Genomic DNA, 144179 nt, shown 5'->3' with positions numbered 1-144179 from the left:
TTACCTCTCCTAGAATTTGACAATTAACCTAAAATTTTTCTTTCAGGATAAAGAAAACTTCGCCCATACCCAGCAGGAAGCAATTTTAAGAATACGACGCCCACATTCCCAAAGAGGTGGTGTGGGGCAGGTGGTTTTTTGGTCTTTTTAATGGGTTTTGGGTCTGGGATAATTTTCAATATTTAGGGGGGTTGGTTACAAGTTATTGTCAAGGGTTAGGAAAAAGGCTAAGCAAAGGAGATTAGATTTAAAGTTCTTGTTTAAAAAAAAAAGAGAAAGAAAGAAAAGAAAAAGACAATTACTAGTTTTAAATACTTTACATTGGATTGAATTGTTTTATATTGTACACAAATTTGAAACTGATATTGTTAGAAAATGCTATATGTATATTTCTAATTGTATTTATTCCATCCATTTAACAATGTAATGTAAATTTCTGATCCTTGAATGTTATTATTATCAACTATTAGGATATAAAGAAATGAAAGCTAGTAGTTAGACATTATCATAGAACTTGTAGTCATATTAGATATGTTTTAAAAATTGAGCAGAGATGTTTTAGACAGGTCATCTTCAAACCCTTCAGAGATCTACAGAATATGGCATTTAAAATGTTTTAATAACTTAGAAAATTTTTCTTTTTTGAGACATGTCGGCTCCTGGCAGTACCAATCTACTTTAGAGAAAATATGGGCATTGAAGAAACTGCATATGGAGTCAACTTTCATTCTGGCAAAAGTTAGCCACTGGACAACAAAGTATCCTCGAATCAACAGGACAAAATGGACAGACAGATCACGAAACACGGGACTACTGATTCTTGCCAAAACAAGTGTGGTTATGGCTTTATCAAAAGGCATCTTCTGAGGCCAGGACAATATGGCCCCATCCCTGAAGTGGCCTTCGCATCCGGAAAAGGTACGGTGCCCTTTTCTTCGAAGGCAGCTTAACAGGCAGAGGGCCGATGGATTCTGTTGTACAATGGAACAGCAGCTGAAAGCTCATGCCTCTCAAAAGTAGACTGGCATTTAATAGAGGGATGTGGAGAAGAAGGGGATGCTGAGATGAAGCCATATATACACAGCCAAGAAGAATGGACAGCTGAATTAAAAAACTGTCAACAATTTCCAGAATTTAAAATCCTGAATCATGACAGGACACTAGTGGAATTCAGGTGTTTCTGGTACGTGGACTGCTTTCACCCAATGTGAGGTTGAACTGTTGACCTTGTGTACATCCTACTTCACAAATGAGTCTGTCAGATACACTAAGCCTATAGGCTGAAGATGATGCCCCAACACTGCGGAGAAACCTCAGGTGACTGCCCAGGCAACTGGCTGTTTCTGTCAACTCACAAAATTTTTTGGAAGTTGCTTGCATGCACTTCCTGTTTTTATTTTTGTTAGCTACTATTATTCCCTTCTTGGGTCTCTGAGGGAGTTGAAGATTAGTTAGTTATGGTTGAAGATTAGTTAGTTATAGTTGAAAATTAATTAGGATAGAAAGTGCATTAGATACATCTTGGATTTACCAAAATAGGATAGATAATGGAATTATTTTCTCTGATTTGTCAAATACCTGTTTAGGTATTTATTACTTGTATATATTGTATATAGTTATTGTACTTTTGTATATAGTTTTTCTTTTGTTAGTTATAACCTTTTGCTTTCTTTTTCTTTTTATTAAAATAGAAAAGGGGAAATGTGGTGATAATCTAATTGTACTGAATTATTATTTTGATTGTATGTTAATAAATAAAGTTGTCTGGGAGTCAGAGCTATTAGAGCCATAGCAAGAGTGTGGCGGTGGTGGCACACGCCTTTAATCCCATAGATATCTGTGTGTTCAGGGTCAGAGCTATTAGAGCCATAGCAAGAGTGTGGCGGTGGCGGCACACGCCTTTAATCCCATAAGATCTCTGTGTGTTCAGGGATACAGCCAGCATTGGAGACATATGCCTTTAAGACCTAGGGGGCTGTACATTCAGACAGTGACGAGGCAGTCATGTGTTTGGGTTTACAACCAATGAGAAGGCAGAACAACATACTTTAAAAATACGAACCGACAGGAAGTAGGTCTCTTTTCGCGAAGCTGGGACAGCAGGAGGAAGGGTGAGATTTTAGCTCTGAGCTCTGACTTCTCGGCTTTCTCTTTTACATTGTTTCTGTGTTTCTTATTTAATAAGACGGTTGGTTACATCTACAGGTACCTATCCAGAAAATTATGCATTTCTTTTAGATTTTCCAGTTTTGTGGAGTAGAGGTTTTTGAAGTATGACCTGATGATTCTCTGGAATTCCTCAATGTCTGTTGTTATTTCCCCCCTTTTCATTTCTGATTTGGTTAATTTAGATGCTCTCTCTCTCTCTCTCTGTCTTTTGGTTAGTTTGAATAAGGGCTTGTCTATCTTCTTGATTTTCTCAAAGAACCAACTCTTTGTTTCATTAATTTTTGTAGTGTTCTCTTTGTTTCTATTTTATTATTTTCACCTCTCACTTTCATAATTTTCTGGCATCTATTCTTAATGGGAGTCTTTGCTTCTTCTTGTTCTAGAGCTTTCAGGTGTGTTGTTAAGTCACTAGTGTGAGATTTCTCCAACTTCTTTTTTTTTTTTTTGGTTTTTCGAGACAGGGTTTCTCTGTGTAGCTTTGCGCCTTTCCTGGAACTCGCTTGGTAGTCCAGGCTGGCCTTGAACTCACAAAAGTTAAGATCTGAGATCTTTTTTTTTTTTGGTTTTTTTTTTTTTTTTTTTTTTTTTTTTTTTTTTTTTTTTTTTTTTTTTTTTTTTTTTTTTTTGGTTTTTCGAGACAGGGTTTCTCTATGTAGCTTTGCGCCTTTCCTGGAACTCATTTGGTAGCCCAGGCTGGCCTCGAACTCACAGAGATCCGCCTGCCTCTGCCTCCCAAGTGCTGGGATTAAAGGCGTGTGCCACCACCGCCCTCTCCAACTTCTTTATGTGGGCATTTAGTGTTATGAATTTCCCTTTTAGCACTGCTTTCATAGTGTCGTATATGTTTGGGTATGTGCTGTCTTTAATTTGTTGATCTCTAGGAAGTCTTTAATTTTTGTCTTATTTCTTCCTCAACCCATTGGTGATACAGTTGAGCAATATTCAGTTTCCATGATATTGCAGGTTTTCTGTAGTTTTTCTTTTGTTGAAATCTAACTTTAAATCCTGGTGGTCTGATACAACACAGGATCTTATGCCAATTGTTTTGTATCTGTTGTGAACTGCTTTGTGGCCAAGTATGTGGTCGATTTTAGATAAAGTTCCATGGGGTGCTGAGAAGAAGGTGTGTTATTTTTTGTTAGGATGCAATGTTCTGTAGATATCAATTAAGTCCATATGAGTCATAACATCAGGTAAGTACTTTATTTCTCTGTTAAGTTTTGATTTGGGAGATCTGTTCTGTGGTGAAAGTGGGGTGTTGAAGTCTCCCACTATTAATGTGTGGGGTTTTATATGTGGTATAAGCTTTAGTAATATTTCTTTTACATATGTGGTTGCCCTTGTGTTTGGGTCATAAATATTCAGAATTGAAACTTCATCTTGGTGGATCTTTCCTGTGATGAGTATCTAATCCCCTTCTTGATCTCTTTTGATTGATTTTAGTTTGAAGTCTATTTTGCTGGATATCAGGATGGCTACACCCGCTTGTTTCTTAAGACCATTTGATTGGAAAGTCTTTTCCCAGCCTTTTTTTCTTTGGTAGTGTCTATCTTTGAATTTGAGGCATATTTCTTCTATGCAGCAGAAATATGGGTCCTGCTTTTGTATCCATTCTGTAAGCCTGTTTCTTTTTATAGGTGAATTAAGTCCATTGATATTAAGGGATATTAATGACCAGTGATTTTTCATTCTTGTTATTTTTGGTGGTAATGTGTGTGTACTTCTCTCCTTTGGGGTTTACTGTTTTGGCTTTATCTATTGCCTGTGTTTTCGAGTGTGTATCTGACTTCCTTAGGTTGGAATTTTCCTTCTAGTGCTTTCTGTAGGGCTGGGTTTATGGATAAGTATTGTTTAGATCTGGCCTTTTCTTTTTTTTTTTTTTACTGTTGTGTAGTACTCCATTTTGTATATTACCACATTTTCTTAATTCATTCTGCAGGTGAGGAACATCTAGGTTGTTTCCAGTTTCTGACTATTATGAATAATGCTGCTATGAACATAATGCTGCTCTGAACATAGTTGACCATGGATCAAAATACCAAACAATGGAATTAAAAAAATGGGCTACAGAGCTTAACAGAGAATTCTCAACAGAAGAATCTCAAATGGCTGAAAGACTTTTAAGGAAATGCACAACATCCTTAGTTATCAGAGAAATGCAAATCAAAATAACATTGAGATACCATCTTACAGTTGTCAGAAGGACTATGATCAAAATCACTGAAGACTGCTTATGTTGGTGAGGATGTAGAGCATGGGGAACACTTCTACACTGTTTGTGGGAATTCCAAATTGTACAGCCACTCTGGAAATCAGTATGGCAATTGCTTGGAAAATTCAAATCAGTATACCTCAGGACCCAGCTATACCATTCTTGGGCATATATCCAAGGAATGCTCAATCTAAATTAACTCTCTAATATGATCCCTCCCATGACTGCTGCCATGTTTTCCACCATGATTATAACGGACTAAATCATTGAAACTGTAAGCAAGACCCCAGTTAAATCCTTTTCTTTTATAAGAGATGCCTTGATTATGGTATCTCTTCAAAGCAATGGAAAAGTGCCTAAGATGCACACCATTAAAACTGTCCGTTTACCTTGTCTGTGAATGTTGAACTTTTTGTTTAGTAACTTTTTCTTTACCTCTGGTACGCTATGCTGCACCTAGAAAAATGCATATCTCTATTTCTAAGGTATCCCTTTTTTATAAACTCACATAAATTGTAGCATAAAACCATAATTTTGAATTCTTCCTCTTCAATATTAGTGGTTTTCCATTTTGTTATTTTACATTTGTTTAAGATTTTCACCCATTTTTTGTTATGTTTCCCTATTCTTACATTTCTCTTTCTGGTGCCTTAGTTGTTCTTACATTTCCAACTTTCATTTTTTGATACATTAAACACAACATTCACAAAGGCATAAAAGATAATTTGTTTTGGAATTGCACATGGTTACCAAGTACTGGAAATGCCCCAATTTCAAAATTGGGAGCACTTTCATTAAATTAATATTCTATCATAGCAAACAAAGTCATACATATAGCAGGACTCTTCTCAAATACATTGCTTGCATCAACACGATGGTGTTTACTGGACTACAGTTTGTCTATGATAAATTGTAAAAAGTGTAGCAGCAGAAGCAATACAATCTCTGCACAGCACTGTAGTTCTAATCAATCAGCCTATTCAGGAACCTTTTTTTTTTTAAATAAGAATTTTTGGCTAGCCTGAGACACGGAAACCAAACTGCATTGTGATTTCCTCACTCTCCCATGTAAAGAAGATTGCAATCTTGCATTATCAGGTGGCACTGACAATTTAGATTTCAAAATTGTATGCAATCATCATGGAGTGGGGATTAATGGGATTTTAAGTTATTGTGAAGTTAGGGAAAAACAGAAATGTCATAAAGCTCGTTCTGATTTATGAGTCATGCAATCCAAACGTAAGAAAATGGGACAAGCATGTTTCATGTCTTCAGCTAACTCCCGGAAAAGGGAACTAAAAACGAAAAACTCCTGAAAAATTTAGAGATGGTCTAATACCGTTCTATCTGTTTCACACACACTCATACGCAAACATTTCCAATGTATTGCTGATCTTGGAATACACATGCTAGTTTAATTAATTACAGACTATCCTGTGATTCACAATCCTAATTGCTTCCTAGTCAGTGCCTACTGTTGAAAACCCACTTTAAAGCTGCCTATTTCCTTTACTTTTCAATACCCTGCAAATACAATAAAGGCTTATTGCAGTCCCACGAATTCCCCAAAAGAATGGCTAAACGATGTGAGTCAAAATCTGGTGCAGTGGACTGGACCAGGCTGCAGAGGAAAGACGAGGAAACCATAGGAACCAAGTTTCTCTTTCCTAGAGATTTCCTCCCTGAGCAGTAAATACAGTCGTACTTCCGGGTTGCAGCCAAATAGTCCTCAGCACGGAATTTCGTTGTTTAAAGTTTTTCTATATTTCTCTATATTTGCGATTCCTACTCCCCAGCCCCCCTCGCAGCAAACACAGTCGCACTTCCAGGTTTCAGGAGAGTGGCTTGAGCGCGGGATTTCTTTGTTTAAATCAAACATTCTCTATATTTGCGATTTCTCCTGAGCAACAAACACAGACGCACTTCCAGGTCGCAGTCAAGTGGCATCAAGGGCGTTTTTTTCTTCCATTTTCAGTTTGAGGATTTCATTGGTTAAATTAAGTTCTAAATCGTTTAAATCGTAAATTTGCGATCATACAGATTTTACAAGACACGACGTTTTCTGTTGATCCTTTTCCCTGTAGATGTAACTTTTTAAATAAATCCTAAAGAGAGTTTTGCTTTTTAACTCCAGTGTTAATCTGCGTGTAGGTCGGGGGTAGGTATGTTGTGCCCAGATTAGGACCCCCCAAAAACCACCATAGACCAAAGATGTCCAGACTGGAATAGGAAGGTTTACTTTTCAGCGCAATACAAGCTACCAGGGAGCCCTCCTCTGCAGCACCCAGCTAATTGAGGCAGGGAGGAGAGTTCCTCTTTCTCAGGGAGGTTAGCTTTTAAAGGCAGAAACCACAAAATTCTTCAGAGAGGAGGAGGTTAGTATGGGTCCACCGTTGATTGGTCCAGTTTTCCTGAGCTTGGACTTTATCTTATTTTTGGCTCTGTCAGGAGTTTTACAGCCCATCTCCAAAATCTCGTCATATTATCTTGGGGGAGGGGAGCGTCTCATGGTTAGTTAACACCAGACAGTCTGATTTTGTACTTTTAAAACTTCTGACTTCACCCTGTCTGGGAATGGGGAATTGACTCGGTTTTGGCTATTTTAAGATGTCCCTTCCCTCAGCTCTCCGGGCCTTAGGGGGAACTGGGGTGGGGGTCTCTCAGGTAGGTGGGTGGGGGGCATCTCATCAATCAATCTGAATTTTATTTATGAAAATTAATTGTTTGCATTGAATTTTCAGCAAGTTTGAGGCATAAAAATACAATAGATTTGAATTATTAAATACAATGTGGATGCCTAGCAAACTTTGCTTTTAACTCTAACATTTTTTTTCTGACCAATATATTTTAAAACAGGAAAATCAGAAATAAAGTTTTATATTGAATATTTGTTGCAGTTCCATATAATTCACTGTCAAGTATCATGGCACATAATACATCTTAAATAATATGCCACCAAGGCAACCTGTGTTTGTTCTCATTTATTTCGAGTGTGTGTGTGTGTGTGTGTGTGTGTGTGTGTGTGTGTGTGTGTGTGTGTGATTCAGTTATTCAGTACTCTTGTTAAAGGTGGAAATGAAGCTGACCATTATGATAAGAACTTCATTCATACTTTCTTGTTAGGGAGATGGAGCTTATATCAGAGTACATCACATGTTCTTAGGATTTTTTTTATTTATAGCAATGCAAACCTTGGACTAATGGATGCAAAAATATTAAGCACTGAGAGAGACTCTGGCTCAAGAAGGTCAGAGTGATAAGACATCCTTGAGAAAATAGTATTGGATAAGAAACATACTCTGATGTACAGGGTAGTAGATTTTCCCTCACTTGAAAATGTTTCTTGTTAAAATAAAATTTCATATGGGAGAGTACACAAATCCTGATAATGGTTCTAAATCCTAAATGAAACTTGATTAAGGAAAGACAGAATGGTAATTTTAATATTTTTCCTTTTGTTGAAAATATTCTTTTCTCATACAGTATATTCTGATTATAGATTACTTTCCCTCTACTCCTCACATTTTCTCCCCATCCATTGTACACTCCATATCCACACTCTTCCTGTCTCTCATCAGAAAATAACAGGCTTCCAAGAGATGATGATCAAATATGAAAAATGAATTTGTTATATATCTCAGATTATCAAACTCTCCATAGCAAAATGGAAATTAGAGAAATTTTATTGTAATTTCTGAAACACAAGTTCTAGGAATGAGAAACTTTCCTGCCCAGGTTAAATTAATGTTCAGACTCAAGAGTTGGGAATTCAGGAGCCAGGGGAAAGAACCATGTCCTAGACCTCATAACTTGGGCTGACAGTTAAGTCACTCTATTTATATTCCATAACTTATCTTCATGTTTTCTATAAGTTATAGCATGTTTATACATAAGATTTAGAATTTCTCACCATGTCTGTGAAATGTTTTATTAAATTTATTTTGAAATATCTGTTGTTCTTTATTTAGGCTATTAAGAATTTGGACTTAGAGTCAAGACATGTATGACCTGGTCAGATAATATGTTTCCATATGTTTGTGTCACTGTCACCAGATGATGAAAATACTTCCCTTATCTAAGTATACATATTACATATCTCTGGCCTCTTTTATTCTTCCCTCCACATATGGAAACCACTGTTCAGTCTCCAACATTGTCTGCCTGTGAGAGAGGCATTCAAAACTTTCATTCTGCTCAGAAACTATTCCCACTGTGCCTGAGTGTTAATATTGGTGATTAAGGTCAGTCTTAAAAAAAACTATCTTTTGACATGAATAATGGCTCAGCAGTTAAGAACATTGGCAGTTTGTCCATGATATCTGGATGCAGTTCCCGGCATACACATGTCATCTTACAACTGTCTCTTTCTCAAGTCCCAGGGGATCTGAGGTAGTTAGGTACACTTCTAGCCTCCTCAGACACTGCACACATGTGCTACAGAGACTTCCAGCAAATGCCTGTACATAAACACATAAAGTGAAAATAAATAAAATCTTTTTAAAAAGTAACTTTCATTGCAATTGGTCAGTAAATAAGAGAAATTGAGTCTAGGTGGAGAAGTGTCTGCCAACATAATTGGCAATGAGTTTACAATTTGTTGCCATTCAAAATATTCTGATAATTTGAAAAGTCACAAATCTGTCTATCATGTTTGTAGCATAGTATGTTTAAGACACAAAGGAACCACTATTTACATATAAATGTGTATGTATACACACACACACACACACACACACACATATATCCCCTTGCCATATTACTTTCTCCAATTTTACCTGAGAAAATTAGTCTTGTTCTGTCACTGGAAGCAATAATGACCTTCCCTGAAAATGATGCTAAATAATTCAGTGTTTTTGGTTCTAAAGGTATTCCTTTACTAACCATCTTTGTTTCTATAACAGTAAAAATACTGTCAGCTCATGTATATGAAGGAGATGGGTTTGACTCATATGTTGTATTATGCTCTTGTTTTGTTTCATTTTTTAAGAGAGGTTTCTCTGTGTAGCGCTGGTTGCCATGAAACTCTATTTGGGGACCAGGTTGGCCTGGAACTCATAGATCTACCTCCCTCTTCCTCCCTGGTCCTGAGATTAAAGGCATGAACCACCACCTCACTGCATTGTATTATTCTCTTAGGGAAGTTCTGGAGTTCTCTAATTTGGGTAGTAACTGTTTGTGGAAGAGGTATAAAGCTGAATTTTAGGGAATAAAATGGTAGCAGAAAGGATATTAAAATACACCCCACTGAATTGATTTATATAGGTTTACTTACAGATGATTCTGGACTTAATTGCACACTCTCTAAAAGGGAGCTAAATGATTATTTTATTGGTTGGCAAATTAATGTGACAAATGATGACTCATGGGAATAATATAGAGATCTTCATGTTTTATGACTTTAACTCCCAGTTTCTTGATTGTAAATAATTGCTGCTATTGTTATTGTTACCAGAGTAGTTTTCAGGATCACTGTAATTTTCTTTCCTTATATACAAAACAATTTGTGATTGTTTGAATATAAATAAACTTCATAGACCCTTAGGGAGTAGCACTGTAAAGAGGTGAATGCTTTTCTTTTTGTTTGTTTGTTTGTATTGAAGTTACTAAAACATTTTTATTTTATTTTATTTATTTTTTTATTTTATAATTCAATTTAAATTTACATATCAGCCACAGATTCCCCTGTCCTCCCTCCTCCTGCCCACCCCCCCGACCCGAGGTGAATGCTTTTTTAAGGAAATACATTACTGGCCAGGGGCAGGGAATTTTGAAGTCTTAGAAGTTGTGAAGATGAATCCAGGACTGTCTTGGAGATCTGAAGATGTTGGAAATGCCAGAGCCCTAGGATACTTGCCAAGATAAGCTGTTAACAGAGAAATCCCTGAAGAGAAAGAAGTATGTTGCAGTCAACAAATTTCAAAGAAGTTGAAGATCTGCAGAACATTTTGACATCAGACACGGAGATGCAGAGTTTGGGTTTTCCCCAGCTGTTTATCAGTCTTGTGTTGGTCAAGTATTTTCCACTATGCTCCCTTTCTTCCCTTTTGGAATATTATTCATATCATGTGACGTTGTATGTTGGAAGTATGTGATGTACTTTTACATTTTAATTTTACAGAGGATTACAATTAAGAGATGCCATGAGTCTCACACAGTAACAGTGTCACTTAATGAATAACACAGCGCTGCCTCTTTAAAGCCAACATTGGTGCTGAAAAGAAGCAGGCTCTTTCAGTGCTCTGTGTTCTGGACCCTGTACTGATGTTTCTTTGATCTATGACTGCCTGCTTTTTGTCATTTTCCTGGCTGCAGGGCCTTTCCACACAACACTGACTGCTCAGATTGATGAGTTTTCACATTTCAGTCCCTCATCATTTCTCATGACTGTAGCCTGAGATATATTTTTGCTGTTGGACCCCTGGGGTGTCCTCGGGCTGTGCATGCACTAAATCAGTCTCTCTTTTTGAAACACTGAATGCTGTAAGATTCCTGAATAGTCCTCATGGTCTTACACTCATTCCCTTACCCTCCACTAGACAAATGGTGGGGTAACGTGAGCTGATTCACAGATCTTTCCCAAACCTCAGGGATGCCTGAGACTGGGGTCTTGTTTCCTGTTTGTCATTTTTTTCTCTCTTGACTGCAGTCTTGGGACATAAAGGCTTCCTCCTCTTGGTCCCTCTCCTCCTCTGAAAAATGCCTTAAATTTCCCTAGATACCAGTATATATGGTATATAATGGCCCAAAATGACTGCCTGGACCCTGATATTATTATTATATAACTTCTGCCAGCAAACAGGCAAATCAAAAGAGTTAACTTATACCCCAACTTTTTTCCTAACCTCTGAAACCTCCCTTTCTGAGATTTTCTCTCTTGCTCACATGCAACCTGAATCAGAGGAATCTCTTACTCCAAAGCACCTCCACTTATCTGACCTCTGCTCTGCTCTCCAGGATCGGGTGGGCCACTCCTACCCAACTCTGGCTCCCACCTCCACTCTTACTGTCACCCACTATCGAGCTACCCTGAGTAGCACAGACAGGCCTGGAAGCAGGCTAGGATGCATGCAAATGAGTTTTTGATCAGGACCCGCATTGGGATTTTAATAATCAGGATGTCTCTCTAGCTGGAGATCAGTTTACAACCTGCCTCCTGGAAGGTGTCCTAAAGGGGTCCTCAAACCAGTAAAGTATAAAAACTAAAACAATTTAACTCAAGATAAGAATGAAAATCTGTCTCATGTCTCCCAGAGCTTTCGCGACATCAGTGCTAAGCTTAAGCATCTAGATAGAGGGCCTCTGACCCCACAGGCAGAAGTCTCAGCTGTGGCATTTAAGGTACCATGGGAGAGATGAGAAAGTGCACAGATTGCCAAATGCAGACACACACTATATGAGCGGTTGCCTGAAGGCTTACAAATCCCTGTATGAATTGTGTGATAGAAAAGTCCATGTGGGCTTGTGTGTGCCCTTCTCATGTGGGTCATCGATTGAACCTTGTCTAAAGTGCCACCAAGAGGCATACTGGTCAGATGACTGCCCTCATGTACCTCATGGCATGGGGATATCAAACAAGGACCTCCAGCAGACCTCTTAGGCTAGGCCACAGGCTGATTGGGAACCCAGGATGAAACATGAAATGATCCATTTTATTCCTTTTGAAAACCAAGGTATTTACTCAGTAGTGAGGGAGTTTTTGGGTCCCACTTCTCCTTTTCATTTCCCTGTTATCAAGGTAGAGGGACAGCCTTACTCACCTCAACAGATCCCACCACTTAATTGTACTTTCAGGGGTACCTAATGGAAAGAGATTTTCCAGCTAAGATAGGAGCTTTTGTTTCATTTGCTTGCTCCATGTGCCTCACTCCAGACCCATCAACAATGCCTCTTCTCCTCCTCATGCACAGTGACACAGACAGGGCCCTGTTCTCTCTCAAGGTCCAGAGGACACCATGATCCACTGCCTTGTTATCAATTCCAGAAGAATGAAGTTTCACCCCACAAGCTTTTCTCTTCCTGGTTTCCACTCCTAAATAACTACTCAGCTAATTGTTACCAGACCACCATCAATCTGGAGTCCAAGAATCATCAAATATCCCCAGATGGTAAGGAACAAAAACAATCCAAATGTATTTACACACCCATACCCATAAGGGTCTGAGTTCTGAAAAAAAATTACTTTAATTTAACAATCTATTACTGTTAGCCCTCAGTAATTAATCACCTGTGTCTTCTCGTTGCTCAATTAATAAAGGAAACAGATTCTTTTAAAAAGACTGTCTCAGATAAGACTTATTTCAGTTAAAAATTAGAACCATCTTCCAAATATCCCCCCATGCATCACTTACACTAACCAATAGAGCAGATTACTAAAACATTACAATATCATGGTCACCAGCTCAAGATTTTGAATTTCCCATGACTGCTTCTTAATATGTTTAAAAATCCTTCTGAGCTCCAGAAACCAGCTTGAATCCATCGGCACAAGTCAGACCTGCTTCATATAAGCATAACACAAACATTCCTGGTCCTGAGACCAACCCCCCACCCTGGGAACACCAAAGGAAAATATATATAATTTTATATATATATATATATAATATATATAATTCTTTTTTTCTAACCACATCTCTGTCTCATCAGCACCCTCTTAGACACAGGTGACCACATTTACAGGCCAAGAGGGATAATGAACAATTTCAAGGCAGCAAATCACAGTCCACCATCCCAGGAAACCTGGCTACCTGAGAAGCCCCCTTTCCTACCATCCCCAAGAGTCAACTGATGCACACCCATTCAAGTCAAAGCATCTTTCAGGAGACATGGTGCTCCTATTCCTATTCATCCAACTTTTTTATAATTAGAAAAGTGTCTGGAATATTAGAAATCCTGTCCACTTCCCCAGCTACATGACTGCACATGCACAGTTCAGTACCAAAGCAAGGAGCCTTATGTCCTACATAATCCATGTGTTGCATGATTGTATAATTTGCAAGCAGCGTAATCATGCAATCTTTGCACATGTATGGTAAAGCCCCATAGTTCAGGGGAATCCACAATAGACAGATCAGTCTCCTCCCCCTTCTTCCCCTCCTCTCCCACTCTGTAAATATATATCACAGGACTGGTCATGCTCTCTTCTATACCTTCCTTCTCCTAGTAAAACTCTGATAGTGGGTTTTATTGTGCGTCATACCCTTCCTCAAATGGTAACAGTGCCATTCAATGAATAACACAGCTCTGCTGCATTAAAACCAACAGATTGTTCTGTCATACTTTGGCTTTAGTAAGAGATTGCTCTAGTTGCCTTTGCCACAGCTTTGTGCAATGAGATACTAGACAATCTTTCTTTTATTGCTGTCTTATATTTATCTTATATTTAGTATTTGAATTATTTGAACACAATTATATTTATATTGTGATATCTGAGCAAAATCTGTGTATGGACATCTACTTTTACAAGCTACTGCTATGGAGGGGAAAAACATTTTACAAATCATGGTTTAAGCAATATTGCAAAATCAATTGACAAGTTATTAAAATATTTGTTTTAGAAAAGTTTTTTATTCCACTGATTCTAATCAGACTTCATACAAGTACCACAATCTTCTAAAACTATTATTTTCAATACATTTTGAAGTACAGTTTCTTAAGATTGTTTCAAAATTTCTAGAGATCACATGTCCATTGAAATTATCCTGTCAGTAAATGATCCCTAACATTATTGACAAAACTGCAATATGGATTTCCTTGCCACATATCATAAATAATATTTATTAGTGATAAATAAACATTTATTTAGTGATTATATCTACAAAACCCATGTGACATGAGATGGTATTTTCACTCTGAGAATAGCTACTATGTGAAGACTCTCTGGTGGCTTCTATTTTAGGGTCATGAGAATATTTTCATCCTCATAAATGATGCAATTTAAAAAAAATAACATCCTTGGTCATGAGTCATAGAGTGAGTGGAACAACGGAATTTCCCCACAATCTTCACATTGATGTCTGCAATGATACTAAGCATGGCCATAACACATAACACAACTATCCTTTACAATAGCCACAAATGTTATAAAATACCTTGGGATAACATTAACCACGCAAGTGAAGGACCTATATGACAAGAACTTTAAGTCCCTGAAAAAAGAAATTGAAGATGTCAGAAAAAATGGAAAGATCTCCCATAATAAGCAGGATTAATATAGTAAAAATGCCAGTCTTACAAAAAGCAATCTACAGATTTAATGTAATCCCAATCAAAATACCAACACAATTCTTCACCGAACTGGAAAGAACAATACTTGACTTTATATGGAAAAACAAAAAAACAAAGATAGCCAATGAATCCTGTACAATAAAATAACCTATGGAGGCCTCACAATCCCTGACCTCAAGCTCTACTACAGAGCTACAGTATTAAAAACAGCTTGGTACTGGCATAAAAACCAACATGTGGACCAATGGAAATGAACTGAAGACCCTGATATTAATTGGCACACCTATGAACAAATAACTTTTGACAAAGAAGCCAAAAATGTACAATAGAAAAAAGAAAGCATCTTCAACAAATGGTGCTGGCATAACTGGATATCAACATGTAGAATGCTGCAAATAGATCCATATCTGTCACCATACACAAAACTTAAGTCCAAGTGGATCAATGACCTCAACATAAATCCAGCTACTCTGAACCTGATAGAAGAGAAATTAGGAAGTAGTCTTGAACGCATTGGCATAGGAGATCACTTCCTAAATATAACACCAGTACCACAGACACTGAGAGAAACAATCAATCAATGGGACCTCTTGAAAGTGAGAAGCTTTTGTAGAGCAAAGAATACAGTCAACAAGGCAAAGTGACAACCTACAGAATGGGAAAAGGTCTTCACCAATCCCACATCTGACAGAGGACTGATATCCAGAATATATAAGGAACTCAAGAAATTAGACATCAAAATGCCCAACAGTCCAATTAAGAAATGGGCTATAGAATTAAACAGAGAATTCTCAACATAGGAAACTCAAATGGCTGAAAGACATTTAAGGAATGGCTCAACATCCCTAATCATCAGGGAAATGCAAATCAAAACACCTCTTAGATACCACCTTACACCTGTCAGAATGGCTAAGATCATAAATACTGAAGACATTTTATCCTGGAGAGGATGTGGAGCTAGGGGAACTCTCCTCCACTGCTTGTGGGAATGCAAGCTTGTACAACTACTTTGGAAATCAATATGGTGCTTTCTTAGAAAACTGGGAATCAACCTCCCCTAAGACCCATCTATACCACTCTTGGGCATATATCCAAGTAATGCTCAATCATACTACAAGAGCACTTGCTCAGCTATGTTAATAACAGCATCATTTGTAATAGCCAAAACCTGGAAACAACCTAGATGCCCTTCAACTGAAGAATGGATAAATAAAATGTGATACAAACACACAATGGAGTACTACTCAGCAGAGAAAAACAATGACATTATGAGGTTTGCATGCAAATGGATGGACCTAGAAAAAATCATCCTGAGTGAGGTAACCCAGGATCAGAAAAACAAACATGGTATGTACTCACTAATAGGAGGATACTAGGTGTAAAACAAATATGACTAGTCTGCTACTCACAAATCCATGGAGGCTACCTAGAAACATGAGCCCAAAAAGACAAAGAGATTGCCCAATGACAGAGAAATGGATGAGATCTACATGAACGACCTGGACAAGAGTTGGGGTAATGAAGGGCAAGGGTTGAGGGAAAGAGAGCTTAGGGGAGTGGGAGTTCCCAGCTGGATCAAGAAAAGAGGGGGAGAACACAGAATAAGAGACCACAAAAAACAAAGGCCACATGAGAATAGGAAGAAGCAAAATGCTAGAGAGGCCCACAGAAATCCACAAAGATACCCCCACCATAGACTGCTGGCAATGGTTGAGAGACAGCCAGAACTGACCTACTCTGGTGATAGGATGGCCAAACACCCCAATTGTTATGCTACAAACCTCACCCAATGACTGAGGGAACCGGATGCATTGATCCATGGCCAGGCCCCAGGTGGAGCTCCCAGAATCCAATTGGCAAGAAAGAGGAGGGTTTGTATGAGTGAGAATTGTTGACAACATGATTGGAAAAAGCACAGGGACAAATAGCTAAATGAATGGAAACACATGAACTATGAACCAATAGCTGAGGAGACCCTATTGCATCAAGCCCTCTGGATAAGTGGACAGTTGATTGGCTTGGTCGGTTTGGGAGGCACCCAGCCAGTGGGACTGAGACCTGTCCTCAGTGCATGAGCTGGCTGTTTGGAACCTGGGGCTTAAACAGGGACACTTTGCTCAGCCTGGGAGGAGGGGACTGGACCTGTCTGGACTGAATTTATTAGGTTGAACTCAATGCCCATGGGAGTCTTTGCCCTGGAGAAGATGGGAATGGGGGGTGGACTTGTAGGAAGGGGGATGGGAGGGCAGAGAACAAGGGAATCAGTGGCTGATATGTAAAATTAAATTAAAATCTACAATAAAATAATAAATAAAAATCTTAAAACATAACATAATTTTTCAGATTAGAAAGTGATTATTAATATCGGTGTAATTCCAGAAACCCTTTCAACTTTCAATGCTCACTTTTCACTCACTCAGGAAAAAAAGGCTTACTTTACTTCTGCAGATATTTAAGATTGTGTCATAATTACTGAAAATGAATTAGGCCTATGCTGTCCTGTAGAAAGGGAAATGATGGAATCTGTGTTAGACATAATAAATACTAGCCTGTACATACATCATGCTTTTATGTTTTAAAATACAGTACAAAGTGTGTGTTCCACTGATATTAGTGTACATACTTAAACACCCAGTAAACAAGATTTGTACTACATTTGGGATTGTAAAACTTATGTAATGCAGTCACAATTCAGCTGTCCTTGTCCATACATTAACTTGATTTAAAAAGTTGTCTTTGGCCCGACTTCCCTTCTGGTCCAGAGAGCTCCCAGCCTGTCCCCGACTGCCATTTTGGACCAGAGCCTGCCCCCGACTTGACTTCTGGACCAGAGAGTTGGACAAGAGAACTCCCTTTGGACAAGAGAGAGAGTCTTCCTGAATCTGTCAGCTCTTTCTGAAACAAGTACACTGATAAGACCAAGAAGGAACCACAAGGAGATGGGCAGACGTCAAAGCAGAAGTACATACAACAAAATGAAGAGAAGTACAGCATCACCAGAACCTAGCCCGCCTCCAACATCTAGACCTGAACACCAAAAATTGGAAGAAGCAGAAGAAAGTAGCCTTATGAGTAACTTCATGAAGAAGGTAGAAGCTTGTGTAGAGGAAAAGACAAGAAAATTGGAAGAACGCTGTAAACAACTAGAGGAAAGGGCAAACAAATTAGAAGAAAACAATAAAGCCCTCGAAGAAAACAATAAAGTCCTGGAAGAAAGCAATAAAGTCCTGGAAGAAAACAATAAAGCACTGAAAGAAAATCATGAAAAAGCAATGAAACAAACAAAGGAAACAGTCCAAGAACTGAAAAGGGAAATTGAAAAAATAAAGAAGACACAAACAGAGGGAATGATGGAAATAGAAAACCTGAGTAAAAGATCAGGAACTTCGGATGCAAGTATAACCAACAAAATGCAAGAGATGGAAGAGAGGATTTCTGGCATTGAAGATACAGTAGAAGAAATAGTTCCATCAGTCGAAGGAAACACTAAAGCCAACAAAGTCATGAACCAAAATGTCCAAGAAATCTGGAACACCATAAAAACACCAAACCTACGAATTATAGGGATAGAAGAAGGTGAAGAATACCAACTCAAAGGCACAGAAAATATATTCAACAAAATCATAGAAGAAAACTTTCCCAACTTAAAGAAAGAAATGCCTATGAAGATACAAGAAGCCTATAGATCACCAAACAGAATAGACCCAAAAAAAGTCCCCTCACCACATAATAATTAAACATCTAAACATACAGAATAAAGAAAGAATATTAAGAGCAGCAAAGGAAAAAGGCCAAGTGACCTATAAAGGTAAACCCATCAGAATAACACCCGATTTCTCAATGGAGACTTTGAAAGCCTGAAGGACCTGGACAGATACAATGCAGACATTAAGAGACCATGGATGTCAGCCCAGACTAATATACCCAGCAAAACTTTCAATCATCATAGACGGAAGGAACAAGACATTCGAAGACAAAGCCAGATTTAAACAATACCTATCCACAAACCCAGCCCTACAGAAAGCACTAGAAGGAAAATTCCAACCGAGGGAAGTCAGATACGCAGTTGAAAACACAGGCAGTAGATAAAGCGACAACAGTAAACCCCAAAGAAGAGAAGTACACACACACTACCACCAAAAATAACAGGGATGAACAATCACTGGTCATTAATATCCCTTAATATCAACGGACTTAATTCACCTATAAAAAGACATAGACTTACAGAATGGATACGAAAGCAGGACCCATCTTTCTGCTGCATACAAGAAACACATCTCAAATTCAAAGACAGACACTACCTAAGAATAGAAGGCTGGGAAAAGACTTTCCAATCAAATGGTCTTAAGAAACAAGCAGGGGTAGCCATCCTGATATCCAACAAAATAGACTTCAAGCTAAAATCAATCAAAAGAGATCAAGAAGGACATTACATACTCATCACAGGAAAGATCCACCAAGATGAAGTTTCAATTCTGAACATTTATGCCCCAAACACAAGGGCACCCACATATGTAAAAGAAACATTACTAAAGCTTAAACCACATATAAAACCCCACAGATTAATAGTGGGAGATCTCAACACCCCACTTTCACCACTGGACAGATCTCCCAAATCGAAACTTAACAGAGAAATAAAGGACTTAACTGATGTCATGACCCAATTGGAGCTAATAGATATCTACAGAACATTCCATCCTAACAAGAAAGAATATACCTTCTTCTCAGCACCCCATGGAACTTTCTCTAAAATCGACCACATACTTGGCCACAAAGCAAATCTCAACAGATACAAAACAATTAGAATAACCTCCTGTGTTCTATCAGACCACCATGGTTTAAAGTTAGATTTCAACAACAACAAAAACTACAGAAAACCTACAATCTCATGGAAACTGAATAATGCTCAACTGAATCACCAATGGTTTAAGGAAGAAATAAAGAAAGAAATTAAAGACTTCCTAGAGATCAATGAAAATGAAGACACCACATAGCCAAACATATGGGACACTATGAAGGCAGTACGAAGAGTGAAATTCATAGCAGTAAATGCCCATATAAAGAAGTTTGAGAAATCTCACACTAGTGACTTAACAGTACACCTGAAAGCTCTAGAACAAGAAGAAACAAAGTCTCCCAGGAAGAATAGTTGCCAGGGAAATTATCAAAGTGAGAGGTGAAATTAATATATTAGAAACTAAGAGAATAATACAAAAAATTAATGAAACAAAGAGTTGGTTCTTTGAGAAAATCAACAAGATAGATAAGCCCTTATCCAAACTAACCAAAAGACACAGAGTAGAATCCAAATCAACAAAATCAGAAATGAAAAGGGGGACATAACAACAGACATTGAGGAAATCCAGAGAATTATAAGGTCATATTTCGAAAACCTCTACTCCACAAAACTGGAAAACCTAAAAGAAATGGACATTTTTCTGGATAAGTACCACATACCTAAGTTAAATCAAGACCAGATAAACTATTTAAATAGCCCAATAACCCCTAAGGAAATAGAAACAGTCATTAAAAGTCTCCCAACCAAAAAAAGCCCAGGACCAGATGGTTTCAGCGCAGAATTCTACCAGATATTCAAAGAAGAATTAATTCCAATACTCTCTAAATTGTTCCACATAATAGAAACAGAAGGAACATTACCAAACTCCTTCTATGAGGCTACAATTACACTGATTCCTAAACCAAACAAGGATACAACAAAGAAAGAGAACTACAGACCGAACTCCCTCATGAACATTGATGCAAAAATACTCAATAAAATATTGGCAAACAGACTCCAAGAACACATCAGAACAATTATCTACCATGGTCAAGTAGGCTTCAGCCCAGGGATGCAAGGGTGGTTCAGCATACGAAAGTCCATCAACGTAATACACCATATAAACAAACTCAAAAAAAAAAAAACCACATGATCATCTCACTAGATGCAGAAAAGGCATTTGACAAAATCCAACACCCCTTCAAGATAAAAGTCTTGGAGCGATCAGGAATACGGGAAACATACCTAAACATAATAAAGGCAATATATAGCAAACCAACAGCCAACATCAAATTAAATGGAGAGAAACTCAAAGCAATTCCACTAAAATCAGGAATGAGGCAAGGCTGTCCACTCTCCCCATACTTATTCAATATAGCACTTGAAGTTCTAGCCAGAGCAATAAGACAACATAAGGAGATTAAGGGGATACAAATTGGAAAGGAAGAAGTCAAGCTTTCCCTATTTGCAGATGACATGATAGTATACTTGAGTGACCCCAAAGATTCCACCCAGGAATTGATAAAGCTTATAAACACCTTCAGCAACATAGCAGGATACAAGATCAATTCAAAAAAATCAGTAGCCCTCCTATATATAATGGACAAAGAAGCTGAGAAGACAATTATAGATATATCACCCTTTACAATAGCCAAAAATGACATAAAATACCTTGGGGTAACACTAACCAAGCAATTGAAGGACCGATATGACAAGAACTTTAAGTCCCTGAAAAAAGAAATTGAAGAAGATGTCTGAAAATGGAAAGATCTCCCATGCTCATGGATAGGCAGGAACAACATAGTAAAAATGGCAATTTTACCAAAAGCAATCTACAGATTCAATGCAATCCCCATCAAAATACCAACACAATTCTTCAGAGACCTGGAAAGAATAATACTCAACTTCATATGGAAAAACAAAAAACCCAGGATAGCTAAAAGAAACCTGTACAATAAAACAACTTCTGGAGGCATCACAATCCCTGACTTCAAGCTCTACTCTAGAGCTACAGTAATAAAAACAGCTTGTTATTGGCATAAAAACCGACATGTGCACCAATGGAATCGAATTGAAGACCCTGACATTAACCCACACACCTATGGACATATAATTTTTGACAAAGAAGCCAAAAGTGTACAATGGAAAAAAGAAAGCATCTTCAACAAATGGTGCTGGCATAACTGGATATCAACATGTAGAATGCTGCAAATAGATCCATATCTGTCACCGTGCACAAAACTTAAGTCCAAGTGGATCAAAGACCTCAACATAAATCCAGCTACTCTGAACCTGCTAGAAGAGAATGTAGGAAATAGTCTTGAACACATTGGCATAAGAGATAACTTCCTAAATATAACACCAGTAGCACAGACACTGAGACAAACAATCAATCAATGGGACCTCTTGAAACTGAGAAGCTTTTGTAGAGCAAAGGATACAGTCAACAAGGCAAACGACAGCCTACAGAATGGGAAAAGATGTTCACCAACCCCACAGGTGACATAGGACTGATATTCAGAATATATAAGGAACTCAAGAAATTAGACATCAAAACAACCAACAGTCCAATTGAGAAATGGGCTTTAGAACTAAACAGAGAATTCTCAACAGAGGAAACTCAAATGACTGAAAGACATTTAAGGAATTGCTCAACATCCCTAATCATCAGGGAAATGCAAATCAAAACAACTCTGAGATACCACCTTACGCCTGTTAGAGTGGCTAAGATCAAAAACACTGAAGACACTTTATGCTGGAGAGGTTGTGGAACTAGGGGAACTCTCCTCCACTGCTGGTGGGAATGCAAGCTTGTACAACCACTTTGGAAATCAATATGGCGCTTTCTTAGAAAATTGGGAATCAATCTCCCCCAAGATCCAGCTATACCACTCCTGGGCATATACCCAAGAAATGCGCAATCATACCACAAGAGCACTTGCTCAGCTATGTTCATATCAGCATTGCTTGTAATAGCCAAATCCTGGAAACAACCTAGATGCCCTTCAACTGAAGAATGGATAAATAAATTGTGGCACATATACACAATGGAATACTACTTAGCAGAGAAAAAAATGACATCATACGGTTTGGAGACAAATGGATCGATCTAGAAAAAAACATCCTGAGTGAGGTGACCCAGACTCAGAAAGACAAATATGATATGTACTCACTCATAGGAAGATGCTAGATATGGAACAAGGATGACTGGACTGCTACTCACATCGCCAGTGAGGCTACCTGGAAAACGAGACCCCCCAAAAAACATGGAGAAATGGTTGAGATCTTCATGAACAGCCTGGTCATGAGTGGGAACAATGAAGGGCGACAGTCGAGGGAAAGAGAGTGGGAGATCCTAGCTGGATCAAGAAAAGAGAGGGAGAACAAGGAATAGGAGACCATGTTAAATGAAGACCACATGAGAAGGGGAGGAAGCAGAGAGATAGGGAGGCCCACGGAGATCCACAAAGATACCCCCACAAAAGACTGCTGGCAATGGTTGAGAGATGGCAGGAACTGACCTACTCTGGTGATGGGCTGGCCAGACACCCTGTTAGTTGTGCCATAAACCCCATCCAAGGAAGGTCTGAGGAATCTGGATGCAGATATCCACGGCTGGGCCCCTGGTGGAGCGCTGGGATTCTAATTAGTGAGAAAGAAGAGGGTTTATATGAGCGAGAATTGTTGAAGCCAAGGTTGGATAAAGCACAGGGACAAATAACCAAATGAATGGAAGCACAGGATCTATGAACCAAAGACTGAGGGGCCCCCAACTGGATCAGGCCCCCTGAACGGGTGAGACAGTCATTTGGCTTGATCTGTTTGGGAGGCAGCTGTGTGTTGGTGTCGGGTCCTGGGCTTGTTGCATGAGTTGGCTGTTTGAATCCTGGGACCTATGCAGGGACGCTTGGCTCTGTCTGGGAGGCGGGGACTGGACCTGGCTGGACTGAGTCTACCAAGTCGATCCTGGTCCTCGGGGGAGACCTTGATCTGGAAGCGGTGGGAATGAGGGGTGGGGTGGGGGGAGGGGGAGGGGGGCGAGAGTGGGAGAACAGGGGAATCTGTGGCTATTATGTTGGACTAAATGATGTTGTAAAATAAATTTACTAAAAAAATAAAAAAAAATATCATAGTAAAAAAAAATTTGTCTTTGATATCTTCATTGATACTAAGCATAAACATAACATATTTAAATTCAGCTCACAATTAATTCTTTTTGTTATGTGAGAACACAAATGCCACATTTTTACCTAATCTGTGAATGCTAATAGTCCTATTAGACTGCTTTTATTTTCTTTACAAATATGGAGGAATAAGGATATATTAGCATGAGCACATTCACAGTTCATATTTAGGTGGGAAATATATTCAGTTCACCTTATTTTGTAATATTTATTCTTGACAGACTATATTTCTATAAATACCATTTTTGTGTATATATATAGATAGATAGATAGATATAGATATAGATATAGATATAGATATATATGTGTTTGTGTTGTTGTTGTTGTTGTATGACCCACAAAACAAAGAGAATCTATTAGCTTTAAACATTTTGTACTTTTGAAAATGTGATAGATGTGTCTGGGTGTTTATTGCAGTCTAGAGGTGAGTGACTCTCTTCATTGAGACCTGCCCCTAGGACCCAACTCTGGGACACAGTCATTCACCTAGAACACATGCCCAACTCTGCCCCAATTGCAGGCCAGCAGGCAGTGCTTCTGAAGGAAATCCCCACTCACCAAGATTCTCCCAGTGGACCCTGAAATCTACATGCCCTGCCCCCATATGCATTTACCTGAGAGCCCAGCCACTTCCCGAGGCTTAGAAATCAACCACCAGCTCTCATTGGACCTAGAGGTGAGTGACTTTGGTCATATCCAGTGAGACGTGCCCCTAAGACTCATCCTTGGGACACAGCCATTCCCTGGGGATACCCACCCATCTCTACTGCAGTTGCAGGCCAACAGGCAGAGCTCCTGCGGGAATGCCCCCCCCACACACACACACTGGACAGATCTGCCAAATTGAAACTAAACAGAGAAATAAGGGACTTAACTGTTGTTATGACTCAAATGGACTTAATCGATCTCTACAGAACATTCCATCCAAACAAAAAAGAATATACCTTCTTCCCAGGACCCCATGGAACCTTCTCTAAAATCGACCATATACTAGCTAACAAAGCAAATCTCAACAGATACAAACAAAATTGGAATAACTTCTTGTATTCTATCAGAGCGCCATGGTTTAATGTTAGATTTCAATGACAACAAAAATTACAGAAAACCTACAATCTCATGGAAACTGAATAATGCTCAACTGAATCACGACCGTGTCAAGGAAGAAATAAAGTAAGACATTAAAGACTTCCTAGAGATCAAAGAAAACAAAAGTACAACATACCCAAACTTATAGGACCCTATGAAAGCAGTGCAAAGGGGAAAATTCATAGCACTAAATGCCCACAAAAATAAGTTGGAGAAATCTCATACCAGTGACTTAACAGAACACCTGAAAGCTCTAGAACAAGAGGAAGCAAAGCAACCCAGGAGAAATAGATGCCAGGAAATAATCAAATTGAGAGATGAAATCAATAAAATAAAAACAAATAGAGCAATACAAAGAATCAATGAAAAAAGAGTTGGTTCTTTGAGAAAATCAAGAAGATAGACAACCCCTTATGCAAACTAACCAAAAGGCAGGGATAGAGCATCCAAATTAGCAAAATCAGAAATGAAAATGGAGACATAACAACTGATAATGAGGAAATTCAGAGAATCATAAGGTCATACTTCAAAAACCTCTACTCCACAAAACTGGAAAATCTAAAACAATTGCATAGTTTTCAGGATAGCTACCACATATCTAAGTTAAATCAGGACCAGATAAACTATTTAAATAGACCAATAATCACTAAGGGAATAGAAACAGTTATTCACAGTCTCCCAACCAACAAAAGCCCAAGACCGATGGCTTCAATGCAGAATTCTACCAGATATTCACAAAAGATAAAATATCAGTACTCTAAATTGCCCCACACAATAGAAACAGAAGGAACATTACCAAATTCCTTCTAAGAGGCTGCAAACAAAGATGCAACAAAGAAAGAGAATTACAGATCAATCTCCCTCATTAACATTGATGAAAAAATACTCAATAAAATTTTGGCAAACAGACTTCAAGAACACATCAAAACAATTATCCATCATGATCAGGTAGGCTTCCTCACAGAGACGCAAAGGTGTTTCAACATATACAAGCCAGTCAATGTAATATACCATATAAACAAACTGAAGAAAAAAACCCACATGATCATCTCACTAGATTCTGAAAAGGCAGTTGACAAAATTCAACACTCCTTCATAATAAAGATTTTGGATAGATCACAAATACAGGGAACATACCTACACATAATAAACGCAATCTACAGCAAGCCAACAGCCAACATCCAAGTAAATGGAGAGAAACTCAAAGTGATTCCACTAAAATTAGGACCAAGCTGTCCACTCTCCCCATACTTATTCAATACAGTATTTGAAATTCTAGCCAGAGAAATAATACAACAAAAGGAGATCTACAGGATACAAATTGGAAAGGAAGAAATCAAGCTTTCACTATGTGCAGATGACATGATAGTATATATAAGTGACCCAAAAAATTTGATAAAAAAAAAAAAACTCCTACACTTGAAAAACACCTTCAGTAATGTGTCAGGATACAAGATTAACTAAAAAAAAAAAGCAGCCCTCCTATATTCAAATGGCAAACAGGCTGAAAAAGAAATCAGAGAAAGATAACCCTTTACAAGCCACAAATAATATGAAATACCTTGGATTACCTCTCACTAAGCAAATGAAGGACCTATTTGACAACAACTTTAAATCTTAAAAAAAATGAAGAAGATGTCAGAAAATGGAAAGATCTTCATTGCTCATGGATAGGTAGGATTAACATAGTAAAAATTGCAATCTTACAAAAAGCAATCTACAGATTCAATGCAATCCCCGTCAAAATACCATCATAATTCTTCACAGACCTGGAAAGAATAGTACTCAATTCATATGGAAAAACAAAAAACCCAGGAGAGCCAAAAGAATCCTGTACAATAAAATAACCTCTGGAGGCATCACGATCCCTGGCTTCAAGCTCTACTATAGAGCTACAGTAATAAAAACAGCTTTTTACTAGCAAAAAACCGACATATGGAACAATGGAAATGAACTGAAGACCCTGATATTAATCCACATACCTATGAACACATGATTGCTGATAAAGAAGCTAAAACTATGTAATGGAATTCATTTGTTAAATTCTTTAACAAATTTTCCTTATATAACTGGATGTCAACACGTAGATGAATGCAAATAGATCCATATCTGTCACCGTGCACAAAACCTAAGTCCAAGTGGATCAAAGACCTTAACATAAATCCAGTTACTCTGAACCTGATAGAAGAGAAAGTAAGAAGTAGGAATGCACTGGCACTGGAGATCACTTCCTAAATATAACACCAGTAGCACAGACACTGAAAGAAACAATTAATAAATGGGACCTCTTGCAATTGAAAAACTTTTTTAGGGCAAAGTGCATAGTCAATAAGACAAAATGACAGTCTACAGAATGGGAAACGATCTTCATCAACTTAACATTTGACAAAGGGCCAATATCCAGAATATATAAGGAACTTAAGAAATTAGACATCAAAATACCTAACTGTGCAATTAAAAAATGGGCTATAGAACTAAACAGAGAATTCTCAACAGAAGAGGCTCAAATGGCTCAAGACTTTTAAGGAATTTCTAAACATCTTTAATCATCATTGAAATGCAAATCAAAATACCTCTGAGATACCATCTTACACCTGTCAGAATGGCTAAGATCAAAAACACTGAAGACAGCTTAGGTTGGAGAGGTCATGAAGTAATGGAAACACTTTTACACTTGTACAAACTTGTACAGCCACTCTGGAAATTAATATGGCACTTTCTTAGAAAATTGAGAATCAGTCTCGCTCAAGACCCAGCTATACCACTCTTGGGCATATATCCAAGGAATGCTCAATCACACCACCAGGACCCATGCTAAACTGTATTCATAGCAGCATTATTTCTAATACCCAGAACCTGGAAATAACCTAGATGCCCTTCAACTGAAGAATGGATAAAGAAAATACTGTAAATATACACAATGGAGTACTTTGCAGAGAAAAAACAATGACGTCATGATGTTTGCAGGCAAATGAATGAAAGTAGAACATATCATACTGAGTGAGGTAACCCAGACTCAGAAAGACAAATAGGGTATGTACTCACTCATATGTGGATACTAGATGTAAAACAAAGGATGACCAGACTGCTACTCACAACTACAGGTAGGCTACCTAGTAAAGAGTACCCTAGGAAAGACACAGGCATTGTTCAGCAACAGAGAAATGGATGATATCTACATGAACTAACTGAAGGGGGCAATGGATGGCAAGGGTTGGGGGAAAGAGAGCTTAGGGGACCTGGAGGTCCTAGTTGGATCAGGAACAGAGTGGGAGAACAAGAAAAGAGGTACCATGATAAATGAAGACTGCATTGAAATAGGAAGAAGCAGAGTGCTAGAGAGGTCCCCAAAAATCCTCAAAGATCATTCCACTATAGACGACTGGCAGTGGTCAAGAGAGTGATTGAGCTGACCTACTCTGGTGATGGGATTACTGAACACCCGAACTGTCATGATAGAACTCTCATCCAGTGACTGATGGAAGCAGATGCAGAGATCCACAGCCAAGCCCCGGGCAGAGCTTCTGGAGTCCAATCAATGAGAGAGAGGAGGGATTCTATGAGCAAGAGATATTGAGACCATGATTGGAAAAAGCACAGGGACAAATAGCCAAACAAGGGGGAACACATAAACTATGAAACCATGGAATTGGACCAGGCCTTCTGAGTAAGTAAGACAGTTGATTAGCTTGAACTGTTTTGAAGGCCCCCAAGCAGTGGGACTGGGACCTGTCCTTGGCACATGAGCAAGCATTATGGAACCTAGGGCCTATGCTGATATACTTTGCTCAGTGTTGGTGCAAGGAGGAGGAGATTGGATCTTCCTCAACGGAATATAACAGGCTCTGCTGATTCCACCTGGGGGACCTTGCCTAGGAGGAGGTGGGAATGGGGGATGGACTGAGGGGTAAGCTTGGGGTGTGGGAGGAGGGAGGCCCGGGAATCCATGGCTGATATGTAGCATGACTAGAAAATCTCCTTTGTAAAATAAAAAAAAATGTTATAAAAAATAAACACTTTTGCATGATATTAGTGACATTGTTAGAAGATGGATTTTGTTTTTCACTTTATTATTCTTTGGTTTTTCTTCTCATTCTCTTTTACTTTGCAATTTTCTTATGAACTGTTTTAATAAGAGACTTGTTGGTTTAATGTCAAATAGTCTCCATAGACTCAAAGCACTCATTATAAAATACCATTGAAAAGTTATGCAAGTTTTAAAGAACTTTCTTCCTTTTGCTTTTATAACAAGAACTGAAGTGGTAGATAGGCATACCCTGATTAATGTCATCTATCCCTTGCTAATTTTTCTGAACCTTACCCCCTATTTGGTCTGTTAACTTTGCCACTTCTGTTGCACTAAATGTTTTGTATTTTTAATTCTTTTGTAAGGAAATTATCAACCAAATTTTGAAAGTTCAGATTTTCAAAGTTTTGTATTTGTTAGTTAGTTAGTTTGTTTGTTTTATTTTTCATTAGAATGCATCAGTCACTTAGTAAGAAGTAGAAGAATTGTGGGATTTTAGTCTTTATTTTATTTTATTTTATTTTATTTTACAATACCATTCATTTCTGCATAACAGCCACAGATTCCCTTGTTCTTCCCCTTCCTGCTTCCCTCCCCTTCCCCCAGTATACCCCCAATTCCCACCTGTTCCAGAGAAAAGACTACCCCGAGGACTGAGATCGACCTGATAGACTCAGGCCAGGCAGGTCCAGTCCCCTCCTCCCAGATTGAGCCAAGTGTCCCTGCATAAGTCCCAGGTTTCAAAGAGCTAACTCATGCAATGAGCCCAGGATCTGGTACCACTGCCTAGATGCCTCCCAAACAGATCAAGCTAATCAACTGTCTCACCTATTCAGAGGGCCTGATCCAGTTGGGGGCCCCTCAGCCTTTGGTTCATAGTTCATGTGTTTCCATTCATTTGGCTATTTATCCCTGTGCTTTATCCAACATTGGTTTCAACAATTCTCGCTCATATAAACCCTCCTCTTTCTCGCTAATTAGACTCCTGGTGCTCCACCTGGGGCCTAGCCGTGGATGGCTGTATCCATATTTCTCAGTCCTTGGATGGGGTTTCTGGCACAACTATTAGGGTGTTTGGCCATCCCATCACCAGAGTAGGTCAGTTCCAGCTATCTCTTGACCATTTCCAGCAGTCTTGCAGATGACATGATCAGGGAACATACCTAAACATAATAAAGGCAATTTACAGCAAGCCAACAGTCAACATCAAATTAAATGGAGAGAAACTCAAAGCAATTCCACTAAAATCAGGAACGAGGCAAGGCTGCTCACTCTCCCCATACTTATTCAATATAGTACTTGAAGTTCTAGCCAGAGCAATAAGACAACATAAGGAGATGAAGGGGATACAAATTGGAAAGGAAGAAGTCAAGCTTTCCCTATTTGCAGGTGACATGAGAGTAAACTTGAGTGACCCCAAAGATTCCACCCAGGAAGTGATAAAGCATATAAACACCTTCAGCAACATAGCAGGATACAAGAACAACTAAAAAAAAATCAGTAGCCCTCCTACATACAATGGACAAAGAAGCTGAGAAGGAAATCAGAGATACATCACCCTTTACAATAGCCACAAATGACATAAAATACCTTGGGGTAACACTAACCAAGCAAGTGAAGGACCTATATGATAAGAACTTTAAGTCCCTGACAAAAAGAAATTGAAGAAGATGTCTGAAAATGGAAAGATCTCCCATGCTCATGGATAGGCAGGAACAACATAGTAAAAATGGCAATTTTACCAAAAGCAACCTACAGATTCAATGCAATCCCAATCAAAATACCAACACAATTCTTCACAGACATGGAACAAATACTACTCAACTTCATATGGAAAAACAAAAAACCCAGGATAGCCAAAAGAATCCTGTACAATAAAACAACTTCTGGAGGCAACACCATCCCTGACTTCAAGCTCTACTATAGAGCTACAGTAATAAAAACAGCTTGGTATTGGCATAAAAACAGACACATGAACCAATGGGGTTTTAGTCTTTATGAGCTGGAACAGAAAATCAAAAATAGATCACATGAGAGTGGAGTGGTCTGAGAGGAGCAAAAGGCATTCCATTAAAGAGTTATTTACCAATGTAGGTTTTGAGAAAACCAAGGTAATCCTTAATCTTACACATCCTTCCCTGTGGTAAACTGATGGTAAAATGTGTAACCCTAAAGTAATGACTATTGCTATATAGTTGTTATATTTAGTTGAAAGTTTTCCTGTGTCCTGGCCAGCTGGAGGTCAGGACAAATCTCTCCCACTTACATGCCCAATTTAAACACACAGAGACTTATATTAATTATAGCTGCTTGGCAGTTATCTGAGGTTTATTACTGATTAGCTCTCACACTTAAATTAACCCATAATTCTTATTTATGTTTAGTTTCATGGGTTGATACCTTTGCTCAGTTCAGCTTTGTCATCTTTCTTCCTCTGTATCTGGCTGGTGACTCCTCAGTCAGACCTTCCTCTTCCCCGAATTCTGCTCCTCTATTCATCCTGCTTATACTTCCTGCCTGGCTACTGGCCAATCAGCAGTTTATCAAACCAGTGTACAACAGCATTATCCCACAACAGTTATACATTTTTATTTGACCTGAATTTTATGCTTTAGGAGGGAAAAGTTAGGATTTTTCAGAAATTAAGAGAAAGGACAAAAATGAACATACCAATCACTATGTAACATCTGCTACATGATTATATGATCTATCAGTTTTCTCTGAATTCTTACACTTTTAACCACATTAACTGTCCCATATTTTTTTAAAAGAAGTATAGCCTAATGGTGACAGAAAAGAAAGAAAGGGGAAAGGATATTGTAATATAAAGTCCCCCTTGTTCATTCTTTCATTTCAGAAACTTGTGCATTACAAACTTTAGATTTTGACTGTTTATTATATGCATGCTAATGTTGCATTGTACTGTTATGTGTATTTCTGAATTCTATATTTTATTTTATTAATTTCACATGTATATTCCAGTCAAGATTTCTATATTCAATCAAAATTATTACTTTGTGTCATGTAGTATTCTATATATGTGAAACAAGAACAGGGTAGAGATCTACTGCTAAAAACAAAACAGAAATAATAAAAATCACATTCTTTTCAATAGATACTTGATAGAATTTGTCAAACACAGGGAATATTCTAAATTCATGTGACAGAAAGGACAAGCAGATATTCACTGTTGGATATACAAAGGAAGACAGAATACTATCACCTGTACAAACAATTTTTTTTTCTAAAATGATTTTAGATTTATCTATTTTGTCTTATGCATGTAAGAGTTTTGCCTATATGTATATTTGTTCACCATATGTGGATCTAGTGCCCATGTATATCAGAATAGAGTATTGGATCCCATTAATGAAAGTTGCTTACAGTTGTTAGCTATGATTTGGGTGCTGGGAATTAAACCCAGGTTCTCTGCAAGAACACATGCTCTTATCTGCTGAGCCATGGATTTTGAATAGGCTCCTGGTCAGTCATACAGAAACAATTCATATAAAAATTTTGGAGACCAATGTATGTGGTCGATTTTAGAGAAAGTTCCATGGATGCTGAGAAGAAGGTATATTCTTTTTTGTTAAGGTGGAATGTTCTGTAGATATTGATTAAGTCCATTTGAGTCATAATATCAGTTAGGTCCCTTATTCCTCTGGTAAGTTTTGATCTGGCAGATCTGCCCATTGTGAGAGTGGGGTGTTTAAGTCTCTCAATATTAATGTGTGGGATTTGATGTGTGATTTAAGTTTTAGTAATGTTTCTTTTACATATGTGGGTACCCTTGTTTTTGCCGCATAAATGTTCAGAATTGAAACTTCATCTTGGAGGATCTTTCCTGTGATGAATATGTAATGTTCTTCTCAATTTCTCTTGATTGATTTTAGTTTGAAGTCTAATTTTTTGGATATTATGATAGCTACACCAGCTTGCTTCTTAACGTCTATTTGATTGGAAAGGATTTTCCCAGCCTTTTACTCTGAGGTAGTGTCTGTCTTTGAAGTTGAGGTGTGTTTATTGTATGCAGCAGAAAGATGGGTCCTGCTTTCGTATCCATTCTGTTAGTCTACGTCTTATTATAGGTGAATTAAATCCATTAATATTATGGGATATTAATTTCCAGTGATTGTTAATTCCTATTATATTTTTGGTGAAAGTATGTGTGCATTTCTCTTCTTTGGGATTTACTACTGTGGGGTTATCTATTGCCTGTGTTTTTGTGGGTGTATCTGTATTCTTTATATTGGAAGTTTTCTTCAAGTGCTTTCTGTAGGGCTGGATTTGTGAATAGGTATTTTTTAAATCTGGTTTTGTCTTGGAATGTCTTGTTCACTCTGTCTATGATGATTGAGCTTGTTGCTGGGTATATTCGTCTAGGCTGGCATCTATGGTCTCCTAGTGTCTGCATTACTTCTGTTCAGGACCTTCTGGCTTTCAAATCCTCCATTGAGAAGTCAGGTGTTATTCTGATGGGTTTGCCTTTATAGGTCACTTGGCTTTTTCCTTTGCTGCTCTTAATATTCTTTCTTTATTATGTCTGTTAAGTCATTTAATTATTATGTGGTGAGCAGTCATTTTGGGGGATCTAGTCTTTTTTGTGTTCTATAGGCTTCTTGTATCTTTATAGGTATTTCCTTCTTTAAGTTGGGAAAGTTTCCTTCTATGATTTTGTTGAATATATTTTCTGTGACTTTGAGTTGATATTCGTCTCTTTTTTCATCCCTATTATTCTTAGGTTTGGCCATTTCATGTTGTCCCAGATTTCCTGGACATTTTATGTTATGAATTTTTTTGGCTTTGGTATTTTCTCTGAAAGATAAATCTATTTCCTCTATTGTATCCTCTACACCAGATATTCTCTCTTCCATCTCTTGTATTCTATTGGTTATGCTCGCATCCTGTTCATTTACCCAGATTTTCTATTTACAGAATTCCCCCATTTGCATCTTCTTCATTGTTTCTATTTCAGTTTTCAGATCTTGATTTCTTTCCTTCATATATTTATTTGTTCTTACATCATTTTCTTTCCTTTCCTTAAGGGATTTATTGATTTCTTCCATTTTTGTTTGTCTTTTTCTCAATTATTTTTTTCATTTTTAAAATTTATTAATTAAATTTAATTTTACATATCAGCCATGGATTCCCTTGTTCTCCCCCCTCCCACACCACCCCCACCACACCCCCACCCCTGCCTTCCCCCCAGCCCACCCCCCAATTTCATCTCCTCCAAGGCAAAGACTCCCCCGAGGATTGAGTTCAACCTGGTAGATTCTGTCCAGGCAGGGTCAGTCCCCTCCTCCCTGGCTGAGCCAAGTGTACTTGTATAAGGCCCATGTTCCAAATTTCCAGTTTATATGCTGAGGACAGGACCCGGTCTCACTGTCTGGATACTTCCCAAGCAGATCAAGTTAATCAACTGTCTTATTTATCTGGACGGCCTGATTCAGTTGGTGGCTCCTCAGCTATTGGTTCATAGTTCATGTGTTTCCTTTCCTTTATATATTTGTCCCTGTGCTTTTTCCAACCATTGTCTCAACAATTCTTGCTCATACAAACCCTCCTCTATCTTACCAATTGGACTCCTGGAGCTCCACCTGGGGCCTGACCTTGGATCTCTGCATCCAGTTCCCTCAGTCATTGGATGGGGTTTCTAGCAGGACAATTAGGATGTTTGGCCAGGTGGCCTTTGAATACTTCAGAGATCTATTCAGAAGGCTTGATCCAGTTGGGGACCCCTAAGCCTTTGGTTCATAGTCCATGTGTTTCCATTTGTTTGGCTATTTGTCCCTGTGATTTATCCAACCTTGATTTCAACAATTCTCGCTTAAATACACTCTTCTCTTTCTTGCTAATTGGACTCCTGGAGCTCCACCAGGGGCCTAGCCATGGATCTCTGCATCCAGATTCCTCAGTCCTTGGATGGGGTTTCTGACATGACTATTAGGGTGTTTGGCCATCCCATCACCAGAGTAGGTCAGTTCCGGCTGTTTCTCAACCATTGCCAGCAGTCTATTTTGGGGGTATCTTTGTGGATTTCTGTGGGCCTCTCTAGAACTTTGTTCCTTCCTTTTCTCATGTGGTCTTCATTTACCATGGTATCCTATTCCTTGTTCTCCCTCTCTGTTCTTGATCCAGCTGGGATCTCCCGGTCCCACAGGCCCTCTTTCCTTTGACCCTTGCACTTCATTACTCCCACTCATGTCCAGGTTTTTCATGTAGATCTCAACCATTTCTCTGTCATTGGGTGATCTTTGTGTCTTTCTTGGGATCCTGTTTTCCAGGTAGGCTCCCTGGTGATGTGAGTAGCAGTCCAGTCATCCTTGTTCCACCTCTAGTGTCTTCCTATGAGTGACTACATACCATATTTGTCTTTTTGAGTCTGTGTTACCTCACTCAGAATGATTTTTTCTAGATCCATCCATTTGCCTGCAAACCTCATGATGTCATTGTTTTTCTCTGCTGAGTAGTATTCCATTGTGTTTATGTGCCATAATTTATGTATCCATTCTTCATTTGAAGGGCATCTAGGTTGTTTCCAGGTTTTGGCTGTTACAAACAATGCTGATATGAACATAGCTGAGCAAGTGCCCTTGTAATATGATTGAGCATTCCTTGGGAATATGCCCAAGAGTGATATAGCTGGATCTTGGGGAAGATTGATTCCCAATTTTCTAAGAGAGTGCCACATTGATTTCCAAAGTGGTTATACAAGCTTGCAACCCCACCAGCAGTGGAGGAGAGTTCCCCTAGTTACAGATCCTCTCCAGCACAAAGTGTCATCAGTGATTTTGATCTTAGCCATTCTGACAGGCATAACATGGTTGGTATCTCAGAGTTGTTTTGATTTGCATTTCCCTGATGACTAGGGATGTTGAGCAATTCTTTACATGTCTTTCAACCATTTGAGTTTCCTATGTTGAGAATTCTCTGTTTAGTTCTATAGCCCATTTGTTAATTGGACTGTTGGTCGTTTTGATGTCTAATTTCTTGAGTTCCTTATATATTCTGGATATCAGTCTTCTGTCAGATGTGGGGTTGGTCAAGATCTTTTCCCATTCTGCAGGCTGTCTCTTTGCCTTGTTGACTGTATCCTTTGCTCTACAAAAGCTTCTCAGTTTCAAGAGGTCCCATTGATTGATTGTTTCTGTCAGTGTCTTAGCTACCGGTGTTATATTTTGGAAGTGATCTCCTATGCCAATGCATTCAAGACTACTTCCTACTTTCTCTTCTAGCAGGTTCAGAGTAGGTGGATTTATGTTGAGGTCATTGAGCCACTTGGACATAAGTTTTGTGCACGGTGACAGATATGGATCTATTTGCAGCCTTCTACATGTTGATATCCAGTTATGCCAGTGTCATTTGTTGAAGATGCTTTCTTTTTTCCATTGCACACTTTTGGATTCTTTGTCAAAAATTATATGTTCATAAGTGTGTGGGATCATGTCAGGGTCTTCCATTGGATTCCATTGGTCCACATGTCAGTTTTTATGCCAATACCAAACTGTTTTTCTTACTGTAGCTCTATAGTAGAGCTTGAAGTCAGGGATGGTGATGCTTCCAGAGGTTGTTTTATTGTACAGGATTCTTTTGGCTATCTTGGGTTTTTTGTTTTTCCATATGAAGTTGAGTAGTATTCTTTCTAGGTCTGTAAAGAATTGTTTTAGTAATTTGATTGGGATTGCATTGAATTTGTAGATTGCTTTTGGTAAAATTGCCATTTTTACTATGTTGTTCCTGCCTATCCATGAGCATGGGAGGCAATTTACATCAAGCCATCAGTCAACATCAAATTAAATGGTGAGAAACTCAAAGCAATTCCACTAAAATCAGGAACAAGGCAAGGTTGTCTGCTCTCCCTGTACTTTTTCAATATAATACTTGAAGTTCTAGCTAGAGCAATAAGACACCATAAGGAGATTAAGGGAATGCAAATTGGAAAGGAAGAAGTCAAGCTTTTCCTATTTGCAGATGACATGAAAGTATCCTTGAGTGACTCCAAAGATTCTACCAAGAAACTGATAAAGCTTATAAACACCTTCAGCAACATAGCAGGATACAAGACCAACTCAAAAAATCAATACTCTCCTATTTACAATGGACACCGAAGCTGAGAAGGAAATCAGAGATACATCACCCTTTTCAATAGCCACAAATGACATAAAATACCTTGGGGTAACACTAACCAAGCAAGGGAAGAACCTATATGACAAGAACTTTAAGTCCCTTTTTCTCAGTATCTTTAAGGGAATTTTTCATTTTTTTTTCTTGAGAGGCCTCTAGCACCTTCATGTAGCTTTTTTAAAGGTTACTTTCTTCTGCTTCTTCTACATTGTGATGTTCAAGTCTTACTGTTGAAAGAGGGCTAGGATCTGGTGATACTATATTGGTCTTTATGTTGTTGTATGTATTTTTGCATCGATGTCTGCCCATGTATTCCTCTAATAGGTACAAGCGGTGCCTGTGTCTGAGCAAGCTGGTATTGGTCCACTCTGTGCTTGTTGTGACTGTTTCTCAGAAGGAAACTTTGGGTTCAATCTTAGTCTTGGCCTAATTGGAACTGGAAGATCCTGAATCTCAGGGAGCTGCATTTGGCCAAATCCAAGCTAGCTTTTTCTTTGACTAATGGTGTCACTCTTGGTATTATCAGAGCTCTTGGTCCATGCAGATATGGTGGAAGCTGTGTCTCATGACGCCACTCTTGGTCCAGTGTGAACTGGCAGATTCTTTTTCTCAGGGAGTTACCTAGGTTCCAGTCAGATGGGTATTGAGGTACAATTTGGGTCTTTAAGATGGCAGGGTCTGTTAAGGGGATTTTGGTCAGGGAGCCTAACCAATATCCCTTATGAACATTGATTCAAAAATACTCAATAAAATAATGTAAAACTGAATCCAAGAACACATCAAAAACATCATCTACCATGATCAAGTTGTCTTCATCCCAGAGATGCAAGGATGGTTCAACATAAAAAAGACTACCAATATAATACACCCTATAAACAAACTGTAAGAAAAGAACCACATGATCATTTCATTAGATATTGAAATGGCCTTTGACAAAATCCAACACCCTTCATAATAAAGGTCTTTGAGAGATCAGGAATACAGAGAACATAATTAAACATAATAAAGGCAATTTCCAGCAAACCAACAGCCAACATCAAATAAAATGAAGAGAATCTCAAAACAATTCCACTAAAATCAGGAGGAAGATAAGGCTGTCTTCTGTGCCCATATTTATTCAATATAGTTTTTTGTTCCAACTAGAGCAATAAGACAGCAAAAGGAGACCAAGGGGATACCAACTGGAAAAGAAGAATTCAGACTTTTACTATTTGCAGATGATATGATTGTATACATAAATGACCCCAAAAATTCTACCAGTGACCTCTTAAAGCTGATAAAAATCTTCAGTAATGTGGCAGGATAAAAGATTAATTCAAAAAAGCCAGTTGCCCTACTATATACAAATGATTAATGGGCTGAGAATGAAATGAGAGAAGCTGGGCAGTAGTGGGGCACACCTTTAATCACATCCCTCTCGAGGTGGAGCCAGGCAGATCTCTGTGAGTTCCAGGCAGCCTGGTGTACAGATTGAGTTCCAGGACAGGGGCCAAAATTACACAGCAAAACTTTTTTTGAATAACCCAAAAAGAAAAAAGAAAAAAAAAGAAATCAGAGAAACATCACCTTTTACAATAGACACAAATAATATAAAATACCTTGGACTAACTCTAACTAAGCAAGTGAAAGACCTATATGATGAGAACTTCAAGTCTCTGAAGAAAGAAATTGAAGAAGATATCAGAAAATGGAAAGATCTCCCATACTCATTGATAGGAAGAATTAACATAGTAAATTCGGCAATCTTACCAAAAGCAATCTTCAGATTCAATTCAATCCCCATCAAAATCCCAACACAATTCTTCAAAGACCTAGAAAAAAAACAATACTCAACTTCATTTGGGAAAAAAAAATTGGACAGCTAAAAGAATCCTGTATAACAAAACCACCTCTAGAGGCATCACTATTCTTGTCATCAAACTCTACTATAGAGCTACAGTATAAAAATTGAAATGTAGCCGGGCAGTGGTGGCACACACCTTTAATCCCAGCACTCGGGAGGCAAAGCCAGGTGTATATCTGTGAGTTCCAGGCCAGCCTGGGCTACCAAGTGAGTCCCAGGAAAGGTGCAAAGCTATACAGAGAAACCCTGTCTCAAAAAAAAAATTGAAATGTGTACCAACGGAATCAAATTGAAGACCCTAAAATGAACCCACATATTTATGAACACAAGATTTTTTAACCAAAAACCCAAAATTATACAATGGAAAAAATAAAGCTTCTTCAAAAAATGGTGCTGGCATAACTGGATGTCAACATGTAGAAGGTTGCAAATAGATCCATATTTATTACCAAGCACAAAACTTAAGTCGAAGTGGAACAAAACCTCAATATAAAACCAGTTACACTGAACCTGATAGAAGAGATAGAAGGAAATAGTCTTGAATGCATTGACACTGTAGACCACTTCCTAAATGTAACAACAGTAGCATAGCCACTGAAAACAACAATTAAAAAATGGGATCTCCTGAAACTGGGAAGTGTCTGTAAGGCAAAGACAGAGTAAATAAGACACAATAACAGAAAACAGAATGGGAAAAGAATTCCACCAACTACACATCTGACAGAGGGAAGATCTCCAAAATACATAAAGAACTCAAGAGATTAGACATCAAAATCAGAAACAATCCAATTAATAAATGGACTATAGTTCTAAACAGAGAATTCTCAAAGGAAGAATTTCAAATGGCTGAAAGTCATTTAAGGAATTGCTCAGCATCCTAATTATCAGGGAGATGCAAATAAAATGACTCTGAAATACCATCTTAAACATGTCAGAATGGCTAAGATCAAAAGCACCAGAGATGGCTTATGTTGGAGAGGATGTGGAGCAAGAAGAACTGTCCTTCACTGTGTGTGGGAGTGCAAACTGCTATAGGCACTTTGGAAATCAGGATGGCTGTTTCTCAGATAATTAGGAATCAATCTACCTCAAGACCCAGCTATACCACTCTTCCGCATACACCCAAGGAATACTCAATCATACCACAAGCACACATACTCAACTATCATCATAGAAGCATCATTCATAATAACCAGAATATGGAAACAACCTACATGCTACTCAACAGAAGAATGGATTAAGAAAATGTGGTACATATACACAGTGGAGTATTACTCATCAGAGAAAAACAATGATATCATGAAATTTGCAGGCAAATGGGTGGAACTAGAAAATATCATCCTGAGTGAGGTAACCCAGACTCAGAAGGACAAATATGGCATGTATCCACTCATAATTGGATGCTAGATATAAAGCAAAATGGAATCAGGCAAGAACTCCACAGCTTCAGAGAATCTAACTAACAGGGAAGACACATAGAGGGACACATAGAGCATTCTAGGAAGGGGAAATAGATGAGATCTCCATGAGTAAACTGGGGATGAAGGGTGGACAATGAAGTGTAGGGAATAGGGCATGAGAGCATAAGGAAATGGGATGGTTGAAATGGGACAGGGTGGGAGAGGGAAAGTAACAAAAGAGATACCATGATAGAGAGAGATATCATTTGGATAGAGCAAAACCTGGAGCTAGGGAAGTTGCCAGGAATCCCCTTCAACAATGACCCTAGCCTGGACTACTAGCAATAGTGGAGAGTGTGCCTGAACTGAACTGGCTTGCTCCGGAGATCAGACAGGTGAATACCCTGTCATCACAGAATTTTTGTCCAATGACAGATGGAAGCAGATGCAGAGATCCACAGCCAATCAGTTGACAGCGCCCCAGTAGTCCAGGCAAAGAGAGAGAAGAGGGATTCTATGAGCAAGTGCATCAGGATCATGATGGGGAACATGCAGGGGCACCAAACCAAACTAGAGGAAACTCATGAAAGTTGGATCAATGGCTGTGGAACCTACATGCGACTGGACTAGACATCTTGCATAGTGAGACAGTTGTATAGCTTGATCTGATTGGGAGGCCCCCTGGAGGTGGGATCAGAATCCATCTCTGGTGCATGACTGGGCTATTTGGATCCCACTGCCTAAGACAGGATACCTCGTGCAGCCTTGAGGAAAGGGGAAGGGCTTGGACTTGCCTATTACTGAATGTGCCTCCACATGGGAGGCCTTGCCTTCTTGTGGAAGGGAGTGAGGAATGGGTTGGAATGGGAGGTGAGGGTGGTGGAGGAAAGTTGGGGATCTTTGGTTTGTAAAATGAATGAAAATTTTTCTTAATAAATAAAAACAAGAATAAAATTGTGGATATGGTGTATATTTGGAAGAAAACAACTTTAGTCTATAGTTACTTAGATGTTGGCTTAAACGCTCTCTCTGGATTTTAGTATGTGTTTTTGGCTTGATATTATTCGCATTGATTGTAGTTCCATCTTATCTAGGTCATTATCCCTCGTTACTCCTGGACAATATTTAAAAACCATTCCTTTGTATATAGTCTTTTATTAAGTTAGAACCTTCTTATTTAGACAAAAAGGGGGAGATGTAGTGGGTAGCAATTCCAGCTTTGGCCTGGAAGTTCCAACCCCCATTGAGGCTTCAGTAACTCTCACACCTTCAAGGCGGGGCCAAGGGAGGGCCCTGAAGACCCTAGATCGGGATGTGCTGCCCTCTCTTGTTTCCTGGACCATGGATGAAAGAGGTAGACTGAGGAGAGTTCTTCAGAGAACACAGCCGGACTGTACTGCATCTTTCCCAGAACCTGCAACCTACCTATCCCTTCATTTGTAAGTTACGCCACTAAATAAATCTCCCTTTTAACTACATGGAGTGGCCTTAATAATTTCCCCAATATAATTGTGGTATTTGGAGGTTTTTTTCATGTTTTCTTAAAGATTTCTGAACAATTGATCATAATGTTGATTCTTTTGAGTCTTTCTTGGTTTGAAGTTGGAGTAAGCTTTATAGACTACATCAGTAGTTATTTTTAATTTGTTTAATTGTTCTTGTTTTGTTTTATGTTTTTGAGACATGGTTTCACTGAGTAGCCCAGGCTGTCCTGAAACTCACTCTGTAGACCAAGGTGGCCTCAAATCCAGAAACCCACCTGCCTTTACCTCCCCAGTGCTGGGATTAAAGCTGGATGCCATTACCACCCAGGTTCAGTAGTTTGTGCTTCATTTGGTTTTGTTTTACTTCAATTTCTTACTCATCAAAACTGTATTTATCATCATCATCATCATCAACATCATCATCATGTCTTTCAACACGTTTTATATTTTTCAGTTTAACCTTCCACTCTTCTCTAGGGTCACATCGTTTTACACATATTTGTACCTTCCTCATTTCATTCTGCAGACTCTGCCTTTTCCTCCATAGCTACTAGTGAACAGCTACTAGGTGATTTCCACAAATATGTGCAGGTTATGAACAAGATTTGAACCTGAAGACAGCAGGCAGTGAAATGTCAAAGAGCTCAAGTGAAAAATTAATGTACAGAAATTTTAATATTTGCAGGTGTAACTGTAATTGGACTGCCTTCACAATTCATTGTCTTTGCCACAACAATATGTAATTCCCCTTTTATACTATCTCTTAAACTGATCATTCCTAAGAATAAATGGTACGCTAACCAGGAAGTGGTGGCAAATACCTTTAATCCCATCACTTGGGAGGCAGGAGAAGGTGAACCTCTGTAAATTGAAGAAGAGCCTGCTCTATGGTGAGAGTTCCAAGACAGGCTCCAAAGTTACACAGAGAAACCCAGCATCAAAATAAACAAACAAACAAACAAATAATAAAATAGAAAATAAGAAAAGAATGAATGGAACTCATTGTCATCATTGTCACTTTTAGAGATAATATTTGATGTCCTTTAATTACAAATAAAAGAGTTTACCTTCCATGGGTCATGTCCCTTTCCATACAGATTTCCCTGAGGTACAGGCAGCTATTGAGATTAGCTTGAAATATGTGACTGCCAATCCCTCTTTATAACAGACACACAGGAGAGATTCACAAAAGGAATTTGGACTACACAAGTTGGTAGCCATCCTAGGCTTCATTTTCACAATCTGTATTAAAAATAAAAGAATTGAAAGACAGCGATGAGATGAATGTTTAATTTCACTGAGATGCTTGTATGGCAATAATTATAGGAAAAATTTCAGTTTTTTTGGTTTTATCAAAATGACAGTAGAAATAAGAACATATTATTATTATTTTCAAAATTATTAAAGCATAGGGGTATAGCCCAATGATATCATGTGTGCCCAGTATGCCAGAAGTCCTGTGTTTAAGGCCATATGAATATTAATCTTTTCAAAGGTATTAAGGCATATGGGTGTAGCTCATGATAGCATGCACGCTTAGTATGTTGGAGCTCATGGGCTTAAACACCAGCATTACAGTGAAAAAATAATTTGTATCACAAGCAAGATGGCTCAGTAGGTAAGTGATTTCCAGCCAAGGCTGGCAACCAGAGTTTCATCCCAGAAAGCTTCATGACAGAGAGAATTAATTTCCACAAGTTTCCCTTGGAACAATGAAAATGTTTCACCCTGGAAATAAATAATATTATTTAATGCCTTAAGATGAATGAACATGTACTAGAGAGATGGCTCAGAGGTTAAGAGCACCGACTGCTCTTACAGAGATCCTGAGTTCAATTTCTAGCAACCTCATGTTAGCTCACAACAATCTGTAATGAGATCTGGCACCTTCTTCTGAATACATAATGAGTAAATAAATCTTTAAAAAGGATGAATTAGCAGGAAACCATCATTTGATTATTACTTATTCACAGAAAAGTTTTTGCAGACAATATATCCTGATCATGCCTCTCATCCATGTTACCTGCACAAAAATCTAACTCCTCCCTTTTCTTCTTTTTAGAAAACATAGAAGTAAACTAAAAAAGAAAAAAACTAACTATAATAGAACAAGACAAAGAAACACAGAAAAAAAGTGTGAAGAGAGAGACAGAGACAAAGAGCATAATAACAACATAGAAACCCAGAGAAACATGCCCCCACACAAACCCATAAAAAAACAAATTTGAAACCACATTATATAAGCAAATTACCAATAAAGTAAAGCAAACACAGACAGAACATTGTGAGTCAAAGAAATACTTTCAAAATAACACTGAAACCATATGAGTTAGCTGTCTGCTACTTGGCACGGGGCATCAATCCTAGTGGGGTTTATATGCCCAGTGAGGCTTCACTGGAGTAAACTAATTTTCCCCTTGGGAGAAGTTGTCAATTGGAGATAGCTTCTTGGTTAGAAATGAGAGATTAGGTCCACTTCCTCATCTCAGTGCTGAGACCCCAATTGACTTGTATCTGTGCAGGGTTTGTGCATGCTGTCACTCTTTGAGTTCATAGGTGAGCAAGTCCTGCTTTTGTCTGAAAAGCATTGTTTCCTTGGTTACATTCCTCCAAGCCTCATGAGATCTTAGAATCTTTGTACCTTCTCTTCTGAAGTTTCCTGAGCACTGAAGGGAAAGTTGAGATGGAGACATCTCATTTATGACTGAATGATCCAAGGTCTCATTCTCTACAAAATGTTCAGTAGAGGGTCTCAGTATTTTTTCCCATTTACTGCAGATGGTAGCTTCTCTGATGATGACTGAACAAGACATTGATCATGGTAAAACAGAATGTCACTGGCAATCATTATATTGCTATATTTTTAGAAAACAACACTATCTAATTTTCCCCTAGGTCAATTGCATACTTAGTTCCAGGTACTTAGGTACAAGAGCAGTGTCAGAAATGTGTTCTTTCTCATGGAGTGGGCTTTAAATCCTATCAAATATTGATTGTTTACTTCCACAATATTGCTGCCACTATTGTACCAGTATATCATATAGGCAGATCTCCATTGTAGACCAAACAGCTTAGAGCTGGACTTATGTTTAAATTTCTCACCAGGAAGAATGCTGAAAATCTTCCAGTACCATCATTACTATTCAGTAGACGTGAAGGCTTCAGTTAGGCACATGCTCAACTTCTCTGTGTTCAATAGAGGTGTTGTTTTAAGTAATAGGGCCATGCTATCAGTTTGTGTAGAGCAACCAATTTCCTGAGCAATAGGCTCACTTTTTGGAGTTTTTGCTTGGGGACTCTTTGTCCAAGAAATCATATATGATCCATGCCTGATATTGTAGATATTATTTGGTGGTGAAAGAAATACGGTTAGACTTTCTCTTCCAATAATTTGGTGATTTGACTGATATTTCTTTCACTGATATATTATTTATTAAGTGTACTACACTAGTAGGTTTCTATAATATCTTTTGAATGATCCATATATTTTGTTTTCCCTCTCAACATTACACCCATTACCCCATCTAACTTTTTTATGTCAATTTAATATTCCCATGCCAGTATAAGTCCCCAAGTGTCTTAATTATTACATATGGTATATATCCTCAATTCAGAAGTCCTCCCTCCCTCATATTCCCTTACTCTATATGTTTCCCTTGTGGATTTTTGGATTGTTGAATGTCTTTGTAAAGCTTAAAATTTAACATTCAAATACAATGGATATACACCATATTTGCTTTTGCAGTACTAGGGACCTCATTCAGGATGACTTTTTTAAAAAAATTTACATCCATTTTCCTGTGAGTTCTGTGATTTATTTTTTCTTTCTTTTTTGTTTTTTAGTAGCTGATTTATATTCCATTATGTAAATGATGACATGTTCATTATCTGTTCACTTGTTTTTGGATATTTACTATTTCGGACTAATATGAACAGAGCAGCAAATAACATGGGTGAACAAGGTTCTCTGTAATAGAATAAAGTGTCCTTTGGGTATATAGCCAAGAGCAGCATAACTAGATCATGAATCTGCCTTATTCTACATCCTCACCACCATATGCTGTAGTTTGTTTATTCATCTTACCCATCCTGCTTAGTATAAAATGGCATCTCAAAGTGGTTTTGATATGCATACCCTGATGACCAAGTTTGTTGATCTTTTCTTAAGTGAAACCAGCATTTGAAAGGTCACTGTGGGTCATTAGAGGAAGCAATTTATAATTGAATACTCACAGATAAGAAAGTGAAACCCATGAAAACTAGAGTTAAGGGAGACAATGGAAGGATTACCATTCACAGAGAAACCATAGCAGACAAAGCAGCCAATTCTGTGAGACATGCAGTACAAGGGAACACTAAACAATTATTTTGCTGTCAGTGTGTATAACTGTTATAAAATTTTGTTCTTCCATCATCCAAAAATAATGTATTCCAGCTCAGGAACATATATTTTGAATGAATTTAAGGAACTTGTGTAGTTTTTTGGTGGGGGATGATAAACCATGGAATTTAAGGTCAGGTATTAGATAGGGAAGGTAAAAAATATGAGGGGAGAAAAAGGAAAGAGACTACAGAACTGTAGAACAGGAAAATGGTAAGAAAATGCATTCTCAGTGTAGAATCTCATTTTGATCTTCATAGATCTCCTGTTAAATTTACAAGAATGTGACTAGTCACTTCAAGCACAGATTGCATTACTGCCATTAAGACAACATGTCAAGCTGTACTTGATGGAGTAAGGAGCACTGTGCTCACAGTGCCATCTAGTGTTCAACAAAACATGAAGGTGGATGGAAACTACTACAAAAAGTTCTGAAAAAAAATGAGCATGAGATATAGAATATGAAATGACTGTGCTCATTTCAACAGGATTTAAATAGTCAAGTCAAGTTCAAACTCTAATGCCTAATTTCTAAAAGGGATATATAATGTATGTTACCCTTCAGAAACACATAGTGTACTGATGCAGGACCCTATTTGTTGTCACATCATACACAACCAATACAATGATTAAAGATGAATTAAGGTCCTTCAAGACTGACTGACTAAAAAATGGTACTAGAGAAAAATTTTGCCATGGCACACATAGAGTGCAGATTTGAAGGTAAAACTAATTCAAAAATAAGGTGGAAAAATATTGGCAGACATACTTAATGTTGACATCTGATTTTCACATGTGCATGCGCGTGCACATACACACACACACACACACACACACACACACACACACACACACACACACACGATGTTTTATACAGCGTTTACCTGGCACTGAAGGATTCAGGACTCAAGATTGGGACTTGGGATTGTTATCTTACATGGGATATGTCAGGCAATTTTGATGGCCAAGTGCTGTTTGCCAGAGAGATTTTTCACTTATCATGTGGAACAGAAGAAGATAACGTGTGATATAAAATTTTAATTGGGCAGTTACTTCTGCTTTCTGCTGTGGGATATAGCTTGAGAATTACATCTTCTCACTGTGAAATTCCACTCTGAAGAGCTTACGTGGAGAGTGGAAAGGGTACATGATCACAGGCTAGTTTCTCTAAAAAATAATAACAAAGACTACCTAACATAATCAGTTCATGAAGTTACTACTTAATAACATATAATTTGAGTCTTTGAATACACATGTATACATCAAAATTTACATGTGTGTGGAAAAATAGTTCAGTAGTAGACGATTTTCCTTGCTTAAGTGAAGTTCTGACTCTATCCCTAGGATGTGAGAAAAGGATTCATTGTGTTTTTTTTTTCCTTTATACAATTCATTTTATCTTCTACATGTACTAAGTAGAATGGTTTATTGTGATGGAATTAAATCATGAAACAGTTTTTCAAGACAGGTTTTCTCTGTGTAGTTTTAGTGCCTGTCCTGGATCTCACTCTATAGACCAGGCTGGCCTCAATCTCACAGAGATCTGCCTGGCTCTGCCACCTGAGTGGTAGAATTAAAGGTGTGCTCCAACATCACCCAGCTTAAGCAGTATTTCTTAAAGGTGAAGCATGTGTTAATTTTGCAATGTATGTTAATAAATTATAAGTCTGAAACTTACATTAAAATTTCAAAATAAGTAAACTTCAATGAAAATTATCATGTTATATATTATATACCATATTTTCCTCCAATGGTGACAACTTTCTTAAAGTTTTTTCATGGTAGATGATATTTTCCATTGTTAAAATGACTTTAGAATCTTAATCCTAGAATCTTCCATAACTAGGCCTGGATTTAGAAGAATAGCAATTCAGGAATAATGATTCCTAGCCACTATCTACTGTTGAAAACCAAATTTACAACTGAGTACATTCTTTGTCTTTCAATACCCTTCAGCTTCCCTAAAAGGCAATTGCAGTGTTGTGGTCCTGTCTGATACAGAGTCAACAGGATGGGCATCATAATCCCTTGCTTCCGAACTTCCTGGATTTTACTGGAAGATGACAAAAACACAGAAACAGAAGTTCCTACTATTATGCAACTTCCCACAGTGCCAAATAAATATTCAATAACTGTGGTTTAAGTTTCTGTGATCTCAGGAGCATGACCTTGAGTGCATTTTCTCTTCTATTTTTAGATTTATAATTTCATTGTTTGAGTCAGGACTTTGCAATCATATGGATTTTACAACATTCACCTTTTCTTTTAAGTTTATTTTCTTTAGGCATGACTTTGTAAATGCATCCTGAAGAATTTTGTTTTTATAAAGAAATGAATAGCACAGCGTTAATTCTGTGGTTATTGAAGTCATTTCATACATCAATCTGTCTTCTGCATTCAAACTGAAAATTTTATTTTATTTTTCAGCAGGTGTGAAAGGTTTTTTTTGTTCTTACTTTTACTGTACTATATAGTTTTCCCAAAATATGTCTACACAGATAACTTAGAGACAAAGTATTATAGGAGATATTTTATTCTATGCCACACAATTAATCATCAAGTATTCAATTTAAAACATAAGTATAAGAATTTGTGTGTGCATGGGTGTCTATATGTCTCATTTATTGAGCATTTAACTGTTACTTTTTAAGTTATTCAATACTCTTTTTTAACTATGCATACTAAAGTATTCCATCATGATAGGAAAAGAAAATTGAACATAGTCTTACTGTAGGGAGACTAAGGTTAAAACAGAGGACACAAATAGGTTCGTGGGTATTTTTATCCAAAGAACCTGTACAAGATTAGTGGATGGGAATTTGTTAAGCAAACAGTGAGGCTCTGGCTTAAGAATGATCAGAATGATAAAATTTCATCTTAAAATGGTAATGAATGAGAAATATAGTAGATGTGCAAGCTGATAGACTCGTGAACAAAGAAGAATGTATCTGGCTAAAATACATTTTCATATTAGAGTGTACAGATATACTGAACAAAGTTTCTAATCCTGAATGATATTAGATCAGAGAAATTTTAAAAATGTCATTTTTAGGATGCCTAAGTTTTTAGATTATTTTATTTGTCTGTTTTATGGATTTTACCTAATATTTTCAGGGATAAAACACATGCTTCCCAAATGCTCTACTGTTATTTCAGTCTGATTCTAATAATTCCACTCTTTATTATTATTTTAATAAGATCTTCCCTTTCCAGTATATATTCTATTTTTAATCAACAACAATTTTAGTAAATTCTAAAATCAAATGTGAGTCTTTTACACTCTGGTTTGTTTTATTCTGAATCTCAGCATCAGCATAGCAAAATGGAAATTAGAGTTCAAAAATATTTGAACAATCTCTTTCACTTAATTTTCTAAACCAGGGCTTTAAGGATGAGGAACTTTCATGCTGAAATTCAAAAAGTGGACAGATTTAAGAGTCATGGAATTGGGGAGTCAGGGGAAAGAACAATATCCCAGTCTTCATAACATGGACTGACAGCTAACTCTCCCTATTTATATGCCATAATTCTTCTTCATATTTTCTGTATATTATAACACTGCTTATAGACAAGGAGAGTAAATACATTCCTCACTAATTGTATGAAAAAGGTGTAAGCAAATTCTTTTTGACATTTTTGTCTGTATACTATGTTGATCTTTATGCTGTCAGGAATTTACACCCACAGCCAAGACTTACACAACCTGGTTCAGAAAACATGTTTACATAGACTTGTGTCACTGTGAATAGATGATTATAATCCTTCTCTTGTCTAAAGAGAAATATCATATACCTATGCCTTCTTGTACTTTATCAACAGTTTGTCAACATAACTGTTTATTTTTCAACATCCTTAATCTATAATAGAAGCATTTGAACCTTTTTTCATGCTCAAAAAAAAATTCCCAATTGAGTCTCAATATTGGTGAGCCTGTTAATATTGGTGATTAAGATTAGCAGTTAAAAACAAGCAAAAAAACTGTCTTGTAACATGAGATAACTGCTCTCAGCAGTTGAAAGCACAGACTACTCTTCTAAGGAACCCAGGTACAATTCCAAGCACGCATATTGTTGCTCATAATCATCTCTCTTTCTAGTACAATAGGACTTGAGGGATTCTCTTGGCCTTGTTAGGTCTGTCAGACATGTGCTGCATGGACGTATGTTCAGGTAAACACTAATACACAAACACATGAAACAACCAATCTATTTTTTATTGTAATTGCCCTGTTATTAAGGAAAATTGGGTCTAGTTGGGAATATTCTTCCCAAGAAAAATTAAGATATGGGGATGATTGTCATTCAATAAATTATGAGATTGTGGAAAGTTATAAACACGTCTATATATGATTTTAGTATAATATATTTATGGAATAGAAGAATTACTGAGTATAATTGCTCTCCTCAGTTTTGCATTGACCTCTGCTATTTTGTCTAAGGAAATAAACTCTGATCTAGCTTTGCAAATAGCAATAACCTTCCTTGAAGATGTGCTGATGGTATTTAGGATATTCTGTGAACACACATCTGTGTTTCTAGACCAGTAAGAAAAAAATCAATTCATAATAAGGTCATATATATGAAGTAGACAGTTTTAAATCATGAACACTAATACTATGCTCATGAAGAAGTTTTGCAATTTCCTATTTCCTATAAAGAGGAGTATGTGGAATAGGTATGAAACTGGTTTTTAAGAGAATAACCTGGTGGTAGAAAGGATAGAAAATTAGATCCTTCTAAATTTATTTATATAGGTTCATTGTGTGGGTATTCTGGATTTAATGTTACAAATTGCACATACTTTAAATGGATGGTTATATTTATTTTGTGCTTTGCCTATAAATAAGATCAAAAAGTGGCCAAATATCTGAATGAGAGATGCCTTTCTATGAGGGGAAGACAAGCATGACTCCAGGCTGGTAGTCACTGGCCTCTTTCACTGTACAATGGGACAACACCAAGATATAATCTATGTTCCTAGCATTCTGTGCATCTGGTTAAGCTGTGTGATGGAAATGACAGGGTTTTTTATAAGATGTTCAGCTTTTTCTTGAACATGTTAACAAAACGATTTGGTAGAAAGACCAAAGTCAATGTCATCACCAGACTCCTCTGTGACTTCCCGCTTTCTTTCTACATTCTTACCTGGGGCATCAGTGCTTGTGCAACCTGCTGATGCATTTCCAAGTGCTGCAGCAAGCTCACCAACACTTCATTACAGTTGTAGCTTGCAATGGGGACACTAAGCAGGGCTACTGTAAACAAACCAAGGGCAGAAACTTGGAGCATTTATATCAGACACTTTAATGGGGATATTGATCTTATCCTCTGTGACCATCCCTTGTCTCTCACACCGTCATAGTGCAGGATTAGCACTAAATTGACAAAGTGTATAGTTCAGGCTGCTGGCACAGTGTTATTTGATGGATAAAATGAAGACCTCACCCCTCAGCAGCCTTAGTATCTTCTTGGAAGCATGGAGTATATTGGTGGCATCAAATGAAAAGGATTAACATATGATTTAGGCTACTTTCTTTGCCTATTGTCTATGACCTAGAGTCTAGGATCTTTCATTTCCTTTTGCCACTGTCCAAGGTCTCTGTCAAAATAATCTCCTGCTTTCTTTTCGGCTGCATTTTGTTATTCTCATCTCGTTACAGTGTTCCAATCTCATTGTCTTAACTCTCTCCTTCCTTCCTACTGATCTTGTCATGGACATATTAGGGGCTGGTACTAAATATCCTGAAAATTAACTGGAACTGATGCCAGGGGAAGGTTCCTCAGACATGGCCATGGCTCACTCAATTTTACTACCTTGGCCTTACCTGCAACTGTTGTATCTGTGTCACAAAACTCCAAGAGAACACCAAGGATCCTGTTTCTGATGCAAGCACACAAGTGTCTTTTTGTTTTCAGATCCCAACCTGGAACATCACCCTATGGTCCGATGCAGCAGATGGAGGGATGTGGCAGCAGCAGCTATAAAACTATTGGGTTAAACTTTTGGCACAGAACTGCAACCTGTTGACAGGATATCCGGACATCTGCAAGGGCCATAAACTGTGAACAAGATATCTGCAGGAGAATCCAGATCTTGTTAAACTTTACTACCCTGTTTTTTAATTAGCTGCTTCTGTGGTGTTTGTTCGAGTTGTCATGTCACATTCCTGAGGTTCTTCCTGGAGCTGAGCACAGCCCAGGATTATCAAGTGGTCTAAGATGGTGGCCCTTTTCAAAGACAGAGACTGTAAGTCAATTCAAGGCTTTCATGTTGCCTTCTTCACACAATCATGCAATGAATACATCTTGCATTCATTCATTAATATGGGACTGAGTTCAAGTTCTAGATTTCTTGATTGAAAACATTTGTGGATGTTGTGTTATTCCCAGAGTAGTTTCCTAAAGCCATCCTCTCCATCTGCCTTTTAAACTGAAAGATTCTATGGCCTCAGAAATCTTCTGGGTTTTATTCTAATTGTTTGGGGGATTTTTTTTTATTTTATTTTTTTGACCAACCAACTTTTTGATCACTATTTTGGATATATCAAAATCTGTGGTGATTCCCCTTTTCCACAGAGTGATCTCCTTTTTGTAGGAGATGACAAGAAAGAGGAAGACAGGTACCTGTACCAATCTTTTGATCATCATTGCTTCTTTTTTTCACCCCTTGTTAATCCTGGTTTCTAAGTTGATCTTTCTTTCTAGCAGCTAGAGTTGTGAGGCTCCATTTGCTTGGATTACCTGGTTTTCACACCTCTTCTTATTTTCGTTTTGTATGCTACTATACATCAAGGCAAAATACAAGAGCAAACTGCAATTTCCTTCAGGTTGTACCAAGAATCTTTTGTAATTTCCTTTCCTCATGAGCTAAAACTTTTTCCTGAATGTGGTGGAGGACATTTCAACCCACTTGTGTACACCTGGGCTTGGTTAATTTGGAGATACTTCTGGTTCATCTCCTCTTTTTAGTTAGTAAAGTATTCATACAATGTTGTTTCCAAGCATCCAAAGTGATGCTATTTAACATTTTGAAGTGTTCACCATGGCTGGCTGTATAATGTGAGATAATACAGATATTAAAATGCCTTTCTCTACTGAAAAATAGAATGAAAATCCTGTTCCTTTTTGTTACTATGAACAAGAACACCACAAAGCATTTGTCCTGAGCTACTTGGTCAATCAGTGTCCTCATCAAAGGAGTGTATTTAGTCATTAACTGAGGCCTCCCAAATGATGGTGGTAAAGGATGACTTCCCGCACCAAAACAAACAAACAAACAAACAAACAAACAAACAAACAAACAAAACCTACCAGCTTGCTAAGGTTCTCAGAAATTTTTCCAGAGAGAAACAATTAACTCTTATTCTGTCCCACTTATATGAATTCATGGCGAAATTTCTACTTGCACATAGCCCTTCTGGTGGCCTTCACTCCTGACCCCTCCAAGCTGTTCTTTTGGATACTAATATAATCATAATTTTCTTTTTTGTTTATGTTCCTTTAATCAATATAACATTGACTTCTTTGATGCTTCTCGTTAGGTGTGATTTCATGTCTATTTTATCAAATAGTTGAACAGAAAGAATTGCTTGGTTAATTGGTGCATTAATTGAAAAATCCTTGTGCATTCAATCATTTTAGAGCAGTGTCTGAATTTGTGGTGTACTTCCTTTTGTGCAATGAAATAGTGATTGATGATACCTAACTGTTGATCCATTCCAGTAGTCTGCGCTATGTCTTTCGATTGGGAAATAAAGACCATTAATCATTATCATTATTGAAAATACATAGTGATTCCTTTGATTATGACCTTGTCAAATTTAGGTGATTCCTCTTCTTTTTTATTAAAAAGTTACTTATTCAGTGAGTGTTTATGTGTGGATACATTGACTGCACACCATGTGTCAGGAGCAACTATCATGCAGTGGGCTCTCTCCAACCTCATTTTTAGGAAGGGTCTTTGTTCTATCTTCCACAGCATATAGTAATGTGCTGCTAGACAAGTTTCTGATCATTGCATTTCAAATTTCCTCTTATTTTTCTCTTCGGCTACTTTTTGGATACTTTGTTTGTTCTGTATAGTCAATATTTAAATTGCAATAAATTGAAGGGAGCACACACACACACACACACACACACACATACACACACACACACACAAAAAAAAAAACTCCACGCATTTTTTTTCTATTTGTAGTACTAAATATTTCCTGTATCTGGATTATGTACACAACATAACTTGCAAGCTTACCATTGATGTCTTTTTGCATACTATAACTTATTTTTTAATTCAAAACACAGTTATTCCGTATTGTTACATAAGAAGATAGTTTTGACCTGTTTATCCTGCAAACTAAGGAAAATTAAAATATTAAAAATGAGCATTGCTGGGGCTGGAGAGATGGCTCAGAGGTAAAGAGCACTGGCTGCTCTTCCAGACGTCCTGAGTTCAATTCCCAGCACCCACGTGGTGGTTCACAACCATCTGTAATGAGATCTGATATTCTCGTCTAAATAAATAAATAATCTTTAAAAAAAATGAGCATTGCTGCATATAAGTAATGGGCAAATGAGTGAAATGATAAATTTCTATCTTGAGAGGAGACTCACAGAGATAGACAACACAAATAAAATAAGAATAGGATTACTATCCAGAGCGATTAATATCAAATATTAGTAAGGAACATTGACTTAAAGCTTCACAGGCATGCAACCAGCATTTAAAAGTCATTAAATGTTATTCAGAGTAAGGTGATTTTTGGATACAAAAACAAGTAGATAAAACATGCTAATTAGAAATGTAAAAGACAAAGAAAGGATTCATAATTAGATAAAAATAAGAGGATGTAAAGAAGACTAAACAAGATGGCAAGTAACAAGGAAATTTATGATTTTTTTCATGAGAGTAGGTGAGAATGTTATATTGTGTGTGCGTGTGTACGTGGTGTGTGTTGTTTTCTGTAACTAAATATTCCAAAGCAAAAAAAGAAAAAGAAAGAAAAACTGGTGAACTAGAAAATTTGGATTTTGGAGATTAAAAAATTGGGAGAAAAGGGAAGGTGGCACTACAAGAAGACCCCGTAAAAGGAAAGAAAGTATGTGCAATAGAATAAATGTCAATACCCTAAGACCAACTGGAAATAACCAGAAAAATAATATGCTTTTCAGAATTGAAACTTCTTTTGATTTACATGTTTTTTTTTTTCCTGTGACAGATTCTAAGATGGAACATAAACTCTCCTCCTGAAGGAGACAAGTTTGGTTGAAGTTCAGATTTCTTCCTTAGTTTAAAGCAATGATTCTCAACCTGTGTGTTGAGACCCATTTGGGGTACCATATCAGATATTTCCATTACTAATCATAACAGTAGCAAAGGAGAGTTAGAGAGCAAAAAACAAAGTTTTGTGGTTGGGGGTCACCATTGTGTGAGGAACTCTTAAAGGAATGCAGGATTAGGAAGGCTGAGAACCACTGTCTTAAAGGCACGTGCCAGACTTCCAGGGCCCATTCTCTGTTGGGAAGTCAGTGATTCCCTTGCTCACAGCGCCACCTACCGTCCTACAAAATGAAGGTGCCTATGAAAAGGTCATTGGAAAGTTCTTGAAAGAAAGCTGGAGGCTGGAGAACAATTGCTGTGTTCCGTTTAGCTGAACACTTATTTCAATATTGAAATGTAACAAATAATTGCTGGGGTAGAGGGATCAACTTCATTCTTCCTTGTAAAGAAGTAAGGAATTCTGGCCCATGGAATGTTTTCCTGCTGTTTCCTGTGCATACTATTATTGCTGACAAAGTGAATACTATAAGGCTGTTTGTTATTTTATTTACAAACATGAAGGAACAAGAATATATTGGCACGTTCACACACATTGCTCATATTTGGCTATCAAAGTTATTCAGTTGATCTTGTGTTGTGATATTTAATTTTGACTGGCTGTATGTTGTATATTTCCATAAATATTTTTTCTACAGTTGTTCTATGGTTCACAAACCTAGAAGAATCCCTTAAGTTAAATCTCTCATGCATTTTGGTAGTATGATAATGTGATAGAGGGGTCTATGTATGTGATAAAGTCTCGAGGTGGTGTTCTGTCCCCTGACACACTGCTGACATCAGTTTCACTGGATGCCTTTAGCCCAGGGAAGCACCAATCTTTTCAATGGGACTGGTAGACATGCTGGGATACAGAGTTCCTGTGCCTGGTGGCTAGGACTTAAAGACCAACTGAAGGTTCACTCTTTTTTTCTCTATTGTGACTGCTTGTTGTGAAAAAGAGTGGTGATCCTCTCCCTCTATTTTCCTTTGTCTCTGTTTAAGTCTATTTAATCCTGCTGTTGGAAATTTACCACAGGTCTAATACACTGCCAATTCTTTCACATGTAGGCCACAGTGAAAATGTTTACTATTTTTCTTCCTGTCAGTTTTGATACTTGCTCCTTAAATTTTCTTAATTTTAGATTGATTAGTCCTTTTCTCCTAAAAATGCAGGTAGTATTTTGTTTATAAAGTACATTTAATTTATGTAGAATTATTAACATCCTGAAATCAAGTTCTATCATTCCACTTCATTGTTATGGACTGTCATTTCTCTATATTGTATTAATCTGAAAACTTTAACCATAATAAGTGATGTCACTTTTATATTTGGAAGCTGATGTATTACATTTGTACTTTATTGTTCTTTTGCTTTTTCTATGATTATCTTTTAATTTCCAATTTTTCAGGAAAGTAATTTAAACATGAGATTTGGTGATACAATGGCAAACATTCATCATATTGTTGAGCATCTATTATAAAATACCATTTAAAAATTATCCAAGTGTCAATGAACTTTCTCTTCTTTGTTTTAAAACAAGTACAGGTGTCACAATAGTTTCTATCCTCACTTAATTCATGAATTTTTTAAATTTTATTTTATTTTACAATATAATTTAATGCTACATATCAGCCACGGATTCCCTTGGTCTCCCTCCTACCGCCGCCCTCCAATTTCCCCCAGCCCACCCCTTATTCCCATCTCCTCAAGGGCAAAGACTCTTCTAGGATTGACATCAACCTGGTAGACTCAGTCCAGGCAGGTCCGGTCGCCTCCTCCCAGGCTGAGCCAAGGCTCCCTGTTTAAGCCCCAGGTTTCAAACAGCTAAATCATGCACTGAGCACAGCACCCAGTCCAACTGCCTGGATGTCTCCCAAACAGATCAAGCCAATCAACGGTCTCACCTATTCAGAGAGCCTAATCCAGTTGGGGGCTCCCTCAGCCATTGGTTCATAGTACATGGTTTTCCATTCGTTAGACTATTTGTCCCTGTGCTTTATCCAACATTGGTCTCAACAATTCTCGTTCATAAAATCCCCCTTCTTTCTCGCCAATTAGACTCCCGGCGCTCCACCCAGGACCTGGCTGTGGATCTCTGCAACCAGTTACCTCAGTCATTGGATGGGGTTTCTAGCATGAAAATTAATTAGGGTGTTTGGCCATCCTATCACCAGAGTAGGTCAGTTCGGTCTGTCTCTCGACCATTGACAGCAGGCTATTTTGGGGGTATCTTTGTGGATTTCTGTGGGACTCTCTAGCACTTTGCTTCTTCCTATTCTCATGTGCTCTTCATTTACCATGGTCTCCTATTCCTTGTTCTTCCTCTCTGTTCTTGATCCAGGAGTGATTTCCCACTCCTCCAAGCTCTTTTTCCCATAACTGTTGCCCTTCATTACCCTCAATCACATCCAGGCTGTTCATGTAGATCTCAAACATTTCTCCATCATTGGGTGATCCCCGTGTCTTTCTTGGGGTCCTGTTTTCCAGGTAGCCTCCCTGATGTGAGTAGCATTCTAGTCATCCTTGTTCCACATCTAGTATCCTCCTATGAGTGAGTATGTACCATGTTTGTCCTTCTGAGTCTGGGTTACCTCACTCAGGATGATTTTTTCTAGACCCATTTATTTGCCTGCAAACCTCATGGTGACATTGTTTTTCTCTGCTGAGTAGTATTCCATTGTGTATATGTAGCATATTTATCTATTCATTCATCAGTTGAAGGGCATCTAGGTTGTTTCCAGGTTTTGGTTATTGCAAACAATGCTGATATGAACATAGTTGAGCAAGTGCCCTTGTGGTATGATTTAGCATTCCTTGGGTATATGCCCAAGAGTGGTATAGCTGGATCTTGGGGGAGAATGATTCCCAGTTTTCTAAGAAAGCACCATATTGATTTCCAAAGTGGTTGTAAAAGCTTACATTCCCACCAGCAGTGGAGGAGAGTTCCTCTAGCTCCACATCCTCTCCAGCATAAGGTGTCTTCAGTGTTTTTGATCTTAGCCATTTTGACAGGCATAAGGTGGCATCTCAGATTTGTTTTGATTTGCCTTTCCCTGATGATTAGGGATGTTGATCCATTCCTTAAATGTCTTTCAGCCATTTGAGTTTCCTCTGTGGAGAATTCTCTGTTTAGTTCTAAAGCCCATTTCTTAATTGGACTGTTGGGCATTTTGAAGTCTAATTTCTTGAGTTCCTTATATATTCTGGATATCATTCCTCTGTCAGATGTGGGGTTGGTGAAGACCTTTTCCCATTCTGTAGGCTGTTGCTTTGCCTTGTTGACCGTATCCTTTGCTCTACAAAAGCTTCTCAGTTTCAAGAGGTCCCATTGATTGATTGTTTCTCTCAGTGTCTTAGCTACTGGTGTTATATTTTGGAAGTGATCTCCTATGCCAATGTGTTCAAGACTACTTCCTACTTTCTCTTCTAGCAGGATAAGAGTAATGCAATTTATGTTGAGGTCTTTGATCCACTTGCACTTAAGTTTTGTTCATGGTGATAGATATGGGTCTATTTGCCTTCTACTCACTGAAGTCCAGTTATGCCAGCACCATTTGTGGAGATGATTTCTTTTTTCCATTGTACACTTTTGGCTTCTTTGTCAAAAATTATATGTTCATAGGTGTGCGGATTGATGTCAGAGCCTTCAATTTGATTCCATTGGTTCACATGTCGGTTTTCATGCCAGTACCAAGCTGTTTTAATTACTGTAGCTCTATAGTAGATCTTGAAGTCAGGGAACGTGATGCCTCCAGAAGTTGTTTTATTGTACAGGATTCTTTTGGCTATCTTGGGTTTTTTGTTTTTCCATATGAAGTTGAGTATTATTCTTTCAAGGTCTGTGAAGAATTGTGTTGGTATTTTGATTGGGATTGCATTGAATCTGTAGATTGCTTTTTGTAAGATTGCCACTTTTAATATGTTAATCCTGCCTATCCATGAGCATGGGAGATCTTTCCATTTTCTGACATCTTCTTCAAATTCTTTCTTCAGGGACTTAAAGTTCTTGTCGTATAGGTCGTTCACTTGCTTGGTTAGTGTTATCCCAAGGTATTTTATATCAATTGTAGCTGTTGTAAAGGGTGATGTATTTCTGATTTCTTTCTCATCCTGTCTGTCAATTGTATATAGAAGGGCTACAGATTTTTTTGAGTTGATCTTGTGTCCTGCTATGTTGCTGAAGGTGTTTATAAGCTGTATCAGTTCCTTGGTTGAATCTTTGGAGTCACTCAAGTACACTGTCATGTCATCTGCAAATAGGGAAAGCTTGACTTCCAATTTGTATCCCCTTAATTTCCTTATGTTGTCTTATTGCTCTGGCTAGAACTTCAAGTACTATATTGAATATGTATGGGGAGAACAGACAGCCTTGTCTCCTTCATGATTTTAGTGGAATTGCTTTGAGTTTCTCTCCATTTATTTTGATGTTGGCTGTTGGCTTGCTGTAAATTGCCTTTATTATGTTTAGGTATGTTCCCTGTATTCCTGATTGCTCCAACACTTTTATCATGAAGGGGTGTTGGATTTAGTCAAATGCCTTTTCTGCATCTAGTGACATGATCATGTGTTTTTTTTTTTCTTTGAGTTTTTTATATGATGTATTACATTGACAGACTTTTGTATGTTGAACCACCCTTGCATCCCTGAGATGAAGCCTACTTGATCATGGTGGATAATTGTTTTGAAGTGTTCTTGGAGTCTGTTTTCCAGTATTTTATTGAGTATTTTTGCATCAATATTCATGAAGGAGATTGGTTTGTAGTTCTCTTTCTTTGTTGCATCCTTGTTTGGTTTAGGAATCAATGCAATTGTAGCCTCATAGAAGGGGTTTGGTAATGTTCCTTCTGTTTCTATTGTGTGGAAAATTTTAGAGAGTATTGGTATTAAATCTTCTTTGAACATCTGGTAGAATTCTGCACTGAAACCATCTGGTCCTGGGCTTTTTATGGTTGGGAGAATTTTAATGAGTGTTTCTATTTCCTTAGAGGTTATTATACTATTTAAATACTTTATCTGGCCTTGATTTAATTTAGGTATGTGGAACCTATCCAGAAAATTATCCATCTTTTAGATTTTTCCAGTTTTGTGGAGTAGAGGTTTTGAAAGTTTGACCTGGTGATTCTCTGGATTTCCTCAATGTCTGTTGTTATGTCCCCCTTTTCATTTCTGATTTTGTTGATTTGGATTCTCTCTCTCTGTCTTTTGGTTAGTTTGCATAAGGGCTTGTCTATCTTGTTGATTTTCTCAAAGAACCAACTCTTTGTTTCATTCATTTTTTGTATTGTTCTCTTTCTATTTTATTGATTTCAGCTATCACTTTGATAATTTCCTGGCATCCATTCTTCCTGGGAGACTTTGCTTTTTCTTGTTCTAGAGCTTTCAGTTGTGCTGTTAAGTCACTAGTGTGAAGTTTCTCAAACTTCTTCATGTGTGTATTTAGTGCTATGTATTTCCCTCTTAGCAATGCTTTCATAGTATCCCATAAGTTTGGGTATGTGCTGTCTTCATTTTCATTGATCTCTAGGAAGTCTTTAATTTCTTTCTTTATTTTTTCCTTAACCCATTGTTGATTCAGTTGAGCATTATTCAGTTTCCATGAGATTGTAGGTTTTCTGTAGTTTTTGTTGTTGTTGAAATCTATCTTTAAACAATGGTGGTCTGATAGAACACAGGAGGCTATTCCAATTGTTTTGTATCTGTTGAGATTTGCTTTGTGGCCAAGTATGTGGTTGATTTTAGGGAAGGTTTCATAAGGTGGTGAGAAGAAGGTATATTCTTTTTTTGTAAGAATGGAGTGTTCTGTTTATATTAAGTCATGGCATCAGTTAAGTCCTTTATTTCTCTGTTAAGTTTCGATTTGGGAGATCTGTCCAGTGGTGAAAGTGGGGTGTTGAAGTCTCCCACTATTAATGTAGGGGTTTTATAAATGGTTTAAGTTTTAGTAATGTTTCTTTTACATATGTGGGTGCCCTTGTGTTGGGGCATAAATATTCAGAACTGAAATTTCATCTTGGTGGATCTTTCCTGTGATGAGGATGTAATGCCCTTCTTGATCTCTTTTGATTGATTTTAGTTTTTAGTCTACTTTGCTGGATATCAGGATGGCTACACCTGCTTGTTTCTTAAGACTGTTTGATTTGAAAATCTTTTCCCAGCCTTTTATTCTTAGGTAGTGTCTACCTTTAAATTTGGAGTGTGTTTCTTATATGCAGCAGAAAGATGGGTCCTGCTTTTGTATCCATTCTGCAAGCCTGTGTCTTTTTATAGGTGAATTAAGTCCATTGATATTAAGGGATATTAATGACCATTGATTGTTCATTACTGTTGTTTTTTGATGGTAGGGTGTGTATACTTCTCTTCTTTGGTGTTTACTGCTGTGGTTTTATCTATTGCCTGTGTTTTCAAGGGTGTATCTGACTTCCTTTGGTTGGAATTTTCCTTCTAGTGCTTTCTGTCGGGCTGGTTTTGTGGATAAGTATTGTTTATATCTGGCATGTCTTGGAATGTTTTGTTCACTCTGTCTATGATGATTGAATATTTTGCTGGGTATATTTGTCTAGGCTGGTATCCATGGTCTCTTAGTGTCTGCATTACATCTGTCCAGGTCCTTCTGGCTTTCAAAGTCTCCATTGAGAAATCAGGTCTCATTCTGATGGGTTTGCCTTTATAAGTCACTTGGCCTTTTTCCTGTGCTGCTCTTAAGAGTCTTCCTTTATTCTTTACATTTAGTTGTTTAATTATTATGTGGTGAGGGCACTTTTTTGGGGGGGTCTAGTCTGTTTGGTATTCTATAGGCTCCTTGTATCTTCATAGGCATTTCCTTCTTTAAGTTGGGAAAGTTTTCTTCTATGATCTTGTTGAATATATTTTATGTGCCTTTGAGTTGGTATTCTTCACCTTCTTCTATCCCTTTTTTTTGTAGGTTTGGTTCTTTCATGGTGTCCCAAAATTCTTGGACATTTTGTGACATGACTTTTTTTGCTTTAGTCTTTTCTTTGACTGACGACTCTATTTCTTCTACCGTATCTTCAATGCCACAGAGTCTCTCTTCCATCTCTTGCATTCTGTTGGTTATTCTTGCATCTGAAGTTCCCATTCATTTACTCAGATTTTCTATTTCCAGCATTCCCTCTGTTTGTGACTTCTTCATTTTTTCTATTTCCCTTTTCAGGTCTTGGACTGTTTCCTTCATTTGTTTCATTGCTTTTTCATGATTTTCTTCCTGGGCTTTATTGTTTTTTTCTACTATATTTGTCCTTTCCTCTAGTTTTTTTATAGTGTTCTTCCCATTTTTTGTTTGTCTTTTCCTCTATATAAGCCTCTACCTTCTTAATGATGTTATTCATAAGGCTGTTTTCTTCTGCTTCTTCCAATTTTTGATGCTCAGGTCTAGATGTTGTAGGAGGGCTAGGTTCTGGTGATGTTCTATTTCTCTTTATTTTGTTGTATGTACTTCTGCCTTGGTATCTGCCCATCTCCTTGGATTTTGTTGTTGGTCTTATCAGCGCACTTGGTTCAGACAGAGCTCAGGAAGTCTCTTTCTCTTGTCCAGATGTGAAATCCAGGGCAGAATGGGAGCTCTTGTCCAGATGTGAAGTCTGGGGCAGGATGGGAGCTCTTGTCCAGATGGGAAGTCTGGGGCAGGATGGGTGCTGGGGGCTGGTCTCTAATTCTTAGAAAGTGGCTGGGGTCTCAAGCAATGATGGGTGTGGGGGCAGGGCTTGGAGATTGCAGAGTCTGCCGTGGGTCTTGGAGAAGTGGAGCCTTCCCAGTAGGGGTAGAACAGATCCTGCCTGGTGGCCAGAACCTGGGTCCAAGTTGGGAAGGTCTTCCCCAGAGTGTCTGGATCCCAGGAATGGGATCTAGGTTGAGCCTATGCACTTATCTCTTGTCCAGATGGGAAGTCTGGGGTAGGTGGGATCTGGGGGCCTGTCTGTAAGTCTCAGGAAGTGGCTGAGGTCTAGGGCAATGATGGGTGGGGGGCAGGGCGTGGAGATTTCTGGGTCTGCTGGAAGTCTTGGAGAAGGGAACCCTTCCCTGATAGGGTTAGGAGGGAACCTGCCTGGTGGAGAGAACCTGGTGCCAAGTTGGGCACGTCTTCCCTGGAGTGGCTGGTGCCCAGGGATGGGATCAAGGCTGAGCCCAGGCACTCACCTCTTGTCCAGAAGGGAAATCTGGGGCAGGATGGGAGCTGGCAGCCTTTCTGTAAGTCTCAGGAAGTGGCTGGGGTATCGGGTGATGATGGGCATGAGAGCAGGGCATGGAGATTGCAGAGTCTGCCAGGGGTCTTGGAGAAGGGGAGTCTTCCTGGTGGAGGTTTCAGGTAGAAGGGATTCTTACCTATGGCCAGAACGTGGGGCCAAGTTGGGCAGGTCTTCTCCAGATTGGCTGGTGCCCAGGGATGGGGTCTAGGCTGATTCCAAGCACTCACCTCTCTTCCAGAAGGGAAGTCCGGGGCAAGATGGAAGCTGGGGGCCAGTCTCTAAGTCTCAGGAAGTGGTTGCGGTCTTGGGCAATGATGGGCATGGGGGCAGGGAGTGGAGATTGCAGGGTCTGCCGGGGGACTTGGAGAAGGGGAGCCTTCACGGTAGGGGTAGAAGGGATCCTGGCAAGTGGTCAGAACCTGGGGCCAAGTTGGGCACGTCTTCCCTGGAGTGGCTGGTGCTCAGAGATGGGATCTAGGCTGAGCCCAGGCACTCACCTCTTGTCCGGAAGCCAATTTTTTTTTATATAAATTTTCTTAGATTTATTTATTTTGTGTTTTTGTGTGTTTGAATTGAAAGTATGTTTGTTCACCACATGTAAGCCTTGTGGCCAAGGAAGTCAGAAGAGGGTATAGGATCCCTGTAATGGGAACTACAAATTGTTGTAAACCAAGATTTGGGTGATGGGAATCGAACACAGGTCCTTTACAAGAACAACAATTTCTCTTAACTACTGCTCCATGGGTTTTCAACACGGATTTTCCATGTTCATTGAAGGATTCTTAGAATGTTGGTCATAATATTGATGGCTTTGAGTCTTCTCTGGTTTGATACTGGAGAATATCATATTTAATTTTCTGTGTTTCTTTTACTTCAGTTTTCTCATTGTCAAAATTATCATCTCCATCCTCATCACATCAACCATAATCATTTTTCTATTCATAATGAACACATCCATCATCACTCATAATCTTCAGCTTGCTTTACATTTTTCAGTTGAACCATATTGTCTTTACTTGGGACACATTCATTTACAAATATATTTAAGAGTTCTACACTCTCCTCAACTTAGTCTGTTAATTGTGCATTTTCTTCCACATCTACTAGGCACCATCTAATAATATGAATAGGCCCTAAACATATCTACCTGATTATGGCAGGTAGTGTAATATCAATGCAGACAATGGAAATTTAAGTGTACAACCACATTCATATTTGCAAGTATTAGTATAATTGGACAACCTCCATAAAACATTGCCTTTACATAAAAAGTATTTAAGTCATCTTTGTTCCAGGCCTATAATTGATTGACATTTCTTAAAATTAGGTGGTATTTGTTATCATTATTATCACTGAAAAGTCATAATATTTGCTAGCCTTTAATTTATGACAAAAAGTAACTAAATATTATGGGATCATGCCCATAAAAACTCTTTTCTGAGAAGTGGAGGCACATTGTCATTATCAGAGAAGACTGAAGGATATAACTGCCAGCTGCTCTTCAGATACACAGAAGAGATTCACAGAAGGATTTTTCTGTTATTTAAAAAATTATGTATTGATACAAAAATTGTCAGATCACCAAGATATCATAAACTTGATAATCATATATCCTGGGTGTGTTATTATACTTCAAAAATTTTACTTACTGTTTTACTTAACACTTAGTGTGTGCACAAGATTTAAATACTTAAATAAAGAAATAACAAGGAGGAATTGTTTATTCTTTGAATACTAGTGGTCATTATGTTTACTCATTTAAGATATAAATTTAAGTTTTACTTACATTTATTTATTCATTTGTTAATTATTTGTGGGTGGTATCCATTTAATAACACATGTATGGAGATTAGAAAAAAATATGATGGACTCTGTTTTTTCTTCTTCCATGTAAATTCTGGGAATTAAACTGGGGTCATTTCAAGAAAGGTACTTCAGTGATTAGAAGCAAGCCCATTGATTTACTGAACCATTTTTCTCACCCCAATTTGAGATTTTTAAATGTTAAAAACTTAATGTGTGTGTGTGTGTGTGTGTGTGTGTGTGTGTGTGTGTGTGTGTGTGTACATGTGGGTGTGTGTATTTTTAGTCAGGTTTTTAGGGCACTTATTATGCATCTAGTTAGGCACTTATTATTTCCTTTATTAGTCTTTTTAAATTTTAATTTAACTTATACAACATTATCAACTATACATATGTATTGGATAATAAAATTAGTAATGTTTTGAAGGCAGAATAAAACATGGTGTGATAGAAATTTTGGCCAAGAATGCCTTTGGTATCAATGAATTGAAACTTACCAAAAATTTGCACGAGAAAGTTAAAAAGAATTTTCTACTTTAACTACAATGAAGGTGGTCACCATTACTTTCAAAAATGAGAGAAAAGGAAGTGAAATTCAGTCTTCACTCATGAAGAAAGAAGATTAATTGACCATCTAGATGGGGTTATTACCAAGAATGATGTTAATGATAGCTATTCACTAGCAATTGTGTTAAGTGTTTTTCTGTGGAAGACAAACTTGGGGGAGTAACTCGATCCTTCTCAGTCCTCCCAATGTGGCCATAGTAGATAAGTATTTTTTCTGCTTTCCATGATTAGTATTCCAGTGTGGTGTTCCTTGAAGTAGATGTAGATGACTGCCAGGATATTGCTGCAGACTGTGAAGTCAAATGTATGCACACCTTCCAGTTTTATAAAAAGGGTCCAAAGGTGGGTGAAATCTCTGGTGCAAACAAATAAAAGCTTTCAAGCTTCTATTGATGAATTTGCCTAATCATGCCCTGAAAAACAGAACCAGCCACCAGCTGTTTAAACCTGTAACTTTTTTAATTTTCAAAAAAATATGAAGTGTGAGGAGAGTCTATGCCCAACTGCCACCTGATTATAAATGGCAATAAAATATTAATTCTACCCTTTAAAAAAAAAGGAAAGACCTGTATGATGAGAACTTTAAGTCTCTGATGAAAGGCATTGAAAAAGATCACAGAAAAAATGGAAAGATCTCCCATGCTGATGGGTAGGAAGGATAAACACATTAAAAATGGCAATCTTACTAAAAGCAATCTACAGATTCAATGCAATCCCCTCAAAATCCCAACACAATATTTCACAGACCTGGAAAGGGTAATACTAAACTTTTTTGGAAAAAAAGACCCAGGACAGGTAAAAAAATCCTGGACAATAACAACCTCTGGATGCATCACTATACCTGACATCAAGCTCTAGTATAAAGCTATAGTAATGAAAACAGTTTAGTACTGGCATAAAAACCAACATGTAGACAAGTGGAATTGAATTGAAGACCCTGACATTAACCCACACACCTAGAAAGACCGGATATTTGACAAAGAAGCCAAAACTGTACAATGGAATAAAGAAAGCTTCTTCAACAAATGGTTCTGGCATAACTGGATGTCAACATGTACAAGAGTGTCTATAGATCCATACTATCACCATGCACAAAACTCAAGTCCAAGTGGATCAAAGACCTCAATATAAAACCAGTTAAACTGAACCTGATAGAAGAGAAAGAAGGAAACAGTCTCAAATTAATTGGCATAAGAGAACACTTCCAAAATATAATACTAGTAGCATAAACACTGAGAAAAACAGTTCGAAAATGGGAAATCCTGAAACTGAGAAGCTTCTGTAAGGCAAAGGACACAGCAAATAAGACAAAATGATAGAATACAGAATGGGAAATGTTTTTCTCCAACCCCACATATGAGAGAGGGCTGATATCCAAAATAGATGAAGAACTCAAGAAGTAGATATCAAAATAACAAAGAAACCAATTAAAAAATGGTCCATAGAGATAAACAGACAATTCTCAAAGGAAGAATTTCAAATGAGATACCGTCTTACACATGCCAGAATGGCTAAGATCAAAAGCACCACAGACAACTTATGTTAGAGGATGTGGAGCAAGGGTAACACTCCGGGTTTGCAAATTGGTACAGCTCAGAAAATTGGCAATCAGTCCATCTCAAGATGCAGCTATACCACTCTTGGGAATATACCCATGAATGCTAAATCATATCACAAGAACACGTGCTCAACTATGTTCATAACAGCATTATTCATAATAGCCAGAACCTGAAAACCACCTAGATGCCCCTCCTCTGAATAATGCATTAAGACCACATGAGAAAAGGAAGAAGCAAAGTGCTAAAGAGGCCCACAGAAATCCACAAAGATACCCCCACAAAAGACTGCTGGCAATGGCTGAGAGACAGCCGGGACTGACCTACTCTGGTGATGGGATGGCCATACACCCTAAAAGTTGTGCCAGAAACCCCATCTAAGGACTGAGGAATGTGGTTGCAGACATCCAAGGTTAGGCCCCAGGTGGAGCTCCAGGAGTCTAATTGGCGAGAAAGAGGAGGGTTTATATGAGCGAGAATTGTTAAAACCAAGGTTGGATAAAGCACAGGGACAAATAGCCAAACGAATGGAAACACATGAACTATGAACCAAAGGCTGAGGGGCCCCCAACTGGATCAGGCTCTCTGAATAGGTGTAACAGTTGATTGGCTTGATCTGTTTGGGAGGCATCTAGGCAGTGGTACCAGGTCCTGGGCTCATTGCATGAGATAGCTGTTTGAAACCCAGGACTTGTACAGGGACACTTGGCTCAATCTGAGAGGAGGGGACTGGACCTGCCTGGACTGAGTCTATCAGGTCGAGCTCAGTCCTCAAGGGTGGCCTTGATCTGGAGGTGGTGGGAATGAGGGGGTGGGCTGGGGGGAAGGGGAAGGGGCAGGAAGGGTGAGAACAAGGGAATCTGTGGCTCTTATGAATAACTGAATAGTATTGTAAAATAAAATAAATAAATAAAGAAAAAAGATATAAGAGCTAGTTTGCAAAAAGCTTGAGCCATGGCCATGCAGTTATAACAAAAAAAAAAAAAAAGAAAGAAAGAAAATGTCATATATATGCCAATGGAGTACTACTTAGCAGAGAAAAACAATGGCATCATGAAATTTGCAGACAAATGGATGGAACTGGAAAATATCATCCTGAGTGAGATAAACAAGATTCAGAAGGACAAACATGGTATGTAGCCATTCATAAGTGGATACTAGATATAAAGAAAAGGTTACTTAGGCAGCCACCCACAGCTCCAGAAAAGCTAACAGAGAAGACCCAAAGAGGGTTCGTGTTCCACCCTGGGAAGGGGAAATAGGTTAGATATCTATGAGCAAACTAGGAATGAAGGGTAGACTCTGAAGGGTAGGGAAAATCAGATGAGAACATAAGAGAATGAGATGATTGAGCTGGACCATGGATGGAGGTGGAAAGCAATGAAAGAGATACTATGAAAGAGAGAGATATCATGGGGATAGAAGGAAACACAGTGCTAGGGGTGTTGCCAGGAATTCACAACCATGACCACAGCCTGGAATACTAGTAATAGTGGAGAGGGTGCCTAACACAAATTGGCTTGCACCAGAGATCAGACCAGTGAATACCCTAACTCTCATAACAGAGCTTTTCTACAATGGCTGATGGAAGCAGATGCAGAGATCCACCACCAATTACCAGACATTTCTCCAGAAGTCCACTCAAAGAGAGAGAAGAGGGATTCTGTGATTAAGTGCATCAGAATCATGATGGGAAACATCCAGGGATGACCAAAACAAACTAAAGGGAACTCATGGAATGTGGATCAATGGCTGTGGAGCCTAACTGGGACTGGACTAGGCCCTCTTCCTGGTGAGACAGCTGTGTAGCTTGATCTTCTTGGGAGAGCCACTGGAGGTAGGATCAGAATCCATCTCTGTTGCATAAGTGAACTTTGTGGAGCCCACTACCTATAATGGGACACCTTGTGCAGTCTTGACAAAGCAGGAAGGGCTTAGACTTGTCTCTACTGGATGGGCCTCCCCATGGAAGGCCTTGCCTTCTTGTGGGTTGAAGTATGGAATGGGTCAGGAGGGGAGGGCTGGGGGATGAGAGTAGAGAAGAGGGGGCTCTTTGAGTAGGGTGTGAAATGAATGAAAAATTTTCTTAATTAAAAATGAATTAAACCTCTGATCATATATTTTCATCATATAGTGGCACAGGATACACATTTCAATTCCAAAACATAGGGAATAGTGCATAATGAGGAAATACAGGACCAAAGCACAACTGAAACTCAGCTGGAAAAACTCCAAACTTGAATCTCCATGTCTGATGTCAAAACACTCTTCAGATCTTCAACTACTTCCAGCTCTGTTGACTGCAGAGTATATCTTTACCTCAGGCTGTTTCCACTCCCTATTAGTGGATTTCTTTGGCAGATATTCCAGAGCTCTAGCATCTCTAACATCTCAAATTCTCCAAGGCAATCCAGGCTTAAACATCACAGCTTCATGCAGTGGCCTCTATAGTCCTACATTCGGGGATAATCTTGACACGTGTCTGACTTCAGTGGCTTTCCTGAAAGTTGTAGGAACAAATTTCATAGCCCCATTCTTCTATCTTCCACTCCCAAACCACATGACTGAAGTTGCCTAGTTCTGCTGCTTTTTAGTGCTGGAAAATGGCCCATTGACCAATTAAATCGTCAACAACTTTCTGTACTTCATCACCTAAGCTGGCTGTCCTGAAATTGTGTCTCAATAGTAATCTGGTCTCAAATTCAGAGACCAGCCAGTGTCTCTCTTTCAAATGCTAGGACTAAAGTGCACTAGCACACATGGCTCTATTCTTTTCTGTAATTCCCTTTCACAAGTTGGAAACATAGCTGGTTTTGATCTTCATTTGAAGCAATCACTCCCATTTTATCCATTTTCAAATATGATTATTGCCTTGAACACAGGACTTAGTTCCATTCCTCTTGCTGGTGCTCTTTTTCCCCATCAAATTGTACATTTTATATTTTTACTTTCTCAGCTTTCTAGCTCCATCATAAATCTTTATGAGAGTTAACAATAGTTATTTCACAACAGAGTGTAGGCTTGGCTGTTTTGAGATTTCCTCTGCCAATATAATTAATCCAAATATCTACATTTTAGCCTAAGGTAGACTCTTTGGACAAGAGAAAATTGAAGATACCTTCCTCACCAAAATATCACTAAAAGCTCTCTAGGCAACATACTAAAATGCTTCCCCTCTGAAACCTCTTGATTGAGTCCCCAACAGTGCAAATCATTCTCATCAACATCATTGTCTTCCTTGCTCCTATTAGTTTGCCACACTAAGCAGTGTTTATTAAATTCCTTCAAATCAAAACATGATTAGACCCACCACAGCAATACATCAGTCCCTGTAGACAACCTCTATCTTAGTCAGGGTTTCTCTTGCTGTGAATAGATACAGTGACCACAATGCCTCATGTAAAGGAATGAATTTAATCTCATGGGTTACTGTTTCAGAGATTTTATCCATTATCATCATGGTGTGACATGGCTACATGCAGGCAGAGATGATGTTGGATGAGCTGAGAGTGGAGAAAGAGATGCACCTTGATCCAAAGGCAAAGGGAAGTGTACTGTCACTTTCAGTAAAACTTAAGCAAAGGAGAGCTCAAAACCTACCTGCACAGTGACACACTTCCTCACAACTTCTAAAAGCACAACTCTTTTTGAGCTCATGGGGCCAATTACATTCATAATACATGAAACTAAATTTTGTATAACTTCTAAATTCACTTTAAACTTTTTTTGGTTATTACAAATTTTTAATTTTACCTGTATTTCATGCTGTAGAGTAATATATGAGGAAGATTGAGAAAGAATTTTACTGCCACATAAAGAACCTTAGTATGTAAAATAGATTAACTCCAATAGGACTTGTTTTCTCTGTATTATTTTATATATGTAATTACTGTAGGCTTTCTGTTTTTTTAAAGTTATGTACAAAGATACTAAAAGAAAGTAAGAAAGAAGAGAAAACAGAAGTTGCATATTGTATATTGGTACTAGGAATTAGGAATGATGATGTGTCACCCACATTGTCATTACTATTCTCCTTTCTCCACACAGGGTAATAAAAGGCATTAATTTTTATCACTATGGTTGTTACTTTGTGCATTGTCTAAATTACATAGTGATCATGAATACATGGGAAGAAAGGCCACATATGTACATAGAATTTATCAGCTATTCTGTGTTTGTTATTATGCAGGTTTTTTTACACAGAAAAATTCATATATAACTATGTCCAAAAATTAACATTTATCAATATGTATAATATGACCAAATAATGTTCTTCTCCCATTCCACAAAAGTAACTAGATCTAGCACTTGGTGTGTATTTTTTTCTAATTTCTACTCTCTGAGGAATATTGAGGAATATCTATGGGTATGAATATAAATTACTAGGATTTAGTTAAATAGTATGACCACAGTGCTACTAGTGAATTATCTATTAAGTGTAGAGTATGTGTAGCCACTGGTTCCTGGTCCCCAAAACAGTACCATGTATGCATTGTATCTTGCACAATGGGCTTTAAGTCCTTTTAGAAATCTGTTGTATATTGGTTTAAATATCAAAGCAACTTCATTTAGTTAAAAGGGAGGTTTATTTTGTGGGGTAACTTACAAGCGAAGGGATTGATAACAGGATTTGTGAAAGTTAACAGGCACTCCAGCAATGTTCTCTGGAGAACTCTGCTTGGTCTGCTTCCAACATCCAGGATCCTGTAACCAAGAGATCCAGGCCATCAAGATCTCAGGTCTTCAGGGGTCTTGTCTTGGCTCAGCCTTATAGGCATGACAGTTAAAGTTGCCCCAATGGGAGTGGTACTTCCAGGTCAAAGCTGGACCTGCTTCCCACTACATCTCCCCCTTTTGTCTAAATAAAAAGCTTCTAACCGAACATAAGACTATGTACAATAGAAATGATTATCAATTATTGTCCATGAGTAATAAGGGATAATGACCTAGATAAGATGGAACTACAACCAATGTGAACAATATCAAACAAGAGACACATACTAAAATCCAGAGGAGTCTGGAGCATAGGTAAATGACAAGTTACAAAGATCATTCCAAAAGGTGTCCTATCCTAAAGAACCTAAATCTAATACTTAATACGTTTTATCTAATACACACACACACAAATATATATATATATATATATATATATATATATATATATATATATATATATATATATATATATATAAATTTGTAACTATAATTGCTAGTCTTCATTCCCATCAAAGACCTGATAAGGAATATAATGATACCTGAGAAGTGGAAGATGGATGCAAACAACTTTTGAGAGTCTTCCAAGAGTAGACACAGACAGCTGGCAGCCTAGACAGTCACCTAATGTTTCTCACCATTGTGGGTGCATTCAAATTGGCTACAGGTCTAGAGTATCTGACAGACCATTTTAAGAAGCGAGGATTCGGAAAGACCACCTTACCCTGTCTTGGCAGAGTTTAGAAGACACTTTTCCTTGTGTTCCACTTGTCCAGAAAGGACAACATTCATACTGTCAGCAGTCAAGGCAAGGGCAGTTCTTTGTTCAGTAGGCCATTTTGTGCCAAGAAGACAAACTTCCAAATGGAAATCTCTTAGAAGCCCAACATTCTCTCGGGATCAAATTGGTACTGCCCAGAGCAATTGTATCTCACATCAACAGAATTCTAAGTTACTTAAATGCCATATTCTCTAGGTCCATGAAGTGTTTAAGATTATCTGTCTATCCAAACTATGTACCTGTAAATTTGGATAACCTAACTAAAATAACTATAGAGATGACAAGAATATGTGACTATAAATCTGTAAGACTTATATATCTATATAACCTAAGGACTAAGGCTTCATGTAAACAAGATAAACCGTTTGTAAGCAAATAGACGGTAAAAGGATGGTGACTTCAAAATTGTGACAATACACAAAATATCTTTAACAGAGGTAGGAATGCATAGTACAATACGAAATATGACAATAATCCTAAATATATATCAATATACAAAATATCCTAAACAGGGTAGAACATACATACAGTATGACAGATAAAAATTTACATTTGTATTCGTATACAAATATTTCAAATAAGAATAGAAATATATGTACATTATAACAAATATAGTTCTGTATTTGTATATACAAATTTTCTTAAACAGTAATATAAAAATAGTTTACATTTGTATCAACATATAAAAATACATAACAGAGAAAATTATCTAAGGCTGCTATTTTACTAAATTTGATTACTAGTATATGCAATAATCTATCATAATATCTTATGCCTATCCATTTCACTTTTTGTTTTTTCTTTTTGTTTGTTTTGTTTTTTGAGACACTTTTTTTTTGGTTTTTCGAGACAGAGTTTTTCTGTGTAGGTTTGTGCCTTTCCTGGATCTCACTCTGTAGACCAGGCTGGCCTTGAACTCACAAAGATCTGCCTGCCTCTGCCTCCCGTGTGCTGGGATTAAAGACCGCCAGGCCACTTTTTCTTTTCTTAAGGAGAATACTGCATCTAATATTTTCTTCCAACCCCAAAAATATAAACATTATCCATAACCCTGAGAAATATGAAACCTTAGGAAGAAAGGTCATCTTGTTCTTAGAATTGCTTCCTGCTGTTTAGGGGTTGATGGTATCTCTGCTGGGTACTGTAAGAAAGTTCAGATGGTTAAGTCTCAGTTAGACTAACTGTAGATTCTGCAACAAGTCTCAGAGTTATAGGTAAGATTGCCTGGAATTCTGGCTAGAAATGAAGTATGATTATGAGTACCATGGCATCATTCTGGACTGGGTAGAGTTGTTGTTGTTGGGGCCCCATTTTCCTTCTGGAGACATCAGAGATTGCTATTGGAAAAATTTACTTTTTACCATGAAAAACTTGAACGTTATTAACATATCAAAATGGAAAGTTTAAATTTAAAGACAGCATGACTTTTAAAGAGGATGCCGAGAAAGCATGAGTAGGCATGGAGAGAATTGGAATCTTGAAGACAATGTTTCCCTTTATTAGTTCCTTCTGTCCCACACCAAAGGGCTCTTCTGATATGGGACTGAAGAATCTCTCAACCTTTTCTTTTAGCAATATGCTTGGGTTTAGAGAAGGAGTGAGCCAATTCCATCTCCAAAGCCAGCTTGGTTTATAATTGAATTGGAACCACAACTTTTCTAGATTGAAAGAGATACAGATGTTAGGCAGTGAGATTTTACCCTTCTGCTGTAGACATTCAGATATCCAAGGCCTTATGAGTTCTAAAAGATGGGTATTTCCATTATCCTGGAAAGACAAAATCAGAATCCTACCCCAACCTTTGATTGTGAAATTTTTCTTACAACTTGTAAAGCTGTCACATTGGTGGATGAGCTTTTACTTCTCATCAAGGGATTTCTTCTGTTCGAATAAATTTTTATTAATTTTTTTGGCATCCATAGTTTTTCTTCTCCTGCAGAAATAAAAGCAAAACTCCTTCCCCAATGTAGGACATATCCAGGTTTCCATTCTGAGGTCAATATATCTTTGACATAAACTGGTTTGTTTAGCTCAGGAGTTTTGTCTGTCGTCCAATGTCTCTCTGCAGCTCTTGTTCCTTTCTCATCAACATTGAGAAAATTCAAGGTTAATAAAGCACTATGTAATCTATTTCTAGGAGTCATTGTTACCTGTTGCTGATTATTTAGCATATGCTTTAAACTTCGATTGGATCTTTCTATGACTGCTTAGCCTGTGGGGTTGTGTGGTGTAACTGTAACATGCTTTATATTGCAATAAGCAAAAAACTGTCTCATTCTTTTGGAGACATATGCTGGGGCATTGTATGTCTTAATTTGTACCACTATTCCCATGATGGCCATAACTTCTAACAGGATTGTAATCACAGAATCAATCTTTTCAGAACTCATAGGAGTTGCCTACTGAAATCATGAATAGGTGTCAAATGGCATGGTGTACATACTTTAATCTTCCAAATTCTTCAAAATGAAACACATTCATCTGTGAAATTTTATTTATTTGTATACCTTTGGGATTGCTCCCTGCAGGTATTAGAGTATGGTTTTTGAAGGTACAAGTGGGACTTTTTTTTTTACAATAGCCTTAGCTTGTTGCCAAGTGATGGAAAAATTCTTCTTCAAAATTTTGCTACTTACATGATATTTCTTATGAAATTTCAAGGTTTCTAGCACATTACCTATTAATAACTGATCAATCTCATCATTACCTTGTGCTAGAGGTCCTGGCAGACCTGTATGGGATCTGATATGTGATATATATATATATATATAATATATATATATATATTATATATATATATAATTATACATAATATATATATAATTATATGTATATATGTATATAATATATGATATATATATATATATCATCAGTTTCTATATGTAAAACAACTCTCTCTGCATGTTGAGAGTCAGTGACTATATTGAGGAATTCTGTGAAGTCCACCAGTGCCATAAGAATGGCATATAGTTCTGCCTTCTGTACAAAGTTATATGGAATTTGTACCACTTTAATTAAGTCTCCTGATTTGTATCTTGCTTTCTCTGATATATTTGCATCAATATAGAATGTGAGGACTCCAGAAATTGGCTTTTGTCGTACGAAGTGAGAAAGGACCCATTCAGTCTTCTTCGTGAATTTTATTCCCTTGCTTTTGGGATAATAGTTATTAATCTCTCCTAAAAATTTACTGCAGGCTCTCTGCCAGTATTTATTATCTTTCCATAGTGAAGAAATTTCCTCACTGGTTAAAGGTATTACAATATCTGCTGGGTTCATTCCTTTCAGCTGGCGAGGTCTTAATTTACATTTTTGAATCAAATCAGAGATTTTTTTCTATATAAGTCTTTAACATCTTATTTAGTTTGCATAGTAAGAATATCTAAGGTAATATTTTATTTGTACTGAAATGTGATTTTATTTGTATGTTAATAAATAATATTGCCTGGGGGTCAGAGCTAATAGTAAGCCATAGCGGAGCTGGGAGTTCGAAGTGCATGCTTTCAATCCCAGCACTTGGTAGGCAGAGCTAGGTAGATCTCTGTGTGGTCAAGGATACAGCCAGCATTGGTGACACATGCCTTTAATCTCAATACCAACCAAAGAAGACCTGGAGGTCTGTACAGACTGGCAGTGACAAGGTGGTCATGGGGTTGGGTTTGCAACCAATGAGAAGGCAGAACAGAAAGTCTATATGAAGACAAACACACAGGAATTAGGTCTCTCTTGGCTGAAGAGGATCGCTGAAGCAGGAAGGGTAAGGCTCTTAGCTCTGTCCTCTTGGGCTTTTATCTCTACATTAGCTCTGTGTTTCTTATTTAAGAAGATGGTTACTTCTACAAATACCCATTCCAATATACTTATATTCATGTCATTATTTTATCAATTGGCATTTTGTACAGGTCAGACACTGTAATCACCTGGATTCAAACCTTGGTAGGATTTGTGATTTATTTCCCCACTCTGTTAGCATGCATACAATCTCCAAGCACTTTGAAGGCTATTCAGTATGGATCCTTCTTACAGGTCAATACTATGTTGATTTCTCATTGTTTTATGATTTAAGTGTTTGGTGTCTTTAGAAATGGGGTCCTACTTTCAAATTCTAGAGACTAACCAAGAATGTTAATGAAACCCTGTAATGAGTGGGTCCTCATAAAGAGGTAACACATTTCTGGCATTGTACTTTACTGTGTTAGTCTATAGTGTACAGGAGAAAAACTGTTGCCCTGTTATGTGCTGACCCTCTTTTTAAAATGCTTATATCTGTATCAACACATTACAGAGTTTTTATAGTAGTAGGGTTCCATATGTCTTATTCAAAATGACTCATTGTTATTTATCCTTCAACATATTCCCTCCTTTGAATGGCTCTTCCATTTCCTTCAATATAGAACCTGCCATGTAACATGATTTCCCACTGGTCCTTTATAACACTGTATCCTAAATTCATTGCTTCCTTTAAATACACTCCCAGGCTCCTTTACTACTGATCTATATAGTTATTCTAAGTAGAACACACATATCTGAAAAATCAGTTATTAGTTTACCTTTGAAGCATTTTCTTGTGTAACATGAGATTTCACAAACTTTGAGCCTTGAAGGTGCTCTGTGGTGCAGACAAACATAGACAATGCATTGTGATTTCCTCACCTTCCCATGTACCTAAGATTGCAATCTTGCATTATCAGGTGCAACTGAGAATTTATATTTCAAAATTGTATGATATCATCATGGAGTGGAGATTACTGGAATTTTAAGAAATTGTGAAGGTGAGGAATAACAGAAAAAGTCATAAAGCTATTTCTGATTCTTGGGGCATGTAACTCAAAGGTGAGAAAATGGGACAAGTATGTGTCATGTCCTCATTTAAGTCCCTGGAAACAGGAACAAAAAACTAAAAACTCTTGAAAATTTTAGGGTTAATCTAATACTCTTATATCTGTTTCATGCACACTGATACACAAATGGTGATCTTGAAATTTGCAGGCTAGTTTTTCCATAAAAATAGTAATTAATTAATTGATAACAAAGACTACTTAACGATTCACAGTTCATGCAGTTACTACTTAGCAACATACAAAATCTGGTATCTGCATCGAAATATAAAATTTAAAACCTGGGTGTGTGTGGAAATATAGTTCCATAAAAGACAAGTTCCTTTGATTGAGTGAAGCCATGAGTCTACGTGTAACAGGAGAGAGGGAACCATGTTCCTTTTTCTTTCTAAGTTTCAAATTATATTTTGTTTGTTTGTTTGTTTGTTTTTTGCATTACTATGTAGAATCTGTAACTGTTAGAGGATTAAATCACATAGAAGTGTTTATTAGAGTGAGGTATGTGCTAACTGTTGTATTTGTTAAGAAAATATAAGGTCTTAATTTTACATTAAAATAGAAGTAAACTTCATTGGAAATTGTTGCATTGTATTTTATGTGTAGTTACTTTCAACCATTAGTAACTTAGTGGATCATGGATTAAGTATATCACAAAAGGTTGTGTTGCTTTGCAAAATCAGAAAGAGACAGAGAATGAGAATCTTTGGTGACTGTGGCTCTCATCATCTTTCCTCTTCAGCCTCCTACAGTCCACTGCACAGGATTGTGATGTTCTCTATGGCGATACGCACCTTCGTTATTACATTTACTTTGAAATCATATTCCTAAAATATTCTGAAGCGTAGATTCGGAAACACAGAATTCGCGAAAAATGCTTCCTAGTCAGTACCGACTGTTGTAAACCCACATTAAAGCTGCCTATTTCCTTTACTTTTCACTACCCTCCAAATATACTAAAAGCTTATTGAGGTCCAGCCACCTCTCCTAAAGAACCGCTACAAGAAGTGCGTCAAAATTGGTGCAGTGGACTGGACTAGGCTGTAGAGGAAAGATGAAGAAAATGTAGGAACCAAAGATTCTCATTGCTTGCGATTTCCTCCCCGAGCAGTAAATACAGTCGTACTTCCGGGTTGCAGCTGACTATCCTTCAGCGCGGAATGTCATTGTTTAAATCAAAGTTTTTCTATATTTCTTTGTATTTGCGATTCCCATTCCCCCATTCCCCGAGCAGAAACACAGCCGTACTTCCAGGTTGCAGGAGAGTGGCTTGAGCGCGGGATTTCATTGTTTAAACGATAGTTTCTATTTATTGGCGATTTTCCCTGAGCAGCAAAAGCAGCCTCACTTCCAGGTTGCAAGAGAATAGCTTTGGGCACGGAATTTCATTGGTGTAATGAAAGTTTCTCAGTATTTCTGATTTCCCCTGAGCAGCAAACACACTCGCAATTCCAGATTACAGGAGAGTGGCTTGAACTCGAGATTTGTTTGTTTAAATGAAAGTTTCTCTATATTTGCGATTTTTCCCTAAGCAAAAAACACGGAACCATTTCCAGGTCGCAGTAGAGTGGCATCAAAGGCGTTTCTTCTTCCATTTTCAGTTTCAGGATTTCATTGCTTAAATTAAGTTCTAAATCGTTTAAATCGTGAATTTGCGAGAATACAGATTCTACAAGACACAACTTTTTCTGATGAGCGTTTTTTTTATTTTTTATTTTTTATTTTTTATTTTTTATTTTTTTTATTTTTTATTTCTGTAGAATTAGCTTTTAGTCCTAAAGAGAGTTTTGCTTTTTAACTCCAATGTTAATCTGTGTTGGGAGGGGGATGGCTGGTCGGAGGAGTCATCTTAATCAATCTGCCATTTATTTTGAAAATTTAAATTCTTGCGATTCAGCAAGTTTGAGGCTAAAAATATACTTTAAATTTGAATTTTAAAATACAATGTGAATGTCTAGCACACATTTTGGTTTTATTCTACCATTATGTCTTTTTCTATCAATATATTTCAAAAAGGGAAAAATCAGAGATAAACTTTTATAGGAGATATTTGTTGTAGTGCCATATATTTCACTGTCAGTTATCCTGGCACATAATACATCTTAATTAATATTCTACCAAAAAAAAGTGTGTGTGTGTGTGTGTGTGTTTCAATTCTTCAGTACTCTTGTTAAAGCTGGAAATAAAGCTGACCATTATGTTAAGAATTTCATACATACTTTCTTGATAGGGTGATGAAGGTTACATCAGACTACAACATATGTTCTTAGAAATTTATTTATAGCCAAGGAACCTTGGACCAATAAATGTAAAATTATTAAGCACTGAAGGAGACTATGCCTCAAGAAGGTTACAGTGATAAGACATCATCTAGAAAATGGTAAGGAATGACAAACATATGCTGATGTACAGAGTAGTAGATTTTACCTCACTTAAAAATGGTTCAGGTTACAATAAAATTTTATATGGGAGAGTACAGATATCCTGAAAATGGTTCTAAATCCTAAATGAAACTTGATTAAGGAAAGACAGAATGTTAATTTTAGCATTTTTTCCTTTTATTGAAAATAGGTTTTTTTCTCATACAATATGATCTGATTACAGATTCCCTCTCCCTCTACTCCTCCCATTTTCTCACCATCCTTCCTCCACTCCAGATCCCGTCCCTTCCTGTCTCTCATCAGAAAGGAACAGGCTTCTAAGAGATAACAATCAAACATGACAAATGAATTTGTTATATTTCTCAGATTCTCAACCTCTCCATAGCAAAATGGAACTCAGACATCAAAATTTCTTCAGTAACCTATTTCATTGTAATTTCTGAAACGGAAGTTCTAGGGATGAGAAAGTTTCATGTCCAGGTTAAATTAATGGTCATACTTAAGAGTCAGGAATTCAGGAGCCAGGGGAAAGAACCATGTGCAAGTCCTCATAACTTGGGCAGACAGTTAAGTTACCCTATTTATATTCAGTAACTTTTCTTCAGGTTTTCTATAAATTATAACATGTTTATACACAAAATTTAGCATTTCTCACATGTCTTTAAATGTTTTCAGGAAATTGATTTTGACATATCTGTTGTACTTTATTTATGCCATTAAGAATTTGGACCTAGAGCCAAGACATGCATTACCTAGCTCAGATATTATGTTTCCATATGTTTATGTCACTGTCACCAGATGATGAAAATACTTTCCTTTTCTAAGTAAACATATTACATATCTCTGTCCTCTTGTATTTTTGCCTCCACATTTGGAGAACCCTCTTCAGTCTCCCACATCCTCTGCCTGTGATAGAGGCATTAAAAGCGTTCATTCTGCTCAGAAACTGTTCCCACTGAGACAGAGAGTTAATTTTAGTGATTAAGGTCAGCCATGAAAAAGCGGTCTTTTGACATGAATAATGGTGCAGCAGTTCTCCCCGTTCTCCTCCTCCCCTCCAACCTCCTCCTCCCCTTCCTTCTCCCCCTCCTCCTGTACCTCTGTACAGTATAAGATTAAAGCTTAGCACCCAGACACAGACCTTTTTTTGTAGGGGGCTGGAAAGGTTAGACAAGGCTCACCTCAGAAGAATAACTATTAATAAGCTTCTGTATAGACAATGTGGGGAAATGTGAGGAGGGAAAAAGAAAGAAAATCACTCATAATTCTCTTACCCACATGAACTCTGCTAACGTTTTGGTGCATGGTTTGCACTTCTCTTGCAATGGAGCATCTTAAACTACAGCTTAGTTTTTACATAGTTTAAATCCTATTTTATGTGTCTCTGCATGTATATTTGCAAATCACATCACAAAATGACGGTTGTAGAATATTGCTTGGACTAGGCAAAGATGTATTTACATTTGTTTATGCTGTAGACTATTACTTTTAACTGTGTAAAAGCATGTTACCTTTGTTGATGCTGCATTTGCTTAATGATGCAAATATGTGTGTTTAATTACATAAAGATGTGTTGCATCTGTGTGGCTCTGACTGCCTAAGCACCTGATGTGTTAAGAACTGAAGAGCGAATAGCTAGGGTGTGGCTGTCAGGCAGGGAGAATAATTAGGAGAAACCTGGGATGAAGAGAGAAGAGCAGGAAAGACTAAGGAGAAGGGCAGGAGGAGAAATAGCTCAGTGGTTAAGAGCACTTAGAACTCTTCAGGAGGTCCTGGGTTCAGTTCCGAGGCAGAGGAGAGGCAGAGGAGGGGCAGAGGAGAGGCAGAGGAGGGGCAGAGGAGAGGCAGAGGAGAGGCAGAGGAGAGGCAGAGGAGAGGCAGAGGAGAGGCAGAGAGGCAGAGGAGGTTTGTGTTGTGGCTGTTTGTCCACAAGATCTGGGTGCAATTGCCCACACACAAATATCAGCTTGCAACTATCTCTGTCACTAGTCCTGGGGGATCTGAAGGATTCAGGTACAATTCTCTAACCAGCTCAGACACTGCAGACATGTGCTACATAAACTTCCCACAAATGCTAATACACAATAGCATGAAATGAAAATAAATAAAATCCAAATGAATATCTTTCTTTGCAATTGGTCTGTTATTAATGGAAATTGAATCTACTTGGAATAAAGACTGCAAACATAATTGATGATGATTTTGAGAACTTATTGTCATTCTCCACATTCTGATAATGTGGAAAGTCAAAAATCTGTCTATCATCTTTGTAGCATAGTATGTTTAAGACACAATAGAACCACTATATACATATATGTAATATATATATATATATATATATATATATATATATATATATCCACTTGCTATATTACTTTCTCCAATTTTGCCTGAGAAAATTAATCCTTTTCTGTCACTGGAAGCAGCAATGATCTTCTCTGAAGATGATGATAAGTAATTCAGTGTTGATGGTCCTAAGGATATTCCTTGAACAACCATATTTGTTTCTAGACCAATAAAAAGACTCAATTTGCTGTGAGATCTTACACATGAAGGAGAGAGTTTTGAATCATGAGTTGTATTATGCTCTTGTTTTATTTTTTGATCTTTTAAGGTAAGATTTTCTGTGTAGTCCTGGCTGCCCTGGAACTCTCTTTGTGGACCAGGTTGGCCTGGAACTCAAAGATCTGCCTGCCTCTGCCTCCCTAGTCTTGAGATTAAAGGCATGCACCAGCACCTCAAAGCATTGTATTGTTCTCTTAAGGAGGTTCTGGAGTTATCTAACTCAGGTAGGAAAGGTTTGAAGAAGAGGTATGAAGCTGAATTTTGGGGAATAAAATGATAGCAGAAAGGATATTAAACTGGACCACAATTAATTGATTAATTTACATTATTTAAACATGATTCTGGATATAATTGCACATTCTGTAATATAGTTAAATGATTATTTTATTGGTTGGCTAATGAATGTGTCAAAAGATGGCTTATTGGGAATGAGCTAGAGAGGTTCATGTTTTGTGACTGTAGCTTTCAGTTTCCTAATTGTAAATTATTATTGCTATTTTTATTGTTACCAGAGTAGTTTTCATGATCACTGTAATTTCCTTTCCTTATATGCAAAACAATTTGTGATTGTTTGAATATATATGACCCCCATAGGCCCTAAAGGAATAGCACTGTTAAGAGTTGAATGTATTTTGAAGGAACTACATTACTGGCCAGCAGCAGGGGACTTTGAGGTCTGAGAAGCTGTGAAGATGAATCCAAGATTGTCTTGGAGATCTTAAGATGTTCGAGATGCCAGAGCCATAGGATACTTGTCAAAATAAGCTGTTATCAAACAGAAGAACCACTGAAGTGACAGAAGTATATTTTAGTCAACAAAGTTGAAAGGAGTTGAAAATCTGAAGAACATTTTGACATCACACATGGATGTGCAGAGTTTGGAACTTGCCCAGCTGTTTATCAGTCTTGCGTTGGTCCAGTACTTCCTCAATATGTTCCCTTTCTTCCCTTTTGGAATCGTAATGTATATCCTTTGCTACTGTATGTTGGCAGTATGTGATGTGCTTTTGCATTTTAATTTTACAAAGGATTACAGTTAAGAGATGGCATGAGTCTCAGATGGAACTTTGAACTTTAGACCTTTAAAATGTTTTTATACTCTCATCCACAGCTGGGCTCCTGGTGGAGCACTAGGAGTCTAATTAGTGAGAAAGAGGAGGGTTTATATGAGCGAGAATTGTTGAAGCCAAGGTTGGATAAAGCAGAGGGACAAATCACCAAATGAATGGAAGCACATGAGCTATGAACCAAAGGCTGAGGGGCCCCCAACTGGATCAGGCCCTCTGAATGGGTGAGACAGTCATTTGGCTTGATCTGTTTGGGAGGCAGCTGTGCGTTGGTGCCGGGTCCTGGGCTCGTTGCATGAGTTGGCTGTTTGAATCCTGGGACTTATGCAGGGACGCTTGGCTCGGTCTGGGAGTGGGGGACTGGCCCTGCCTGGACTGAGTCTATCAGGTCAATCCCGGTCCTCGGGGGAGACCTTGATCTGGAGGAGGTTGGAATGGGGGGGTGTGCTGGGGGAAGGGAGGAGGGCGAGAGTGGGAGAACAGGGGAATCTGTGGCTATTATGTGGAACTGAATGGTGTAAAATAATAAAAAAATGTTTTTATACTGTAATAGATTTGGGGGACTTTTGAAGTCGGGAATAAATGCATTTGGCATTGTGATATGACTACAAGCCTATAGGGGCCAGAGATTAGAATGTGACAGTTTGAATGAAATTTGGCTCCATAGGTTCATAATGAGAGAGACTATTAGGGGATAGGGCCTTCTTTGAGTAAGTGTGGCTTGTTGCAGGAACTGCATAACTAGGGGTTAGGATTTGAGTATCAGATGTTCAAGCCACATCTAGATGTAGAACTCTCGTTACTTCTCTAGCATCAGGTCTGCCTGCTGACCCACCATGATTCCCTCCATGACAATAATGGACTAAACTTCTGAACTATAAGCCACTACACTTAAACATTTTCCTTAATAAGATTTACCCTGGTCATGGTGTCCCTTCATAGTAATAGAAACCCTAACTAAGACACCATGTTTTAGGACTATGTTAGAAAAAATTTCAATCATATGTAGGTTTGAGATTGGCTTATCTGTAGGTGCTTCTTATTTATCCCCTCTCTTTATGTGTTTAGCAAATTATTTCTGCAATGTTATTATAAATAATCCAGAATGACAGGCAGACGCAGGCGGATCTCTGTGAGTTCGAGGCCAGCCTGGGCTACCAAGTGAGCTCCAGGAAAGGAGCAAAGCTACACAGAGAAACCCTGTCTCGAAAAACCAAAAAAAAAAAATAATAATCCAGAATGACATTTTAGGCATTAAGAAAAATATGCACTATGCGCTGGTCAAACATTTGTGAGATGTCACAGAGAATAAGCTGCATGTATTTGTTTTGGGGGAAAAGCAAAGAGATTCCTGTTTCTTTAGATTGCTAAAGACTAGATCACAAAATTTCTTAAGCCACTGAGACATGGAAAGTACCCAGTGAAAACCAAGTCTAGTCTATAACTGACTTTTCCCCCCAAAATTGTGTGTGGGGGGAAAGACTTTCTAGATAAAAAATTCTCTTTGTTTCCCACCTTGTTGAAATCTTCCTAGAGATAGGCATTGAACTTTGTTTGACTTTACCCTGAAATTCTTACCTTCACCTGGCTCTTCTGGCAGCTCTCATTCTTGACTTCTCCATGTTCCTCATTTGGGGTATGTATGTAGAGTTATAATACATTCATGGGAATTTTTCCTTTAATCAGGATGAAATTAATTTCTTTCTCTTTTCTCATTAGGTTTGACATCTGTTTTTTTTCCAAATACTTGAACACAGAGAACTGCTTGTTTCATTGGTTCATTTTCTTGAAATACCCTTTTGCATTTAATCAATTTCAGGCAGTGTTCCTCTTTTGTTCTGAAATTCATTTCACTACTCAAAATAATGATACTTAACTGTGGATCCATCCACTATTCTCTGTATTTTTTTAATTGAGAAATTTAATCCCTAGTATTCATATGATGAGTATTGATTCCTATCATTTATTAGTCTTGAAGTTTTGAGGTAGTTTCCCATTCCTTTTCTGTTAAAAACATAGAGGCCTACTTGCAACAACATCTGTTTGTAGCTCAGAGATGAATTGTAGTGAATATAGTGTGGGAATTCCTGGACATTCCCCAGCTGCATGATCTAACATGCACTTTTATGTAGCCAAACAAGGGGCCTGACATCTTACCTAATCTGTGTGCTGCAAGATCATGTAATTTGAACACAGCCTGCTCATGCAATCTGTGCACATGTGTGGTGCTGCTCTGTAAGTTTATATGCATATGTGCAGGGGAATCCATATGACTTGGATCCCAGATTCCTCCCCCTTCTTCTCCTCCCTGCTCCTTCTCTAAACACATATCTCCCACAGGCATGGTCATGCTCTCCTCTATCCTACCTGTCTCCTAATAAAACTCTGATAGTGGGGTTTGTCATGCCACATGGCCTCTCTCACACAGTAGCAGTGCTGCTAAATGAATAACACAGCATTGATGCATTAAAACCAACATTGGTGCCGAGACAAAGCAGGTTCTCCCGGTGCTCTGTGTCCTGGACCATGTACCTTTTTTTTTCATTTTACCAGTGGCAGGACATTTCCACAAAACAACGGCTGCTCAGATTGGTGAGTTTTCCCTTCCCAATCCCTTGTCATTTCCCAGGACTGTAGCCTGAGATATATTTTTGCTATCAGACCCTTGGGGGGTCCTCAGGCCATGCATGCAATAACTCCTTCTCTCTTGATGAAACATTGAATGCTGTTGGACCCATGGGGGTCCTCATACTCATTCTCTCTAGCCCTTACCCTTCTCTTCACCAAGGATGAGGTAGCTTGTACTGATTCACAGATCCTTCCCTAATCTCAGGGACCCCTGAGACTGAGGTCACGGATTCTGTTATTTTTTTTTCCTTGCTGCAGTCGTGGTACATAATGGCTTCCGCTTCTTGGTCCAATTCCTCCTCCTATAAAAAAAATGCCTTAAATATCCCTAGATACCAGTAAATATGGCCACATAATGGCTAATTGGACCCTGATATTTCACAGGAATTATCTAACTTCTGCCAGCATATGGGCAAATCAAAATAATTTATGTATTTTTATATTCAGGCTTTTTTCCTAAGCTCGGAGCCTTCCCTTTCTGATTCTTTCTCTCCTGCCACATGCAACCTGATCCTTAGGACTCTCTAACTGCAAAGAACCTCTGCTTATCTGAAATTTGCTCTGTTCTCCAGTATTGAGTGGGCTATTCCTGTCCAACTCTGGCTCCCACCTCAACTCTGACTGTCATCTGTTCTTGAGCTGCCCTGAGTAGCACAGACAGGTCTAGAAGCAGGCTAGGATGCATGCAAATGATTTTCTAATCAGGACCCAGGCTGAGAGGGATGATGGACAGATCCAAGGCAGAAGATGACAGTCCACCATCCCGGGAAAAAAGGCTACCTCAGAAGAACCCTTTCCTACACCCCCAAGAGTCAACTAATGCAAATCCAGTCATGTAGAAACCACTTTCAGGAGACATGGGGCCCCTATTCCTGTTCACCCACCGTTTGTTATAATAAACAAAAAGTCTGTAATGTTGGAATTCGTGGCCATTCCCCCAGCTACATGAATGCACATGCACAGTTCAGTAGCCAATTAAGGAGCCTTATGTCCTACGTAATCCAGGTAGCATGATCACATATTTTTCACACAGCAAGATCATAGAATTTATGCTCATGAGTAATTTGGCTCCATAAGCCCATATGCACACGTTCAAGGGAATCCATAAGAAGGAGATCTCAAACTACTTCTCCCTTTTCTCCTCCCCCTCCTTTTCCAAGCACTTGAGATATCAAAAGAAAAGGACAAATCATTTAGAAAAAATGTCACAAGAAAAGGTGTAAATTGGCCTATTGGTATATTATCTATAAAATATCAGAAGTTTTCCTAAATGTTTGTTTCTCTTCTCTAAACACACTTATAACTTATTTACAAAATAGTTTTTGCAGACAATATATCCTCATAATGCCCTCCATCCATGTCACCTGCACAAACATCTAACTCCTCACTTTGTCTCTTTTTAGAAAACATAGAAGTAAACTAAAAATAAACTAACAATAATAGAACAAAATCAACACACAAGGAAAAAAGAGAGAGTGAGTGAGAAATGGAAACAGAGACAGAGGAGGAGACCGAAACAGAGAACATGAGAACTCCATAAAAACACAGAAAAACATGCCCTCACACAAAACCAATGAAAACACAAATTGGAAATCACAATATATAAACAAATTACCATTAAAGTAAAACATACACAGACAGAACATTGTGAGTCAAAGAAATACTTTCAAAAGAGCACTGAGTGAGTCCATTTAAGTTAACTGTCTACTACTTGGCATGGGGCCTCCTCCTTGGTGTGTGCTCCACTAGAGTATACTAATTTTTACCTTGGAGCAGTTGTCAGTTGGAGATAACTTCTTGGATAGAAATGAGGGATTAAGTCCACATCCTCATCTCAGCGCTAGGACCCCAATTGACTTGGATCTGTGCAGACTTTGTGCATGCTGTCATTCTTTGAGTTCATAGGTGAGTCAGTCTGGCTTTTGTCAGAAAATCATTGTTTCCTTGGTTACATTCCTCCAAGCCCCAAGGGATCTTAGAAACTTTATACCTTCCCTTCTGTAGTTTCCCGAGCACAGAAGGGGTAGTTGAGATGCAGTCATCTCATTTGTGACTAAATGAACGAAAATCTCTCATTCTCTACACATTGTTCAGTAAAGGGTCTCAGTATTTGTTCCAATTTACTGCAGATGGTAGCTTCTCTGATGATGACTGAACAAGACATTGATTATGGGTAAAACAGAATGTCACTGGGGATCATTATATTGCTATATTTTTTTAGAAAACATCATTATCTGATTTTCCCCTGTGTCCATGGAATACTTAGTCCCAGGTACTTATATACAAGAGCAATATCAGAAATGTGTTCTTTCTCATGGAGTGGTCCTTCAATCCAATCAAATATTGTTTGTTTACTTCCACAATATTGTTGCCACTATTGTACCAGTATATCATATGGGCAGATCTCCATTGTAGACCAAACAGCTTAAAGCTGGACTTACGTTCACATTTATCACCAGGAAGCATGCTGAAAAATCTTCCAGTACCATCATTACTATTCAGTAGGTGTGAAGGCTTCAGTTAGGCACATGCTCAACTCTGTGTTCAATGAGATATGCAGGTGTTATTTTAAGCAATAGGACCATGCTATTAGGTTGTGTAGAGCAACCAATTTCATGAGCAATAGCCTTACATTTGGGGGTATTTCCATGGGGACACTTTGTCCAAGAAATCAGATATGATCCTTGCCTGATTTTGGAGATTTTATTTGGTGGTGAAAGAAATATAGTTGGATGTTCTTTTTCAATAACTTGGTGATTTGGTTGAAATTTCTTTTAATGATATATTATTTATTAAGAATACTACACAAGAAGGTTTCTTTTTTATTATATTTTCTTTTATTTTACAATACTATTCAGTTCTACATTACTATTCAGTTCTACATAACAGCCACAGATTCCCTTGTTCTCCCCCTTCCCGCCCCCTCCCCTTCCCCCCAGCCCACCCCCCATTCCCACCACCTCCAGATCAAGGCCACCCCCGAGGACTGAGATCCAACTGATAGACTCAGTCTAGGCAGGTCCAGTCCCCTCCTCCCAGATTGAGCCAAGCGTCCCTGTATAAGCCCCAGGTTTCAAACAGCTATCTCATGCAGCGAGCCCAGGACCTGTTACCACCACCTAGATGCCTCCCAAACAGATCAAGCCAATCAACTGCCTCACCTATTCAGAGGGCCTGATCAAGTTGGGGGCCCCTCAGCCTTTGGTTCATAGTTCATGTGTTTCCATTCGTTTGGCTATTTGTCCCTGTGCTTTATCCAACCTTGGTTTCAACAATTCTCACTCATATAAACACTCCTCTTTCTCGCTAATTAGGCTCCCAGTGCTCCACCCAGGGCCTAGCTGTGGATGTCTGCATCCAGATTCCTCAGTCCTTGGATGGGGTTTCTGGCACAACTAGAAGGGTGTTTGGCCATCCCATCACCAGAGTAGGTCAGTCCCGGCTGTCTCTCGGCCATTGCCAGCAGTCCTTTGTGGGGGTATTTTTGTGGATTTCTGTGGGCCTCTTTAGCACTTTGTTTCTTCCTTTTCTCATGTGGTCTTCATTTACCATGGTCTCCTATTCCTTGTTCTCCCTCTCTCTTCTTGATCCAGCTGGGATCTCCTGCTCTCTTTCCCTCGACCCTCGCTGTTCATTGCTCCCACTCATGTCCAGGCTGTTCATGTAGATGTCATCCATTTCTCTGTCATTGGGTGATCCCCGTGTCTTTCTTGGGGTCCTGTTTTCCAGGTAGCCTCACTGGTGATGTGAGTAGCAGTCCAGTCATCCTTGTTCCACATCTAGTATCCTCCTATGAGTGAGTACATACTATGTTTGTATTTCTGAGTCTGGGTTACCTCACTCAGTATGATTTTTTCTAGATCCATCCATTTGCCTTCAAACCTCATGAAGTCATTGTTTTTCTCTGCTGAGTAGTATTCCATTGTGTGTATGTGCCACAATTTATTTATCCATTCTTCAGTTGAAGGGCATCTAGGCTGTTTCCAAGTTTTTGCTATTACTAACAATGCTGATATGAACATAGCTGAGCAAGTGCTCTTGTGGTATGATTGAGCATTTCTTGGGTATATGCCCAAGAGTGGTATAGCTGGATCTTGGGGGAGATTGATTCCCAATTTTCTATAATACTTTTTCAATGGTCCCTCTTAGTATTCCAGTCATTACCCCATCTTTCTTTTCCATGTCCATTTAATATTCCCATTCCAGTACAACAACATATGTCTTAATTATTACATATGGTGTTTCTCCTCCCTTTGGAAACCCTCCACTCCTTCATATTCCCTAACTATATACTTTACCTTTGTGGATTTATTGATTCTTGAATGTCTTTGTAATGCTTAAAACTTAACATCCAAACACAAGGGAATATATTCAACATTTGTCTTCACAGTACTAGGGACCTAATTCAGGATGATTTTTTTTTCTATTTCCATCCTTTGACCTGTGAGTTCTATTTCATTTTTTTTCTTTTTTCTTTTTGTTTGTTCATTTGTTTGTTTGAGGCAGGGTAACTGTGTGTAGCCTTGGCTGTCCTGGAAGTCAGTCTCTAGCCCTGGCTGGCCTCAAACTCCCAGAGATTCACATACCTCTGCCTCCCAAGTGCTGAAATTAAATGTGTACACCATGGCCACCCAGGTTTATTTCACTTTTCAGAACCTGATTTATGTTCCCTTGTATAAAGGATGACATGTTCATTAGTCATTCACTTATTTTTGGATATCAAAAATTTTTACTAATTTTGACTTATATAAACAGAGCACCAATGAACATGAGCGAGAAAGTTTCTCTGTAATAGGATGAAGAGACATTTGAGTATATGCCCATGAGCAGCAAAACTGAATCTTTAGGTAGATCCATTCCATGTTTCCCAAGGAACCTGCACAATGATTTCAAATGTGCCTGTACAAGTTCTTATTTCCACCATCAGTGGCTAAGGATCCTCCTTTTTATACATCCTTACAAGTATGTGCTACAATTTGTTTATTTACCTTATCCAGCCTGATTAGTATAAAATGGCATCTCAAAGTGGGATTTCACATGCATATCCCTGATGACCAAGGTTGTTGATCTTTTCTTTAAGTGAAACCAGCATTAAAAGGTCACTGTGGGTCATTAGAAGATGCAATTTATAATTGAATACTCACAGATAAGAAGGTGAAAGCCCTGAAAACTAGACCTAAGGAAGACATTGGAAGGATTACTACTCAGAGAGAAACCATTGCAGACAAAGCAGCCAGTTCTTCGTGACATACATTACAAGGCAATACTAAACAATTATTTTCCGGTCACTGTATATAATTATTATACAATTTTGTGCTTCCTTCATTCAAAATAATACATTCGAGCTGTAGAGTGATATATTTTAATGAATTTAAGGAACTTACATAGTTAATTGATGGTGGAATTTAATGTCAGGTTTTAGATAGGGAAGGTAAAAAATATGAAGGTAGATAAAGGAAAGAGAATACAGAAGTATAGCACAGGAAAATGGTAGGAAAAAATTGCATTCTCAGAGTAGAATCTCATTTTGTTATTCATAGATCTCATGTTAAAATTACCAGAAGATGACAAGTCATTTTAAGATTGGATTGCATTACTGCCATTAAAACCACATGCCAAGCTAGACTTGATAGAGAAATGCCCACTGTGCTCATGGTGTCATCTAGTGTTCAACAAAACCGGAGGATGGATGGAAACCACTACAAAAAGTTCTGAAAAAAATGCATAGGATACATAGAATATGAAATGACTGTGCTCATTTCAACAGGATTTAATTAGACATGTCTAATGCAAAACCTACTGCCTGGTTTCTAAAGGGGATATCTAATGTATGTTTCCCTTCAGAAACACGCAGTGTACTGATGCAGGACCCTGTTTGTTGTTAGGTCATATACAAACATTACTACTATTAAAGATGAATTAAAGTTTTTCAAGGCTGACTGACTAGAAAATGGATCTAGAGAAACATTTTGCCATGGCACACATAGAGTACAGATTTGAATGTAAAACTAATTCAACTGACCTTTGAGTATGTATTAGATTTCCTTGATTCTGAATGCAATCATTTTCTGCATGTACACTTCACTTAAGTTACACTAGAGTTCATGTAATAAACAACACTTAATTAGCTGAAGCTTTGAAGCTGGATAGTCTTTAAAATATTCCTTCAGTGTGACAGTGTTTATTTGCCACAGACTAGTGCTCCTGGCAGTCTTAGATGCAGATGCCTCCAAGTATGATGGCCATTAGCACTTCCAGATTGCCCTAGGAAATTTGCTACTTTTATCCAGGAAGGCCTATCTAGCTCTCTACTACAAGAAGATTCTGTGAAATGTAGGAGGAAAATTGGTCCAGCAGGTAACACCTGCTTTCCTCTGAATATAGATAGGGCTGAGAAGTCAACATGCAGGCAGGACCTCCCTCGCTATATTTCTTTCATTATCTACTTTCGACAAATATGTTCCTCCTTAAAGCAACCTCTGAAGACACCTTTAAAGGTGATTGTATTGTAAGGCACCCATAAAGGTGGTCCCTTAAGATTGTCTACGGGTGTTGTAATTTTGCTCTCTATGTTTGGTTAACCACAGATATGCTATGTTTTTCCTAGAATAAAGATAGTTCTCGTTCTAAAGCATCCTTTTTCCTAGCATATATACTTACATAGAGTGTAGGCTAAAACAGAATTTTGAATTCTTCTTCTTCGGCATTAGTGGATTTCACTTCTTTTATTTTCATTGAAGATTTTCTAAACTTTTCCATTCAGATTATAAAAATCACAACTCTTTTAATAATTTACTCCCCATACAATTGAGTAATGAGTCTTTAGTCATTTTTACTACTCCAGCTCTCATTAGTTGACAGGAAAACAAAGCATTCACCTCAGTAATAGAAGAGACAGTTTATTCTGGAAACTCCTGTGGCTACCCTATTGTGCAAATATCGCAAATTCCTGAGTAGAATCAATTTTGTGCAGTTCATAAGGTAACAGAACAAATTCATAAATATATCAGCACATTTTTCAAATATTATCATTACAATATCAGAGAAAGTATTTAAGGAAATATATTTTTTCAGTGATAAATTGTAAAATTTTTATATCTTAATGGCACTGTGAGTGATGACATTACTTACAAGGTCTCCTATGTAAAGGTATATTAGAAGGGCTGGAATGGCTTAGTGGGTAAATTGCTTTCCATAAATGCATTAATTTCTGAGTATGGCCACCAGCACTGAGCTGTGCACAATGGGGTATGCTTGTGTTTCAAAGAATATATGTCTATCATCCCAGAATTTTGGAGACAGAGACATGGGGATTCATGGAGAACCCTGGGCAATAGTCTAGATGAATCTGTGATATCCAGGCTCAGATAAAACTGTCTCAAAACTGACAAGGAAAGATACTGAGGGACATACTTAATGCTGAAGTCTGATTTTCATACACAAACACACACACACACACACACACACACACACACACACACACACACACACACGATGTTTTATAGAGTGTTTACCTGGCAGTGAATGATTCAGGACTCAAGATTTGGACATGGAATTGTTACCTTACTGTGAAAATGTTGGCAATTTGATGGCCAAGTGCTATTTGAAAGAGAGATTCTTCAATTATCACCTTGAACAGGAAAATAAAGTGTAATACAATATTTTAATTAGACAGTTACTTCTGCTTTCGGCTGTGGGATTTAGCTTGACAGTTATATCTTTTCATTTTGAACTCCCACTCAGAAGAGCTTATGTGGAGAGTGGAAAGGATAGATTACAGGCATGTTTCTCTAAAAAATAATAATTCATAACAAAGACTACATAATTTATTCAGTTCATGAAGTTACTACTTATCAACATATAATTTGGGTCTTTGAATACCCATATACACATAAAATTTTACATGTGTGTTGAAACATAGTTCAGTAGTAGACAATTTTTCTTGCTTTAATGAAGTTATGACTCTACCCCTAAGATGTGAGAAAGGGATTCAGGGTGTTTTATTTTTTTATAGAAATCATTTTATTTTCTGCATGTACTAAGTAGGATGTATAAGTGTGATGGAATTAAATAGTAAGCACTTTTTCCAGACAGGATTTCTCTATTTAGTGTTGGTGAAGGTCCTGGATCTCACACTGTAGATCAGGATGGCCTCAAACACACAGAGACCTGCCTGTTTCTGCAACCTGAGTGCTGGGTTTAAAGGCATGCTCCAATGCCACTCGGCTGAAGCAGTATTTCTTTTTATTTTTTTTTGAATTTTATTTTATTTCACAATACAATTCAGTTCTACATATTAGCTAGGGATTCCCTTGTTCTACCCCCTTCCGATCCCCTCCCCTTCCCCCTAGCCTATCCCTCATTCCCACCTCCTGCAGGGCAAAGCCTCCCCCAAAGACTGAGATCAACAAGGTAGACTCAGTCCAGGCAGGTCCAGTCTCCTCCCCCCAGGCCAAGCCAAGCAAAACTGCATGAGCACCAGGTTTCAAACTGCCAACTCATGCACTGAGCACAGGACCTGGTCCACTGCCTGGATGCCTCCCAAACAGATCAAGCCAATCGACTGTCTCACCCATTCAGAGGGCCTGATCCAGTTGGAGGCACTTCAGCCTTTGGTTCATAGTTCATATGTTTCCATTCATTTGGCTATTTGTCCCTGTGCTTTATCCAACCTTGATTTCAACAATTCTTGCTCATATAAACCCTCCTCTTTCTCGCTAATTAGATTCCCGGAGCTCCACACAGGGCCTAGGCTTGGATCTCTGCATCCAGTTCCCTCAGTCATTGGACAGGGTTTCTAGCACGAAAATTATGGTGTTTGGCCATCCTATCACCAGAGTAGTTGGGGCTGTCTGTCGACCATTGCCAGCAGTCTTTTGTGGGGGTATCTTTGTGGATTTCTGTGGGCCTCTCTAGCACTTTGCTTCTTCTTTTTCTCATGTGGTCTTCATTTACCATGGTCTCCTATTCCTTGTTCTCCCTCTCTGTTCTTGATCCAGCTGGATTTTCTGCTCCTTCAAGATCTCTTTCTCTTGACCCTCACCCTTTTTTACCCCCACACATGTCCAGGTTGTTCATGTAGATCTCATCCATTTCTCCATTATTGGGTGGTCCCCTTGTCTTTCTTGGGGTCCTGTTTTCTAGGTAGCCTCACTGGTTATGTGAGTAGCAGTCCAGTCATCCTTGTTCCACATCTAGTATCCTCCTATGAGTGAGTACATACCATGTTTGTCTTTCTGAGACTTGGTTATCTCACTCAGGAGGATTTTTTATAGATCCTTCCATTTGCCTGCAAACCTCATGATATCATTATTTTTCTCTGCTGAATAGTATTCCATTGTGTATATGTACCACATTTATTTATCCATTCTTCAGTTGAAGGGCATCTAGGTTGTCTCCAAGTTCTGGCTATTACAAACAATGCTGATATGAACATAGCTGAGCAAGTGCTCTTATGGTATGATTGAACATTCCTTGGGTATATGCTCAAGAGTGGTATAGCTACATCTTGGAGGAGACTGATTCCGTCTTCTAAGAAAGCACCATATTCATTTCCAAAGTGGTTTTATAAGCTTGCATTCCCACCAGCAGTGGATCAGAGTACCTCTAGCTCCACATCTTCTCCAGCACAATGTGTCTTCAGTGTTTTTGATCTTAGCCATTCTGACAGGCATAACGTGGTATCTCAGAGTTGTTTTGATTTGCATTTCCCTGATAGTGAGGGATGTTGAGCAATTCCTTAAATGTCTTTTAGCCATTTGAGTTTCCTCTGTAGAGAATTCTCTGTTTAGTACTATAGCCCATTTCTTAATTGGACTGTTGGTCGTTTTGATGTCTAATTTCTTGAGTTCCTTATATATTCTGGATATCATTCCTCTGTCAGATGTGGAGTTGGTGAAGGCCTTTCCCCATTCTGTAGGCTGTCGCTTTGCCTTTTTGACAGCATCCTTTGCTCTACAAAGCTTCTCAATTTCAAGAGTTCCCATTGATTGATTGTTTCTCTCAGTGTCTGTGCTACTGGTGTTATATTTAGGAAGTGATCTCCTATGCCAATGCATTGAAGACTACTTCCTACTTTCTCTTCTAGCAGGTTCAGAGCAGCTGGATTTATGTTGAGGTCCTTGATCCACTTGGACTTAGGTTTTGTCCACGGTGACAGATATGGATCTATTTGCAGCCTTCTACATGTTGATATCCAGTTATGCCAGCACCATTTGTTGAAGATGCTTTCTTTTTTCCATTGTACACTTTTGGCTTCTTTGTCAAAAATTACACGTTCATAGGTGTGCAGGTCAATATCATGGACTTCAATTGGATTTCATTGGTCCACATGTCGGTTTTTATGCCAATACCAAGCTGTTTTTCTTACTGTAGCTCTATAGTAGAGCTTGAAATCAGGGATTATGATGCCTCCTTAGGTTGTTTTGTTGTACAGGATTCTTTTGGCTATCCTGTTTTTTTTTTTATTTCCATATGAAGTTGAGTATTATTCTTTCCAGTCAAGAAAGAATTGTGTTGGTATTTTGATGGGGGTTGCATTGAATCTGTAAATTGCTTTTGGTAAAATTGCCATTTTTATTATGTTGGTCCTGCCTATCCATGAGCATGGGAGATCTTTCCATTTTCTGACAGACATCTTCTTCAAATTCTTTTTTCAGGGACTTAAAGTTCTTGTCATAAGTCCTTCACTTGCTTGGTTAGTGTTACCCCAAGGTATTTTATGTCATTTGTGGCTATTGTAAAGGGTGATGTATCTCTAATTGCCATTTCAGCTTCTTTGTCCATTGAATATAGGAGGGCTACTGATTTTTTTGAGTTGATCTTGTATCCTGCAATGTTGTTGAAGGTGTTTATAAGCTTTATCAGTTCCTGGGTGGAATCTTTGGGGTCACTCAAGTATACTATCATGTCATCTGCAAATAGGGAAAGCTTGACTTCTTCCTTTCGAATTTGTATCCCCTTAATCTCCTTATGTTGTCTTATTGTTCTGGCTATAACTTCAAATACTATATTTAATAAGTATGGGGAGAGCGGATAGCCTTGCCTTGTTCCTGATTTTAGTGGAATTGATTTGAGTTTCTCTCCATTTAATTTGATGTTGGCTGTTGGCTTGCTGTAAATTGCCATTATTATGTTTGGGTATGTTCCTTGTATTCCTGATCGCTCCAAGACTTTTATCATCAAGGGTCATGTCAAAGTCTTTTTCTGCATCTAATGAGATGATCATGTGTTTTTTTTCTTTCAGTTTGTTTATATGGTGTATTACATTTCATATGTTCAACCATCCTTGCATCCCTGGGATGAAGCCTACTTGATCATGGTGGATAATTGTTTTGATGTGTTCTTGGAGTCTGTTTGCCAGTATTTTATTGAGTATTTTTGCATCAATGTTCATGAGGGAGACTGGTCTGTAATTCTCTCTTTGTTGTATCCTTGTTTGGTTTAGGAATCAAGGTATTTGTAGCCTCATAGAAGGAGTTTGGTAAGGTTCCTTCTGTTTCTGTTTTGTGGAAAAAATTAGTTAGTATTGGTATTAACTCTTTTTTGAAGATCTGGTAGAATTCTGTGCTGAAACCACCTGGTCCTGGGCTTTTTTGCTTGGGAGACTTTTAATGATTGTTTCTATTTCCCTATGAGTTATTGATCTACTTAAATAGTTTATCTGATCTTGACTTAATTTAGGTATGTGGTACCTATCCAGAAAATTATCCATTTCTTTTATGTTTTCCATTTTTGTGCAAGTAGATGCTTTTGAAGTATGACCTGATGATTCTCTGGATTTCCTCAATGTCTGTTGTTATGCCCCCCTTTTCATTTCTGATTTGGTTAATTTGGATGCTCTCTCTCTCTCTCTCTGTCTTTTGGTTAGTTTGGATAAGGGCTTATCTATCTTGTTGATTTTCACAAAGAAACAAATCTTTGTTTCATTCATTTGTTGTATTGTTCTCTTTGTTTCTACTTTATTGATTTCAGCTCTCATTTTGATAATTTCCTGGCAACTGTTCTTCCTGGGAGACTTTGTTTCTTCTTGTTCTAGAGCTTTCAGGTGTACTGTTAAGTCACTAGTGTGAGATTTCTTAAACTTCTTTATATGGGCATTTACTGCTATGAATTTCACTCTTCGTACTGCTTTCATAGTGTCCCATATGTTTGGCTATGTGGTGTCTTCATTTTTGTTGATATCAAGAAGTCTTTAATTTCTTTCTTTATTTCTTCCTTAACCCATTCGTGATTCAGTTGAGCATTATTCAGTTTCCATGAGATTATAGGTTTTCTGTAGTTTTTGTTGTTGTTGAAATCTAACTTTAAACCATGGTGGTCTGATAGAATACAGAAGGTTATTTCAATTGTTTTCTATCTGTTGAGATTTGCTTTGTGTCCAAGTATGTGGTTGATTTTAGAGAACGATCCATGGGGTGTTGAGAAGAAGATGCATTCTTCTTGTTAGTATGGAATGTTCTGTATGTATCAATTAAGTCCATTTGAATCATGACATCAGTTAAGTCCTTTATTTCTCTGTTAAGTTTCAATTTGGGAGATCTGTCCAGTGGTGAAAGTGAGGTGTTGAAGACTTCCACTATTAATGTATGGGGATTTATATGTGGTTTAAGCTTTAGTAATGTTTCTTTTACATATGTGTTTGCCCTTGTGTTTGGGGTATAAATATTCAGAACTGAAACTTCATATTGGTGGATCTTTCCTGTGATGAGTATGTAATGCCCTTCTTGATCTCTTTTGATTGATTTTAGTTTTTAGTCTATTTTGCTGGATATCAGGGTGGCTATACCTGCTTGTTTCTTAAGACTATTTGATTCTGAAGTCTTTTCCCAGCCTTTTATTTTTAAGTAGTGTCTCTCTTTGATTTTGAGGTGTGTTTCTTGTATGCAGCAGAAAGATGGGTCCTGCTTTCATATCCATTCTGTAAGCCTATATGTTCTTATAGGTGAATTAAGTCCATTGATATTAACGGATATTAATGACCATTGATTGTTCATTTCTGTTGTTTTTTGATGGTAGGGTGTGTGTACTTCTCTTCTTTGGTGTTTACTGCTGTGTCTTTATCTATTGCCTGTATTTTCAAGGGTATATCTGACTTCCTTAGGTTGGAATTTTCCTTCTAGTGCCTTCTGTATGGCTGGGTTTGTGGATAAGTATTGTTTAAATCTGGCTTTGTCTTGAAATGTCCTGTTCAGTCCGCCTATGATGATTTAAAGTTTTGCTGGGTATATTAGTCTAGGCTGGCATCCATGGTCTCTTAGTGTCTGCATTACATCTATCCAAGTCCTTCTGGCTTTCAAAGTCTCCGTTGAGAATTCAGGTGTTATTCTGATGGGTTTGCATTTTAGGTCACTTGGCCTTTTTCTTAGCTGCTCTTAATATTCTTTCTTTATTCTGTACATTTAGTTGTTTAATTATTATGTGGTGAGGGGACTTTTTGGGGGGTCTAGTCTGTTTGGTTTTCTATAGGCTTCTTATATCTTCATAGGCATTTCCTTCTTTAAGTTGGGAAATTTTTCTTCTATGATCTTGTTGAGTATATTTTTTGCGCCTTTGTGCTGGTATTCTTCTCCTTCTTCTATGCCTATTTTTGGAGGTTTGGTCTTTTCATGGTGTCCCAAATTTCTTGGACATTTTGTTTCATGACTTTTTTGGCTTTAGTGTTTACTTTGACTGATCAATCTATTTCTTCTACTGTATCTTCAGTGCCAGAGATCCTTTCTTCCATCTCTTGCATTCTGTGCATTATACTTGCATCTGAAGTTCCCAATCATTTACTCAGATTTTCTATTTCCAGTATTCCCTCTGTTTGTGTCTTCTTCATTTTTTCTATTTCCCTTTTCGGGTCTTGGACTGTTTCCTTCATTTGTTTCATTGCTTTTTCATTTTTTTCTTACAGTGCTTTATTGTTTTCTTCCAGGACTTTATTGTTTTCTTCTACTTTATTTGTCCTTCCCTATAGATTTTTTATAGCATTCTTCCCAATTTTTTTTGTATTTTCCTCTATGTAAGCCTCTCCGTTCTCCATGATGTTTATCATAAAGCTGTTTTCTTCTGCTTCTTCCAGTTTTTGATTTTCAGGTCTAGATTCTGGAGGAGGGCTAGGTTCTGCTGATGCTCTATTCCTCTTCATTTTGTTGTATATACTTCTGCCTCGATGTCTGCCCATCTCCTTGTGGTTCGTTCTTGGTCTTATCGGCACACTTGGTTCAGACAGAGCTAACAGATTCAGGAAGTCTCTCTCTCTTGTCCAGATGGGAGTCTTCTTGTCCAAATGGGAACTCTGGGGCAGGATGGGAGCTCTCGTCCAGAAGGGAGTTCTAGGGCAGGATGGTAGCTCTTGTCCAGAAGGAAAGTCCAGGGCAGGATGGGAGCTGGGGGTCAGTCTCTAAGTCTCAGGAAGTGGCTGGGTTCTCAGGCAGAAGGGCATGGGTGCAGGGCATGGAGATTGCAGGGGCTGCCAGGGGTCTTAGAGAAGGTGAGCCTTCCTGGTAGGGATAGAAGGGAACCTGCCCGGTGTCCAGAACCTGGGGCCAAGTTGTACAGGTCTTACACAGAGTGGCCTGTGCCCAGGGATGGGATCTAGGCTGAGCCCAGGCACTCACCTCTTGTCCAGAAGAAAAGTCCAGGGCAGGATTGGAGCTGGGGGCCAGTCTCTAAGTCTCAGGAATGGCTTGGGTCTTGGGCAATGATGGGCATTGATTCATCTGTCCTTGTTAGGTCTGACAGACATGTGCTGCATAGACATATGTTCAGCTAAACACTAAGACACAAACACATGAAACATAATCTAAAATTATCCTTCATTGTAATTGTCATGTTATTAAGGGAAATTGGGTTAACTTGGGAATATTCCTCCCAAGAAAACTTGATAAAGATTTGTAATTTATTGTCATTCAATAAATTATAAGATTGTGGAACGTTATAAAGTTGTCTATTAATAATTTTGGTGTGATATATTTATGGAATAGTAGAATTACTGTTTATAAATTTGCTCCTTAGTTACTTATTAACCTGTGCTATTATGTCTGAGGAATTAAATTATGCTTTGGCTCTGCAGATAGCAATAACCTTCCTTGAAGATGTGTTGATGGTTGTCAGGATACTCTGTGAACACACATCTGTGTTTCTAGACTAGGAAAAAAAGACTCAATTGACTATAAGGTCATATACATGAGTTAGATAGTTTTAACTCATGAGGATTTATAAGATGCTCATAATAAAGCTGTGAAATTTTCTAATACCTGTGAGGAGGGTTCTGGGGAATATGTTTGAGACTGGATTTTAAGAGAAAAACATGGTAGTAGAAAGGATAGTAAATTAGGTCCTGCTGTGTTTACTGATACAGGTTCATTAAGTAGGTATTCTGGAATTATTGTTACAAATTGCACACACTCTTTTATTTTTGGTTGTGAGCCTAGCCTTTAACGGCTGAGCCATCCTGCTATTCACATCATCAGTGAGGCTACCTGGAAAACAGGACCCCAAGAAAGTCATGGAGATCACCCCCTGATGGAGAAATTGATGAGATCTACATGAACAGAATGGACATGAGTGGGAGAAATGAACGACAAGGGTCTAGGGAAAGAGAGTGGGAGATCCCAGCTGGTTCAAGAACAGAGAGGGAGAACAAGGAATAGGAGACCATGGTAAATGAAGACCACATGAGTAAAGGAAGAAACAAAGTGCTAAAGAGGCCCACAGAAATCCACAAAGATACCCCCACAAAGAATACTAGCAATGGCCGAGAGACAGCCAGGACTGACCTACTCTGGTGATGGGATGGCCAAACACCCTAATAGTTGTTCCAGAAACCCCATCCAAGGACTGAGGAATCGGGATGCAGACATCCACAGCTAGGCCCCTTGGTGGAGCACTGGGAGTCTAATTAATGAGAAAGAGGAGGGTTTATATGAGCGAGAATTGTTGAAACCAAGGTTGGGTAAAGCACAGGGACAAATAGCCAAATGAATGGAAACACATGAACTATGAACCAAAGGCTGAGCGGTCCCCAACTGGATCAGGCCCTCTGAATAGTTGAGACAGTTGATTGGCTTGATCTGTTTGGGAGGCATCTAGGCAGTGGTACCAGGTCCTGGGCTTGCTGCATGAGATAGCTGTTTGAAACCTGGGACTTATACAGGGATGCTTGGCTCACTCTGGGAGGACGGGACTGGACCTGCCTGGACTGAGTCTATCAGGTCCATCTCAGTCCTCGGGGGTGGCCTTGATCTGGAGGTGGTGGGAATGTGGGGTAGGCTGGGGGCAAGGGGAGGGGGGCAGGAAGGGGGAGAACAAGGGAATCTGTGGCTGTTATGTAGAACTGAATAGTATTGTAAAATAAAAGAAAAAAATTGCACACAATATAAAAGGGAGTTTACATGTCTATTTTATTGATTGGCTATCAATAATATCAAAAGGTAGCCAAAATATCTGAATGAGAGAAGCTGTTCTATGAGGGCACCACTAGCATGACTCCAGGCTTGTAGTCACTGGCCTCTGTCACTGTCCAATGGGACAGCACCAAGATATGTTCTATGGTCCTAGCATTCTGTGCATCAGGTTAAGCTGCGTGGTGGGAATATCAGGGTTTCCTAATAGATTTTCAACTTTTTATTTGACATGTTAACAAAAGAAATTTTGGTTAGACAACCAAAGCCAATGTCATCACCAGACTCCTCTGTCACTTCTTGCTTTCTTCTTACTTTATTCTTACCTGGGACAGCAGAACTTGAAAAGTTTCAAGTGCTGCAGCAGTCTAACCAACACTTCATTGCAGCCTGAGCTTGCATTAGTAACACTAGGAAGGGTTGCTGGACATAAACCTTGACACCAGACACCTTAGTGGGGATATTGCTCTCATCCTCTGTGACCATCACCTTATCTCTCACAATGTTAGTGCAGGATTAGCACTGAATAGACAAAGAGTATATTTCAGGCTGATGGCATAGTGTTATTTGATTAATAAAATGAAGATCTAACACATAAGCACCCTTAGTATATTCTGGGAAGTACTCCATACATTGGTGGCATCAGATGAAAAGGATAAACATCTGATTTAGGCTACTTTCTTTGTCTATGCTCTATGACCTAGAGTCTGGGGTCTTGCACTTCCCTTTCTTACTGTCCAAGTTCTCTGTCAAAGCAACCTCCTGCTTTCTTTTGGGCTGCACTGTGTTATTCTCATCTCTTTGCTGTGTTCCAATATTATTGATGTAACTAACCGTCTTATTAAATAAGAAACACAGAAACAATGTAAAGGAGAAAGCCGAGAGGTCAGAGCTCAGAGCTAAAATCTCACCCTTCCTCCTGCTGTCCCAGCTTCGCGAAAGAGAGCTACTTCCTGTCTGTTCGTTTTTTTTTTATAGTATGTTGTTCTGCCTTCTCATTGGTTGTAAACCCAAACACATGACTGCCTCGTCACTGTCTGAATGTACAGCCCCCTAGGTCTTAAAGGCATATGTCTCCAATGATGGCTATATCCCTGAACACACAGATATCTATGGGATTAAAGGCGTGTGCCACCACCGCCACACTCTTGCTATGGCTCTAGTAGCTCTGACCCACTGACAACTTTATTTATTAACATACAATCAAAATAATATTTCAGTACAATTAGATTACCACCACATTTCCCCTTTTCTATTTTAATAAAAAAAAGCAAAAGGTTATAACTAACAAAAGAAAAACAATATACAAAAGTACAATAACTATATACAATATGTACAAGTAATAAATAACTAAACAGGTATTTGACAAATCAGAGAAAATAATTCCATTATCTATCCTATTTTGGTAATTCCAAGATGTATCTAATGTACTTTCTATCCTAATTAATTTTCAACTATAACTAACTAATCTTCAACCATAACTAACTAATCTTCAACTCCCTCAGAGACCCAAGAAGGGAATAATATTAGCTAACAAAAATAAAAACAGGAAGTGCATGCAATCAACTTCCAAAAAATTTGTGAGTTGACAGAAACAGCCAGCTGCCTGGGCAGTCACCTGAGGTTTCTCCAAAGTGTTGGGGCATCATCTTCAGCCTACAGGCTTAGTGTATCTGACAGACTCATTTGTGATGTAGGATGTACACAAGGTCAACAGTTCAACCTCACATTGGGTGAGAGCAGTCCACGACCAGAAACACCTGAATTCCACTAGTGTCCTGTCATGATTCAGGATTTTAAATTCTGGAAATTGTTGACAGTTTTTAAATTCAGCTGTCCATTCTTCTTGGCTGTGTATATATGGCTTCATCTCAGCATCCCCTTCTTCTCCACATCCCTCTATTTAATGCCAGTCTACTTTTGAGAGGCATGAGCTTTCAGCTGCTGTTCCATTGTACAACAGAATCCATCGGCCCTCTGCCTGTTAAGCAGCCTTCAAAGAAAAGGGCACCGAACCTTTTCCGGATGTGAAGGCCACTTCATGGATGGGGCCATATTGTCCTGGCCTCAGAAGATGCCTTTTGATAAAGCCATAACCACACTTGTTTTGGCAAGAATCAGTAGTCCCTTGTTTCGTGATCTGTCTGTCCATTTTGTCCTGTTGATTCGAGGATACTTTGTTGTCCAGTGGCTAACTTTTGCCAAAATGAAAGTTGACTCCATATGCAGTTTCTTCAATGCCCATATTTTCTCTAAAGTAGATTGGTACTGCCAGGAGCCGACATGTCTCAAAAAAGAAAAATTTTCTAAGTTATTAAAACATTTTAAATGCCATATTCTGTAGATCTCTGAAGGGTTTGAAGATGACCTGTCTAAAACATCTCTGCTCAATTTTTAAAACATATCTAATATGACTACAAGTTCTATTGTAATGTCTAACTACTAACTTTCATTTCTTTATATCCTAATAGTTGGTAATAATAACATTCAAGGATCAGAAATTTGTATTACATTGTTAAATGAATGGTATAAATACAATTAGAAATATACATATAGCATTTTCTAACAATATCAGTTTCAAATTTGTATACAATATAAAACAATTCAATCCAATGTAAAGTATTAGTAATTGTCTTTTTCTTTTCTTTCCTTCTTTCTTTCTTTCTTTCTTTCTTTCTTTCTTTCTTTCTTTCTTTCTTTCTTTCTTTCTTTCTTTCTTTCTTTCTTTCTTTCTTTCATTCTTTCTTTCTTTCTTTCTTAAACAAGAACCTTAAATCTAATCTCCTTTGCTTAGCCTTTTTCCTAACCCTTGACAATAACTTGTAACCAAGCCCCCTAAACACTGAAAATTATCCCAGACCCAAAACCCATTAAAAAGACCAAAAAACCACCCGCCCCACACCACCTCTTTGGGAATGTGGGCGTCGTATTCTTAAAATTGCTTCCTGCTGGGTATGGGCGAAGTTTTCTTTATCCTGAAAGAAAAATTTTAGGTTAATTGTCAAATTCTAGGAGAGGTAACTATATCCTTCATTATCCAGTCTGTGTATAATGCCAAAGTTCAGGGTTTATCTCAAGTCCTTATTCAAGTAGTCTTTGAGACTGGATCATCTCAGCTAGTCATCTCAAAATTGCTCTGAGCACCTTGTAGTTCAAAGCTGATCTGTGGATGATGTTTGTCAGCTTAATGATATTATTATTGTCCACGTGGAATTGTTGTTGTTGTGGGGCCCCATCTTCTTTCTGGAGACTTCAGTTGATGTTAGGCCTGGCCGTGATTTCCTGCAGAAAACTGATAAGAGACTCGAACACAAAAACATATTTATGTAGCTAGCCTTTTTTCTAGAATTAGTTAGTACTCTATGTGACCATTCATATCTTAACAAAGTTTAAAATGTATATATATATATATATATATATATATATATTAATCTTGTAAATTTTGATATAAAATTTATACTTTAAGAAAAGTTTAAAGAATCAGAATAGAATCAAAAGAGTTGAGATTAGTAATAGAATAGTCAATTGATTAATTTTGCTTTTGTCCTGTACCATAGCAGAAGATGGCTCTTATTCTGGCATGATACAGGGAGTTTGCATTTTCCTTTTAACAACATGCTTGATTTTAAAGAAGGAGAGAGCCATTCTCCAACTCCAAAGTCAGCTTTAAATTTTAATTGAACTGGGACTATTAGAAAACCAATAGTGTTAAATCTTTAGAGAAAAGCAGAAACAAACATTTAGGAAGACATAAAAATTTTTTAGATAATATATACCCATACACCGTTTCACTCTGTTTCTTGGGATAGATGATTTGTCCCTTTTCTTCAGTTGTCTCATTTATCCAGTGTTCTTCAGATTCCTTAACCTTCATTCTCCTAAAAGACAAAAACAAAAACCTTTCCCCAAGACTAATTTTGGGGATGTTTCCTTTTGACAAGTTATTATCTGATTAAATGAAAAGGCATGTGTTATTGATACCAGTTAGTTTAAATTGGATGTTCATGCTGGTTGATGAACTATCACCTCCTCAATTAAGAGGTCTCTCTTGTTCAAATCGAACCTTTATCAATTTTGATGGTACCCACAGCATATCTTCTCCTGTAGAAACAAAAGCAAAACCTCGTCCCCAATGTAATACATACCCTGGTTTCCATTCTGAGGTCAGCACATCCTTAAAGTATATAGGCTGATTTAATTCTGTAGTTTTTTCTATTATCCAATGTCTCTCTGCAGCTGTTGTTCCTTTCTCATTGGCATTCAGAAAATTCAAAGTTAGAAGAGCATTATGCAGTCTATTTCTGGGGTTTTTTTTTACCCATTTCTGTTTATTTAGCATATCCTTTAGAGTTCTGTTTGATCTTTCTATAACTGCTTGACCTGTAGGATTATGTGGTATGCCTGTAATATGCTTTATATTGTAATAAGCAAAAAACTGTTTCATTTTAACAGAGACATATGATGGAGCATTGTCAGTTTTGATTTGTGCAGGTATACCCATGATGGCCATAACTTCTAGCAAATGAGTGATTACAGAATCAGCTTTTTCAGAACTCAAAGCAGTTGCCCATTGAAATCCTGAATAAGTATCGATAGTGTGGTGTACATATTTCAATTTTCCAAATTCTGCAAAGTGAAACACGTCCATCTGCCAGATTTCATTTCTCTGAGTACCCTTTGGGTTACATCCTGCTGGTAATGGCGTCTGATTATAGAAGGAACAAGTAGGACATTTCTTTACTATTTCTTTGGCTTGTTGCCAGGTTATGGAAAAATCCTTTTTTAAACCTTTACTATTAACATGATGTTTTTTATGTAATTCTGAGGCCTCCAGCACATTTCCTATCAATAATTTATCAATCTCATCATTGACTTGTGCTAGAGGGCCTGGCAGACCTGTATGGGATCGAATGTGAGTTATATATAAAGGATGATTCCTTTTCCTGATTGTATCTTGTAATTGAATAAATAGTGAAGTTAATTCTGAAGCATCACGATAAATTCTGCAGTCTCAATATGTAACACCACTCTTTCAGCATACTGAGAGTCAGTTACTATGTTGAGAGGTTCTGAAAAATCCATTAATACCAACAGAATAGCATACAATTCTGATTTTTGAACTGAATTATATGGACTTTGAACCACTTTACTTAAATTTTCTGATTTGTAACCTGCCTTTCCTTCTTTGTTGGCATCTGTATAAAATGTACGAACTCCAGATATGGGTTTTTGCCGTACTATTCGAGGCAAGATCCAATCAGCTCTCTTTATAAGATCAATTCTATTGCTTTTGGGATATTTGCTGTTAATTTCTCCCAAAAAATTACTGCAAGCTCTTTGCCAAGGTTCACTTTCTGTCCATAATTTTTCAATGTCCTCCTTAGTTAATGGTACGACAATTTCTGCTGGGTCTATGCCTGCTAATTGACGAAGTCTCAGTTTTCCTTTGTAAATCAAGTCAGAGATTTTTTCCACATAAGTTTTTAATTTTTATTTGGTTTATTTGGTAAAAATATCCATTCCAATATAATATCTTCCCTCTGCATTAATATTCCAGTAGGAGAACGCCTAGTAGGTAAAATAACCAAAATGCAATCCAGCTTTGGATCAATACGATCCACGTGTCCTTCATGCACTTTCTTTTCTACCAAGGCCAATTCTTTCTCAGCTTCAGGTGATAATTCTCTTGGACTTTTTAAGTCCTTGTCACCTTCTAAGGTTCTGAACAAATTAGTCAGTTCATCATTTTTTACCCCAACAATAGTTCGTAGATGAGAAATATCTCCAAATAATCTTTGAAAGTCATTAAGAGTCTGTAGTCTATCTCTCCGAATTTGCACATTTTGGGGTCTAATTTTTTGTAGCTCTATTTTATATCCTCAATAATTAATAGTATTTCCTCTTTGTATCTTTTCAGGAGCAATTTGTAATCCCCAGCAAGGCAAAATTTTCTTTACTTCTTCAGATATTATTTCTAAAGTATCTGCATTTGAGTCAGCTAGTAAAATATCGTCAATATATTGATAAATTATAGATTTAGGAAATTTTTTACGTGTCACTTCCAATGGCTGTTGTACAAAATATTGGCACAGAGTTGGGCTATTCAACATTCCCTGTGGGAGGACCCTCCACTGAAATATTTTAACCGGTTGAGAATTATTACAAGTAGGCACTGTAAAAGCAAATCTTTCTTTGTCTTTTCCTTGTAAGGGTATTGAAAAGAAACAGTCTTTTAAATCAATAACTATGAGAGGCCATCCTTTTGGTAACAGAGTAGGCAAAGGCATCCCAGATTGTAGAGAGCCCATTGGCTGAATTATTTTGTTAATTGCTCTAAGGTCTGTTACCATTCTCCATTTACCACATTTCTTTTTAATAACAAATACAGGAGAATTCCAAGGGCTGGTTGATTCTTCAATATGCTGAGCATTTAACTGTTCTTCTACCAGCTCTTCTAAAGCCTGGAGTTTCTCTGTTGTTAAAGGCCATTGCTGGACCCATACAGGCTTGTCTGTTAACCATTTTAAAGGTAGAGCTGTTGATGTCTTTGGAAGATCATCAGTTATTGTGCCCTGTTCTTGTATAATATGAATGGCTGGTGACCACTCATTAGAACAATATCTTGTAATATTTCTCTCAGTAACATCTGCTAGTTTATGATTTGTTCCTGAGGTTGGAGGGATGTTAATCTGAGTATTCCATTGTTGCAACAAGTCTCGACCCCACAGGTTCATAGTTATGTTAGACACATATGGTTTTAATTTTCCTCTCTGTCCTTCTGGACCTATACATTCGAGCCATCTTGCACTCTGTTTCACCTGAGATAATGTCCCAATTCCTAACAGTTGAACGTTTACCTCCTGAAGAGGCCAAGTTGGATGCCAAAATTCTGGTGCAATTATGGTAACGTCTGCACCTGTGTCTACCAGACCAGACAACAAAACACCATTTATTTTTATCGTTAATTTTGGTCTTTGTTAATTAATAGAAGTTTGCCAAAAAATTTTCTTTATGTTTTCTCCTGAATTTTCTATTCTCTCTGTTTCATCATCCTGACCAGCATGATTTATTCCAATAGGCATTTGGTTATTTAATCGCTCTCCAGAGCAGGCATTTCCTTTATGGCTGCAGGAAAGGTTTGAACTGGATTTGCACTGGGGGCCTGTGCGAGGCCCCTCTGGGTGTTTCCCGAAGACTGAGGCAAAGGATTAACCTGTCTGTCCTTTGTTGATCTACATTCGTTGGTCCAGTGTTTTCCCTTACCACACCTTCTGCATACTCCAGAAGGAAGGGGCATTCTGCTGCCATTGTTCCTTGAAGAAACATTGTTTCTGGGAATGACCTGTCTACAGTCCCTTTTCAAATGTCCTTGATTACCACATCCAAAACATCTAACACTCCTCAAACCTTTTGAAATTACTTCTCCTACCCACGTATCATCATGCTCATCAGCTTCAACATTAATTGTTTCTCTAATCCAATCTTCCATAGGTGCAGATCTTGCCCTTAATGGCCTGATTATTCTTTTGCATGCTGCATTCGCATTCTCAAAGGCCAAAGATTCAATTATTGCCTTTCCAGCTTCTGAATCTGAGACCATTCTTTTTACTGCTGAAGCCAGTCTTTGTAAAAAATCTGTAAAATACTCTTTTGGGCCTTGCATCACCTTTGTAAATGACTCAGATTTTTTTCGTGGTTCCTCAACTCTGTCCCATTCATTCAAGGCTGCCGTTCGACATAAAATTAGGGTTTGGACATCATATAAACATTGTGTTTGTGCTGAAGCATATTGGCCTTCGCCAATAAGCTGATCCTGGCAAACTTGTATTCCTTTATCCCTCCATTGTTTTTCTATGTTTTAGCTTCCTCCTTAAACCAAGTCAGAAATTGAAGTCTCTGGTTGGGTTCCAGAACACCTTGTGCAAGGTCCTGCCAGTCCTGTGGTACTATCCTATTATATGTTGACCAAGAGTTTAACATTTGCTTTACATATGGGGAATGCATGCCATAAGATAATATTGCCTCCTTAAACCTTTTTAAATCCAATATTTCAATTGGAGCCCAATTATTTTGTGTAGCCATTTGATCAGGCATCTGCTGTACGGTTACAGGATAAATTAAGGGTGACTGTGTGAAAACAGGCTTTCTTTCTGCAACCTTATGATCCCGACTTGAAACAACTTCACTGTTAATTTCTTCTGTCTGAATTTTTACAGGTTTAACAAGTTCTTCTAAAGCTGTTATCCTGGCACTTAAATTGACTATCTTTTTAAATATTAAAATGTGGATTAGTATAGTCATAAGGTGCATAATTCCACCAATACTAATATTATATAGTTGTTCCATTATCAGACTGCCTAAAATTTCAAACAAAAACCAATTTTCTTCCAATGTATACATAAAACCCATTTGTTTTTTAATGTGGAAAAAAATCTCTTTTAGATAGTTTCCTTTAAAACATCTGATATGTTATGACTTACCAAATCTGCGTAGAACAGTAGAAATCCGAGGGGATTTTCAAAGCAGCCACCTAGTGTCCCAGATGTAAATCCAGAGAGAGAGAGAGAAGAGAGAACACTCAAGAAAGTGTAGCTGGCTAAAGCTTAAATCCAGCCACGTGTTCCCTCTTGTGCTGAGTCAAGGCTTGGGTCTGGCTTCCTTAAGCTCCGACCACGTGCGTTGGCTTTACAGGCAGGGCCCTGTTCGGCAGGGCGGGTCTGAGTTGTTTGTAGCACCGGCTTTAAGCAAGCTGCTCACAGACCTAGGCCCGGGCTAGAAGCTGCCACCCGGACTAGGAAGCCGGCAGCTCAGACTAGGAAGCCGGCAGCTCGGACTAGGAAGCCGGCAGCTCGGACTAGGAAGCCGGCGGCTCGGACTAAGACGCCAGCCGCTTCCTGCTGCTTCCTCCGCCGCCTGCCGCTGCCTGTAGCCCTTGTGGGAAAGCGGACCTGCCATCAAGCCAAGCGGTTTTTAATGGATTTTTGTCACGTTGGGCGCCATATATTGATGTAACTAACCGTCTTATTAAATAAGAAACACAGAAACAATGTAAAGGAGAAAGCCGAGAGGTCAGAGCTCAGAGCTAAAATCTCACCCTTCCTCCTGCTGTCCCAGCTTCCTGAAAGGGAGCTACTTCCTGTCTGTTCATTTTTTTTATAGTATGTTGTTCTGCCTTCTCATTGGTTGTAAACCCAAACACATGACTGCCTCGTCACTGTCTGAATGTACACCCCCCTAGGTCTTAAAGGCATATGTCTCCAATGCTGTCTATATCCCTGAACACACAGATACCTATGGGATTAAAGGTGTGTGCCACCACCGCCACATTCTTGCTATGGCTCTAATAGCTCTGACCCCCAGAAAACTTTATTTATTAGCATACAATCAAAATAATATTTCAGTACAATTAGATTACCACCACACAATATCATTGTCTTAAATCACTCCTTCCTTCCTATTGATCTTGTTATGGACACATTAGGGGCTGATACTTGCTATCCTGAATATTAACTGGAACTGATGCCAGGAGAATATTCCTCAGACATGGACATGGCTCACTCACTTTTATTTCCTTGGCCTTACCTGCAATTGTTGTATCTGTGTCACAAAACCCCATGAGACCACCATGTAGCCCGTTTGCAATGCAAACACACAAGGATCTTTGTATTTTCAGATTCCAACCTGGATCATCACCCTGTGGTCCAGCAGATGGAGGGAAATTTGTCAGGGGCAGCAATGATACTACTGGGTTAAACTTTTGGCACAGAACTACAACTTGTTGACAGAATATCTGCATATCTGCAAGGGCCGTAATCTGTGGACAGGATGTCTTACAGGAGCATCTGGATATTGTTAAACTTTACTGCCATTTTTAATTAGCTGCTTCTAGGGTGTATGTTGGAATTGTCATGGCACATTCCTGAGGTTCTTCCTGGAGCTGAGCACAACTCAAGATCATCAAGTGGTCTAACATGGTGGCCCTTCTCTAAGATATAATCTGTAATTCAAGTCAAGTTCTTCATGTTGCCTTCACACAATCATGCAATGGATACTTCTTGCTTTTGGTCATTAATGCTGGAATGAATTCCTCTTCTAGATTCCTTGATTGAAAACTTTGGTGGACATTGATGTTTGCAGAGTAGTTTCCTAAAGCCATTCTCTCCATCTGCTTTGAAACTGAAAAGTTCTATGGCCTAAGTAAACTTCTGAGTTTTTTTTATTTGTATTGTGGTTCTTTTGACCAACAAACTCTTTGATCACTAATTTGGATATGTCAAAATCTGTGGTGATTCCCCACTTCTGCAGAGTTATCTCCTTTATGTAGGAGTGGGATGACAAGAAAGAGGAAGACAGGAACCTGTACCAATCTTTTGATCATCATTGCTTCTTTTTTTCACTCCTTGTTAGTTATGGCTTCTCAGTTGATCTTTCTTTCTAGCAGCTAGAGTTGTGAGGTTTCTTTTCCATGGATATATGTGGTTTTAAAACCTCTTCTTATTTTCATTTTTATGCTACTATATATCAGGGCAAAATCCAAGAAGACACTGTGTTTTTCCTTCAGGTTGCAGCAAGAATTCTTTGTAATTTCCTTTCTTCATGAGCTACATCATGTTTTCTGAAGGAAAATGTTCAGGAGGATATTTTGATCCAACTGTGTATATCTGGGCTTGGCTTATTTGGAGTTACTTCTTGTCATATCCTCTCTAGTTATTTAATAAAGTGTTCATGCAGTGTTCCCAAGATTCAAAGTGATGCTATTTAACATTAGGCAGTTTTCACTATGTGCTGGATATGTAATGTGAGAGGTTAGTGATTTTAAGATGCCTTTCTGTACTGAAAAATATTATGAAATCCTGTTCCTTTTTGTTGCTATATTAAGATGACTTTCTGTACTGAGAAATATCATGAAATCCCTGTTCCTTTTTGTTACTATGAATAACAGCAAAACAAAGCTTGTCACTTGGTCAATCAGTGTTCTCATCAAAAAAGTCCACTTAGGCATTAACTTAGGCCTCCCAAATGGTGGTAAAAGACGACTTCCCTCACCAAAAAAAAACAAAAAATCTTTGCTTCCCAGCTTGCCAAGTTTCTCACCACGAACTGGAGACCAAGTTTTCAAATACTCAATATTGTGGAGGACCTTTCCCATTCAAACTCCTGCATACAGGTAATCCAAATTAAACACACAGATCTAAAGATTTGAATGTAGGAACTTTTTTCTTTATTAAGAAATTTTCTACTTACTCTTCATTCTATCCACAGACGCCCCCTCATCCCTCCTCCCACCCCCAGTCCTGTTTACAAGCCACCCCTCATCCCTACATCCCCCAAATCGAGGTCTCCCATGGGAAGTCAGCAGAGCCCAGCTCACTGAATCTAGGCATGTCCATGCCCCTTCCCACTGCCCCAGAGCTGCGCAAGATGTCACACCACAGGCACCAGATTCCAAGAAGCCTGCCCATGAACCAGGGACAGATCCCAATCCCCCTGCCTGGGTGACCCCCAAACAGTTCAAGCAAAACAACCATCTTCTGTGTCCAGAGGGCATAATCCATTCCCATGGGGGCCTCTACAGTCACCAATCCAAAGTTCTTGGATTTCCACTAGTGTGGTCCGTCATCTCTGCACATCCTCCCATCATGATCTTGATGTCCCTCACCTGCAGTATCTCTCCTCTCTCTCATCTATTGTATTCCTGGAGATCATCCTGGTGCCTGGCTTTGGATCTCTGTATCTGCCTCCATCTGTCACTGGACAAAGGCTCTATGATGACAGCTAGGTTATTTGCTAGGCTGACCACCAGAGTAGACCAGTCCAGGCACCCTCTGGACCACTGCCATCAGACCAAGGTGGGTTCAACCTTATGGATTCCTGAGAGTCTCCCCAGTACCCTGCCTCTTCCTATTCCCATGATGTCCTCATCTATCATGGTATCTTCCTCCCTGCCCTCCCACTCCGTCCCTGTCCAGGTTGACCCTCCCATTTCCCTGTTCTCATCCCCCACACCTAGTCCTCTGCCACCCCCCGACACGCAGTCCACTCATGTAGATATCATCCACTTCTCCTTCACAGGGTCAACCATGTGTCCCTCCTAGGGTCTTTTCCTGTTAGCTAGCGTCTCTGGAGTTGTGAGTTGCAGTTTAGCCATCCCTTCCCTCCCATTTAGTATCCACTTATGAGTGAGGACATACTATGTTTGTCCTTCTGAATCTGGGTTACCTCACTCAAGATGATATTTTCTAGATCCATCCATTTGCCTGTAAATTTCATGATATCACTGTTTTTTTACTGCTAAGTAGTACTCCATTGTGTATATGTGCCACATTTTCTTTATCCATTCTTCAGGTGAGGTGCATCTAGGTTGTTTCCAGGCTCTTGCTATTATGAATAATGCTGATATAAACATAGTTGAGCATGTGTCCTTGTGGTAAGATTGAGCATTCCTTGGGTATATGCCCAAGAGTGGTATAATTGTGTCTTGAGGCAGAATTATTCCCAACTTTCTGAGAAACCGCCATACTGATTTACAGTGTGGCTGTACAAGTTTGCATTCCTACCAACAGTGGAGGAGTGTTCCCCTTGCTCCACATCCTCTCCAATAAAAGGTGTCTTCAGTGTTTTTGATCTTAGCCAACAGGTGTAAGACAGGTGTAAGATAGTATCTCAGAGTTGTTTTGATTTGCATTTCTCTGATGACTAAGCTTCAGCAGTTCCTTAAATGCCTTTCAGCCATTTGAGATTCTTCTGTTGAGAATTCTCTGTTAAGCTCTGCAGCCCATTTTTTAATTGGATTTTATATTTTGGAGAACAGAACTCTGTCAGATGTGGAGTTGGTGAAGATCTTTTCCCATTTTGTAGGCTGTTGTTTGGTCTTATTGACCATGTCTTTGCTCTACAAAAGCTTCTCAGTTTGAGGAGGACCCATTTATTAATTGCTTCTCTCAGTGTCTATGCTGCTTGTGTTATATTCAGGAAGTGGTCTCCTTTGCCAATTCATTCCAGACTATGTCCTCCTTTCTCTTCTATCAAGTTCATTGTGACTGGACTTATGTTGAGTTCTTTGATCCACTTGGACTTGAACTTTGTGCATGGTGATAGATATAGATATATTTGCAGTCTTCTGCATGTTGACATCCAGTTATGTCAGCACCATTTGTTGAAGATGCTTTCATTTTTCCATGGTACAGCCTTGGCTTTTTTGTTGAAATCATATGTTCATAGGTGTGTGGATTAATGTCAGGGTCTTCAATTTGATTCCATTGGTCTACATGTCCTTTTTTATGCCAGTATCAAGCTGTTTTTATTACTATAACTCTATGGTATAACTTAAGGTCAGGGATCATGATGCCTCCAGAGGTTACTTTATTATACAAGATTTTTTAACTATCTTAGTTTTTTTTTTTGTTTTTCCATATAAATTTAAGTATTTTTCTTCCCAAGTCTGTGAAGAATTGTTTTGGGATTTCGATGGGGATTGAATTGAATCTGAAGATTGCTTTTGGTAAAATTGTCATTTTTACTATATTGATTCTATCTATCCATGAGTATGGGGGATACTCCATTTTCTGATATATTCTTCAATTTCTTTCTTCAAAGACTTAAAGTTCTTATCATACAGGTCTTTCACTTGTTTAGTTAGAGTTACCCCAGGATATATTATATTATTTGTGGCTATGTTTCTCTGATTTCTTTCTCAGGCCCTTTTACATTTGCATATAGGAGGGCTACTGGTTTTTTGAGTTAATCTTGTGGCCCGCCACCTTACTGAAGGAGTTTATCAGCTGTAGGAGTTCCCTGGTAGAATTTTTGGGGTCATTTATGTATACTATCATATCATCTGCAAATAATGAAAGCTTGACTTCTTCCTTGCCAATTTGTATCCCCTTAATCTCCTTATGTTGTCTTATTGCTCTGGCCAGAACTTCAAGTACTATATTGAATAAGTATGGGGAGAGTGGACAGCCTTGCCTCATTCCTGATTTTAGTGGAATTGTTTTGAGTTTCTCTCCATTTAATTTGATGTTGGCTGTTGGCTTGCTGTAAATTGCTTTTATTATGTTTAGGCATGTTCCCTGTATTCCTGATCACTCCAAGACTTTTATCATGAAAGGGTTTTGGATTTTGTCAAAGGCTTTTTCAGCATCTAATGAGATGATCATGTGTTATTTTCTTTCAGTTTGTTTATATGGTGTATTACATTTGTATGTTCAACCACCCATGCATCCCTTGGATGAAACCTATTTTGTCATTATGGGTAATTATTTTGATGTGTTCCTGGATTCAGTTAGCCAGTATTTTATTGAGTATATATGCATCAGTGTTCATGAGGGAGATTGGTCTGTAGTTCTCTTTCTTTGTTGCATCATTGTGTTGTTTGGGTATCAGGGTAACTGTAGCCTCATAAAAAGAATTTGGTAATGTTCCTTCTGTTCCTATGGTGTGGAACAATTTGAAGAATATTGTTATTAGTTCTTCATTGAAAATCTGTTAGAATTCTGCACTGAAACTATCTGGTCCTTTTTTTTTTTTTTTTTTTTTTTTGGTTGGGAGACTTTTAATGGCCATTTCTATTTTCTTAGTGGTTATTAGTCTATTTAATAGTTTATCTGGTCTTGACTTAACTTTGGTATGGGGTACCTATCCAGAAAATCACCCATTTCTTTTAGATTTTACAATTTTGTAGATTACAAGATTTCGAAGTATGACTTATAGTGATATTTTATTTGTACTGAAATGTGATTTGAATGTTAATAAATAAAGTTGCCCCGGTGGTCAGAGCTACTAGCAAGTCATAGCAAAAGCTGGGCAGTGGTGGTTCACATCTTTAATCCCAGCACTTGGTAGGCAGAGCTAGGTAGATCTCTGTGTGGTCAAGGATACAGCCAGCATTGGAGACACATGCTTTTAATCTCAATACCAACCATAGAAGACCTGGAGGTCTGTACAGACAGGCAGTGATGAGGCAGTCATGTGGTTGGGTTTACAACCAATGAGAAGGCAGAACAGAAAGTCTTTATAAAGACAGATACACAAGAAGTAGGTCTCTTTTGAAGAGGTAGGACCACCATGAGAGGAAGGGTATGGTTTTAAGCTCTTAGCTCTGACCTCTTGGCTTTCTTCTTTGCATTGGTTCTGGGTTTCTTATTGAATAAGATGGTTACTTCTACATTTGGCACCCAATGTGACAAGAATCCATTTAAAACCACTTGGCTTAGCTTGGCGGCAGGTAAGGTTTCAGGGCTGGGTGATCCAGCTTCCTAGCTTGGGCCCAGGTTGGCTTGGTCTCAGGCCAGACTGACAGTAGCCCCAAGCAGTTACACACAGCTGGAGCTACTTGCTTAAAGCCTGTGCTACAAACAACTCAGGCCTGCCCAGCCAAACAGGGCCCCTGCCTGTAAAGCCAACACACGTGGTTGGAGTTTAGGGAAGCAGGAACCCAGGCTTTACTTGGCACAAGCAGGAACACGTGGCTGATTTAAGCTTTTAGCCAGAACTTGTGGCTATGCTTTCTTGCTCTCTCTCTCTCTCTCTCTCTCTCTCTCTCTCTCTCTCTCTCTCTCTTTCTCTCTCTCGGGATTCACAACTCTGTCTCCAGGTGGCTTTTTTGAAATTCCCTCGGATTTCTACTGTTCTATGCAGACTTGATAAGTCAATTAACATATCAGATGTTTTAAAGGAAACTATTTAAAACAGAATTTTTTTTCCACATTTAAAAAAATGGGTTTTCTGTGTACATTGGAAGAAAATTGGACTTAGTTTGAAATTTTAGGCATTCTGACAATGGAAAAACTATATGAGAAGATTAATATTGATCGAATTATGCAGTTTATTACTTTTCTTATCCTCATTTTACTGTTTAAAAAGATAGTCAATTTAAGTGCCAGGATAACAGTTTTAGAAAAACCTGTTAAACCTGTAAAAATAAATTATAGAGAAATTCAAGTTTAGATAGTAGGAATTAACAGTGAAGTTGTTTCAAGACTGGATGATAAGGTTACAGAAAGAAAGCCTGTTTTCACACAGTCACCCTTAATTTATCCGGTAACCATACAGCAGCTACCTGATCAAGTGAATACACAAAATATTTGGAGTCCAGTTGAAATGTAAGATTTACGAAGGTTTAAGGGGCCAATAGTATCTTATGGCATGCATTCCCCATATGTAAAGCAAATGTTAAACACATGGTCAACTTGTAATAGGATTATACCGCAGGACTGGCAGGAGCTGACATATGCTCTTTTAGAACCCTGACAAAAGCTTCAGTGGCAAATAACATAGAAAAACAATGGAGGGATAAAGGTATACAAGTCTTGCAGGATCAGCTTATTGGAGAAGGCCATTATGCTTCAATACAAACACAATGTTTATATGATATCCAAACCTTAATTCTATGTTGAATGGCAGCCTTGAATGAATGGGACAGAGTTGAGGAACCTGGAAAGAAAACTGAGTCATTTACAAAGGTTATACAGGGCCCAAAAGAATCTTTCACAGATTTCTTACAAAGAAATCAGTAAAGAGAATGGTCCAAAATTCAGAAGCCGGTCAGACAATAATCGAATCTTTGGCTTTTGAGAACACAAATACAAAATGCAAGAGAATAATCAGGCCATTAAAGGCAAGATCTGCACCTTTGGAAGATTAGATTAGAGACACGGTTCATGTTGAGGCTCATGACGATGATGATATGTGGGTAGGAGAAGCAATTTCAAAAGGTTTGAGGAATGTTAGATGTTTTGGATGTGGAAAGCAAGGACATTTAAAAAGGGACTGTAAACAGGTCATTCCTAGAAACAATGTTTCTTCAAGGAACACTGGTAACAGAATGCCCCTTCCTTCTGGAGTATGCAGAAGATGTGCTAAGAAAAAACACAGGACCAATGAATGTATATCAACAAGGGACAAGCAAGGTAATCCTTTGCCTCAGGCTTTGGGAAACTCCCAGAGGGGCCTCAGGCAGGCCCCCATAGCAAATCCAGTTCAAACCTTTCCTAGAGTTGTAGAGGAAACCCCTACTCAGAACAATTAAATAACCAAATGCCTATTTGAATAAATCATGGTGGTCAGGATGATGAAACAGAGAGATAGAAAATTCATGAAAAAACATAAAGAAAAAATTTTGGCAAAATTCTATTAATGAACAAAAACTAAAGTTAACAATAAAAATAAATGCTGTTTTGTTGTCTGGTCTGGTAGACACAGGTGCAGATATTACCATAATTGCACCAGGATTTTGGCATCCAACTTGGCCTCTTCAGGAGGTAAACGTTCCACTCTTAGGAATTGGGACATTATCTCAATTGAAACAGAGAGCAAGATGGCTTGTATGTATAGGTCCAGAAGGACAGAGAGGAAAATTAAAACCATATGTGTCTAACTTAGCTATGAACCTGTGGGGTCGAGACCTGTGGCAACAATGGAATACTCAGATTAACATCCCTCCAACCTCAGAAACAAATCATAAACTAGCACATGTTTTTGAGAGAAATATTAAAAGATATTATTCTAATGAGTGCTCACCAGCCATCCATGTTTTACAAGAACAGGGCACAACAACTGATAATCTTCCAAGAACACCAACAGCACTCTCTGCCTTTAAAATGGTTACCAGACAAGCATGTATGGGTTCAGCAATGGCCACTAACAACAGAGGAACTCCAGGCTTTAAAAGAGCTCGTATAAGAACAGTAAAATGCTCAGAATATTAAAGAATCAACCAGCCCTTGGAATTCTCCTGTATTTGTTATTAAAAAGAAATCTGGTAATGGAGAATGGGAACAGAACTTGGAGCAATTAACAAAGTAATTCAGCCAATGGGCTCTCTACAATCTGGAATTCCTTTGCCTACTGTTTCCAAAAGGATGGCTTCTTATAGTTATTGATTTAAAACACTGTTTCTTTTCAATACCCTTACAAGAAAAAGACAGAAAAAGATTTGCTTTCATAGTGCCTACTTATAATAATTCTCAACCGGTTAAAATATTTCAGTGGAGGGTCCTCCCACAGGGAATGTTGAATAGCCCAACTCTGTGCCAATATTTTGTACAACAGCCATTGGAAGTGATACGTAAAAAACTTCCTAAATCTATAACTTATCATTACATGGATGATATATTACTAGCTGACACAAATGCAGATACTTTAGAAAGAATGATTGAAGAAGTAAAGAAAATTGTGCCTTGCAGGGGACTACAAATTGCTCCTGAAAAGATACAAAGAGGAGATTCTATTAATTATTTAGGATATAAAATAGAGCTACAAAAAATTATACCCCAAAAGGTGCAAATTAAGAGAGATTCACTACAGACACTTAATGACTTTCAGAGATTATTTGGAGACATTACTCATCTACGAACTACTGTTGGAGTAAAAAATGATGACCTGGACAATTTGTTCAAAACCTTAGAAGGTGACAAGGACTTAAATAGTCCAAGGGAATTATCACCTGAAGCTGAGAAAGAATTGGCCTTGGTAGAAAAGAAAGTACATGAAGGGCACATGGATTATATTGATTCAAAGCTGGATTGCATTTTGGTTATTTTACATTCTAGGCATTCTCCTAAGGAATATTAATGCAAAGGGAAGATATTATATTGGAATGCAAATTTTAACAAATAAACCAAATAAAAAATAAAAACTTACATGGAAAAACATCTCTGACTTGATTTGGAAAGGAAAATTGAGACTTCATCTATTAGCAGGAATAGACCCAGCAGAAATTGTCATACCTTTAAATAAGGAGGACATTGAAAAATGATGAACAGAAAGTGAACCTTGGCAAAGAGATTGCTGTAATTTTTTGGGAGAAATTAACAGCAAATATCCCAAAAGCAATAAAGTTGTTCTTATAAAGAGAGCTGATTGGATCTTGCCTCAAAATGTATGGGAAAAACCCATATCTTCAGTTCGTACATTTTATACAGATGCCAACAAACAAGGAAAGGTAGGTTTCAAATCAGAAAATTTAAGTAAAGTGGTTCAAAGTCCTTAAAATTCAATTCAAAAGTCAGAATTGTATGCTATTTTGTTGGTATTAATGGATTTTTCAGAACCTCTCAACATAGTAACTGACTCTCAGTATGCTGAAAGCGTGGTATTACATATTGAGACTGCAGAATTTATCCCTGATGCTGCAGAATTAACTTCACTATTTATTCAATTACAAGACACAATCAGGAAAAGGAGTCATCCTTTATATAAAACTCACATCCGATCCCATACTGGTCTGACAGGCCCTCTAGCACAAGGCAATGTTGAGATTAATAAATTATTCATAGGAAATGTGCTGGAGGCTCCAGAATTTCATAAAAAAATATCATGTCAATATTAAAGGTTTAAAAAAGGATGTTTCCATAGCCTGGCAACAAGCTAAAGAAATACTAAAGAAATGTCCTATTTGTTTCTTCAATAATCAAATGCCATTACCAGCAGGATGTAACCCAAACAGTACTCAGGAATGAAATCTGGCAGATGGACATATTTCACTTTGCAGAATTTGGAAAATTGAAATATGTATGAAACCATACCATCGTTATTTATTCAGGATTTCAATGACTGACTGCTTTGAGTTCTGAAAAAGCTTATTCTGTAATCACTCATTTGTTAGAAGTTATGGCAATCATGGGTATACCTGCACAAATTAAAACTGACAATGCTCCAGCATATGTCTCTGTTAAAATTAAAAGGTTTTTTGCTTATTATAATATAAAGCATATTACAGGTATACCACATAATCCTACAGGTCAAGCAGTTATAGAAAGATCAAACAGAACTCTAAAGGATATGATAAATAAACAGAAAGGGTAACAATCCCCCCCCCCCAGAAATATACTTCATAATGCTCTATTAACTTTGAATTTTCTCAGTGCCAATGAGAAAGGAAAAACAGCTACAGAGAGATAGTGGATAATAGAAAAAACTACAGAATTAAATCAGCTTATATACTTTAAGGACGTGCTGACCTCAGAATGGAAACCAGGATATGTGTTATGTTGGGGACTAGGTTTGCTTTTGTTTCTACGGGAGAAGATAAGCTATGGGTACCATGAAAATTGATAGAAATTCAATTTGAACAAGAGAGAACTCTTAAATATAGGAGGTGATAGTTCATCAACCAGCATGAACATCCAATTTAAACTAACATACCAGTAACACATGCCTTTTCATTTAATCAGATAATAACTTGCCAAAAAGGAACATCCCCAAAATTAGTCTTGGGGAATGGTTTTTGTCCTTGTCTTTTAGGAGAATGAAGGTTAAGGAATCTGAAGAACACTGGGCAAATGAGACAACTGAAGAAATGGGACAAATCATCTATCCCAGGAAACTGAGTGAAATGGCATATGGGTATATCATCTAAAAAGTATTGTAAGTCTTCCTAAATGTTTGTTTCTGCTTTTCTCTAATGAAATTTAACACTAATTGGTCTTCTAATAGTCCCAGTTCCATTAAAATTTAAAGCTGACGTTGGAGTTGGAGTTGGAGAATGGCTCTCTCCTTCTTTAAACTCAAGCATATTGTTAAAAGGAAAACACAAACTCCCTGTATCGTGCCAGAAGAAAAGAGCCATCTTCTGCTATGGGACAGGAGAAACACCAAATTAATTAAGGGACTATTCTATTACTAATCTCAACTTTTTGATTCTATTCTGATTCTTTAAACTTTTCTTAAATTATGAATTTTATATTAAAATTCACAAGATTAATATATATATATATATATATATATATATATATATATATATATATATATATATACAGGTATATACATTTTAAACTCTGTTAAGATATGAATGTTCATAGAGAGTACTAACTAATTCTAAAAAAAGTCTTCACTTACCTGCTTATATATGTCTTTGTGTTCGAGTCTCTTAACAGTTTTCTGCAGGAAATCACAGCCAGGCCTAACATCAACTGAAGTCTCCAGGAAGAAGATGGGGACCCACAACAACAACAATGCCACGTGGACAATAATATCATTAAGCTGACAAACATCATCTACAGATCAGCTTGAACTACAAAGTGCTCAGAGCAACTGTCATAGGACTAGCTGAGATGATCAAGTCTCAAAGACTACTTGAATAAGGACTTGAGATAAACCCTGAACTTTTGGCATTGTACAGAAACTGGATAACGAAGGCTATAGTTACCTTTCCTAGAATTTGACAATTAAACTAAAATTTTTCTTTTCAGGATAATGATACCTTTGCCCATACCCAGCAGGAAGCAATTTTAAGAATATGACACCCACATTCCCAAAGAGGTGATGTGGGGAGGGTGTTTTTTGGTCTTTTAATGGGTTTTGGGTCTGGGATAATTTTCATTGTTTAAGGGAATTGGTTGAAAGTTGTTGTCAAGGGTTAGGAAAAGGGCTAAGCAAAGGGGATTAGATTTAAGGTTCTCGTTTAAAAAGGAAAAAGAAAAAAAAAACTATTTTTAAATACTTTACATTGGAATGGATTGTTTTATATTGTATACCATATATGTACATATATATATATATATATATATATATATATATATATATATATATAAATTTATATTGTAAGAAACTGCCATACATATTTTTAATCTTGTTCAAGATATTGTACTTAGCAATGTAATGCAAATTGCCTATTCTTGAACATTATTATTACCAATTCTTAGGATTAAAAGAAATGAAAGTTAGTAGTTAGACATTACAATAGAACTTGTAGTCATATTAGATAGGTTTTCAAGATTGAGCAGATATGTTTTAGATAGACAGGTCATCTTCACACCCTTCAGAGAGCTACAGAATATGGCATTTAAAATGTTTTAATAACTTAGAAAATTTTTCATTTTATTATGACTATGAAACATGTTGGCTCCTGACAGCATCAATCTACTTCAGAGAAAATATGGGCATTGAAGAAACTGCATATGGAGTTAAATTTCATTGCCGCAAAAGTTAGCCCCTGGACAACAAAGCATCCTCAAGTCAACTGCTGACAAACAGGACAGACAGGATATGAAACAAAGGACTACCGATTCTTGCCAAAACAAGTGCGGTTATGGCTTTATCAAAAGGCATCTTCTGAGACCAGGAAAATATGACATCATCCCTGAAGTGACCTTCACAATCCAGAAAAGTTACAGTGCCCTTTTCTTAGAAGGCAGCTGAACAGGCAGTGGGCCGATGGCTTTCTGATGTGCAGTGGAATGACAACTGAAACAGTGATTCCTGAAGAGTAACTAAACTCACACCTCTCAATAGTAGACTGGCATTTAGTAGAAGGATATGGAGAAGGACAGGATGCTGAAATGAAGCCACACACACATAGCCAAGAGGAATGGACAGGTGAATTAAAAAAAAATCAACAATTTCCACAATTTAAAATCCTGAATCATGACAGGACACTAGTGGAATTTAGATGTTTCTGGTACATGGACTGCTCTCAACCAATGTGAGGTTGAACTGTTGACGTTGTGTACATCCTACTTCACAAATGTGTCTGTCAGATATGTTAAGCATATGGACTGAAGATGATGCCCCAACAGTGCAGAGAAACCTCAGGTGACTGTCCAGACAGCTGACTGTTTCTGTCAACTCAATTTTTTTGAAGTTGCTTGCATGCACTTCCTGTTTTTATTTTTTTATTAGATAATATTATTCCCTTCTTGGGCCACTGAGGGAGTTGAAGATTAGTTAGTTATAGTTGAAGAATAGTTAGCTATAGTTGAAGATTAGTTAATTATAGTTGAAGATTAGTCAGGATAGATAGTGAATTAGGCACATTTTGGACGTATAAAAATAAGATAGATAAAGGAATTATTTTCTCTGAATTTGTCAAATACAAATGGACTATACATTATTTAGGTATTTATTACTTGTATATATTGTATATAGTTATTGTAACTTTGTATAGAGTTTTTCTGATGTTAGTTATAACTTTTTTACTTTTTTCTTTTTATTAAAATAGAAAAGGGGAATTATGGTGATATTTTATTTGTACTGAAATGTGATTTTACTTGTATGTTAATAAAAGAAGTTGCCCGGGGGTCAGAGCTAATAGTAAGTCATAGCACAGCTGGGCATTCGTGGTGCATGACTTTAATCCCAGCACTTGGTAGGCAGAGCTAGGTAGATCTCTGTGTGGTCAAGGATACAGCCAGCATTGGAGGCACATGCCTTTAATCTCAATACCAACCATAGAAGACCTTGAGCTATGTACAGACAGGCAGTGACAAGGCGGTCATGTGGTTGGGTTTACAACCAATGAGAAGGCAGAACAGAAAGTCTTTATAAAGACAAACACACAGGAAAGTAGTTGTCTTTTGGAGAGGTAGGACCATTGCAAGAGGAAGGGTAGGGCTTTTAGGTTTTAGCTATTGCTCTGACCTCTTGGCTTTCTTCTTTGCATTGGTTCTGTGTTTCTTATTGAATAAGACAGTTGCTTCTACAATGACCTGATGATTCTTTGGATTTCCTCATTGTCTGTTGTTATGTCCCCCTTTTCATTTCTGATTTTGTTAATTTGGATGCCCTCCCTCTGCTTTTTGGTTAATTTGGATAAAGGCTTATCTATCTTGTTGATTTTCTCAAAGAACCAACTCTCTGTTTCATTGATTCTTTATATAGTTCTCTTTGTTTCTATTTTATTGATTTCAGCTTTCAATTTGATTATTTCCTGGGGTCTGTTTCTCCTGGGTGATTTTGTTTCTTCTTGTTCTATAGCTTTCAATTGTGCTGTTAAGTCACTCGTTTGAGATTTCTCCAACTTCTTTATGTGGGCATTTAGAGCTATGAATTTTCCTCTTAGCACTGCTTTCATGGTGTCCCATAAGTTTGGGTATGTTGTACATTCATTTTCATTGAATTCTAGGAAATCTTTAATTTATTTCTTTATTTCTTCCTGGACACATTGGTGATTCAATTGGGCAATATTCAGTTTCCATGAGATTGTATGCTTTCTGTAATTTTTGTTGTTGTTCAAGTCTAACTTTAAGCCATGGTGGTCTGATAAGACACACGGGGTTATTTCAATTTTTTTTTTCTTTTAATGGTTGAGATTTGCTTTGGGACGAAGCATGTGGTTGATTTTGGGGAAGGTTCCATGGGGTGCTGAAAAGAAGGTATATTCTTTTGTGTTAGGGTGGGATATTCTGCAAATATCTATTGTCTATTTGAGTCATAATGTCTGTTAGTTCCCTTATTTCTCTGTTAACTTTCTGTCTGGCAGACCTGTCCATTGGTGAGAGTGGGGTATTGAAGGCTCCCACTACTAGTGTATGGGGTTTGATGTGTGATTTGAGCTTTAGTAATGTTTCTTTGATGAATGTTGGTGCCCTTGTATTTGGGGCATAAATATTCAGAATTGAGACTTCATCTTGTAGGGTATTCCCTGTGACAAATATGTAGCCTCCTTCCAGATCTCTTTCAGTTGATTTTAGTTTTAAGTCTATTTTATTAGATATTTGGATAGCTACACCAGCTTGCTTCTTAACTCCATATGACTGGAATGTCTTTTCCCACCCTTTTATTCTGAGGTTGTGTCTGTCTTTGAAGCTGAGGTGTGTTTCTTGTATGTAGCAAATGGATGGATCTTGTTTTCTTATCCATTTTCTTAGCCTGTGTCTTTTTATAGGCGAATTGAGACCATTGATATTGATGGATATTAATGACCAGTTCTTGTTAATTCCTGCTTTTTTTTGGTGGTAGTCTTGTATGTTTTCCTTCTTTGGTATTTGTTGGTATGAGACTATCTAGTGCCTGTATTTTCATGGGTGATCTAACTTAACTTCCTTAAGCTGGATTTATCCTACAAGTGCTTTCTGTTGCGCTGTATTTGTGGACAGATATTGTTGAAAACTGTTTTTATCATGGAATATTTTGTTTACTCCGTCTATGTTGATTGAGAGATTTGCTGGGTATAATAGTCTGTGTCAGCATACATGGTCTCTTAGTATCTGCATAACAACTGTCCAGGACCGTCTAGCTTTTAGAGTCTCCTTTGAGAAGTCAAGTGTTATTCTTATGGGTCTGCCTTTATATGTTTCTTGGCCTTTTTCCTTTGCAGCTCTTAATACTTTTTCTTTATTCTGTATGTTCAGTGGTGTGATTATTATGTGGGGAAGGGACTTATTTTTGGATTCAGTCTATTTGGTGTTCTGTAACCTTCTTGTATTTTTAAAGCATTTCCTTCTTTAGGTTGAGAAAGTTTTCTTCTATGATTTTTTGAATATATTTTCTGTGCCTTTGAGTTGGTAATCTTCTCCTTCTTCTATCCCTATTATTCTTAGATTTAGTCTTTTCATGGTGTTCCAAATTTCCTGGATATTTTAGGTCATGACTTTGTTGGTTTTAGTGTTTTCTTTGACTGATGAATCTATTTTTTCTACTGTATCATCAACACCAGAGATCTGCTCTTCCATCTCTTGCATTCTGTTGGCTATACTTGCATCTGTAGTTCATGTTCGTTTACTCAGATTTTCCACTTCCAGTATTACCTCAGTTTGTGTCTTCTTTATTGACTCCATTTCGGTTTTGAAATCTTGACCTATGTCCCTCATTTGTTTAATTACTTTCTCTTGGCTTTCAAGGGATTTACTGATTTCTTCCCATTTTTTGTTTGACTTTTCCTCGATTTCTTTAAGGGAAATTTTGTTTTCCTCTTTTAAGATCTCTAATATATTCTTATAGTCATTTTGTGGTAGATATCTTCAGTTTCTTCTGTGTTGATATATTCAGGTCTTGCTCATATAGGTTCTGATGTGGCTATATTGATTTTTATGCTGTTGATTATATTTTTGCACTGGTGTCTACCCATCTCTTTCTCCACTTGGTGCAAATAGTGTCTGTGTCTGAGGGAGCCTCTCATGGTCTGATTGATACTCGTGATCCAGTGGGAGCTCTTGGTCTAGTCAATGCTGATGGACTTTTTCTTTCAGGGATCAGCTCTTATTCCAACTGGCATTAGTGATCTCTGTCTCATGGAGTAGCTACAGTTTTACTCTTAGTCCAGTTGGGTTCTGGCATGCTCTGTCTCAGGGAAAAGTTGAAGTCTCAGAATGTGGAAGGGAAAATAATTTGTAATGGAAAAATCTCCCTTGTACCTAAAATACCTGATAAGAATTCAATGCATTAACTATATTAGATTTCTGCTGCTTCATTTCACATGTATAATTATATGATAATTTTCATATCTGAACACAATTATTACCATGAGCTGTATAACAATCCATATTTTTGCAAAATTAGTAAAGTATGAAACTACACCCTTAAAAAGGTAATGGGACTATTAGAGACCACATCCTAGACATTATAATCTGGACAACCTTTATAAAAGACAGTTTGTGAATACTCTCAATTTGCATTGCAGGAAGGACATCCACATATCCAGTGTTGAGGAAATAAAGAAAGCAGAATATCTTAAAATATCCAAACAAATTTCTTTTCTGTAAACTGTCTTAGAGTTATTTATTTTGTATTTTTTCTGCGTGTTTGGCATCCAGATATGTTTGTTCACCACATGTAAAACTGGTGTCCAAGGAGTTCGAAAAGTGTGCTGGATCCCTATAAGTGGAGCTATAGACTGTTGTAAAGCAAGGTATGGTTGATGGGAATCAAACACAGGTTCTCTGCAGGAATAACAATTTCTCTTGATTACTGAGCCATGGTATTTGAACATGGATTTTCCATGTTCAGTGAAGGATTCTTAAACTTTTGATCATAATGTTGATGGCTTTGAGGATTTTCTGCTTTGATACTGGAGTATATCATATTAACTTCTTGGTGATGTTTTCCTTCAGTTTTCTCATCAAAATTATCATCTCCATCCTCTTCATAACCATAATCATTTTTATTCATAATCATGATCTCCATCATCACTCATAATATTCAGCTTGCTTTACATTCTTCAGTTGAACCTTTTATCTTTACTTGGGACACATTCATTTCCAGTTACATTTAAGAGTTCTACACTCCCCTCAATTAATCTGTTAATTATGCATTTTCTTCCACAGCTGCTAGGTGCAATCTAATAATATGAATAGGCCCTAACCATGTCAACATGAATATGGCAGGTAGTGTAATATCAATGTAGCCTGTGGATATTTAAGTGTACAAACACATTCATATTTTTAAGTATTACTATAATTGGACAACCTTCATAATTCATTTTCTTTACTTCAAAAATATTTTAGTCAACTTTGTTCCAGGCCTATAATTGATTGACATTTCTTAAAATTAAGTGGTATTAGTATTCGTTATTATCACTGAAAAGTCATAATCTTTGCTAGCCTATAATATATGACAAAAAGTAACTAAATATTATGGGATCATGCCCATAACAATACAGTTCTGAGATGTGGAGGCACACATGTCTCTATGAGAGTAGCCTGAAGGATATAACTGCCAACTGCTCTTCAGATACACAGGAGAGATTCACAGAAGTGTTTTTATGTTATTTAAAAAATTATGTATTGATTCAGAAAAAAAATTGTCAGATCACCAAGATATCATGACCTTGATAATCATATATTCTGGGTGATAATCATATACTTCAAAAATGCTACTCACTGTTTTACTTACCACTTAGTGTGTGCACAAGATTTAAATACTTAAATAAAGAAATAACTAGGTGTAATAATTTATTCTTTGAATACAAATGGTCATTATGTTTACTCATTTAACATATAATTTTAAGTTACATTTATTTATTATATTTATGTATTACTTATTACATTTATTTATTCATTTGTTAGTTTTGTGGGTAGTATCCCTTTCATAACACACGTATTGAGATTAGAAAAAAATACTTGATGGAATCAGAGTTTTTCTTCCTCCATGTAAGTTCTGGGAATTGAAATGGGGTCTGTAGCTAGAATTTTCCTGCCTTGCCCACAGTCAGGACAAATCTTTGTCACCAGCCAGTCCCATAGCCACTCAGACCCAACCAAGTAAACACAGAGACTTGTATTGCTTACAAACTGTATGGCCATGGTAGGCTTCTTGCTACCTGTTCTTATAGCTTAAATTAATCCATTTCCATAAATCTATACCTTGCAATGTGACTCGTGGCTTACTGTCATCTTCACATGCTGCTTGTCCTCGCGGTGGCTGGCAGTGACTCCTCTGCCTTCTTGTTCTTTCTTTTCTCCTCTCTGTTAGTCCCGCCTATACTTCTTGCCTAGCCACTGACCAGTCAGTGTTTTATTTATTTACCAATCAGAGCAACACATTTGCCATACAGAACATCCCACAGCAGGGGTCCTTTGAAGAAAGATGCTTCAGTGGTTAGAAACAAGCCCCTTGATTTCCTGAACTATCTCATTACCCCACTTTGAGAATTTTTAAATATTATAGTCCTAGTGTGTTTGTGTGTGTGTGTGTGTGTGTTTGTGTGTGTGTGTGTGTGTGTGTGTGTGTACCTGTGGGTATATGGGTATGTGTATTTTCTAGTCAGGTTTTTAAAGCCTTTATTAGGCATCTACTTAGGCACTTATTATTATTATTTTTTATTAGTAATTTCAAATTTTAATTTAACTTATACAAATATATCAAATATACCTATGTATTGGATAATGAAAATAGTAATTATTAGATGGTAGAATAAAACATGCTGTAGTGGAAATTTAGGCCAAGAATGCCTTGGGTATCACTGAACTGAAACTTAACAAAAGTTTGCACAAGAAAGCTAAACAGAATTTGCTACTTTAAATAAAATCAAGGTGGTAACCACTACTTTCAAAAATGAGAGAAAAGGAAGAGAAACTCAATCTTCACTCATGAAGGAAGAAGATTAATTGACTGTCAAGTCTGAAGTTATTACCAAATGTGATGTTAATGATAGCTATTCATTAGGGATTGTGATATGCAGTTTTCTGTGGAAAAAAAACTTGGGGGAGTAATTCAATCTCTGTCAATCCTCCCAATATGGCCATAGTAAATAAGTATATTTTCTGCTTTTCATGATTAGTTAAGCTCTGTTAATTGGCTTATTCAGAATAAGTGGTTGTATCTGGATTGCTGAGGCATAGGCTACAACCAGACACACTACAATCAACAATTAACTCTACAAATAATATGAGAATCAAAAAATAAAAATAAAAATAAAAAAAACATGTTTTTTGTGTGAGTGCCCACAAAAAGTTTTTTATAGATTGAGTTAAAAGAAAAAAGTTTGTAGCAGCTGCTAGAGTCACTTTCTTCATGAAAATATTCCTGTCATTACAGTTCAGCTGCTTTTTAATTTGTACTTGATGAAACATCTAAACAATTATTTGCATTTATTTTAATACATCAAGAAAATCTGACTATTGATAAGTATACATCTCACCTTACAATAAAAAATCTTGTTTTACAGTAAACAGAATTTATTATTGAGATGGAAGACAAGTACCCAGTCTCAAACCAAGAACTCTAAACATTTTTTTCTAAAGGTCATAGAACATAATAGAAGAGGAGGCATAAAAATTGTAAGAGTGAGAATATCAGGACACTTACTGCAAGGTTTCATGATTTCTAAATAACATGGAAGGTGCATCATTTAAATGTCAAAAGTATATTTGCTTAAACAAGACCAGTGTTTTTACATTAACAGTAGATATCGAAACATAGAAGGAAAAAATTCCACAAGGCCTAACACATAGATGAAAATCTATGAGTGATCTATCACTGCTAAGAGAAAATGAATTAGTTTTCACTGTGGATAAGCCTCTGGGTATAATAAATACAAGTACATGGGAGCAAATGGGACTCAGTAAACAGTGTTTTTGTGTGAATTAGTGTTACCAGTGAGGTGCAGGTTGCATTTTGTGTAACAATACTAATTATTGAAGAGGTGATCCATGGGCTTTAGGAGAAGAAATAAGGCATCTAACTGGTGTTCTGACCAAAATGGACTTAATAGATATGTACAGAACATTCAATCATATATACATACAGATTATATATATATATATATATATATATATATATATATATATATATATATATATATATATATATATATATTCTCAGCACCATCTTAGAACTTTCTCTAAGATCAAGGACATACTCAGTCACCAAGCAAATCTCAACAGATACCAAAAAAAGAATGGAATAACTTCCTGTATTCTGTCGGAGCACCATGGCTTAAAGTTAGATTTCTGCAACAAAAATCAGAGAAAGCATACAATCTCTTGAAAAGTGAATAATGCTCAACTGAATCATGAATGAGTCAGGGAGCAATAAAGAAAGAAAATAAAAACACCCTAGATTTATATGAAAATGAATGTACTACATCCTCAAACTTATGGGACTCCATGAAAGCAGTGCAAAAAGGAAAATTCATAGCAATAAATGCCCACATAAAGAAGAAATCTCACACTAGTAACTTAACAACACACCTGAAAGTTCAAGAACCAAAGAGAACAATACAAAGAAGCAATGAAACAAAGAGTTGGTTCTTTGAGAAAATCACCAAGATAGACAAGCCCTTATCCAGACTAACCAAAAGGCAGAGAGAGAGAGAGAGAGAGAGAGAGAGAGAATCCAAATTAACAAAATCAGAAATGAAAAGGGAGATATAATAACTGATAATGAGTAAATACAGAGAATCATCAGGTCATACTTCAAATCTCTGCACAAAATTGGAAAATCTAAAAGAAATGGACAATTTTATGGGTAGGTACCACATACCTAAGTTAAATCAAGAACAGATAAACAATTTAAATTGGCCAATAACCACTAAGAAAATAGAGTTATTAAAAGTCTCCCAATAAAAAAAAAGCCTAGGACCAGATTGTTTCAATGCAGAATTCTACAGGATTTTCAATGAAGAGGTAATACCAATACTCTTCAAATTGTTCCACAGAATAGAACGAGAAGGAATGTTACCAAACTCCTTGTATGAGGACACAGTTACTCTGATTCCCAAGCCACAGAAAGATGTAACAATGAAAGAAATTAGACACTAAACTCGCTCATGAACATTAATACAAAATTACTAAATAAAATATTGGCAAACTGACTCCAAAAACACATCCAAAATATCACTCACCATGATCAAGTAGACTTCATCACAGAGATGCAAGGATGGTTCAACAAACAGAACTCTTTCAATGTAATACACCATATACACAAACTGAAAGAAAAGAAATACATGGTCATTTCATTAGATGCTTAAAAAGGCATTTGACAAAATCCAACAGCCCTTCATGATAAAGGTCTTAAATAGATCACGAGTACAGGGAATAAACAAAACATAATAAAGGCAATTTACAGCAAATTACAGCCAACAGCCAACTTCAAATTAAATGGAGAGAAATACAAAGCAATTCCACTAAAGTCAGGCTGTCCACTCTTCCCATATTTCTTCAATAGGGTATGGGAAGTTCTAGCTACAGCAATAAGACATCAAAAGGAGATCAAGAAGATGTAAATTGGAAAGGAAGAATTCAAATTTTCATTATTTGCAGGTGATATGACAGTGTACATAAGTGAATCCAAAATTTTACAAGGGAAATCCTACAGTTAATAAATACCTTCAGTAAGGTGACAGGTTACAAGATTAACTAAAATATGAGTAGCCCTCTTATATACAAATGACAAACAGGCTGAGAAAAAAATCACCATTTACAATGACCAAAAATAACATAAAATACCTTGGGGTAACTCTAATTAAGAAAGGAAAGGACCTGTATGATGAGAACTTGAAGTCTCTGAAGAAAGAAATTGAAGAAGATCTCAGTAAATGGAAAGATCTCCATGCTCATGGGTAGAAAGGATAAACATAGTAAAAATGGCAAACTTACAAAAAGCAATCTACAAATTCAATGCATCATCATTAAAATCCCAACACAATTCTTCACAGACCTGGAAAGAGAAATACTCAACTTCATTTGGAAACACCCCCCCCACACACACACACCCGCACGCACACACACACACACACACACACACACACACACACACACACACACACATACATACACACACACACACACAAACACACACACACACACACACACACACACGACAAGTAAAAGAATCTTGTACAACAAAGCCACCTCTGGAGGTATCACTATACCTGACATCAAGCTCTACTGTAGTGCTATAATAATGAAAACTGTTCCTGGCATAAAAACTGACATGTGGGCCAATGGAATTGAATTGAAGACCTTGACATTAACCCACACACCTACAAACACCTGATACTTGACAAAGAAGCCAAAATTGTACAATGGAATAAAGAAATATTTTTCAACAAATGGTGCTGGTATAACTACATGTTAACATGTAGAAGATTGCCAATAAATCCATATATATCACCATGCACCATTGCAAGTTCAATTGCATCAAATATTAATATAAAACCAGTTACACTGAACCTGATAGAAGAGAAATTAAGAAATAGTCTTGAATGCATTGGCACAGGAGAACACTTCCAATATATAACACCAGTAGCACAGACACTGAGAACAAAAATTTTAAAAAATGTGACTTCCTGAAACTGAGAAGCTTTTGTAAGGCAAAGGACACAGTAAATAAGACAAAATGACAGAACACAGAATGGGAAATGATTTCGCCAACCCCACATATGACATAGGGCTGATATCCAAATTATATAAAGAACTCAAGAAGCAGACATTAAAATAATGAACAAACTAATTAAAATGGTCCATAGAGACAAACAGATAATTCTTAAAGGAAGAATTTCAAATGAGATACCATCTTACACATGTCAGAATGGCTAAGATGAAAAGCACCACAGACAGCTTATGTTGAAGAATTGGAACAAGGGGAACACTTCTCCACTCTGGCTTGGAGTGCAAACTGGTACAGCCAATTTGGAAATTAGTATGGCAGCCTCTCAGAAAATTGGGAATCAATCTACCTCAAGACCCAGCTATACTACTCTTGGTAATATACCCAAGGAATGCTAAATCATATCACAAGAACAGATGGTCTACTATGTTCACAACAGCATTATGCATGATAGCCAGAACCTTAAAACCACCTAGATGTCCCTCCTCTGTAGAATGAATTAAGAAAATGTGGTACATATACACAATGGAGTACTACCCAGCCAAAAAAAATGATGATATCAATAAATTTGCAGGCAAATGGATGGAACTGGAAAATATCATCTGAGTGAGATAACCAAGACTCAGAAGGACAAATATGATATGTAGCCACTCATAAGTGGATACTACACATAAAGAAAAGGGTACTCATCAAGAACCCACAACTCCAGGAAATCTAAATAACAGGGAAGACCCAGAGTTGGTTGCATGGACCACCCGGGGAAAAGGAAAATAGATTAGATATCCAAGAGTAAACTCGGAAGAGGGGTTGGCTATGGAGGGAAGGGAAAACCAGATGAGAACATAAGGGGATGAGATGATTGAGCTGGACCACGGATGGAGAGGGAAAGCAATGAAAGAAATACCATGAAAGAGAGAGGTATCATGGGGATAGAAGGAAACCCGGAGCTAGGGAAGTTGCCAGCATCCACCATGATGACCCCAGCCTGGAATACTAGTAATAGTGGAGAGTGTGCCTGAGCAGAACTGGCTTGACCTAGAGATCAGACCAGTGAATACCTTAAACTGTAATCACAGAGCTTTTCTACAGTGACTGATGGAAACAGATGCAGAGATCTGTAGCCAATCACCAGACAAATATCCAGAAGTCCACTCCAAGGGAAGGAAGAGAGTTTCTATGAGCAAATGCATCAGGATCATGATGGGAAATATCCAGGGATGAGCAAAAAAAACTAGAGGGAACTCATGAAATGTGGATGAATGGCTGTGAAGCCTACATGGGACTGGACTAGGCCCTCTTCCTGGTGTAGGTTGATCTGCTTGGGAGGCATCCTGGAGATAGGATCAGAATCCATCTGTGGTGCATGATTGGCCTTTGTGAAGCCCACTACCTATGTATGATAGGAAACCTCATGTAGGCTTGATGAAGGGGGAAGGGCTTAGACCTTCCTCTACTGAATGGGACTCCTCAGGGAAGTCCTTGCCTTCTTGTGGATGGAAGTGGAGAGTGAGTTAGTAGGAGAGGGCTGTGGGGTAAGTGGAGGGAAGATGGGGATCTTTGAGTGGAATGTGAAATAAATGAAATGCTTCTTAATCAAAAATACTTTTTTTAAAAAAAGATAATATGTTTTCAACATAAAAAGGCACAGAATATACATTACCATTCCAAAACATAGGGGATGGTGCATACTGAGGACATACAGAACCAAAGAAAAACTGAATCACAGCTGAGAAATCTCCAAACTGCATCTCCATGACTGAAGACAAAACACTCTTCAGATCTTCAACTATTTCCAGTTCTGTTGACTGTAATATATATCTTTATTTGAGGCTGTTTCTACTCTTTATTAGTGGCTTTCTTTGGCAGGTATTCCAGAGCTCTAGCATCACTAACATCTCAAATTCTCCATGGCAATTCAGGCTTCAATTTCACAGCTTCTTCATGCAATGGCCTCTCTAGGCCACCATTCAGGAATGGAAATGACACATATCTGATTCCAATGGATTTCCTGAAAGTTGTGGGAACAAATTCCATAGCCTCATTCTTTTTTCTTTCACTCCAGAACCACAGGGCAGAAGCTGCCAAGTTCTGCTTATTTTTAATGCTGGAAAATGGCCCCTTGACCAATTAAATTGTCACCAATTTTTTTTTTACTTCAATGCGTAAGCTGGGTGTCCTGAAATTGGATCTCAATAGTAGTCTGGTCTCAAACTCAGAGACCAGCCATCCTGTGTCTTTCAAATACTAGGAATAAAGTGCATCAGCACACTTGGCTCTAATCTTTTCTTTAATTCCTTTTCACAAGTTGGAAACTTAGCTGGGTTGGATCTTCCCTTGAGATAACCACTCCTCTTATTCCATTTTTAAATGTTTATTCCCTTGAACACAGGACTTAGTTCCATTCTTCTTCCTGGTGTTCTTTTTCTGCTGATATTGTACATTTTATATTTTTCCTTGCTCAGCTAGCTCCTTCTATTATAAATCTTTATGAGAGTTAACAATAGTAACTTCACAACAGAGTCTATGCTTGGCTGTTTTGAGATTGCCTATAGCAATAGAATTAATAAAAATATCTTCATTTTAGCCCAAGGTAGATTCTTTGGACAAGAGAAAATTGAAGATGCTTTCCTCATCAAAATATCACTAAATGTTCTCTAGGCAACATACTAAAATGCTTCCCCTCTGAAACCTCTTGAGACCCCAACCGTTCAAATCATTCTCAGCACCATCATTGTCTTCCATGCTATAATTATGTTGCCCCACTAAGCATTGCTTATTAAATTCCTTCAAATCAAAACATGATTAGACCCACCACAGCAATCCATCAGTCCCTGTAGCCAACCTCTATCTTAGTCAGGGCTTCTCTTGCTGTGAATAGATACCGTGACTACAAAACCTTATGTAAAGGAAAGCATTTAATCTGATGGGTTACTGTTTCAGAGGTTTTGTCCATTATCTTCATGGTGTGACATGGTTATATTGAGGCAGAGATGATGCTGGATGAACTCAGAGTGGAGAAAGAGATGCATCTTGATCCAAAGGCAAAGGGAAGTGTACTGCGTGTTACTCACAGTAAAACTTAAGCAAAAGAGACCTCCAAGCCTAGCCCCACGGTGACACACTTCCTCCAAAAATGTAACACCTACTCTATGCAAAGCCACACCTCCTAAACACACATCTCTTTTTGAGCTTATTTGGCCAATTACATTCATACTACATGAAACTAGATTTTACACAACCTCTAAATTCAATTTCAACTTCTTTTCTTGTTATTGCAAATTTTTAATTTTACCTGTATTTCATGTACAGTAATATACATGATGTATATTACTCTACTGATGTAGAGTAATATAAGAGGAAGACTGAGAAAGAATGATTACTGCCACATAAAAAATCTTAGTATGCAAAATCAATTAAATCCAACACGACTTGTTTTTCTGTATCATTTTATTCATTTCATTACTGTAGGCTTTCTGTTTTTTTAAAGTTATGTACAAAGATGCTAAAAGAAAGTAAGAAAGAAGAGAAAACAGAAGTTGCATATTGTACATTGGTTCTAGGAATTAGGAATGATGATGTGTCACCCACATTGTCATTACTATTCTCCTTTCTCCACACAGGGTGATAAAAGGCATTAATTTTTATCACTATGGTTGTTACTTTGTGCATTGTCTAAATTACATAGTGATCATAAATTCATTGGAAAGAAAGTTCCCATAGGTATACAGAATTTATCGCCTATTCTGTGTTAGTTATTATACAGTATTTTTTGCACAGAAAATGTCATATATAACTATGTCCAAAAATTAACATTTATAAAATTGTATAATATGACCAAATAATGTTCCCTTCCCATTCCACAAAAGTAACTAGACATAGGCACTTGGTGTATATTTTTGTCTAATTTCTACTCTCTGAGGAAAATTGAGTGATGCACTATGTATGGGTATGAATATAAATTATTAGGAGTTAGTTAAATAGAATCACCACAGGGCTACTAATTAATTATCTATTATGGTGTAGAAAATGTGTAGCCACTGGTTCCTGGCCCCAATAACAATACCATGTATGCATTTTATCTTGTGAAATGGGCTTCAAATCCTATTAAAAAACTGTTGTTACTCCCATTATTTTCATGTCGTTATTGTATCAATTGGCATTTATCACAGGTCAGGCACCTTAATCACCTGGATTCAAACCTTGGTAGGATTTGTGATTTCTTTCCCGCCTCTGTTAGCATGCATGCAACCTCCAAGCACTTTGAAAGCTATTCAGTATGGATCCTTCATACAGGGCAATACTATGTTGATTTCTCATTGTTCTATGATTTAAGTGTTTGGTGTCTTTAGAAATAGGGTCTTACTTTCAAATTCCAGAGAGAAACCAAGAATGTTAATGATACCCTGTAAAGAGTCGGACCACATAAAGATGTAACACATTTCTGGCATTGTACTTTGTTTTGTTAGTCTATAGTGTCCAGGATACAAACTGTTGACCTGTTATCCACTGACCCTATTTTTAAAATGCTTATATCTTTATCAACACAGTACAGACATTTTAAGATTAGTAAGGTTCCATATATGTTAGTCAAAATGCCTCATTTTTATTTATCCTTCAAAATATTCCCTCCTTTGCCTGTCTCTTCCATTTCCTTCAATATAGAACCTGCCATGTAACATGATTTTCCACTGGTCTTTTATACCATTGTATCCTAAATTCATTGCTCAATTTAAATACACTCCCATGCTCCTTTACTAGTTGGCTGATTTATATAGTTATTCCAAGTAGACCACAGATATCTGAAAGTCAGTTGTCAGTTTACCTCTGAATCATTTTCTTGTGTGACATGGGGTTTCACAAACATTGAGCCTTGAAGATGTTCTGTGGTGCAGACAAACCTAGCAAATGCATTGTGAATTCCTCACCTTCCCATATACCTATGACTGCAATCTTGCATTAACAGGTGCCACTGAGAATTTAGATTACAAAATTGTATGAAATCTTCATGGAGTTGGGAATAGTGGAATTTTAAGAAATTGTGAAGGTAAGGAATAACAGGAAAAGTCATAAAGCTCCTTCTAATTCATGGGGCATGTAACCCAAAGGAAAGAAAATGGGACAAGTTGTGTCATGTCCTCAGTTAAGTGCCTGGAAACAGAACCAAAAAAAACTAAAAACTCCTGAATATTTTAGGGATAATCTAATACCCATCTCTCTGTTTCACACACACTGATACATACACATTTCCAATGTATTGGCGATCTTGGAATTCACAGGCTAGTTTTTCCATAAAAGTAGTAATTAATTAATTGATAACAAAGACTATCCAATGATTCACAATTCATGCAGTTACTACTTAGCAACATACAAAATGTGGTGTCTGCATCCAAATATAAATTATAAAACCTGTATATGTGTGGAAATACTGTTCCATAATAGACCAGTTCCTTTGATTGAGTGAAGCCATGAGTCTACATGTAACAGGAGAATGGGAACCATGTTCTTTTTTCTTTCTAAGGTTCAAATTGTTTTCTGCTTTACTATGTAGAATCTGTAACTTTACTATGTAGAATCCCCACTGTAAGAGGATTAAATCACATAGAAGTATTTATAAAAGAGTGACGTATGTGCTAACTTTCTTGTATTTCTTAAGAAAATATAAGTTCTTAATTTTACATTAATATAGAAATAAACGTCATTGGAAATTGTAGCATTGTATGTGATGAATAATAACTTTCAACCATTAGTAACTTAATGGCTCATGGATAAACTATATTGCAAAAGGGTGTGTTGCTTTGGAAAATCACACACACACACACACACACACAGAGAGAGAGACAGACAGACAGACAGACAGACAGACAGACAGACAGACACAGAGAGACTCAGAGAGACAGAGAGAGACACGCACAGACAGAGACAGGCAGACACCAAGAGAGACAGAGTATGAGAATCTTTGCTGCCTGTGGCTTTCATCTTCTTTCCTCTTCATTTTACTGTCCATTGCAAAGGATTGTGATGTTCTCTATGGCGATATGCTCCTTCATTATTACAATTCCTTTGAAAACATATTCCCAGAATATTCGGAGGCGTAGATTTAGAAACACAGAATTTGCGAAAAATGCTTTCTAGTCAGTACAGACTTTTGAAAACCCACATTAAAGCTGCCTATTTCCTTTACTTTTCACTACCCTCCAAATATACTAAAAGCTTATTGAGGTCCAGCCACCTCTCCTAAAGAACCGCTACAGGAAGTGCTTCAAAATCTGGTGCAGTGGTCTGGACCAGGCTGCAGAGGAAAGATGAAGAAAATGTAGGAACCAAAGATTCTCTTTCCTTGCAGTTTCCGCCCCGAGCAGTAAATACAGTCGTACTTCCGGGTTGCTGCTGACTATCCTTCAGCACGGAATTTCACTGTTTAAATTAAAGTTTTTTTTTTCTTTTTTTTTATTATTATTATTTCTCTGTATTTGCGTTTCCCATTCCCCCATTCCCCGAGCAGCAAGCACAGCCGTATTTCCAGGTTACAGGAGAGTGGCTTGAGCGCGGGATTTCATTGTTGAGATGAAAGTTTCTCTTTATTGGCGATTTCCCCCAAGCAGCAAACGCAGCCTCACTTCCAGGTTGTAAGAGAATAGCTTTGGGCACGGGATTTCATTGGTGTAATGAAAGTTTCTCAGTATTTCTGATTCCCCCCCGAGCAGCACACACAGTTGCACTTCCAGATTGCAGGAGATTGGCTTGAGCACAGGATTTCTTTGTTTAAATTAAAAATTTCTCTATATTAGCGATTTTCGCTGAGCAACAAACACAGATGCACTTCCAAGTGGCAATAGAGTGGCATCAAGGGCGTTTCTTCTTCCATTTTCAGTTTGATGTTATAATTGCTTAAATTAAGTTCTAAATTGTTTAAATCATGAGTTTCCGACCATACAGATTTTACAAGACCCGGCTTTTTCTGATGACCCTTTGTCTTTAGACGAACCTTTAAAATTAATCCTAAAGAGAGTTTTCCTTTTTAACTCCAGTGTTATTCTGTGGTGGTGGGGATTACTGACAGGGAAAGTCATCCAATAATCACTCTGCGTTTGATTTTGAAAATGAAATTTTTACATTTAATTTTCAGCAAGTTTGACGCTAAAAAATATTTAGAATTGAATTATAAAGTACAATGTGAATGTCTAGCACAAATTTACTTCTAATTCTACCATTATATTTTTCTGCCAATATCTTTCAAAAAGGGAAAATCAGAGATAAAGTTTTATAGGGGATATTTGTTGTAGTGCCATATAATTCACTATCAATAATCCTGGCACATAATACATCTTAATTAAAATGCCACTAAAACAATGTGTGTGTGTTCTCATTTATTTTAAGCTGAGTGTGTGTGTGTGTGTGTGTGTGTGTGTGTGTGTGTGTGTGTGTGTGTTTCAATTCTTCAATACCCTTGTTAAAGCTGGAATTATAGCTGACTTATGATAAGAACATCATACATAATTTCTTGTTAGGGGATGGAGATTACATCAGAGTACAACATATGATCTTAGAAATTTATTTATAGCCAAGGAACCTTGGAACACTGAATGCAAAATTATTAAACACTGAGGGAGACTTTGCTCAAGAAGGTTAGAGTGATAAGATATCATCTAGAAAATGGTAAGGAGTCAGGCGGTGGTGGCACAGGCCTTTAATCCCAGCACTGGGGAGGCAGAGGCAGGCAGATCTCTGTGAGTCTGAGGCCAGCCTGGTCTCCAAAGTGAGTTCCAGGAAAAGGCGCAAAGCTACACAGGGAAACCCTGTCTCAAAAAAAACAAAAAACAAACAAACAAAAAAGAGCCTGGCGGTTGTGGCGCACACCTTTAATCCCAGCACTTGGGAGGCAGAGCCAGGTGGATCTCTGTGAGTTTGAGGCCAGCCTGGTCTCCAAAGCCAGTTCCAGGAAAGGCGCAAAGCTACACAGAGAAACCCTGTCTTGAAAAAAGCAAAAACAAAAAAAAAAAGAAAGAAAAAAGAAAATGGTAAGGAATTAGAAACATACTCTGATGTACAGGGTAGTAGATTTTCCCTCACTTAAAAATGGTTTAGGTAAAAATATAATTTTATATGGGAGAGTACAGATATCCTGAAAATGGTTCTAAATCCTAAATGAAACTTGATTAAGGAAAGAATGTTAATTTTAACATTTTTTTTCGTTTAATTGAAAATAGATTTTTTTCTCATACAATATAATCTGATTTCAGATTCCTCTCCCTCTACTCCTCCAATTTCCTCCCCATCCCTCTTCCACTCCAGATCCTCTCCCTTCCTGTCTCTTATCAGAAAAGAACAGGCTTCTAAGAGATAACAATCAAACATGACAAATGAATTTGTTATATTTCTCAGATTCTCAACCTCTCCATAGCAAAATGGAACTCAGACATCAAAATTTCTTCAGCAACATATTTCATTGTAATTTCTGAAACAGAAGTTCTAGGGATGAGAAAGTTTCCTGCCTAGGTTAAATTAATGGTCAGACTTAAGAGTTGGGGATTCAGGAGCTAGGGGAAAGAACCATGTGCAAGTCCTCATAACTTGGACTGACAGCTAAGTCACTCTATTTATATTCTGTAACTTCATTTTCTGAATAAATTATAACATGTTTATACACAAGATTTAGCATTTCTCACCATGTCTGTGAAATGTTTCAGTAAATCGATTTTGACATATCTGTTGTACTTTCTTTATGCTATTAAGAATTGGGATCTAGAGCTGAGACATTTTTTTGACCTGGCTCAGATAATGTTTTTATAGTTTTGTGTCACTGTCACCAGATGATGAAAATACCTCCCTTACCTAAATAAACCTATTACATATCTCTGTTGTCTTGTATTCTTGTCTCCACATTTGGAAACCAATATAGAATGTCTAGGATCTTCTGCCTGTGATAGAGGTATTCAAACCTTTTATTCTGCTCAGAAACCGTTCCCTCTGAGCT

This window comes from Peromyscus maniculatus, chromosome 1 (assembly GCF_049852395.1).
Source record: "Peromyscus maniculatus bairdii isolate BWxNUB_F1_BW_parent chromosome 1, HU_Pman_BW_mat_3.1, whole genome shotgun sequence".
Taxonomy (NCBI): domain Eukaryota; kingdom Metazoa; phylum Chordata; class Mammalia; order Rodentia; family Cricetidae; genus Peromyscus; species Peromyscus maniculatus.
This window is presented reverse-complemented; position numbering follows the sequence as displayed.